This window comes from Perca flavescens, chromosome 18, assembly GCF_004354835.1.
Source record: "Perca flavescens isolate YP-PL-M2 chromosome 18, PFLA_1.0, whole genome shotgun sequence".
Classification (NCBI taxonomy): domain Eukaryota; kingdom Metazoa; phylum Chordata; class Actinopteri; order Perciformes; family Percidae; genus Perca; species Perca flavescens.
In genome coordinates, this window is record NC_041348.1 from 7302880 (window position 1) to 7447058 (window position 144179).

The 144179-nt window shown below is 41.4% G+C and overlaps 1 protein-coding gene across 3 annotated transcripts; it reads right to left on the minus strand.

Annotated features, from left to right (window-relative positions):
* Positions 1-30000: 30000 nt before the first annotated feature.
* Positions 30001-109745, minus strand: opn5 (opsin 5). 3 transcript variants are annotated; one of them, XM_028605560.1, is made up of 7 exons: positions 109539-109745; positions 96563-96709; positions 71397-71516; positions 47243-47413; positions 32979-33313; positions 32623-32867; positions 30001-30656 (listed from the first exon to the last, which is right to left on the minus strand). In XM_028605560.1, exons 1-7 carry the CDS (start codon positions 109561-109563, stop codon positions 30590-30592), a joined length of 1110 nt encoding a protein of 369 aa, XP_028461361.1. In that variant the 5' UTR covers positions 109564-109745; the 3' UTR covers positions 30001-30589. The 3 variants fall into 3 exon arrangements, with proteins under 3 accessions (XP_028461361.1, XP_028461362.1, XP_028461363.1); XM_028605561.1 differs by lacking the exon at positions 109539-109745 and adding an exon at positions 98276-98308; XM_028605562.1 differs by lacking the exon at positions 47243-47413.
* Positions 109746-144179: the final 34434 nt, after the last annotated feature.

Consider the following 144179-nt stretch of genomic DNA (forward strand, 5'->3'; position numbering starts at 1 on the left):
TGTAGCCAGGTTGACAGAGAGTCACAGCTCTACTGAGCTATCTATTCCTCTAGCTCTGAGTAGTGATAACTTCATGAGCTTCTTTAATGATAAAACTATAACAATTAGAGATAAAATCTATCCCTTTTGCCCTCAACATCTAACGGTTCACCTTTAAACGCAGGACCGCTAGAAAGAACGACAATTCCCCACATATACTTAGACTGCTTTTGTCCTATAGACCTTCAACAATTTATGTTAAAGATATCCTCAGCTAAGCCATCTACCTGTCTCTTAGACCCCATCCCAATGAGACTACTCAAAGAAGCGTTACCCGTGGTTAACACTTCATTACTAGTGTAGGATTCTCGTAGGGTACAGATTTGATCATTGGCAAATTATCAAAGATGTTTTATCAATATTAATAAAGTTATGAATATGGTTATTAATAACTTTATCAAATCGACAAACAATCAAAAACGGGGCACCACCCTGCAAGTCAGGGACCAATAATCAAACTGTGGAACAGTCTCATTCTGTGGTAATCCTTTAAAAAGGAATTAAAGGAAGGGGTGAATCCAAGCACGGACCTGATCGACCAGCAATTATTACAACAAGTACACAAATAATCACAAGCAACTGCTAATTAAGCATAATAAGATTTATTAACGTCACAATTATCGGTAGCTAATCAATAATCCTTCAATAATAAACTCATATACCTCTTTACAATATCACAACCAAACACAAAGCAAAAACAAAGCAACGCAGCATGGACACGTCTGTGTCTGTGTGTGTGTGAGAGGGAATGAGTGAAAAGGGAGGGGCGGTGTCGATCGTAGTTCTAACACATCAAACAACTCCAAAAATGGCTACTCCTGTGAGCTGCACAAAACTATTTGGCCTCAAGAGGGCGGTAGTGGTGCTGCGTGCACGGGGAGGGGCTGAAGAAGCCGAGGGGGTTGCTAGGCAGCGCGCACGCTTAGCCGGTATGGTCGCTAGTCCCTGTGTTAGCTCTGTCCGAACGTAAGCAGATTCCACGTGTGAAGCTAGCCTGCAGTGTTAGCTCGGGAGCTACGCGGCTAGCCTGTGTCGTGTGTGTGTGTGTTAGAGAGAGAGAAGAAAGAGAAGAAGAGTAAAGAAAAAAAGGGCACTCTGATCTTTAGTTATCGATAATGACCCAGTTCCCCTCAGCCACTCAGGTCTGGGCTAACGTGTGGTTTAGGACAGACTGAGACTTTTGACTTACTGAGGGAAACTTTTGTCATTATAACTAATTCAGTGACTAACAGCTGATTTTCGCGATTCTATCGCAGACAGTAACTAAACTCCTGAAAGGAGTGATTTAAGCAGGTAGCGATTACAGTTATACCAAGCTACTTAACACAACATAAATCAACGAGTATAGTGATCAATTTATACATTCACAGCACAGATTAATAATCACATATGGACCAGTACATGATTAAATCAGATCACATTAATGGCAACAATGGTAGCGAACCCTTTGCTCATTAATAAACACACTACTTATCTCTGCCCAGACGTAAGCCTTCTTACGGTGTGTTCAGTCCGTTTGTTTCTGTCCAGAAATGAAACGGAACGGGTCCCTGGCGCTCGTCAGCGGCCACGGAGAAACTTCCCTCCAACAAAGCAGCAAGGGGCATGTTTAGTCGACTTTGAGAAGAAAAACGTTGTTTCCTTCTCACTGCAGATATGAAAACACTGGTGTGGTTTCAAGGATCCACCGAAATAAAATCCACATTCTCCAGAAAATGGAAGTTTAGCACAAGCGCTTGCGTGCCCCCTTTCAGCAACTGAGTTGCAACGGAAGACGGGGGAGTTTCCTAGGGTCAGGTTATTTATAGGTTAAAACCCACCTGCTGTGTTTATGGTCCCGCTGAACCAATAGGAAGACTCAAAACTCTTGAAAGGGTGAAAACTACACTTTTGTAGTCATTTGACTTCCTGCCAGTTGTGAGGAGTTTCCCTTCTGGCTGGAATTTCGCATAGAGGTGTGAATTATCCCGGCTTTGGGGTTTACATGGAGGCCAAGATTCCTTTGTCTTGGTCACATGTTCCTTTGTCTCTGAGCACATGTGTGTCCTGTATCCAGAGGTCAGTTTAATCTGAGGCCTTTTGGTTAAAATCAGATTTAACCAAACTCTTGGTCCCCAACAGTCCCCCTTTTTGCTCTGAAGAGCGGTTGGTCCCCGGTCTTTGGAGCAAACCAAGGACCATACAGTTCATGGGAGAAAAGGTTAAACTGATATCAACATAGTCCATGCCTTCCTGGGAATGAGAGGCAATGAGAGGCAAGTTCATAATGTTCATATGTTGACTGAGGCTACAGTGTCTGGGCAGACAAAATGAGGCAGTTGTCTGGGCAGACAAAATTCTAACTGTAGCTAAACAACAAATGTTTAAACAAAACACAATCCTTAACATAATAGGTAAGCAATGACTTATCCCTTGTACAATCATTGTAGTTATTTCAATATGACATTAACCCAAAATATAGTGAAACAGAAACAAATGAAGGAAGATAGGAAAGTGAAGTAGTTAGGGGTTAACAGGTTCACTCCAGAAAAGAATTGGGGTTCACCAGTGTATGTACATGTGACTGTGTGCATGTGTATGTTTTAATGTCAAAACAAATACTTAATGCAGACTCTAGTCTGTATACATTCTGTCTTCTGATGCGTAGGTAAATAAAATTGAGTCCTATCTCTCATTCTTATTCTACGTAAATTTTGAATTGCCCTGCCAAGACTATACGTCAGATGTACCTGTGAAGATCGCACAATACGGTTAGTAGCAGATTTATGGGTCTACAACAAGGCTTGAGTTTGTTGAAAGAGATTCCTTCTCTACCGATGCTTCGCATTAAATCTCTCGCTACTAGTACCTGGTTGTGTTTCTGTGACACCTGACAGTCTAAAGCATGCCCTGGGTTCTTGAGGAACAGAATGGAACTAACAGTAAATGGTATCCTGAAAAGAATTTTACTACCGAAGCTCTGAGGTAGTTTGATTACTGTTTGAAAAGTTTAGGATGGAAGTGCATGTCAACAGAGTGAGGTGAGGCATGCAGCTATCCCTACGACTCAACTGGTTTGAGTCTTATCCTCTTGGGGGGAAAAAAACCTCCCTCCCCTTTTCCAGGTGCAGAAGCTGCTCTTCTCCTGGGAGTGAGGACCACATGGGGAGTTGGTGTGACTGAACGTGTGGTTCAGGAGCGGGACAGTGGTTGTCACGGCTGTGCAGTTGGGTGCTGAGAGGCATTCAACCCACATGGTGAGGCTGCACGTGACGATCAGGAGGTACTGGGTACCTCGCCCAGTTCTGGTAACTGGGCCGATCAAGTTTACCTGGAGGTGGGGCCATAAATGTATGACCCCCTTTCCCTGGAGTACAGAGAAGGCGCCTGCTCCAGCCACCTTGAGGAGAGTCTGCGGGGACTCTGAAGAAAGGCAGTGGTTTTGCTGTGTAAAAGCTGGAAGCGGGTCAGGTGGGCGCAAGTGATGGTGCAAGTCTGGCCTGACGGCAAGATTCTTTGGCCAAAGTGATATGGGCACGTCTGTTGGCGTGGCGCCATAAAAGGGTGCACCTTTAACCATACAGGTGTTGCACGGTGCATCGCTGTTGTTCAGCGAGCAAAGGAAAGACCTGTGAGGGTTGCAAAAGTCAAGGCTGCCAGACTGCGGCGGCTGTGTGCTCGCCGGCGGCAAAGAAAGGTCAGAGCCAGGGTCAGGCTCTGGAAGAATCATGGCCATCTGCTCATGAATGACGGTGACTTGTCCGTCTGGGGCTGGCAGACTGCCTGCAGGATCAAGTGGCCTCAGGGTTTTGACCTGGGCCTGACTGTGTCCCCGGTGGCTGTCAGCGAGTGGGCCCGGCCTCAGTTGGTTGTGACCGCTGCCCAAGTCTTCTGTGTCACTCACACAGATGAGACCAGGATGCACCGGAGTCATCCTCTGGGGTGTGATATCGACCAAAACTGGTTTTGTAATGGGCGGTTTATCAGGCAGGTAGCTGGGAATGCTACCACTAAATGCTACGCCTAATACTGGTGTACTGAGGGGAAGCATTGTTTTAAAGACTTCTGCAGAAGTGTTAGAATGTGTCTGACTTACTCTGGAGACGCAGTCCAGCAGGACTAGGGTGCTCACACCCCCTTTTTCCCCTGCTGCGGTATCTGTACCGTGGGCGTTGCCCTTGTGGGCAGGGTCTCCCCAGGACGTCAGGGGAGGGGTTTGTGAGGCGCTAGGCGTCGTGGTTTCAGGGAGCACTCTGGGCTCCTTTAAGTTACCTCCCTGGTCTAGTTCTGCTGATGACGAATCAGTTTCAGGCCCCTTTGAGGAGTCTGACAGTTCTGCTGGATACAGACCTTGTTTTGGGGAGGGACGCGTTTTGACCGAGTCATCGGGAGCTCCCTTCCCCTTTCGTGGGGTTGGAGTCCAGGCAGAGTGCGGCTTTGAGCTACACAAAGTATCCATTGCAGTGGGTGAAAGTTTTGATCCACTTTTACCGCACAAGGTTTGGAGGTTTTCTTCCTCTTTAACGAGTGGAGAAGTTATGGTTTCTTCAGGAAGTAGGATGTTGCAATCAGAAATTAGCTGGGGTGTCTCCTTGCGGAGTGGAGCACCTGTTTCCAGCAAACGGCCCGATAGAGGCTCTTGATAACTCTCACCTATAACCAGCTCTGACACCTCCCTACTGGAGTACACTAGGCTGCTAGCCGTGGTCTCTGAGTAGACCGAAGTGACTGGAGGCTCCGAGGGGAGCCAAGTAGGTTCATCCATGTCAGCTGGACTGTTGGATGTGGTAGGAAGGTCAGGCTCAGGGTCAAAGGCAGCATCACGTGTTTCTTGGACGTGTGAAGGTGTCAGCATACTTACCCGTTCCGTTGGGTCACACCGGTCACTCTGTCGTAGTTTGAGAGCATCATGCAGCCAAGGCTCGATCAGATCATGTCTCTGGAGCCGGCGGGGGTTGTTCAGAACAGGAGAATCATAGTCACTCAGTTGAGGACGGCTCCTCCCCTTTGTCAGTGGGGATGGAGACTGATCAAAGCGGGATGGCGAGCTTTGTGGCTCGCACCGTTTGTCAGTGGACGGAACTCTGATTCTACCTGTGTTTCTCTGATGTTGCAAGACATTCCTCCCCCTTTTGGCAGGGGGGTGGTAATCTCTCCTCCGAGGGGGAGGAGAAGAAGAAGAAGAAGGGTCTCTCCTCCGGGAAGGTGAGGAAGAGGGTTTTCTCCGCCAAGGTATGATGAACAAGATCGGTCTCTCCGAGTAGGAGGACGAGAAGAAGAGGAACAAGAATGGTCTCTTCTCTGGGAAGAAGACAAGTGGGTTTTTCGCCAAGGTGGCGGAGAGAAATGGGGTCTCTGACTGTGAGGAGACCGAGGAGGAGGAGAATAGAACGCTGTTCTTTGCTTGGCACGCCGGAGCTGTGCCGAGAGGTCCTCACGGCTCTCCTCTAACCGGGAGACCTCCTCACGCCTGGCTTGGACTCTCTGTCTAAGCCAGGCTGTTTTGCGCTGCTCAGCTTCATAGCTGTCTTGCAGCAGTGCGAGCTGTGCTTGGAGGACAGCGCGTTGCCGATGGGTTCGGCTCTGATAGATTAGCACCAATTGGCCAAGCAAGCCTTGTATGCTAGCTTTTGGCATCCAAGACGGCTGTGCCCTGTAAGCCAATAGTTCCTGGAGTATTTCATCGCAGGTAGTTTCATAACCATCACGGTTATTCTCTTCAGAGTCTAGGATGAGACAAGCGACCACATTCTGCAGGACTGTGTCGGTCGGCTCGTCGGAAGCTTTCGCCTCCAGCCTCTGGTACTCAAAGCGACTCATTTTACCTCTAGTAAAGAGATTGTACCAGGGCTCAATTCCTTTGTGGTGACAAAGGAAAATTAACTGTGAACAAGTTGATTCAGGGAGCAGGTGAAAGGCTTAACCTGTAGTTCCTTTAGTTTTAAGTGTTGACTGCTAATTAAGCTTATTACTACCATTTACCACCAACCCAATTCTATTGGGTAGTCGCAGAGGTCCACCAGTTCCGGCGCGTAATAGCTGTTACTGTCAAAAATCTGAGGGTTAGTATTCATAACTTTAAGATCGAGTAGAGCGTGAAAATCTTGACTGCTAACTAAGCTAATTACTACCATTTACCACCAACCCGATTGTGTCAGGTGGCCGTAGAGGCCCGGACACCTCAGTTGAGTAATAGCCGTTACTGTCAAGGGTTAAAGTAGAGCGTGAAAATGTTGTTGTCTACTAACCAATGTACACACTGAAAAATTCATAGATCACAACTGAATGTATGCTTGGCAGGTTGCAGAAAAATTAATTTTCAAAAATAAAATAAAAAAAAAAAAAAAAAAAATTTCACGGGCGTTAAATAAATTCTTGGAAAATTATAATTTTCAAAAATAACATTTTTTATTTTTCCAAAAAAAATTAATATTCAAAGATTATGGATTATTATGTATAATTATTGTAACAACGCTGGTTCTAACAGGCCTCACACGGGGCACCATTATGTAGGACAGTGGTTCCCAACCTTTTTTCCTTGGCGCCCCCCCTACTCATGTCTAAGAAAAGCTGAGCCCCCCCCGAAACCGAAGTTGAGGTAACTCTCGAGATAGAGCTTTACTTTCTTTTTTGATACAGAGCAGTTATCAGCACTGTTATGTTTCTCCGCCATGTTTCATTCATAAAATAGTGATGCCGTGGCGACAGGAAAAACGAGGATACAACAGAATATACAGTTTTCATACTGACTTTTGTATACATTATATATTCTAGTGTATTATCATAATTTATTTAACAATTTTTTTTACCTCAACCTCAAACCAGATAAAGACTCGCGCCCCCCCTTGTGATCTTTGCCGCCCCCCCTGGGGGTGCCCGGACCCCAGGTTGGGAACCACTGATGTAGGATTCTCGTAGGGTACAGATTTGATCATTGGCAAATTATCAAAGATGTTTTATCAATATTAATAAAGTTATGAATATGGTTATTAATAAAATTAATTAAATTATAAATTTTATAATAAAATGAAATTTATCAAATCGACAAACAATCAAAAACGGGGCACCACCCTGCAAGTCAGGGACCAATAATCAAACTGTGGAACAGTCTCATTCTGTGGTAATCCTTTAAAAAGGAATTAAAGGAAGGGGTGAATCCAAGCACGGACCTGATTGACCAGCAATTATTACAACAAGTACACAAATAATCACAAGCAACTGCTAATTAAGCATAATAAGATTTATTAACGTCACAATTATCGGTAGCTAATCAATAATCCTTCAATAATAAACTCATATACCTCTTTACAATATCACAACCAAACACAAAGCAAAAACAAAGCAACGCAGCATGGACATGTCTGTGTCTGTGTGTGTGTGAGAGGGAATGAGTGAAAAGGGAGGGGCGGTGTCGATCGTAGTTCTAACACATCAAACAACTCCAAAAATGGCTACTCCTGTGAGCTGCACAAAACTATTTGGCCTCAAGAGGGCGGTAGTGGTGCTGCGTGCACGGGGAGGGGCTGAAGAAGCCGAGGGGGTTGCTAGGCAGCGCGCACGCTTAGCCGGTATGGTCGCTAGTCCCTGTGTTAGCTCTGTCCGAACGTAAGCAGATTCCACGTGTGAAGCTAGCCTGCAGCGTTAGCTCGGGAGCTACGCGGCTAGCCTGTGTCGTGTGTGTGTGTGTGTTGGAGAGAGAGAAGAAAGAGAAGAAGAGTAAAGAAAAAAAGGGCACTCTGATCTTTAGTTATCGATAATGACCCAGTTCCCCTCAGCCACTCAGGTCTGGGCTAACGTGTGGTTTAGGACAGACTGAGACTTTTGACTTACTGAGGGAAACTTTTGTCATTATAACTAATTCAGTGACTAACAGCTGATTTTCGCGATTCTATCGCAGACAGTAACTAAACTCCTGAAAGGAGTGATTTAAGCAGGTAGCGATTACAGTTATACCAAGCTACTTAACACAACATAAATCAACGAGTATAGTGATCAATTTATACATTCACAGCACAGATTAATAATCACATATGGACCAGTACATGATTAAATCAGATCACATTAATGGCAACAATGGTAGCGAACCCTTTGCTCATTAATAAACACACTACTTATCTCTGCCCAGACGTAAGCCTTCTTACGGTGTGTTCAGTCCGTTTGTTTCTGTCCAGAAATGAACGGAACGGGTCCCTGGCGCCGTCAGCGCCACGGAGAAACTTCCCAAAAAAAAAAGCAGCAAGGGGCAAGTTTAGTCGACTTTGAGAAGAAAAACGTTGTTTCCTTCTCACTGCAGATATGAAAACACTGGTGTGTTTTCAAGGATCCACCGAAATAAAATCCACATTCTCCAGAAAATGGAAGTTTAGCACAAGCGCTTGCGTGCCTCCTTTCAGCAACTGAGTTGCAACGGAAGATGGGGGAGTTTCCTAGGGTCAGGTTATTTATAGGTTAAAACCCACCTGCTGTGTTTATGGTCCCGCTGAACCAATAGGAAGACTCAAAACTCTTGAAAGGGTGAAAACTACACTTTTGTAGTCATTTGACTTCCTGCCAGTTGTGAGGAGTTTCCCTTCTGGCTGGAATTTCGCATAGAGGTGTGAATTATCCCGGCTTTGGGGTTTACATGGAGGCCAAGATTCCTTTGTCTTGGTCACATGTTCCTTTGTCTCTGAGCACATGTGTGTCCTGTATCCAGAGGTCAGTTTAATCTGAGGCCTTTTGGTTAAAATCAGATTTAACCAAACTCTTGGTCCCCAACACTAGATATGATCAATATGTCCTTATTAACAGGTTATGTACCGCAGTCATTTAAAATAGCTGTGATAAAAACCTCTTCTGAAAAACCCCACCCTCGATCCTGAGGTCTTAGCAAACTATAGACCTATATCTAACCTTCCCTTTCTATCCAAGATCCTTGAGAAGGTAGTTGCTAATCAGTTATGTGATTTTCTACATAGCAATAGTTTATTGATGACTTTCAATCAGGATTTAGAAAGAATCATAGCACAGAGACAGCACTGGTGAAAATTACTAACAACCTTCTAACTGCTGCAGACAAATGACTCCATTCTTGTTTTACTATATGTTAGTGCTGCATTTGACTCGATTGACCATACCATCCTGTTACAGAGATTGGAACATTTAGTTGGCATTAAAGGAATCGCTCTAAGCTGTTTTAAGTCCTATTTCTCTGATTGATCTCAATTTGTTAATGTTAATGATAAATCCTCCAAGTACGCTAAAGTTAGCCATGGCGTTCCACAAGGCTCAGTGCTTGGACCAATTCTATTCTCCTTATATATGCTTCCTCTTGGTAATATTATTAGGAAACACTCAATTAAATTTCACTGTTATGTGGATGACAGCCAATTATACTTGTCAATCAAACCAGATGATACAAGTCAGCTAGCTAAACTTCAAGCGTGCTTTAAAGATATAAAATCCTGGATGAACTATAATTTTCTGATGTTAAACACTAACAAAACTGAAGTTATTGTGCTGGGCCCTAAACACCTCCGAACCTTATTATCTAAAGACATAGCTACTCTGGATGGTATTGCCCTGGCCTCCAGCACTACTGTCAGAAATCTAGGAGTTATTTTTGATCAGGATATATCCTTTAACGCCCATCTAAAACAAACCTCAAGAACAGCCTTTTTTCATCTTCGTAACATAGCCAAAATTAGGAATATCCTGTCTCAAAACAACGCTGAAAAACTAGTCCATGCATTCGTTACTTCCAGGCTGGACTATTGTAATTCCCTACTGTCAGGTTGCTCAAATAAGTCCCTTAAGACTCTCCAGCTGATCCAGAATGCTGCAGCACGTGTTCTAACAAGAACTAAGAAAAGAGATCATATTTCTCCTGTATTAGCTTCTCTGCATTGGCTTCCTGAAAAATCCAGGATTGAATTTAAAATCCTTCTCCTGACCTACAAAGCTCTAAATGGTCAAGCACCATCATATCTAGAAGAGCTCCTAATACCTTATTGTCCCACTAGAGCACTGCGCTTCCAGAATGCAGAGTCACTTGTGGTACCTAGAGTCTCTAAAAGCAGAATGGGAGCCAGAGCCTTCAGTTATAAGGCTCCTCTCCTATGGAACCAGCTCCCAATCTGGGTTCGGGGGGCAGAAACTGTCACCACATTTAAGAATGAACTTAAAACTCTCCTATTTGATAAAGCTTATAGTTAGGGAGTGAGGAGTTGCAGCGTCCGCCTAACCCGGCCCACCTGCTTCTCTTCGTTTTCGTCAGATTAATACAGTTTTTCTCAATTGCTTAAACACTATAACCAGGCTTTTGAACTAAAATTTAAAAACCATAACGCCATTTTTCAAAAGGCACACCCATTTCACTAAACTATAAACACTATTCCCTGGTTTTGACACATGAGTCAGATCTGTTGAACTGTTACTGCAAAACTCTACACACAAATCCCTTAATTTCTCATTGCCTACACCATGTTGTCATTTAGAAAGCAAAACATTAAATATTGCTCACTCAAGTTAGCACAGCTGAAGCTCAATTAGCACACAATTACCCAGGGGAAACACTATGAGTCAAAATTGATCACACACCAAACAGAACTTTCAATAGATAGATAAAATGGCCAGAGTCAGTTCATTGAGTTTTGGAACAATGGATCCACAGAGAAATGACGGTCGAGGAAGGAGAGGGAGAGGGAGAGGGAGAGGAAGAGGACATGGTGAAGGAGGAAGGCGAGGAGGGAGAAGAGGAAGACGTGTTGAAGGACGAGGTAGAAGAGGAGGACGTGGTGAAAGACGAGGTGGAGGAGGAGTAAGGGCAAGGAGACAAGCAGTCTCGGATGAAATTCGAGCCACTTGAGTGGACCATGTTCTTGTCCATGGTATGACCATGAGGGAGGCTGGGCAACGAGTCCAGCCTAATTTGAGTCGCTTCACCATCGCCTCCATCATCAGAACCTTCAGGGAGGAAAACAGGTTGGTGTACTTACAGTACGACTGCTCTGTACAGTAACTTTGAGTGCTGTACTCTGTGCTTTGACATCACATGCACTGTTGTACTATGCTTCTGTAATACTAAATAAATCCATCAAATTTACAGTAATGCGTGCTTCTATTTTTGTAGGATACAGAGACGACCATCTGGTGGTGGGAGGATAAGGCTTTTGTCAGAGGAGCAAGAGAGGGAGCTTGTAAACATGGTCATTGCCAATAATGTAATCCGCCTGCAAGAGATTCAAAGGAGAGTGATTGAGGATAATAATCATTTTCAAGGAATAAATTCCATCAGCCTTTCCACAATTGATTGCATCCTCCGAAAGCATCGGTTCCGGATGAAACCGGTGTACCGCGTCCCTTTTGAACGAAACTCTGACGGGGTAAAAGACCAACGAGTGGAATATGTTTAGGTATGACTTTTGATATTGTATAAAGTATTGTGCACCATCACAGTATAGCAGTTTATGCTGCCATTTGTGCCCTCTTGAACTGTGCTTCAGGGTAGTGATATACTCTATTGTGTTTTGATGTGTTTTGCAGAGAATCTTTGAGATTGAAGGCTGGCTTGTTCCACCTGAAATTATCTTTGTGGATGAGGCTGGTTTCAACCTCACCAAAAGAAGGAGAAGGGGGAGGAATATAATCGGTCATCGGGCTATTGTAAATGTCCCTGGTCAGCGTGGAAGGAATGTCACGATGTGCACAGCCATCAGCCAACGAGGGGCACTCCACCGCCATGCCAGTCTAGGACCCTATAATACTATGCTCCTTCTTGCATTCCTTGACGGTCTAAGAGAGCATATGTTCCAGCTGGACCACAGGAAACCAGCACAACCAGAGCACCCTCACTATGTTGTCGTTTGGGATAACGTCAGCTTCCATAGCGCTGCTCTGGTTTGTGACTGGTTTACCGATAACCCAAATATTTTCCAACCTCTTTCTGCCTGCATACTCTCCATTTCTTGACCCAATAGGGGAGTTTTTTTCGGCATGGCGGTGGAAAGTGTATGACTGAGAACCTTATAGGCAAGGCAAGGCAAGGCAGCTTTATTTGTATAGCACATTTCAGCAACAGGGCAATTCAAAGTGCTTTACATAAAACATTAAAGAGCAGTTAGAAAACAATTAAAAAACAATAATAAACAAATTAAAAACATTAAAAGACAAGAATAAAATTGATAGTGCAGTATAAGAATAAAAGTTACAGTGCAGTATAAGAAATTAAAGTTAATAAAATAGATTATTTAAAGAAAAGCAACATCAAAAAGATAGGTCTTTAGCTTAGATTTAAAAGCGTGTTTATATGCGTGTTCACCTCCTTCAGGCCATGGTAGAAGCCTGCCTAGACATATCAGTAGATGCGTGCCAGGGGTGGATCAGGCATGCAAGAGGATTTTACCCCCGCTGCCTGGCTAGGGCCAATATAGCCGGTGATGTGGACGAGATTCTCTGGCCTGACCCAGAGCAAAGACGGGATGCTGATGCAGAATAATTTTTTTTTTTACTGTGTAGTACTGTAATACAGTAATGAATAAAATGTGCCAATGTAACCATTGGTTGTGTCATGTGTTCATCTGAAAAGGTTTGTGGCAACATAACTTAACAGTTTTGGAAATGTTGTTTTGAATTTATTACACCAGTGTGTAAAACTAAGTTTTAGTGTGTATGTTGTGACGGCTTGTGTGTCCCGTCTGAGGTCAAAGTTTGGTTTTTCAGCAAGAATTAATGGTTTTGATATAGTGCTTCATTTTGACCTGAAAATAGGATGTTTGGTGAAACGGGTGAGACGTTATGGATTTGTGTTTACTGTTTTGAGAATACGAGGCATAGTTTCAAGAAATGTGTTTAAGCAATCGAGAAAAACTGTAATATAACAAAAGTAGAGGGAGGCAGGCCAGCACAGCCCGATCTGGCAGGGGAGAGTTCCAAGCCCGAACAGGCTACCTCTCCTTTTGACCTGTCTATCTTAGTTACGCTGTTATAGTTCTAGACTGCCGGGGGACTTCCTTCCTTTGACACACTGAGCTGCTCTCTCCTCTCCCTTTCTATTACCATTTGTGTAATGCTTGTTATTAATCCCAGCTTCTGGGGAGTTTACTCCCCGGAGTCCTTATGTTTTTTCACCCAGCGTATTTCCTTGGAAAACGTTGGCACCAAGATCCTGGTTGCAGCTGTCGCCGTGGTCCTGCTGCACTCCCTGCTAAGCTATGCGGTGCCCTGCAATGTCATGCTGCGTACTGCTGAACACTGCTGCTTCCTGCTACTTCCATCCATGCTCTGCTGGGCCACGCTACATCCTGTAACGCCTTGCAGCGCCCTGATATGACATTAACTACTACGACTACCATTTGAAGTCACTGTTCCATTATTAATGTGACTATTATTGCCACTGTTCATCACATCCCCAACCGGCACTGTCAAACACCGCCTACCAAGAGCCTGGGTCTGTCCAAAGTTTCTTCCCAAGAGGGAGTTTTTCCTTGCCACTGTCGCACTGCTTCCTCTTGAGGGAATTACTGTAATTGTTGGGGCTTTGTAAATTATAGAGTGTGGTCTAGACCTACTCTATCTGTAAAGTGTCTCTTCATTTCATTTTCTTTGTTATTTTGGCCTTTTGCAGTTGGACTACTGTATTGTAAGCCACCCATCTCCTGCAACACCTTCATCCAACTGCATTACTGACCCACCTGTTGCAGTATACGGTATGTAAAGGAATACCTTTGTGATGTTACAGTACTGTGTACAGTTTGAAAGTACAGTATGTGAAAAAGAACGTAACCAATGACATCTTGTGGTGGTATTTTATACAGAATGGTTGGATAACCTCTTAAAGGTCGAAGGGAACAGCTCTTCACTCAACAACCAGAGCTTGCCATCATTGAAATGGTGCGAGAAAATAATATAATCCGACTTTGTGAGTCGCAACAACGCATAATTGCAAATAGAAATGTATTCAACAATATCAACAGGGTCAGCATTTCTACACCAAGTCGTATCCTATAGAAAACATAACTTCAGAATGAAGCAGCTGTACAGGGTGACATTTGAGAGGAACAGTGTCAGGGTCAAGGATCTGCACCATGATTATGTGCAGGTATGTGTCACTTTACTTTACATACTATATATTGTGATGTGTGAATGAGGGTTTATGCTGCCACCTGCCCTGCCTGTAGCTTGTAGTTTTTTGTCTATACTGACCCAACCCAGCCCCTGCTTGTGTGAAAATATAGAAATTGTAGTTACTGTATGTGTTTTCAGCAACACTATTCAATATTTTCTGTTACAGAGAGTTCTGGATTTTGATGCCGCCGAACTGCCACATGAGTTCATTTATGTGGATGAGGCAGGCTTCAATCTGGCCAAAACCAGGCGTCGGGGCCGTAACAAAGTTGGACAAATGGCCGTTGTAAATGTCCCTGGGCAAAGTGGGGATTGCATTTCTAGATGCACTACATGCAGTTGTGCAGGACAGACCAGAGCGGCCCAGGTTTGTTGTCATTATGACCTGTCTCTCTTAGTTACGCTGTTATAGTTACGCTGTTATAGTTCTAGACTGCCGGGGGACTTCCTTCCTTCCTTTGACACACTGAGCTGCTCTCTCCTCTCCCTTTCTATTACTTTTACTATTACTATTTGTGTGTATCCAGTCCCAGAAATGCTTGTTACTAATCCTAGCTTCTGGGGAGTTTACTCCCCGGAGTCCTTATGTTTTTTCCCCCAGCGTATTTCCTTGGAGAACGTTGGCACCAAGATCCTGGTTCCAGCTGTCGCCGTGGTCCTGCTGCACTCCCTGCCGAGCTCAGCGGTGCCCTGCAATGTCATGCTTCTTCCGGCTGAACCCTGCTGCTTCCTGCTGAACCCTGCTGCCTCCTGCTGAACCCTGCTGCTTCCTGCTGAACCCTGCAGCTTCCCGCTACATCCAGTCACTGTTCCATTATTAATGTGACTATTATTGCCACTGTTCATCACACCCCCAACCGGCCCGTCAGACACCGCCTACCAAGAGCCTGGGTCTGTCCGAGGTTTCTTCCCAAGAGGGAGTTTTTCCTCGCCACTGTCGCACTGCTTGCTCTTGAGGGAATTACTGTAATTGTTGGAATTGTTGGGGCTTTGTAAATTATAGAGTGTGGTCTGGACCTACTCTATCTGTAAAGTGTCTCGAGATAACTCTTGTTATGATTTGATACTATAAATAAAATTGAATTGAATTGAATTGAATCTGGGATAATGGTAGTTTCCACATGACAATAAAAATAGAAACACAAAGGCTGCAATGTTTTATATAAAGCCCATTAGTGTGTTGCTGGTGATATGAAAGAGTAATTTAAATGGTGCTTGTGTGTATGGTTTTGTTGCAAGAATTTCATTTTTAGAAAGGAGTGTTACATTTTGATTGCAGTGTTTTATTTTGGCATAGATGTGAGTTGTTAATCTCCAAGTGTTATGTCTGATTGGCTTGTGTGTAGAGTTTTGACATAATCAGCCAAATTCTGCAAAAAGTGTGTAAGCAATAGACAAAAACTGTAAAACAGAACCAAGCACAGGTAGCGTTTTTCCATGTGTGATTTCAGCATGCCATCATTCTGGAAGCAACAGCATTGCTGGTAAATATTACCAGCCGTATCCTCCAAGTCTTTAGCACAGCCTTTTTTTTTTTTATCTGACTTTAATGTCATACTTTTACACAGCTGTATATAATTCTTGCTAATGGCTTTTTGGAATTTAATCCATTATCTTTTTAAACTAATCTATTATTAGCTTACTATATCTGCCTATATGATGGAATGTGATGAAACAAAATGAGCAGAGGAACTTGTAACATTTGTAATTAGCTTGTTTAGAGGATCCCTGGGGGCTGTGAGACCCAAACTTTGTCAAAGTCAGGCTGCATTTGACTCAGATACAGAGTAATTATGGTCATGTTGTATTATGGACAACAATCTTACTCTTGTCACTTCAAAAAAATGAGAAATCTTGTATTATAATGTTGTTATTGATACTTATCGATGACAATAAGTAATCCAGCCCTCTATGTGGTAATTGTATTGACCTGGAGATCATTAACTGGATTATTGAGGAAAGGAAAACATGGAATAAGCTATTAAAACACATTCAAGCACAATCTGCGCTATGTGTGGTTGCAGGGAAATTAAAGTCTAAAAAAAGATCCTTACCGGGCGCCTGGGTAGCTCACCTTGTAAAGCGCGTGCCCATACACAGAGGTTTACTCCTCGACGTAACGGCCGCGGGTTAGACTCCAACCTGTGGCCCTTTGCTGCATGTCATTCCCCCTCTCTCTCCCGTTTTATGTCTTTAGCTGTCTTATAAATAAAGGCCTAAAATGCCCCCCCCCAAAAAAAAATCTTAAAAAGAACCTTCCAGTTTTTTTTTAATGGTACACATCAAAGACTGTATTGTCTCTGTTCAGATACATGTATTCCTCACATTTATCTTTCCTGTATCCAAACTTTGATATTTTACATATTGCTTGAAACTAACCCACTTGATAGTGTTTTCTGCTCTAATTGTTCATGCAGAACTTTCTTGAAGAATAGTTAAAACTATCTTTGATGATACTCTTTAGGAATTTTTCAAAAGCAAAACTGAAGCAGACATTTAAGTGTCTTCAGAGTGAAAAAAAACCAACAGTTTTAAAGTTTAAAAATATAAGGCTCACGTGGTTAATGTGTAATTTTACTTTTGATACATTTTGCTGACAATACTGACAAAACAAATTAAATCATCTGTAGTATGGAAGAGGAGGCCTAAATGTCTACATTAATGCACAAACTACTACTACTACAAAAAAAAAGTATCAATGGAGGACTGAGACTGAGATAAGGTTGTATTTAAGTATTATCTATTTATAAAGTCCTTTTAGTAGATACAATTCCAAAGTGCTTTACGACGACTTTGGGAACATGATCCAAATTATAAACACAATTTACAATTACAATTACATAATATATAAAGTGCAGACAGGTCAACCAAACGCCTGTCTTTATCTGATTTTTTAAAAAGTCCACAGAAGCAGTAGCCTAGAAATCTACATGCACCCTATCGGCATCAAATGTAATTTGCAGCCAGGGGGTCTAGCAAATCTCCGTTGGCTTGTGAACTGGAAAAGCCAAACTCTAGCCGGGCCAATCACATCGTGTATAGAGTCGGTGGGCGGGCTTAACATAATGACGGCAGAGTTGCGACGGTTCCACGTGAATTCCCTGCTACTTGAAAACAAACAAACTGTGGTCTTTCGAATCGGCTTTGGCCGCGACTCTGGAGACTTTAGTTAAGTTGTAGCGCTATCCTACTGCGTGCAGAGGGAACTTGAAAGACAACCGTTTATTTTGCCAATGGTGAGTTCCCAGAGCCAACATTTTGATGTGGGTCTGGCTTGTCAGGCTACAGAAACAGAAGACCGTAAGCAGAGACGGTTTAGAACCGAGTCGCCCCAACTCAGAGTAGTTTCCTGTATCTGTGTCAAGTGGGCTCCATCACTGCCACACCTCTTTAGGAGACTAGCAGCAGGTCCAAGTGTATTGATTTTAATGGGAGAAGTGAACATGAACACAGATTATGAGCGAATATTTCGCCCCATAGTCACCAAAGTAGATATTGGACCCATTTTTCCCAAGCTCCTAAACATTCGGACACTAAATTTTTTTTCAGACGGACACATCAGGAGAAAATTTACTTTGTTTGAGACCTGTTTCTGTCTCAGGACAAAACTCTTGCAATATCTGGCACAGCCAGGTCTCATGGCAGGTCGTTATATAGTTACGTTATTTTAATCTATTAAGTCGTGGACAGGTTACGTAAATACCGCTGACGTTTGGGGGAAATATTGATAACGCGAAAGTCCGCGTAGGGAGGTTGGTCGGGGTGGTGGATGGGTCAGAAAACACAGGACTTTCACCCCGGAGACCGGGGATTGCGTCCCGCGTGTTGCAGTACCTTTGTCCCGCGTGTTGCAGTTCCTTTGTCGGTGTGTCGGTTCCTTTCCCTATTCTTTTTTTTCCTAACCATAACCATCCAGTTATTGTGGCATTTCATTTCCCCGTTGTGGCGTTACATTTCCCCGTTGTGTGCCCCTGCGCCCGTGGATCGCGGCCCGCGAGTGGCGGCCCGTTCCGTTGTTGTGGCCGGCATGTGGCGCCTCTTTTCCCTGTTGTCGCATCACCCAGAGCAGAATCGCGTCCTGCGAGTGGCGGCCCGCGAGTGGCAGCCCGTCCCGTTTTTTTGGCCGGCGTGTGGCGCTTCATTTCCCCGTTGTCGCGTCCCCCAGAGCAGGTTTGAAAAGCGGCACCTGTACACGTTCAAAAGTCGTTGCATATACACAAAAAAAACATCAAAATAGTCGTTGCATATACACAAAAAAAACGTAAAAATCGTAACCTGTACACAAATTTATGAATCAAAATAACGTGACTATTACACAACCTGGCATGAGACCAGGTTGATCTGGCAACACAGATAAGCTAATATCAGCTAACGTTCGTGAACGCCTTAATAAAACTAATCTCTGTGATGCTAAATATGTCTCGTTAAGCTGGTATCTACCTTTCACTCTAAGCACTCCTGCAATTAAACTCCATGTCTTCTCTTTCTTGGCGTTGTCCTTATTTATAAAGGATCTGTGATGTTTATTATGTTTTTCCACCTCCAAGATGAATCTCTCGTCATCCACAGTGTTGTAGAGAAGACGTATACGATATTGGGGGGTTGTCTTTTGGTAAATTGACTGGATACTCTCGCTGTTTCACTTCCTGCCCGGCTGTCTGAACGCCAATGGGGTATCCAAAGTGTCAAATATCACCAAAGATGGGATTACATTGGAATTAGTTGAAAGCCCCCAGCATCTGACTGAGATGCTAATAAACACTTGTTGGATACCCATAGGGTACAGATTTGATCATTGGCAAATTATCAAAGATGTTTTATCAATATTAATAAAGTTATGAATATGGTTATTAATAACTTTATCAAATCGACAAACAATCAAAACGGGGCACCACCCTGCAAGTCATGGACCAATAATCAAACTGTGGAACAGTCTCATTTCTGAGAAAATCCCTTAAAAGGAAACAAAGGAAAAGAATCTCCATTTTGGCGACTCTGCTTCCAAGTGGCGGCCTGTAGGCTTTGGGATTCACATGAAGGCCAAGATCCTTTGTCTTGCCTTCCCTGTGTCCTTTGTCTCTGCAGTCAGCTCAATCGGAGCCATTTTTGGTTAAAATCAATGTTTAACCAGCTTTTTGGTCCCCAACACACTTTTTGCGTCAGTAACTAACGGCAAAGTATGAAAGGCAAGGTGGAAAAAAGTTTAGCTATAAATGCAATAAAACCATGGTGAGTAAGCCAATACTTTGGCTACACCTGTTCAACAGGCATAAACATGTAGAAAAACAGTGATATTTTCTTCTTTCATCCGCTGCCGCTGTGTAACATAGCACAAATAGCGAATTACAAACAAATTCTTGTGGACTCAGGAGCTTGCTGAGGCAACCAGCGGTCCACATAGCTAATTAATATTCACATGAATGATCTAATTACATGCGAGTGAATATTAATTAGCTATGTGGACTATAGCTTATCTACACTGATTAACCCAAGTCGGCACCTATACACAGTTCCATTATGTTTTAAAGTAGACATTTGTTAATTCAGAAGGTAAACCTTTTGTCTATGCTGCATTTGGCTGAACATTCAATTCCCTTTGTATCATTCATTAAGCGCTTCAGCTTTCTCGCCTTCAAAACAGCCTACAAGTAATTTAAAAGTAAAAGTACATCTCGTACGTACAAGATAGGTTTTGGCCATGGATAGTATCCTAAGTTTATCTGTCTCGTAAGTACAAGATAAACTTTGACTTTCAGGGCTTCTGTACCAAATGCATATGACCAAATGTTGGTTTTTGATATGCTGGGACTGAGACTGTGTGTAGTTTATAATAATATGAAAAAGACAAATTTATGTAAATAAAAAGCCTCTTTATTAAAGACTACAGATACCAATTTACATTAAGAAAGTGAATTACAAAGGACAATTTGAATTATCACACCAGTGAGTTGTGATATTAAAATGAAAAAAGTTTATATTTACAGTTAGCATTGCTGTCCACATATTAAAACATATGTTTAATTCAGTCAAAGATCAATAACAAAAATTAAATATTAGGTAAATATTAGTTGGGCTGAATCACCCAACAGAAATACTCAACTGAACACTAAATTAAAGCTATAGTGCATCATTTCTGTCTCTCCCATGAGGAATTCTAAGTAATGACTACAAACCTGTTGGTGCGTCCACATGATACAAGCCTCACGTGATCGTGCACTGCCTCCACCTCTCGCCCACGCAGGTGCTAGTAGCCACAGAGGACACAGAGGATATAAAAACACAATGGACTCTTAAGAGGTAATTATCTTCACTTGGGTTTCTGCGTACGAAAGTCACTGGACGACACAATCTTCTGAACACAGCAATACTGAGAAATAAGAGTTTTGTGGAGCTGCTAGTCTTAATTAACTTTGTTGCAGTTAATATGGCAATGGCTTGAATGTAACATTTATTAATATCAGAGATGGTAAAAGTACTCACTTCCCGTACTCAAGAAGAAGTACAGATACTTGTGTTAAAAAAATACTCTGGTAGAAGTACTTATTTACTGTCAAGTTTTTTGCGGATTGAACCCAAAAGCAGACAAAACAGACAGTTCGGAGATTTTGAACAATTTATTTGAAAACAAAAAAACTCCTCTCAGGCAACAGAGCAGGCAGTAGACACAGGCAGGGATGACGTGGCATGAATGGCAGGAGTGGAAGCTGAAGTGTGGCGTCAGCAGGCAGGTCCAGAACACAGTGAAAAAAAACACAGGAGATTCCTTCAGAGTACAAAAGACAGGATTAAAGCAGGTAAGGCAAAAACGGAGGTTCTCAAAAATACGGAGACAAAAACTAGCTGGTTGTTGTATCACCGATGCGATGTGACTTAATAATCCAGCGTCAAACAGAGAACAGGGAACAGGTGAATAATTAGGAATTGCCTGCAGCTGCGCGTCATCCCAGGAGAGGCTGGCCCACACGCTGCACTGTGAGGGAAAAACAAGACGAGCAGAGGAGAGAGAAGAGCGAGAGAGAGAGAGAGAGAGAGAGAGAGAGAGAGAGAGAGAGAGAGAAAGAAAGAAAGAAAGAAAGAAAAACATCTAAAAACCCCATTCACCCACAGTCTTGTCACTTCCCCACTTGTGGCTTCGTGACATTTAACTTCTTTACTCAAGTAAAAGTAACAAAGTACAGGCTTGGAAATTTACTTAAAGTATAAAAGTAGCGTTGCGAATGACAACCATTTTTTATGCAAAGCTACCTGGACCACACAAATGGAGTGCAGGAAGACTTCTTAACTTAATCACTTTTCTCTCTCTCTCTAAACTGAACAGCTGTTAGAGGCGTTCATTTTTATTTTAACCAATCAGAAGCAGCCTTGAATTTCACGAGCCAATCACAGCATGACATCCCTTTTACACCTGTCTCTCTCTGTTGCTCAGTTGTCATTTTAAGCTAAGAGCACAACCCTGCTCCCCTTTGCTCCTCCGGTCTTCATAATGCACGGCTCTTGGTTCCTCCTCCGGCAAGCACTGCCGTCGGCTCCTCGGTTGTCTTCGGGCTCCTCACACCACCATCAGCGTCTAGACTCCATTGGGGGATCATCTTCTGGCTTTTCCCCCTCTAAAAAATATAATTTCATAACGATGGAGTCTAATCTCCAAAGACTGTACGTGTCATATCATGCATACGTACAATAAATCTTTGCAATCTGCAACGAAGTCTCTCCTGATTGAAATATTACTAGAGTGCAAGCTGATAAACTTCAGTGGACATGGAAAAAAGGCTCTTTATATGCCATTGCTTACATTTTAAATGGATGTCTGCCAATAGGCCTAAAACATCACATATATGATTATTGTGACAGAGACTGGGACTCCAGGTTAATAAGATTCTGACTGATTAGCAAGATATGAATTCAATTGTGATTCTGTGAGAATTCACAGATCCAGTTTCTCTTTTTTAAACATCCCCATAACATTTAAAGGAATCTACATGTATGTATGTGTGCTCAAATATGACTTCTGGAAAGAAAATAAAGGACAAAATATGCCTAATCTCTGGGATCTCGGTTTTCTTTATTTTCAATCATATCGCTGTCCATACTACTAGTGCTAACATTACCGCCATCAAGCCGCAATGATTTGCCGCAAATGAATGCCGCAGAATCTGTCGAGTCGTCTTGTAGTGGTGCGTCAAGTGTAACGTATAGTCCCATCCAATTAGATTGAATTTGGTATTGATGACGCAAAAAATAATAATGGTAAATCCACTGAAATTATTTGAAACTAAAGTAACAAGCCAATTTTGTAAAATGTAAGGAGTAGAATGTACCGATATTCATGTTAAAAATGTAAGGAGTAAAAGTAAAAAGTCGGCACAAAAATAAATAGTAAAGTAAAAATATCTGAAAAATCTACTTGAGTACAGTAACTAAGTATTTCTACTTCATTACTTCCCTCTATTAATCTCTGATTAATATCAAAAAGTTACACACTAAAGCTTTAAGGGAAATAAATTAAAGGAATCAAAGAGAAAACAGTGACTTATGTTAATTTTTTTGTTGCAAAATCCTCACTTTGCTGATTTCTGTCAAAATTGGGATTCTGCCTCAGAGGCTTTTAGTTGTTGTTTGCGTGGTGTTTACCCAATTATGTGTTACAACTTTAAACTGTTGATGGTTACATGTCAATGAACCATCTGACTGTCACATTAAAAAAAATATTTCAGAAAGGAAAAACACACTGAAATTAAATATACAAGACAAACAAAACAAAATATCCAGTTGGCATTGGCATATATTTATTTCCACTTCAAAAAATCTTTTCCACAATGAACACAAAAACATACTCACAGGTAGACAAAATTTGGGGAGCCATTAGTGGCAAAACATTTCTTAATGTATGTTGTTTTTTATTTGTCAAAGCACATAATGCTGTTTTGTTACAGTATCTTTATTTTTACTTGTTATTGTGTATTGACTTGACTGAGGTGAACTCAAACACTTTCAGGTGATAGCAATGTACAAACAACTTACATGATGTAACAATTATATAATTATAAAATATAAAACAACAAATCCAGCAGCACATTATATTTACTTACGTCAGGGTGTTCATGTATTTTGGTAATGTATAGTGATTGACAACATCAAAAAGAAGTAATGTACAAAGACAGGAAAAACAAAGATGGAAAACAGCAGTAATTTACATTATAAATTCTGAAAACAGTATTCATGTGCAACATATTTTTGCCACAAATATAACTCCATACACCCTCATTGACCAACAGACTACACACAGACCGGAACAACTAACAACCAATACCTGAGATTCAGTTTTATGCCAAACAAGGGCATCATTGCAGTCTCCATCATCTAACAACCTTCTGGCCGCTTTACCCTCAGTTCAGGATGATAGTATTCTGTGAAACCTTTAGGCTTGAATTCATGCTTATGATTAATAATGGAACTTAAAAAAAGGAGAAAAAAGAATTTGACATTTGAACTGAGAACAAACACACCCCAACCTGTGTTATAATGCTTTCTATATGCATAACATTAGTTGTATTACAGTAGTTCTCAATCAATGTACAAAGTACAGTGTGCTTACTGAAAAACTAAACATCAGTTTCCTTTTTGCTTCTACGCTGACATCAACCTCATATAGACAAATCCCATTTAAGCCACCAAAATAGGAAATAAGGAACAAAACAATACTCTTACAAAAATATTCTATCAATTAGCACATCACTTATTATTGACAAAGCATTTAGATGCAAGCAGCAAGTCATGAGGGGCAAGTAGACTAGAACTATTGGGACAATGCAGACAGTACAGAACTAAAGCAAAATTAGTTGGTGTTAAAGGTGTAATATGTAATATTGTGTGTAATACTGGCAGCTAGCGGTTAAAATAGTTACTGCACTACCAATTCAAAATACTGGAGAGTCGTCTCCCCCGCCCCCTCCTGCCCAGACTCGAAGTTCACGGGGGTTGCCAGGCTGAGACCGCAGCATTCACAACAATGTAGCTGGACGCTTTTCTCACATAGCCAGACGTTACTCCACAGCACAGCGGAGTAGCTAACGTTAGATGCTAGTCTCACATAGCCAGACATTACTCCACAGCACAGCGGAGTAGCTAACGTTAGATGCTAGTCTCACATAGCCAGACATTACTCCACAGCACAGCCGAGTAGCTAACGTTAGATGCTGGCTATATTGACAGTCATAAAAGCCCGTGCTCACGTGGAGCTCTGTAACCAACTAACAGACACACTTTTTCGGCTTAAAATTACAATATGAACCGCTAAAAACACAACAACCTCACTGTTCTCTCCACACGCCAGTCAGGCACACTTCTTCGGCTTAGAATTACAATACGAAACGCTAAAAATACCACTACCTTGCCGACGGAACACACTTCATTGGCTTAGAATTACGGCAACAATCGCTAAACACACTGCAAACTCATAGTCCCCTCTTTCCGATTTACAGCCCCCCTCTCGTGGCTTAAAATAACTCACCGTTGTTGGCTCCAGCCGCTGAAGAGGCTACACGCTGTAAACAGCCATGGGCTGCATGCCTGGTCCTCCCGGTAACGTTAACAGTTAGCAGGGTTAGCATAACGGCGTTAGCCAGGACCAGTCGGGATCACTTTACTGGCTATGTCTCAATTGTTTTTGCGAGTAACCAACTCGGTTACTCTAGCTATATAATTCAATGTGAGTACAAAAATGTTGAAATGACAAAAATTGCCCATCCCTAGTAGCTGTGATAAATTAGTGTGAAGCTAATGCTTACCGGTTCAGGAGAAAATATGCCAACTCTGCGTCCTTTTGGGCTCTAAGCTGTCTCCATCTTTCAAATACATCTCCAATATTTACCAGGGGGTTGTTACGTCTCTGGTCACGCAACTGTTAGAAACATGCTGTATTCTTTTTTTTATGTCATGTAGAATCTATCTCCGTTGATCCTGTTGGTTTGTTTGCTGCTTTCATGGCTGTACTAACGTTACAGCTGTAGCGCGCTGGGTTTACGTTTTTACAGGTATATCTGGCAACCCGGCCTGGCTGTCAAACTGGGCCGTTGATAACAACACACAGATCAAAACATAAACATAAATTCCGTCACGGAATGTAAATTTCAAAAAGAAAAATACTGAAATTAGCATTGTTGTCAGAAAAGATAGTATTTCAGTTTAACATGTTTGCTTAATATCTGATGAGGCATTGGTGTCATTTTTGGATTTATTACAGTACAAATATTACATATTGGACCTTTAAATGTTTGGTGCAACAGTTTTTTTACATTTAGTGGATTTTGTGCAAAGAACATGGAGACCAAGGACTGGATCTACGAGGAGACATGCTTATTAGCTTGACTAGCAGACAGTTTTTAGGGGCTAACATTTTGTAATATATTGTTAAATGCTGCTTTTATGTAATATCATGTAAAATCAATACAATGCAAACCACTAAGTTAAATGTACAAACTGTGGCGTCATTTTAACCATCATCTCTATTTCATGGGATTGTACATCAGAATGTACAAGTGGACGTAATATTCTCCTGACAGTCAAACTTCATATAAAATACATACAATCATCCTGAATTGACAGAACATGCTGTATTTTCTTCGATTGCAATTGACCAATCTGTGTAGTTACTCTTTATATTGTGGCATTCCCTCTGACATTTTTTTTAAACACTTTAGATTATCCATCTGATGATAGGTCAAGTTCTTTTGGGTATTTAACTTTCATTTATGAAATATGCTTGTTTATATGTGCAACTCCCTAGAATTGACTGACCCTTAGTTTGTATGGGGTGTCAAGTGTGCCACATTTGAAGAAGAATTGATTGACAGTCTAGCAGTAGTCAGCAAAGACAGGTCTTTCCTGTTATGGCATGTTGACAATATATTAACCTCTTAGCAATCTGCCCCCATTTTAAGAGGGGTGGGGGGACCTGGAGTGTTCAGGAACAGATAAAAGTCAACAGTATATGCCACATACAAGTGGTCTACATCATCTGAAAGCTGGGAACCTGAAGAGTAATGTGAGATGCAGCTCAGCACACTCTTGAACAAAATCTTAAGACATTGCAAGACATTGGGGAAACATTGCAAGTTTTCCACATTTCGCGCTAGTGGATCATACTAGCGCGAAATGCGAAAAAACTTGCAATGTTTCCCTTGGTCTTAAGATTTTGTTCAAGAGTGTACAATGTATGTGTGTGTGTATATATATATATATATATATATATATATATATATATATATATATATATATACACAGTGTATTTGATACACTGCCGATTTTGTAGGTTTTCCTACTTACAAAGCATATAGAGGTCTGTACACTTCAACTTTGAGAGACGGAATCTAAAAAAAAAATCCAGAAAATCACATTGTATGATTTTTAAATAATTAATTTGCTTTTTATTGCATGACATAAATATTTGATCACCTACCAACCAGTAAGAATTCCAGCTCTCACAGACCTGTTAGTTTTTCTTTAAGAAGCCCTCCTGTTCTCCACTCATTACCTGTATTAACTGCACCTGTTTGAACTTGTTACCTGTATAAAAGACACCTGTCCACACACAGACTCCAACCTCGCCACAATTGCCAAGACCAGAGACCTGTGTAAGGACATCACAGATAAAATTGTAGATCTCCACAAGGCTGGGATGGGCTATAGGACAATAGGCAAGCAGCTTGGTGAGAAGGCAACAACTGTTGGTGCAATTATTAGAAAATGGAAGAAGTTCAAGATGAAGGTCAATCTCCCTCGGTCTGGGGCACCATGCAAGATCTCACCTTGTGGGGCATCAATGATCAGGAGGAAGGCAAGTGATCAGCCCAGAACTACACGGCAGGACCTGGTTAATGACCTGAAGAGAGCTGGGACCACAGTCTCAAAGAAAACCATTAGTAACACAATACGCCGTCATGGATTAAAATCCTGCAGCGCACGTAAGGTCCCCCTGCTCAAGCCAGCGCATGTCCAGGCCCGTCTGAAGTTTGCCAATGACCATCTTGATGATCCAGAGGAGGAATGGGAGAAGGTCATGTGGTCTGATGAGACAAAAATAAATCTTTTTGGTCTAAACTCCACTCACCGTGTTTGGAGGAAAAAGAAGGATGAGTACAACCCCAAGAATACCATCCCAGCCGTGAAGCATGGAGGTGGAAACATCAATCTTTGGGGATGCTTTTCTGCAAAGGACGACTGCACCGTATTGAGGGGAGGATGGATGGGGCCATGTATCACAAGACCTTGGCCAACAACCTCCTTCCCTCAGTAAGAGCATTGAAGATGGGTCGTGGCTGGGTCTTCCAGCATGACAACGACCCAAAACACACAGCCAGGGCAACTAAGGAGTGGCTCCGTCAGAAGTATCTCAAGGTCCTGGAGTGGCCGAGCCAGTCTCCAGACCTGAACTCAATAGAAAATCTTTGGAGGGAGCTGAAAGTCCGTATTGCCCAGCGACAGCCCCGAAACCTGAAGGATCTGGAGAAGGTCTGTATGGAGGAGTGGGCCAAAATCCCTGCTGCAGTGTGTGCAAACCTGGTCAAGAACTACAGGAAACGTTTGATCTCCATAATTGCAAACAAAGGTTTCTGTAACAAATATGAAGTTCTGCTTTTATGATTCAAATAATTATGTCATGCAATAAAATGCTATGGATTTTTGTTTTAGATTCCGTCACACACAGTTGAAGAGTACCTGCAAAATCGAATAAAATCATTGTTCTCCCCCCTATATATATATACACGGTGGTTGCCAAATTGCGTGAGCAACCTGTCTGAAAAGTTTTAAGTCTTCTGGTAGATTTAGGTATATGCGTAGGTATATGTAAGGACATAACATAGGCACAGGGTAATTATTGCTAACTAAAATGCTAGTTAACATTATTAATTAACCTTAAACAGCTAATGTGAGTTAAAACTAAAAAAATCTCCTAACAATACGGTAATTTTTCTACTGTGCAACAGAAAGTCGCATGGTTATGACACAATCGTTAGCCTATTTTTACAAAAATTGCTGCTATGGGGCCATAATGTGAGATACAAGGTAATGGAGCCTTTTGTACATTGTCGTGTTTCTTTAGAAATAAACAATGGACAAATAAAGTCTGTAAACGCTTCAGATGTAAAGTTATTCGCTGTCAAAGTGAACAAAATGGAATGCTAACGGTAGGTGATGGCTTGTTAGCCTAAGAGTCTCCCCATAGGAGGTACGCTTTATGGATGCTCGCTTACCCCCTGCAGTTTATACAGTCTTGGCCCACAAAGAATGTATAAACTGCAGTCTTTGAGTCTTTGCTGAGGTGGGTCTGGTGAGAGACAGTTTCTTTGGTCTGGCTGTGTGCTCACATTATGTCACTAAAGAAGCTGGTATTCAAGAAAATGTTGATCATTTATTTGCTTGTTGCTTTTAAAGGCATTATGTAGTCTTTGTTGCAGCAATAAATTACAGTTACACTAACACTATGTTGTTAAAATGCTAACAGTTAACTGATGTTTTTGCTAGGCTAGCAAGCTACAGAAATATTAACATCAATCAACCAATGCTAGAAGCTAGTTGTTCTACCAGTGCTATGTGTTGATTATAAAGCCAAGGTGCTACTGTATTGTTATCGTCACTGACTAGCATGGGAGGACTTACCCACATTTGTTTTGCTTCCGCAGCCACGGCGAGACTACTTGCGCCTTAACTCTAACCACATCTTAATATAATTTATTTGCCATAAACATACGGCATTTGGCAGTATTCCGGCAGGATTCTATTTTACAGTACGCACAAGAACCGCCTGCCAAATCGGTTTACTGCGTCAGAAATCAGCAGAGAGCAAAACAGAGCTGCTGTCGGCTGCTGCTACTGTGGGCATTTACACATTGTTATCGTTAGATGCGTTGTATGTCTCACAGAATTTTTTTTACAAACCATGCGTACAGGATTATAGCTGCCGCCGCCACTGTCGGTAGCTGCCATGTGCAAATATAGTAGAAAGCAAGAATGAAAAAAAAAATTCACTGGACTGGAAGGAAAACCTGTTTGAATCCGAAGTTTTGCAGAACCATCTAATATTGATGTTTCAGTGTTGAACAGCTGATTTCAGTGTCTGACTCTTGATAAACTTGCATAGTTCAGAGGCTCTACAGTGGTTGAACGAAAACTTGATGAGGAAATGTTCATGACCCTTAGGTCTTCACTTGACATATGAGCTTTACAGGCTAAAGTATCTCATGCATGATTATCAAACCCCAACATTTCTGTTTTCATTTTCTGATTGTGATTCGGATTCTCTAGCTTCATACATAACACACAGACACTAGTGGTATCAATCTTCCCATCTAACTCTAGGCAATAAACCCAATAGGATTATTTACCAAAATGTCAAACTATTCAAAATATGCTGTTCTTTCTGGCTATGGCCAAAAAACAAACCAACAATAAATATATATTTAAACATGGTCCTTGAATCAACTTTAAGTGTAACCATGGCCACAACTGTAGGTTTGGTAGTTGGTTAGTTAAAGAATGACATTTCAATCGTTCAAAGAAACAACTTCTGGAGTTGTTTCCTTGGATGAATATTGTGTGTCTTCTTCTCTTCAGCAATTCCATATATATATATATATATATATATATATATATGTGTGTGTGTGTGTGTGTGTGTGTGTAAAACACCAAACTGTTATCAATGCTAAATGGCTTTGTAAATAAAGTGCACAATTTCACTGAATACAGCCACATAACATATCTTCATGTGCACATTTACAGCTGTTGAAAAACTAAGCTGGTGAGATTTAGTGCTTTTTGAGATATTTCAACTGTATACAAGCTACAGCTGTATACAAGTCACAGGTGTAGGGGGTACAAAATACAACAATCTGTACAAACAGTAAAAATACAACTTTGAGCTTGACAGTTACACCTCAATCTGTTTTTGACATAGCTCAAGTCAGATTATTTTGCTTAAATTTGCAGTTCAGTTTTAGAAACATTTGAAAATATATTTACATTTTTATAGAAATGTTCCGGCTTCTGTAAGATTTGGATTCACAAAAAGTTATGGCTTCAGATTTGACTTGAATTTACTTGCAAACGTGTCAAGTTTTCAAACCTCAGTCGAGCCGTAGTATGACAACACCGTGGTGAGTCAATCAGTAACATAGCATTGAAAGACAGCGTGTCTGTAACACTTAAAAACTAAGTCAAGAAGGTCAAACAACAAGTCACTTGTATGCCATTGCTAAGACAACGCAACTCCACAGAATAAGCAAAACCTTGTGGGAAAGACGTATTTCAGAGTAAGGGGAGGCGTGGGTGTAAGAACTCAGGAGCCATCGGCAACAAAGGTGAGCTGTAGATAATATCATAACAGGTGACAGGCAGCATGTGATTGGGTATGTGTAGGGCAGAGAGGGCAGGAAACAAGGCATACTGTCCAAAGTAGAAGAGGTAGACACAGTCACATCTCGATTTCAGCTTCATTAGCTGATGGATTGTCCTTTAACGAGCCAGCGATGGTGTAGAACCTGCAGGGACATCAAAAGAGGAGATCAGTAAGAAACCTTTTGAACACTAAAAAATTTTTTTCAGAAATTCAACACATGAACTGGTTGCTATGGACTCGTCACTAGGCTTCCTCAGTCATTGTATATTTTAACATAGGTAAAGCTGCCGAAGCTGAACATTATCCAAAACTCCATTTCTCAGACGAGTGTCAATTTGGGAGCTAGATAGGATTGGAGTAGAGCTGGGAAATATATCGATATATCGTGATATGAGACTAGATATCGTCTTAGATTTTGGATATCATAATATTGTGATATGACATAAGTGTTGTCTTTTCCTGTTTTAAAGGCTGCATTATAGTAAAGTGATGTACTTTTCTGAACTTACCAGACTGTTCTAGCAGTTGTATTATTTGCCCTTTCCCCACATAGACATTGTGTCCACATTACTGATGATTATTTATCTAAAGTGTGAAGATATTTTGTGAAAGCACCACTTGTCAAGCCTAGAATATCGCTGCAATATTGATATTGAGGTATTTGGTCAAGAATATCGTGATATCTGATTTTCTCCCAATCGCCCAGCCTTAGATTGGAGATGAGAAGTTTAAATGACACGTAACCGCAATCAGCGCTCACACGCTCCACTTAGCAACAACTGCAATGTTTCATTTTAAATAAATGTAGCCTACTGGCAGTCTGGCACACGTGGATGCTCAGTATTTTTCGTGGGTGCTTGAGCTCGAGGCAACGTGAAACCTTTCAGTTAGTCAGGTTCATTGTATTCCATCTTCATGTCAGTGACGATACTTTGGCAATAGGTGGTGCAGTTATATAGGCTTGCATTCTCAAAGAAAGCAACACCAAACTCGTGTTGCTGTCATGTTGCGATTTTTGTTGGGTCACACCCATCTGCTAGCGATGGGGGGCTGAGACTGAGAACAACATGGAAAGGTATGCACCAAACAAGCAACTTAGAAATTTTTCTGTTTTCATGAATACAAAAGTTGGGTGACCCTCCCCCCTAGACTAAAAAACTGTGGGTGACCCTCCCCTCAACAAAATAAAAAGACATGACCCTCCCTTATTTTGCTCCAGTGGTCCATTCCATAAATACCATAAATATAACAGTCCCTTATGCATGTACTGTATGTGGCTGCTGGTCCATGTTTGCTTTAGTGTTTTTATGCACCTGTGACTACCTGTTTGTCTGCTTCAATTTTTAGTTTGTATGCCTATTTTATAGTGTTTTACCATGTGTGTCATTTCCTAAAGCCTAAGCGGGGACCGCACATTAGCGTATGGCTAGAAGTCCCATATACATTGCATTGGTTGCACTTTAGATGTAACAATGCCTATATGTATTGTCCCTGACAAATAAACTGATAACATAAACATTATGCTAGCAAGATTCAAAGTCAATACAATAATTGTGTAGGGCTGAAAATCAGTAAATAAAATCTGTTCAACAACAAGACAAGCTAGCTATCCAACCATGTCATTGTCCCCAAATCAAAAAAGACTTTCAAGAACAAATGATACGCAATGTGTAATGTTGGCCCAGGCCCTGAAGTGAACGAGAAAAGAGAGGATTGCTGTGAAACAAAGTCAGTTCAGAAGGGCAGAGTGACTTGTGGTGTTCAGCGGACGAGGCACTGAAGGACTACAGTCAGTTGTAAATTACATTTACAAATTTAGATGATCTTTTTCATGTAATGTAGCACATTGATTTAGAACGGTAAACAGTCAGTTTCACCAGAACTCATACAGGTGTTCTGTATCCCCTTTTAATGGACACCCTTTGCAGCCAATCAGAATTAAGTATTCACCAGAGACCATAATATGTGGCATCTAGTCAGATGGTAGTCACACAACTAGTGAATGAGCTAGTGACCATGAAGCATAAATGAAACAACTAATGCTATGTTATGCTTCATCAACAGTGTCACTGGAATAAAGACTAGAAATATAACACACTCTGTTTTACCTTGACTTTCTAAAATTCCTGCGTTTCTTCAGGACCTTGAAACAGGAGGATATCCTGCAGTAACGTCTCAGGTTCACCAACTGGTAGATGATGGGGTTGTACATGGCTGAAGACTTGGCCAGCAGCGTGGGAATGACAGACACAGAGATGGGCACAGAGTCCGGCTCACCAAACGCTGACACCACTGACACCACTGCATAAGGGATCCAGGCTATCAAGAAGCCTGCACAGATCAGCATTGCCACCTGGGAGAGGATACAAAGCAATATTCAAATATTTAACAAAATGTCTCTATGAGTATACCGAAATGTCTTCTTTTCTCTTCTTAGAACCCTTTCCTCTAACCTTTCACCCACCTTTGTGAGTTTTATCTCAAGGCTGTGGCTGTTTTTGATGCGGGCGTCAAAGTTTGAAATCTCCTTTGCAGAGGACTTGACTTTGAAGATAATCATGACGTAAGAGAAGACGATGATGCCTGTTGGAAGGATGAGACAGAAGAACAGGATGGCCAGGACGAAGCTTTGGCCGGACACAGAGGCCTGTGCCAGCCACCAGTCCAATGTGCAGGAGGTCCCGAAGGGCTCTGGGGCATAGTTTCCCCAACCAGTCAGGGGCATGGTGGCCCAAAAAGCTGCATACACCCACACAAAGACCAGGCACAGGAAGACATGGTGGCGTTGAAGCCATGTGCCTAAGAGTGAAAAAATTGAAGAATGATGGACAAGTGGTGAGAGACAATAGAAACCTAATTTAACATAAATTACATCTGTTGAATACTGCGTTTAATTCAATTAGGCTGGTTGACAATGTACGACCATCTTTAAGGGGGGGTTTCAGTTTTGTGTGCCTGTTTTTGCTGCTTTTGTTGAGTGCAGTTGCATGAAAATGGTGTGTCTCTGAGCTATAAACAATTTCAGTAAACTTGTTAGATGTTGGGATTACTCACTCTCGTGCAAGAGATCATTTCTGCTGAACAGGAGTCAAACTGAAATTAAAATGTATTTCGTGTAATTTGGTCAAAATTGTAATTAACAAAACTAATGTATCTTTTGACAGCCCTACAATAATGTTGTTATTTTGATTGGTGCAATATCTGGGCAAAAGCCCTATATAATATCACTTTAATGCTAACCGCCACACTGGTAGTTAACCAGCTAGAGGAGCGAAGTCATTAGCTGTTGCTAAGTCCCATCTGGGATTTGAAGTACTTCTTTGTTACTCTGTGTTGTGATCTGAATCATACAGTAATTTAAGAAGTGCTGTGGTTACAGAACTACTTGTTGGTGTGAGTTTTAAAAGTCTGGTCATTTGCAGTTAACACAACTGGACCTATAAAAGTGGGAAAAATATTATTTAAACTCAAAGATTAAAATATTTTAAATTATAAATACTGTCTGAGTTACTTGCCCTTGAGGTTAAGAAAATAAATATACACATACCATTAAAAGTTAGTAATAAGTGCTATATTTAAAAGTGCTTTAAGAAGTAAAAAGTGCCACACAATAAATAACCATAAATAATTTAAAATACATCATAGAATAAAACCACACTGTTAGTAAAAATGCATCAAACCAATGGCATGTGTATCATTATGTTAAAATCTTGAGGCAAGCAATTCAATTTGTAATAAGAACAAAACAATAATAATAATAATAATAATAATAATAATAATAATAATAATATATTAGTAAGAGACACAAGTATAATCAAATTATTAAAATATAGGTAAGGCAGAATAAAAGTTATAAAGGACCACCAAGGCATCTTTAAAATATTTATTAAAAATAATTATTAAAATAAACACATTAAAATATTAATTAGGACCTCCTCTGCAGGTAGAGATTTAAACCCCGAAAGGAAATAATAGTAAAATCGGAGAAACATGCAAATATTGCAACAAATTATTATTAATCATAAATATAGATTAAAACAATGAAAGGTCATTTAAAATAGAAAAGGATGGAAAAAACAAGGGAAAGAAAAAAAGGGGTTGGGTATGATGCGCTGCAGAGGAGGTCCAGATAAAACCTAAGGAGAGAGGAGACCAGAGCCGTGGGAGGAAGTATTTCTAAAAAATACCCTGTAAAACTTAGATCAAAAAGAGACGTGGATCCATTTTAGTATTTTTCATTTAGACCCGTAGGGTCTATGGTTTTTAAAAGATGGATCCACTTCCTCTCCGCTGCCCGACACTGAGCCGTGGTCCAGGCTCTGTTGCTCTCCAGGCCCATGCTCTGAACATTTTGAGAACCATGGAGCTTAAAATGTGCATACAAAACAGTTGTGCCATCGCCCTTGTTCAAAATATACTGGTGTTGCTTGATTCTTAGATATAGTGCATTTCTTGTCTCCCCCACATACAATTTGTGGCAGGCCCTGCACCTAATTGCATAAACCACATTAATGGTTGTGTGCTGCAGGACCTGCCCCGGGTTAAAACCAACTCTGCTGTAAGGGTTAAAAATGTGTGGGAGACTCATAAAACCAACATCCGAGCCTCAAAGCGCTTCCCTAGGGTCAGTATTCTTATTTAAGTTCGTGTGAATTCAAATATCCTTTAGATCTGTATTCCTCCTTTAGGCGGAGATCATACCGATGACCTCCGCCTTTATACCTCTAAGGAAGCGCCTCGAGTAACCCCTCAACCTCATCGCACTAAAAAGTGTACTAGTGGCCTCCTCCACATGCTCCGGGAAGGTGCAAATTCTGTGGAAACGTATCAGCTGGGACTTAATGAGGCCTCTGTACGTGTGTTTGGGGTGATAGCTGGTCTTATGGAGAAGTGCATGGCGGTCGGTGTCCTTGAAATACACTTTGGTGGCTAGTGTTTTTGTCTGGTCGTCGGAGGTGCGGAAGAAGACCTGTGTGTCCAGGAACTCCACTGTAACGGGTTGTAGGTTATGTTTGAGTTTTATTTTAGGGTGATGTGAGTTGAGGATGTCCTCCAGTGAGTTTAAAAAGCAATTACTGCTTTAAAAAAAGTTTAAAATCCAAGTAAAAAGATTGCCATTAAAGGTTTTTAAAAAGAAGTTTTAAAAGCTCTGTACGTTTTGCCATCCAAAATGGCTTCCTCAGGAGAGAAAGGGTTAAGGTTAAGGTTAAGGTTAGGTGCCTTGAAGGCAGCGGTCGCAGCGCTGCCTGGAAGGAGCAGTTGGGGGCAAAAAACACCATTGAGCATCTGTGACAGCCACATAACGACCGTTGGGACTTGCCGGGCAGACCACCTCAGTAAAATACATTTTTTAGCTAGAAATAAAAGAATTATCAACAGATATTTGGTGTCCGTGTCAAAAAGATTTAGTTTTTTAGAAGTTAGATAAAATGATGGGGATAATGTAAACTGTTTGCCAATAACCTCCTGGACCACAGAATGATCTCCCCAAAATGTCTGAATGCAATTACATGCCAGGTGAAAAAATTTACCCTTGTGTGTTTTACATTTATAACAAAGATTTCAACTGTGGGAAAACATTTTCTGGAGGCAAACAGGTGTAAAATAAGTTCTATGGAAAAACTTAAAATTCTGTTCATGTACAGAAATAGAAGTACATTTTGGGAAGATTCCATTACAAATTTTGGTCCAATTGGCAGAGCTAAATGTGACCTCCAGATCATGTTCCCACAGCGGCTTCAGTGAGTCATAGGCTGAAGAGTCAGAGTACACCAGTAAAGAATGAATCTTTGAAATCAGCCCTTTAAGAGATTTGGCCGAGACCATAGCACTTTCCAACTCTGATAGCTCTAAGTGTATCCTGTTCTTCCTAACAAGAGATTCCACAAAGTGGCGAATTTCGAGATATTTGAAAAAGTCCCTACGAGGAATTTCAAAATCCTTTCTAATTTGCTCAAACGGCTTTACAGAGTTGGAAATCAACAGGCCTGCGACATCTGATAGGCCCTTGGAAGCTCACTCCAGTAAACCAATACTCCTGATCTGCAACGGAAGGTCAGGATTCTAAATATATTGAGAAATATAGGAGTTTAGAAACTTAAAACGTGCTGGGGTCAAGTAGCACGGAAGATTTTGAAATAAATAGTTTAACCGAGGGAGGATGTTAATTTTTATAGTGTTTATTCTCCCGAAGAAGGAAGTCGACAGGGAGGTCCACTTCTTCAAATTGTTTCTAATTTTTCGAATCAGATGGGAATAATTAGTCTCAAATAGATTGTTCAAATCAGGAGTGACAAAAATACCCAAATATTTTAAGACATTCTTTGATACCTGGAAAGGAGATTGTATGGTCATATTCTGGGGAATATTGAAAGCCAGCGCGACAGAACCTAGGTTAATTTTATAACCTGACACAGCACTAAATGAGGCTATAGAGTCCAGAACTGCTGGAACTGATTTCTCAGGATTACTTAAATACAGGAGGACATCATCAACAAATAAAGAAATAACATGGTTCTTTTCACCTGCTGTAATACCGGTTATGTCCAGATTAGTCCTGATGGCCTCGGCCCGGGGCTCAATAAACAGTGTAAACAATAAAGGTGTCTACAGCCTCTGTGCACTGCGAAATCCTCCAACATCAGACCATTTGTATTAACACTTGCTATAGGGTCAGAGTAAAGAGTTTTAATCTCATTGATACAACTGGAACCTAAACCAAACTTTTCTAAGACTGAGAACAAAAATGGCCATTCTACACGGTCAAATTTTCCTTTTCCTTTTCGGCATCCAACAAAGTTGTAAATGCTGGGTTTTTATGGGTATTAAGATAGTAAATGACATTAAGTGCTCAACGTAAATTGTCTGTGCCATATCTTGATTTCACAAATCCTGCCTGATCAGGATTAATAATTTTAGGAAGAACCTTTTCAAGCCAGTACTTTTGCAACTATTTTGTAGTCCACATTAAGTAGGCTAATAGGTCTGCATGATGAACAGTCCAAAGGATTTTTGTCTTTTTTTAAGAGTAGGCTAATTGAGGCGTATCTCCAGGAGGGAGGAATATCACAGAATCTTCAGAATACTATTAATAGCAGGCATAAGAATTGGGTGGATTTATGGCCAGAATTTTCTTGTAATATTTTAATGGAAACTCATCAGGCCACGGACATTTCCCATTCGGCATGGTCTGAATTGCGGACCAGACTTCCTCTGATGTAAATGCTGCATTTAAGGTGGAGCGTTCCTCCTCCGCAACAGTAGGCAATGAAATATTGTTTAAGTAAGAGGTAATGTTGGAGTCGATTTTCTCTGAACTGTAAAGGGATTTATAAAAATCTCTAAATGTACTACTGTTAGTCAATGGGTCACAGGAATCATCACCACAAGGAGTTCTAATCATGTTGATTGAGCAATCATTGATCTGATTTCTCAGTTGGTGGGCAAGTAAGCGGCTGGACTTATTAACAAATTCATAATACTTCTGCTTTGTGAAAAGTAGTAGCTTCTGAACGTGGCGGTTGTGGTAAATATTGAGATCGGTCTTTGCAGTCACTAGCGCTTTTAGATTCGCAACTGTGGGTGATTGTTTATGTATTTCTTATAACCTAGTAACTTCCTTTTCAAGATTGTTCCTATTGCTCTTTAGAACCTTCTTTTGATGAGAAGTGTAGGAGATAAGATGCCCGTGTACAGTGGCTTTAGCCGCATCCCAGATCATAGCAGAGAACACCTGGGGATTATTATTATCAAGCCAAAATTGTAATAGATTGTTCCGGACGAAGGTACAGAAGGGGTCACTGCTCAAAAGTGATGTATTAAATCTTCAGGTTGGAGTTCTGGGAATGTTAAATGCTGGGTCAATATGCAAAAGCACTGGGGCATGATCCGATAGGACAATAGAGTCTATACGGTGAGCCTGGACTGCATGTTTGTACTCTTCCACTTCGCCTGACAACTCTTCTCCAAAACAAATAGCTCTGTGAGCTCAGCCCATAGATTCACAGGACACGTAATTTAACTGTGTGTAGTGTTAACTACGTTAACTAACCGTGTGTTGTGAACCACATGTAGTGATTAAAAAAAAAACAGACAACAGCTGTGTCTCAAAGACCGGGCAACAGCCAGGACGTTGAGAATCCAGGCGCGAGAGATGATGGATAGTTCCAGTCACTTCGTCATGTATTGACTTCGTTGAAACAAGAGAAGAGATCCTCACTGATGTGAAGAACAGGACAGAGATACATAAATGCTCTCTGCCTGCCATATGCCAACGCGCCGGTAAGTCCATCACCCCGTCTCTGCCCGGGCATGCCCCAGCTGCCTGCACATTTGTTGACAAACTCTGACGCGCACGCGGCGGTGAAATGGCGATTTATCCCTTTAAATGTGAATAAACGACAGTTACACTCACTCACTCGAATGCTCTTTCCGTTGTGGTTGGTGGTATCTTGACAACTTGCCGTTACCTTGTTTTCCTGGGACTGTGTTGATGCAACTTGTACATTACAGCCACTTAAAACAGGACAGAGTAACACGGCAGATATTTTAAATTTCTTTTGAAGACTTAATTAAGGCAGCAGGCGCGTGTTGTTAAGGAAACTGGAAACTGCTGCGGGAAACCCTGTGAGGTGAATCAGAGTTTGGAGCGTAAACATTAAGAACAGTTATGTGTTGTTTAAGAATTGGGTCTGTAATTAGAATGAATCTCCCCTCCGGGTCTTTTTCTTCGTGTTCTAAAATGAAAGGGCTGTTCTTATGTATGAGAATGGCTGTACCTCTTTTATTCTGCGAGTGGGAGGAGAAGTACACTTGACCCACCCAATCTCTCCAAAGCTTCAAGTGGTCTGCATCAGATAATTTAGTTTCTTGAAGTAGTACTATGTCGTTTTTTTCAGATGCGTTAAAATCTTCTTCCTCTTTATTACGTGGCCAATCCCCTGGACGTTCCAAGTAACAAGTTTAAGTGACCCAGACATACAAATTGTTAAGTTGAAAAGTAAATAGGTAATACAAGCTGAATTAGGAAAAGCTGACTACAGTACATGACAGGAACCTAAAGCTCGTATGGCATAACGGAAAAACTAAAGTTAAACAGTAAACCAAGACTGCAGTGTTTACCCTCCCCTATCCTGTTCCCAAACGACAGGGTAAAAGTACCCAAAAATGAAGTCACCACACTAAGCTTAAAGGGCCCATATTATGAAAAAAATAACTTTTTCTGGGATTTGGGGTGTTATTTTGTGTCTCTGGTGCTTCCACATGCATACAAACTTTGAAAAAAATCCATCCATGCTGTTTTGAGTGAGATACGGTTTCTAAATGTGTCCTGACTTCAGTCTCCGGGTGAGCTGTTCAAAATCTGCATGGCTTTTTACGTCACTAGCCGAAACGAGCTGGCCACAATTTTCCAAGTTGTCAACTTTTAGCTGTAGCAACTCCACTGTCTTCTCCATGGCCTTTAAGTGGCTGCTGTAGTTGCCGCTTTCATCTTCTGTAGCGGAGACCCTACTTTCGGTCACTCGGCTAGAAAGAGTGAAGAAAGAGCTCTTGACTGAGGTGACAGACGTTTTAATTTCACTCAGGGCTTCATCAATAACATCAAGGCGAGCACCGACTGATTCATCAATGTCATTCACATGGGAGGCCACAGACTTTATTTCAGCTAAAATCTGCTCCATAGTTGTCGAGGCAGTCAGCACTGAGGCCTTAGCTTCATCATAGTTGTCCTCATTAGCACTAGCAACTAGCTGTCTGTTGATTCACTTTCCTCCTACCAGAGTGAGGGCCAGTCGATGAAAAAATAGAAAAGTCTTTTTTCGTTCTGCTTGCTACGCCTCTCTACAATGGATTCCTGCCCGGTATTTTCAAGTTTGCTTGGAGAATGTTACTATTTTGTTTTAACCTGGAGACGGAGAGAAATCTCAATCGGCCATTTGTGACATCCCCCCCTCTGATACTTTATTAATTACTGGAAGGTAATTCAAACTAAACCTGTCTTCCATTCTTCTAGGGATGAACAAACTCAAGTATTTAATAACATTTTTAGACCAATTCCAATTGAATTAATTCTTGAGTAGAGTACACTCCAAATTGGAAATTGGCATTATCTCAGTTTTGTCCAATTTAACTTTGTAACCTGATAACTTCCCAACATTTTCAAACAAAGATAACAAAAATGGAATTGAATTCACTGGGTTATGAAGGTACAACAAAATATTGTCTGCATACAAAGATATGAGGTGCTCCTCCATCCCAATTTCAACACCATGATATGATCATGAGCTCTAATTGATGCAGCTAAAGACTCAATAACAATAGCAAACAATGCAGGTGACAGTGGGCAACGCTGTCTCGTGCCTCTTGAAAGTACAAAGGGTTTAGAGTAGTTGGAATTAGTTTTAAAGGTCCCATGACATAGTGCTCTTTGGATGCTTTTGTATAGACCTTAGTGGTCCCCTAATTTATTATTTCTTTATTTGAAAGGGGACAGTGAACATTAATCAACATTAAAACAATGTAAATGTGGCCGAGTTAGCTTAAAAGTGCTAATTTTCATCGGTAGTACTGCATCTGAAGTCTCTTTTATATTGGCCTTAGTGGTCCCCTAATACTGTATCTGAAGTCTCTTTCCAGAAATTCAGCCTTGGTGCAGAATTACAGTCACTAGAGCCAGTCCCACAATGAGCTTTCCTTAGTATGTGCAATTTCTGTCTGTAGCTATTGAGGAGGAGAGAGGGGGGGGCAAGGTGGAGCGTGGGGTTGTGGCCTTGACCAACTGCCACTTTGCTAAATTAAAAGCCAGGATGGCAATGATCTCTCTCATGGGTGGGCCAAATCCTCTTGGCGGGCAAAGCAGAGAAAGATGAGGTAACCTTTCTCCTTATGACCTCATAAGGAGCAGATTCCAGATCGGCCCATCTGAGCTTTCATTTTCTCAAAGGCAGGGCAGGATACCAAGGGCTCGGTTTACACCTATCGCCATTTCTAGCCACTGGGGGACCATAGGCAGGCTGGGGGAACGCATATTAATTTTAAAAAAACATGTCAAAAATGTTCATGCCATGGGACCTTTAACAACCGCCATAGGGCACTGTAAAGAATGTGTATCCAATGACAGAACTTAAAACCAAAATTAAATCTTCTGAGAACAAACTTAAGATATTCCCATTCAACCCTGTTGAATGCTTTCTCTGCATCGACAGAGAGTATTACATTCGGAGAATTAAGGTCATTAGTATGATAAAGAATATCAAAGTACCTGTGTAAATTATCAATACTAGTGCGACCAAGAACAAAACCAGTTTGGTCTAAGTGAATAAGACTAGGTAAAACATTTTCAAGGCGCAGTGCTAGGAATTTCTTCTCCGTGAACCATCACCTTATCGTGGTGGAGAGGTTTGTGTGTCTCTGTGAACCTGAGGGCTGTGTTGTCTGGAGCTTTGTGCTCCTGGTAGGGTCTCCCAAGGCAAAGTGGTCTCAGGTGAGGGGCCAGACAAAGAATGGTTCAAAAACCCTATGAGTGATCGAGGTAGAGATGGAGTGACCCTGCCCGGAGGAAGCCCGGGGCCCCCGTCTGGAGCCAGGCCCAGACGGTGGACTCGTCGGCGAGTGCCTGGTGGCCGGGTTTGCCACGGAGCCTGGCCGGGCACAGCCCGAACAAGCTACGTGGCTCCCCTCTCTCCAGCCCATGGGCCCACCACCTGTGGGATGAACCGCTGGGGTCGGGTGCGCTGCCGCATGGGTGGCAGTGAAGGTCAGGGGCCTCGACGGACCAGACCCGGGCGGCAGACGCTGGCTCTGGGGACGTGGAACGTCACCTCTCTGTGGGGGAAGGAGCCGGAACTAGTGCGGGAGGTGGAGCGCTACCGGTTAGATCTGGTGGGCCTTACCTCTACGCACAGTCTCGGTTCTGGAACCGTACTCCTGGATAGGGGTTGGACTCTTTTCTTCTCCGGAGTTGCCCAGGGTGTGAGGCGCCGGGCCGGTGTGGGGATACTAACAAGCCCTCGGCTTAGCGCCGCTACGTTGGAGTTTACCCCGGTGGACGAGAGGGTCGCCTCCCTACGCCTGCGGGTTGAGGGGGGGGAAACTCTGACTGTTGTTTGTGAATATGCACCAAACAGGAATTCGGAGTACTCGGCCTTCTTGGAGATCTTGAGTGGAGTCCTGCATGGGGCGCCAGTGGGGGACTCCATTGTTCTGCTGGGGGACTTCAACGCACACGTGGGCAATGATTGAGACAACTGGAGAGGCGTGATTGGGAGGAACGGCCTCCCTGATATAAACCAGAGTGGTTGTTTGTTGTTGCACTTCTGTGCTAGTCATGGATTGTCTATAACGAACACCATGTTCGAACATAGGGATGCTCATAAGTGTACCTGGTACCAGAGCACCCTAGGCCGAAGGTCAATGATCGATTTTGTAATCGTTTCATCTGATCTGAGGCCGTATGTTTTGGACACTCGGGTGAAGAGAGGGGCAGAGCTGTCAACCGATCATCATCTGGTGGTGAGTTGGGTCAGGGGGTGGGGGAAGACTCTGCACAGACCTGGTAAGCCCAAACGTGTAGTGCGGGTAAATTGGGAACGTCTGGAGGAGGCCCCTGTCCGACAGACTTTCAACTCACACCTCCGGCGGAGCTTTTCGTGCATCCCTGTGGAGGCTGGGGGCATTGAACCCGAGTGGACAATGTTCAAAGTTTCCATTGCTGAAGCTGCGGCGAGGAGCTGTGGTCTTAGGGTCTTAGGTGCCTCAAGGGGCAGTAACCCACGAACACTGTGGTGGACACCGGTGGTCAGGGAAGCCGTCCGACTGAAGAAGGAGTCCTTCCGGGATATGTTATCTCGGAGTTGCAGGGTACCAAAGGGCCCGAAGGGCTGCAGCCTCTGCCGTGAAAGAGGCAAAGCAGCGGGTGTGGGAGAAGTTTGGAGAAGACATGGAGAAGGACTTTCGGTCGGCACCAAAGTGCTTCTGGAAAACTGTTCGCCACCTCAGGAGGGGGAAGCGGGGAACCATCCAAGCTGTGTACAGTAAGGATGGGACACTGTTGACCTCAACTGAGGAGGTAATAGGGCGGTGGAAGGAGCACTTTGAGGAACTCCTGAATCCGACTAATACGCCCTCTATGTTAGAGGCAGAGCTGGAGGATGACGGGGGATTGTCGTTGATTTCCCAAGCGGAAGTCACTGATGTAGTCCAACAACTCCACAGTGGCAAAGCCCCGGGGATTGATGAGATCCGTCCAGAAATGCTCAAGCCTCTGGGTGTGGCGGGGCTGTCCTGGTTGACACGACTCTTCAACATTGCGTGGAAATCTGGAACAGTGCCAAAGGAGTGGCAGACTGGGGTGGTGGTTCCCCTTTTTAAAAAGGGGGACCAGAGGGTGTGTGCCAATTACAGGGGTATCACACTTCTCAGCCTCCCTGGTAAAGTCTACTCCAAGGTGCTGGAAAGGAGGGTTCGGCCGATAGTCGAACCTCGGGTTGAGGAGGAGCAATGCGGATTCCGTCCTGGTCGTGGAACAACGGACCAGCTCTTCACTCTCGCAAGGATCCTGGAGGGAGCCTGGGAGTATGCCCAACGGGTCTACATGTGTTTTGTGGATTTGGAGAAGGCGTAAGACCGGGTCCCCCGGGAGATACTGTGGGAGGTGCTGCGGGAGTATGGGGTGAGGGGGTCTCTACTCAGGGCCATCCAATCTCTGTACGACCAAAGCGAGAGCTGTGTCCGGGTTCTCCGCAGTAAGTCGGACTCGTTTCAGGTGAGGGTTGGCCTCCGCCAGGGCTGCGCTTTGTCACCAATCCTGTTTGTAATATTTATGGACAGGATATCGAGGCGTAGTCGGGGTGGGGAGGGGTTGCTGTTTGGTGGGCTGGGGATCTCATCGCTGCTCTTTGCAGATGATGTGGTCCTGATGGCATCATCGGCCTGTGACCTTCAGCACTCACTGGGTCGGTTCGCAGCCGAATGTGAAGCGGTTGGGATGAGGATCAGCACCTCTAAATCGGAGGCCATGGTTCTCAGCAGGAAACCGATGGAATGCCTTCTCCAGGTAGGGAATGAGTCCTTACCCCAAGTGAAGGAGTTCAAGTACCTTGGGGTTTTGTTCGCGAGTGAGGGGACAATGGAGCGGGAGATTGGTCGGAGAATCGGCGCAGCGGGTGCGGTATTACATTTAATCTATCGCACCGTTGTGACGAAAGAAACGGTCAGTTTTCGTTCCTACCCTCAACTATGGTCATGAAGTCTGGGTCATGACCGAATAAACGAGATCCAGGATACAAGCGGACAAAATGGGTTTCCTCAGGAGGGTGGCTGGCGTCTCCCTTAGAGATAGGGTGAGAAGCTCAGTCATCTGTGAGGAGCTCGGAGTAGAGCCGCTGCTCCTTTGCGTCAAAAGGAGCCAGTTGAGGTGGTTCGGGCATCTGGTAAGGATGCCCCCTGGGCGCCTCCCTAGGGAGGTGTTCCAGGCACGTCCAGCTGGGAGGAAGCCTCGGGGAAGACCCAGGACTAGGTGGAGGGATTATATCTCCAACCTGGCCTGGGAACGCCTCGGGATCCCCCAGTCGGAGCTGGTTAATGTTGCTCGGGAAAGGGAAGTTTGGGGTCCCCTGCTGGAGCTGCTCCCCCCGCAACCCGACACCGAATAAGCGGACGAAGATGGATGGATGGATGGAGTGCTATGAATTTGGCAATAATTTTGTAATCAGCATTTAGAATTGATTTTGGCCTATAAGAAGAACATTGGAAAGGATCTTTACGCTTCTTTTGGAGTAAGATTATCAAGGCCAAGTATAAGGACTGAGGAAACTGACCTTTATTAAAGCAAGCATTAATCATAGCAAGAAACAGCGGCAATAGATAACTTGAAATGTGTCTATAAAACTTAATTGGCAGTCCATCCAAACCTGGAGCTTTACCACTTTTAAGTGTGGCCATGGCAGACTGCAGCTCCTCCAAAGACACATCCCTATCTAAAAATAATCTATCTTCTTGTGCTAAGGTAGGCAATAAAATGTTATCTAAAAAGGATCTGCATCTTCCTGGGTCACACTGTGAAGTAGATGTATATAGTTCACTGTAGTATGATTTAAAAACATCATTGATCTGAAGCTGGTCCATTGAAGTGCCTCCATCTTGTTTTTTGATTTTAAGAATTGTTCTGTCTTCCGATTCTTTTTGATCTGCATAGCTAATAGTTTGCCTGCCATTTCAACTTGTTCTACATAGGATAATTTGGATTTTATGAATGCCAATTCACATGCATGAGTATTAATAGAATTAGACTTCAACTTATGTTAATCTATCTGCAATAAAATATTGCAGTCATTACTTACACGTGTTGCTTCTCCAGGTTAATTATATCATTTTTAATGCATTTCAACTAATAATTTGTTTTCTTTTTCAATGATGATGAAAAGGCTATCACACACCCTCTTATATAGGCCTTAAGCGTGTCCCATTATCAATGGACACTGAGCTATTTGATGTACCTCAATGAACGTTTCTAAATTCATATAAGACGTAAATTCCTCTTTTGAGAGTAACATAATATTAAATCTCCATGGCTTGGAATTTGGTGCTAATTTCAAATTCTATTTCACAAATCTGAGCAGAGAGGTCTGAAAAAAATCCTAGCATAGTAACAGCAGTTCATAATTTTTGAAAGATAAGTAACTGGGATAAATAAAAAATCTATTCTTGAATAAGAATCATCCTCATGAGAGTAGAAAGAGAACACTTTGTCCTCTGGGTGAAGCGTTCTCCATAATAAAACACCCCAAACTATTAGAATTTCATACTGGAATAACATAATTTGAAGATCATTAATGCATTTGGGATCATCATAATTAGGACTATATGAATTCAATAGAATAACCTCTTCATGGGCTAAAAAGCCTTTAACAAACCATATTACCATATGGGTCAGATTTAGCTTCTTCTAGGGAGAAAGGTATGTTTTTACAGATAACGCTATATATTCCCTTTACATGGCCCCTTCAATGCAATGAAAGAGGTGCTGCATGGTATACAGTCAGCTCCACCTCAATTACATGAGACTTAAATATCAGTATTTCTCAGAAAGTTGTGCATGAAGGCAGTCGGTTTCCCTCCTTTGGCGCCGCTAGGGATCCCGATGATGCGAACATTACATTTACGGCTGTGGTCTTCGGTTTGTTGGATCTTTTCTCTCTATGAGATGTTTTGTAAGTGTAGATTGGCATATTTCTTCTCCATTTCAGTCAGCTGATGGTCGTTATCTGTAACTGCTTCCTCTACCACCCACAGTTTGGAGGAATGGTCCTTTATAACTTCTTGTAAAGTCTAGTGATTGCTTTATCGGCTGCAGTTTTTAATCAAATGCCATACCAATCTCCTCTCTAATAACATCTCTTATAATCACGGTGAGCTCTGTGCGATCCGTGACTGAGTAAATGGCAGAATTGCTCCGAAAATTGCGATCTTTCCCCAACACATATTTCAAAAATTGCAATTCAGGACATTGTGTAGTCTTGATTAAAGGGACAGTCAAAAGTACAAACTTTTATCAGAGGATGGAGCGACCGAGACATGTTCACTTCATGCTGCCGGAACAGAAGTCTTTTTTTGTTGCTAATTTTTATTGAAATGAAAAAAATCAACCCACACATTTCCATACATTGTCACATACATGGAATTCAAATGTTTAGGGGGAAATAAAGGAATAATCCTGAGACCCTGACGTACCATATCTGAGATGGCAGATCTTGAGGTACCGGTCCAGACTGACCACGGTCATCGTGATGAGGCTCCCACAACCAAAAAAGAAGCCTGCCCAGCCATAGAAGCGACAACCTTCCCAGCCGAACAACCAGCGGTGGGAAAAACTAGACACAATGAAAAAGGGTTTTCCTGTCACTGCAGGGAGAGAGAAGGGGAAGCATGCAATGAGATGAGAAGGAAGAAGATAAAAGAACAAGAAGCATGAAACAGGAATGAGAAGGAAAGGAATGGAAGTGGGTGGAAGTAGGGTTGGAATAACAGAAAGGGGAAGACAGAGAAAAGAGAGTAAACAGAAAATTATTAGATGATGTCAGGGTGAGCAGTGTGCCCTTTTAGTAGGCTTTAGTACTTCCTTCTTTTGTTTTGGCTGGCTGGTAGTGGGCAGGGCTTAACAATTAACCCCAGGTAAGAAGACTAAGTCTCAACAAGCTGAGAAGAGACTCTTGTCGCGGAATCATCGATGTTCTGTGTAGCTTTTGACACTAAAGAGACATTTGATTTTGGAGCACCTTTGACTGTGGCCTTGAAGCCCGAACACCTTTTATTACCCGAGTTTTCTTTTCGACCAAACACTAATAACAAAACTTGAACGAGACACCATCAACAGCCAAAGACGGGGCTGGTCACTTGTGTGGAGCTGCTGGCGGAGTTAGCTGAGGTTGTGGTTCCAGGTATGCCCCACTCAAAGCACTGCCAGCCAGCCTTCCCTTTACTAGCACACTTTATGTTAGGGAATGACTTGTTAGCCTAGACATCTTAAGAGCTGTTTTGAGTCGTTCCCATAACAATCATAAAATGAAATGCTTATTCTTTAACTTTTACCATGTCCATTTCTCTACCAAAGAACTATACAGGGCCAACATTTACTCTGTTATGCGTAGTTTGTTTGCAGCTAGTAAAACTGATAAGAATTAATGGAATTTTGATTATTGCATTCTTAATCATAATCAATATTCCATCTTGCCTTCTCCCCTTGGTCTTTAGAGACAAAGTTAGCCAACAAAAATAAATCAAAATTGAACAACCATTCCAATTTTTTAACATCTGTACCACAGTTGATGAAAACTTGATACTCTTAAGTAGTCCATCCATCATTAATTGGGAGTCCCTTCCTAAATCTCCCAAATAACGCAGCTATGTTTTCCTTTCTCGACAGTGTTACTAAAGGCTTTTACTAAACATATATTTCAAGTCCATAATTGTGTTTAATATGTTTTGACGAAAAATCTAAAACAATTTTTTTCTTTACATTCAACACTTTAAAAAAAAAAAAAAAAAAAAAAAAAAAAAAAAAAAAAATATATATATATATATATATATATATATATATATATATATATATATAAATATAGTCAGAAATATGACTGAATGGAGTCAATGTGTAGTAGTGTAGACAACAAATCCCAGTATATTCAAAGGATAAAAAGCAGGAATACATGTGACAGCTGCTGTGACTCAATACCGGACACCATAAAAGGGAAGTGAAAAATGAAAGGAAAATGATTGGACTGCTGATTGTTGACATAAACACAAAGCATTACTAGTAATTTTTGTACTAAAGCTTCTTTGGAAGGTTATAGTCATGTCTTAAAGCAGCAGTAAGCGATTCATTCACATGCTACCTCCCCCCTGCCCCCAGCATTTGCTTGCACGAGCAAGTGGCCCCACCTGTTCCTGATTGGCTGGAATAGTGTTTTGTGGCTTGTGCGCTCCTGTTTGTTTTCCATTTATAGAGGTAGGGCTGTGTAGGAACACCAGATTTTAACCACACACAAAAAATAAGAGAGCTAGTTGACCGTGAGGAGATATTCGCTGAATTTGACAAAAAGTGTATTGGATTAACATTGCTTACTCCACCTTAAAGTGTGAATGCTTTGGTAGCTATGGTATTTTTTTATGGGACTTGTAATAACCTTATCCTTTAAGTTGGGAATACCCTTTAGACACAACACAGGTTAATGAGTTCAGAACAAGGTCTGAGTGTAGCTACCTCTTATTGCAGCAAACCACAAGTAACTCCCTAGCCCATTTTACACAGAGATTCCACAATACTGCCATAAAGAAGATTGGCATTACACAGGCTTTGCTTTTATTACACTGAACTAACCAACATCCGCATAGTCTATATCGACAACGTTCCACTTCTGGGATTGTTCAGGTGCCGCTGGAAATTCTGCCAGATGTCCCTCTTTTTAGGCCAGATGTCCCTAACCTTCCGCTTTCTTTGTGTTGGCATTCTAAAATCCGGTCGATTAATGAGGACTACGGTTAACTGCTCCTCAGATCTCTGCAGGGTAAATCCAGACAGCTAGATCTGTCCAATCTGAGTTTTCTGTTGCACAACTAAAACAACTTTTGAAGCTACAAATGTTCCACCAAAACAAGTTCTATTCCAAGGCTATTTTGCAGAGGCATCGTCATTGTGTCCAGGGCTAAGCGCTTCCCAAGACTATTGTGATTGGTTTAAAGAAATGTCAATAAACCAGAGCATGTTTTTTCTGTCCTGGAAATGCCGGCTCTATATTTACACAGGCGTCGTTTTGGCTCTGGTACTACCTCTGCTGCAGGCTTAACGTCAGAGCAAATGAGTGCCCCCCCCATTCCATGTTCATACTTTTTATAACGACAAGGCAGAATAGCATTCCTGAACAGGTTTTGTTAAAGGGGCTCCTGATTGTTGTAGTGTGCAACAGATGATGGCCTTCTCCCTAGAGAGCTGGATAAGCCATGATCCATGTGGCAAGCCATGGCCAAGAGGTACAAAAGAGATAAACATCAAAACCTCTCGAGGCAAGATGACAGCATGAGACATTATGACTTCTTGGAATCACTGAAAACTGAGTGGGGCAAAGACACACGGTTGCTCACATGTTCGGAGGCTTGATCAGTCATGGTAATAACAGCAAATAAACTTTCAGCTCTACAAATCAGGCAGTTGTTTAGTTTGCCCTGTGGCCAGCCGCCTGGTTTGGCAACCATGGCTGTTTTTGGTCTTCCAGCTCACGTGGAAAGGATTATTGCGTAAATGGAAATTATGTACAGAGATGAATTTTGGCATCTATTATAGGCTCTGAACCTATCACTCCCAACAAACATGCACCGTTTGTTCGGGGAGTTTGGTGTATTCTTCCTCCTCACATTACTTAGGGGTTGCTCCATTTGCTTTTATTTTCAAGATTTACTCCAGGTTTCTTTTACATTTTCATTCAATTATTGTATGCAATACAGTGGTGGCAAATCCAAAAACATCCATACTAGTATACATTTAACAGTGTAATTAGATTTAATTGAGGGGCGAAAACTGTACAGTAATTTCATTCCAATATGCTATACAATACACTTCCACCAAAGATTGTAAAAGGAATACAGTAGTTAAGTTTTTCATCAGGTCATGTGCATGCAGGTCACAAATTTATACTATTACAAACAGCTCAAGCTAACCTAGGCTTGTATAATAACAGACCAGTCTCATGGCAGTTTGTGAAATGGTGACGTTATTTAATCTATTGATTCGTGTACAGGGACACATTTTTCTGTTTTTAATCGTGTTGGTGAGCATGAATTTTAAACTAATGTATTTGAATGGGAAGCATATTACGTGATAACCGCACAATTATGGCAGCGAGTAGTATGAAAAGCCAAAAATCCGCATAAGGAGGTTGGTTGGGGTGGTGGATGGGTCAAACAACACAGGACTTTAACCCCGGAGACCGGGGATAATGTCCCGTGTGTGGTAGTTCCTTTCTGCGTTCTTTTTCTCCTAACAACAAACTATCCCCGTCTTTCTTTTCCTAACCACAACCGTCCCATTGTTGTTGCCGCTGTTGACACCGGGATGCAGCGTTTAATTTCCCCGTTGTTGCGTCCTCCAGAGACCGCGGATCGTGTCCCGGCAGCCGTTGTTGTTGTCTACCGCATGTGGCGTCCCCATTTTTGCATCCCCCAGAGCAGGCCAGTGTCATGGCAGTTGTCGCCAGCGTGCAGCGTTTAATTTCCCCGTTGTTGTGTCCCCCAGAGACCGCGGATCATGTTGTCCAGCTGCAGCCCAGTTGCATGGCAGTTCGTGAAATAGTAAAATTCCAATTTCGTGGTGACCACCACGAAATAAAGTAGAAAATCGTTTCCCTGTACACAAATCAATAGATCAAAATAACGTGACCATTTCACGAACTGCTGTGAGACCGGCTTGATAATAAAGACACGCAGCCACTAAAGGTTAAAGGAGAATTCCGGTCAATTTTAACACATAGCTCTGTTGTTTGTAAATTTGGAGTGGTGTCAGTAGCTAGAACGAAAACAATCGGTGCTTTATCCTCATGCTATCACCCAGGAAGCTGAAACAGGGCAAGTTTTAAATGTGCTTTTAGCCTCTTAACATGTTCAAAATATCATTACAAGTGCCTACCCATGTATAGTGATTCCTTCCCGGTGAACACAGTGAATCTGACTGTAGTAGATGTGAAAGAAATGCTTTGCTAATTCCGCTCTGTTTAGTTCTGGTGTTGAGATGTCAAGACGAGTTCTTAGGGACCGTCTACAAACTACAACACTGAAAAGAGATACAAAAATATTTTCATAAATAGGCATATTCTTTTTTTTTTTAAGTAAATGCAGCAGGAGCCAAGTTATAATTGAGGTAAGTTTGGAGACACTACCTTATTTAATCATTAAATCAGGGGTCTCAAACTTGCGGCCCGCGAGTTTGATATGTATGGTACTTTACAGTGTTGTGTGCGGAGCTGAATGAACCTACCAATCACGGTGGGGTATATGGCTCTCGGGGTTGGGACATCGGCCGGGCTTGATGCAAGCAGAGAAACATTCCTCAATGAGTGAAAGTTACAGCCGCGTTGCCATGGAGTGTTTTCTTCCGTTCCTGGCTGGCTGCCTCGTTTCTATTGGGCACATGTGGACATTCGTCCCAGCGCGCTGCGTTCACAACACTTCTTTTAAGTTGCTGCCCAGTGGGACATTATACGTATATATATGTATATAAATGGATATAACCAGGGGTTAAATTGGGCCGGGGCTCTCCGGGGCTTGGCCCGGGCACATAAGCCTGCTTGTTTGTCCGGATGTGCCTGCTTGCAGTCTAAATGTCACACAAAAATTGATGAAAGTGATGCTTTTGAAAACATGATATTTGAATGATGATGATACATGAATAAATGTTGAGATGAGAGCAATCAGAACACGGCAACAACCATCCCAGAACTGCAGACATTTCACCACTGTGGGTCAACTACATAACGCAAAGTGTCTCCGTCGGTAGGATTAACAGATAAAATGCCTTCTCCTAAAGCTAAAAACCCCGTTCACAGCGGTGGAAGCCCGGTGCTCGGTAGCTCCACTGGCTACTACGAGTTCATGTCGCTGACCAAGCCGTTGAACAGGTCCTCGCTGTTGCATCTCCGAGCATCGGAGATCCCCACTCGGTGTGCGCGCGCGGGTGTGCGCGCGCGTGCGTGTAAGTAAAGAGAGAGAATGGGAGAAGAAGTTTGTGTGAGGTGGACCTGGTCACCACGGACCCAAATCTTCTCAGCTGTTGCTACTGTCATATGCTGCACTGTCTCTTCATGTGGCACATAATGTTTGGCACATTGTATGGGTCACTTCTTATATATCATAACAAGGTAATACAGTGTGTAATCAAGTGATGACTAATTAACAGTAATGCAAATGCTAAATGCCCAAATACCTGTTGATACTGCAACAATGCAGAGTAGGCTATAGGCTCTTAACCTTGCAGTTTTGCACATATCATGTAAGACTCAATTTCTCCATTTCTTTGCACAAAACTCTCCAGAAAGTGCCATTTCACGGTTTATTTTTCAATTTATATAGGATTCTCGTAGGGTACAGATTTGATCATTGGCAAATTATCAAAGATGTTTTATCAATATTAATAAAGTTATGAATATGGTTATTAATAACTTTATCAAATCAACAAACAATCAAAACGGGGCACCACCATGCAAGTCAGGGACCAATAATCAAACTGTGGAACAGTCTCATTTCTGTGGTAATCCTTTAAAAAGGAAATAAAGGAAGGGGTGAATCCAAGCACGGACCTGATCAACCAGCAATTATTACAACAAGTACACAAATAATCACAAGCAACTGCTAATTAAGTATAATAAGGTTTATTAACGTCACAACTATCAGTAGCTAATCAATAATCCTTCAATAATAAACTTATATACCCTTTTACAATATCACAACCAAAAACAAAGCAAAAACAAAGCAGCATGGGCACGTCTGTGTCTGTGTGTGTGTGAGTGTGTGTGTGAGAGAGAGAGTGAGTGAAAAAGGAGGGGGCGGTGTCGAAGTGTAGTTCTAACGCAAAAACAACTCCAAAAATGGCTACTCCTGTGAGCTGCACAAAACTATTTTTTGTGCAGCTGGTGGTGGTAGTGGTGCTGGGTGCACGGGCAGGGGCTGAAGAAGCCGGGGGTTGCTACGCAACGCGCACGCTTAACCGGTATGGTAGCTAGTTCTTGTGTTAGCTCTATACGAACGTAAGCCAATTCCACCTGTGAAGCTAACCTACAGCGTTAGCTCGGGAGCTACGCGGCTAGCCTGTGTCGTTTGTGTGTGTGTTAGAGAGAGAGAAGAAAGAGAAGAAGAGTAAAGGAAAAAGGCACTCTGATCTTAGTTATTTATAACGGCCAGCTCAGTGGCTAACAACTGATTTCCGCGATTGTCTAGCAGACAGTAACTAAACTTCGTAAAAGGAGTGGTTAAGCAGGTAGCGCTTACGGTTTTAAACCAGCTACTTAACACAACCAAAATCAAACAGCATAATTGATCGATTATACTTTCACAGAACAGATTAATAATCACATATGGACCAGTACATGATTAAATCAGATCACATTAATGGTAACAATGGTAGCGAACCCTTTGCTCATTAATAAACACACTACTTATCTCTGCCCAGACGTAAGCCTCCTTACGGTTGTAATGGCAAAATTACATTTAAGCACAATTCCTTATATTTTTATGTTTTATTTCTACTTTACTGCTCTCACAAATGCTGAAAGAGTCTATCTCATTCCTACATGCAGATTTTGATTCTAACTTTGTGAGACATGCAGTCTGGAACATTATGTGAGCACTGTTAGCCTGAACCGATAAAGGTACAAGGTCACCCTAAAACTATCTCTAGTTTTCTCATGCCAGTTTAGCTGTAACTGGGGGGGGTGACAGTCGTACAGGGAGGAGGAGGTGAGATGGCTCCGAGATGTCTCTTGTATTCATCTGATTGTCTTCATGTGTATCAGATTGCCTGTCAAAATTGTAGCGTCATAATAATCCAAGTGCGTGTGTGTTGTCACTCTGAAGATGCATATAAGCCTAGTGTTCTTGTGCACTCATTTGAGAAACTGACTCCACACTGGGCTGCGGCCTTTTGTGAAATCATGTTGATGCTATTTGCAAATATATTTTGTTTTAATAAAATACAAAAACCCAACTTGGTTTTAGTCTCAGTCTGTCTTATTTGTTTCAATTTACTAAACTCTGAAATTTTGCCCCCTGCTGCAAAGGAAACTTCCATAACACGGTGTGCTCAGTCCGTTTGTTTCTGTCCATAGATTTCCACAGAAATGAAACAGATGAATCCCCTGGCGCTCGTCAGCAGCCACGGAGAAACTTCCTCCAAAAAGGCAGCAAGGGAAAGTTTAGTCGACTTTGAGAAGAAAAACGTTGTTTCCTTCTCACTGCAGATATGAAAACACTAGTGCGTTTTCAAGGATCCACCGAAATAAAATCCACTTTCTCCAGAAAATGGAAGTTCAGCACAAGAGCTTGTGCGCCTCCTTTCAGCAACAGGTTGCAAGTGAAGATGAGGATTTTCCTAGGATCAGGCTTTTTATAGGTTAAGGCCCCATGCTGTGTTTATAGTCCCGCTGAACCAATAGGAAGACTCAAAACTCTTGAAAGGGTGAAGACTACAATCTTGTAGTTCTTTGACTTCCTGCCAGTTGTGAGGCGTTTCCCTTCTGGCTAGCACTTCGCATAGAGGTGTGAATTACCCCGGCTTTGGGGTTTACATGGAGGCCAAGATTCCTTTGTCTTGGTCACATGTTCCTTTGCCTCTAAGCACATGGGTGTACTGTATCCAGAGGTCAGTTTAATCTGAGGCCTTAAAGGTTAAAATCAGATTCAACCAAACTCTTGGTCCCCAACAATATATATATATATATAGTTATACATACACGTCAATGGCACTTAGAGAGTTAATATGAGGTCTCTCTCTCTGACAAAGTAAATCAAAGTGATGCGTATACGCGGCGGGATAAAAGAATATAAATAATAAAAATAAAGAGATTTGAGAAGATTGGAATTTTTTTATCAAAGCTTTTCTTGTGGAAAACCTGATGTGGCCCAGCCTCACCCAGACTCTGCCTCCAGCGGCCCCCAGGTAAATTAAGTTTGAGACCCCTGCATTAAATTAATAAAGATTTTTTTTTCTCTTTTCGGTGTTGTACTTTGTAGACGGTCCCTAAGCACTTGTCTTGCCGTCTGAACACCGGAACTAAACAGAGCTGAATGAGCACAACATTTATAGCCTGGGTAAACCCAGACAAACTTCCGGCAAATTTGAGATTTGCTCTGCAAGTCAGTCTGGCCAATAGCCTATTCAAACCCATTTCCAATGTCCCCAAAATCGAGGCACCAATCACAACCGCTGCGGCGGGCTTTACACCAATTACAACCACTGAGGTGGGCTTTACGCGACGACGATAGCGCAGTGACGGCGAGCAGCTTTTTGTTTACATTCAACATGACGGCTACCGAAGCGCAGCGGCATTTGAGTGGCGTCCGTTTGTGACGCCCCTTTGGAAATGAACTGTCAATAAACCATTCCCAGACCCACTCTCAGTCAACCAGGCTAAAACATTTATGCATTTCTTTCACATCTACTACAGTCAGATTCATTGTATTACGTTCCCGTGAGAATGAGACTAGCTTGCATGGATGAGTGTATGTCTTTCGTACTTCTAGATGGGTTTGTGCTGTGTTAAACTGACTCACCCAGAATCTGCATGGTTTTGCGTCTGAAGATGGCTGCTGTCAATTAGATAACCACGCCCACTTCTCTAAAGACACTAAAGTGATATCATAACAATATTCATTTTTAAAAACAAAAGGCTACATAATTTCCTAGCCACAGCTTTTTTATTGTTGAAAATATTACTCAAACTGTTCTGTGGGGTGTATGATATCTGCGTGGTAGTGGCAAAGGGAAATGTCAACATATTAGGATTCCTTCTCTGGGGGCAAATACACCACAAATTCTGTTGAAAGAAGGCCGTTTTTACTTCTAATTGACAAAAGTGTTGGTCAATTAAAGATTGGCCTTCATCACAATACATCAGAATCAGCTGTGAACACACACACAAGAAGTTGACTCTGTCTTTGTGTTTTATTGGTGTTAAAGGGTTAGTAAAAATCCTCTGGTTCCTATTAATATGCATACTAAATTCTAATGGTCATCTACCCAGTAGATGTCAAGATGACTTGCTCTGGACCAAAGTGTTATGTGGACACAGGCCAACCGAAGCAATCAGCTTAGTGACCTTATCATCTTTAGGTCCCATGGGGCAAAAGCTATTTCATTAATGGAAAATATTCATAATCTTAATGTATTCAGCTGCTCTTGTTCCAGAGATTGTACCACATTGTTCTGTGCAAGACAAGGTTATTGTCAGCTACAACTATCACTATTACTTTAATTTAATTTATCCTTATCAGTGTTTTGGTCTTGAAAAGGCTGCAACTTGATTGGAGATATAATTGTCAATTTTGGATGCTTTAAAGGTCCCATGACATGGTGCTCTTTGGAGGCTTTTATATAGACCTCAGTAGTCCCCTAATACTGTATCTGAAGTCTCTTTCCTGAAATTCAGCCTTTTACAGCAGAATTACAGCCACTAGAGCCAGTCCCACAATGAGCTTTCTTTAGTATGTGCCATTTCTGTGTCTGTAACTATTGAGGAGGAGAGAGGGGGGGCAAGGTGGAGGGTAGGGGGTGTGGCCTATAGCCCTGCAAGCCCGTCGGAGCCCGACGCGGCCCGACAGGCTAAGCCCATTCGGGCCGGGCTCGGGACAGTTTTTTTTTTACAGATCGGGCTCGGGTCGGACTCTGGCTTATTTTAGCTTCTCTCCTCATTGTGCCCATCTTAAGGCCGTTTTACAGTAAAATACAAAAACCCAACTTGGTTTTAGTCTCAGTCTGTCTTATTTGTTTCAATTTACTAAACTCTGAAATTTCCCCCCCTGCTGCAAAGGAAACTTCCATAACAAATGGCGACGAGATGGGAGATCATGTGCAGGGGTCAGATAAAAGAGACTCCGTGGTTGACTGAGGACTCGCGATCCGAGATCCAACAATCTTCGCCTCTACCTCGCCCAAAAAGCATTCAGAGAGAGAGGATCAGAAACCAGCCTCTAGTGACCCAACACTGATCTGTTAAGACGGAAGCAATTCCACGCAGCAGGGTAAGATCACACTCAGAGTAATTTGAATTGGCTGTGGTAAAACTTCCAGAAACAAATAGGCTACTGAATTTGGACACTGAGATAGGATAACCACTTTGGGGTTGTTTGTATAGATTTTGTTGGTATTTTTAAAGGTTGTGAAGATACCTAATTGTGAGAACTCCAGCAGTATTTTTGCACCATAAAACTGATCCACGCACGGGTGTAACTTTGCTTTGTAGATTTTCGGGGGACAAATCTAATTAGGTTTTGAAGTAAATCTAATAAAAGGTTTTTCAGAAACTGTTAGGTTTTTTAGTGTTTAGTTTTTCCAAAATAAGATAGAAACCGGGCCTTACAGTGACGATTGTAAGTAGGATAGAAGTACTTCTTCCCAGTAAAATGGGTAACGGATCGGGCAGATCCAGCTCACACGTCCCTACGGGAACCGTGGTGGATGACATGGTGCGAAAATACGTCTCAAAAAGCCTGGGGTGTCTGCCGTATTGGTCCAAAACTTACGGTTTTTCCTGAAAATGGGTCTTTTAGCACGTACAAACTCAAACTGTTAAGACAGGAATTAGAGGAACAAGAAAAAAAACTGAGAAAGAAAGACAAAATTAAGACGAGTGATTTAGAACAAGTGGAGAAAAATAAGGAGTGTTTTTACTTATGGATAAAAGAATCTAAAGGTATGATTCAGGGAAAGAATGCAACAACACACATACACCAATCCTCATCAGTTTTCTGAAGCTTTCTTTAAAAATCAGGAAGACAAGTTGGAAAAATGGAGGGACGAAGAGGACACAGACTCAACTATCTGACAGGACCGACAACAAAATAAAATGAGCCCTACAACCGAGACCAGTGTTTGTACTGCAAGGACTTTGGACATTGGGTATGTAATTGCCCGAAGAAAAAGCAAAAAACACCTCAGACAGAGAACAATTTATGTTTATTAAACCTTATTACAAAATTCCAAATTTTTTTTTTTGCCATATGATTTTGTTTATGATATATTTTTTGTATCATGTTTGATACATTGGCCGTTTTGGGCAACGTTTTACTCACAACAATGTTCATTTTAGGTACAAAAATTTGTTGTTTTTGGGACCTCAACTTCCATGCTTGTATGGGCTACACTTTCATCTGGATAGTCTTCCTCATCACTGCTATCTGAACTTCCATTATCATGCATAACCTTAGGAGTCCATTCCTCCTCCTCCTCATCATCTTCCCCTAACTGCTCCATGTCACTTGATTTGCCTTGTACTATCATGCTAATGACATTTTTAATATACTTCTTCTTCCTCTAGTCTTTTTCACATCTAAAAATACACAAATTGGTCGATATAGCATGGCGATTATGTTATTGTTATTTTGAAAATACCCTAAATGTATTTTAAGATGGCATTTTAGTCATTAATTACATTAATTAAATCATCAAAATAGTGTGTGTTTGTATAGTGGTAGGCATTATGTAGATTACATTACAAAAATGTGACTTGAAAGTTCAGGGATAAAAAACCTTAAATCCCTGTAGTATCAAATTTGATACACACATTTTTAACACGATTTAACTATAATATAAATAATAAATTTTTAGGTAATTATGCATTGTTTCAATAAAGAAGATATTTATTTAAAAAAATAGTAATAACATAAATGTTATTCTTACCATAACTATATGAAAATTAGCAACTTGTTCCCTGCCAAAAGTGTGTGGAGGATTTAATGACAGCAGCCATTTTGAAAAGGTAAAAAAAAATACCTTCCAATGCTTGTAGTGGATTGATACTCCACTAGAGGGCAGAATACATGTATCAGATTATATACAACAGGTGTTTAAGGAAATTATTGTTCAACTTGATGAGATAGAGGTTTCAAAAACTTGTGTAGCAGATATGATACAAATGGTTTTACAGGGTTAATGTGCACTTTTAACATTGGCTTAACCTCAACACCTAATGGATTGAGAATTTCTCGTAATGATGCATCTAACAAAACCACATTTGTTAATCACAGTGTGGCTAAAATGACCTCACTGAGGCGGCGTCTGTAATCAGCCCTGCCTCTGACTGCATGAAACTTGACAACTTGCATTACACAGCTCATGTTACTACAGGGCCTGATGAAGAAATGCTCAAAACGGTTCTTTAGAGACATAATGACAGTTTGACAACCTCACATCTGATTTGGACTGATATGGACTGTGTTGTAGCTTGACTGACAACCAATATAGTTTTTTAAAGTGCCCAGCTTGTGTTTTTTCTACATCTCTCAAGGCTGCATCTGCTTTTTCCTTCCTCAAGAGAGTTTTTTGGTACAGTGCTGTTTTCATGTAAAATGAACAGAATAGCAGCTTTTTCAGTTTAGTGTTAATGATTAGGATTTTTTTTACTTGAGCCTGTCACGTAAAAATGCCTGTACACGTTCCTGAGGTCACTCTAAGACTTTTTGCTGCCGGTGCTAATAAAGCGGTTGTGAATATGAAACTGGCTTCCCCGACGCTGGGACTGCCAGATCCCTAAAAACAGTTTGACCGTTGATAAGCACAAGAGCTGCGTGGCTCTGTGTTGCTGCAACACCACGGCGACAAAACAATTTCTCTGCTAAACTTGATTCTGCCACTCGAAGCATTAAATACGCCCTGTTCCACATTCTGTGTCACACATTTTGTGGGAACAGAATAAAACTCTCTGTGACCAGGTACCTTAGATATTACTACTCTGTTAGATTGCGAAATGTCACTCTAACAGATGCACTGTTCTTAACCCTGACTTTTTTCTCCACACACCAGCTGACCGAGAGAAACAATGGTGTTGCAGAGCTACAGGTGGTCTGAATACCATGACCGGACCTCTCCGACACACCTCTCACTAACCCTGATTTCATTTTTTTTAGGTTAACAGTTCTTCTTCCAGAGACTCTAGCAGTGGCCTAACCGTGTGGGCTTCTCTGTTGTAGGTGTTTCTGATGCTATCCGATTTGGACCTTTGCCATCTCATCTCTCAGTACAAGCAGTAAAGCTCATTCTTCCTAATAGAAAGCTATCCAGCTTTTTCTTTCCTAAATTTTGCAAAGTTGACACATGGGTTAAAACCAGGTGTAAAAAGTATGATTAGGATGATGGAAATACAATTGAGGGAAAAACAGTTGTTTCACAATGGTAAAAAAACATTGGTTCACAAATGATTTCTTTTTGGATCAATAATACTGTCAGCTAGTGTAGGAGCCAAAGCCCTACTTACTGAAATAATTCCAAAATGGTGAATTCCTACCAAAATCTCAAGTATAGTGGTTTGCATTCAAAATGCAACATGCCTACATTTGACAAAAGCTCTGCTTATTGTACTGAGGTATAGAATGTGCACGTGCAAGCGACTTAACCTGTCACCCTTTTGAGATTTTGTTTACAGCACCTCCACACATTGGACTTGGGTAAAGAGGACACCCACCAGACACACCACTGTGTGAGGACCAACTGGTAACGTATTATGTCTCAGTGCAAAAGGCACAAATTCCTGATGACATGCTAACAACCACAATGAGAGCAGCAGAGACACTCAGTGAGGTGATTGGTTAACCCTCACTGTAGACTAAGCTTACAGAGCAGCAAGGCCATAGCAACACACACACACACTCAGAGATAAGAGAAAAACAGGAGTTGTGCATGCAGAGTTCAGCAATTATTTTGATATAGTTTGTCATGAATTATAAGAATGTGATATGTTTCCCATATCAGGTAACAAATTGGATAAATAGAGGTCAAATTGGAAGTACTTAGGTTTGTTCTATAGGCCTAAAAACTTTAATTTGTAATGATTTTTAGAAATACCAGACAGCGAGTAGTATAACTTTGGGTTGCAAACTAAAGATAAAAAGAAAATAAACAACATAATTTTTGTTTAATACTTAGTTTATTGGTTATATTGAAACCAATACAGGTTGATATGAGATTTCAGCCTCAAAACAGTTAATTTAATATTGTACTCTAGTGAGTTTTTTTTTTTTTTTTGCAGTAAAACTGCACTAAAGACTTTGTTTGTATTTTGATTTGCTATATCACAAATAGGTTAAAACTAAATTAATTGATGTTGACATTGAAAACACTTTGGTGAATGGTTTTCTTTTAAAAGAAATGATTTATTGAATTTTGTGTTGCTTTTATTCAGGTTTTGCTGTGTAACACAGGACAGTGTTAATGGCTAAACCACTGAACAGATTATTTATATGTGCTGCGTTTTTTGAGTCATGAGCTTGTCATGCCTCAAATAGAAGGGATATAGTAGCAATAATAGATACGGTGTTTAATGAATGGGGTGTTCACATAATTATTTTAATTTAAAAACTATTCTAAAGAAAATTTAGTTTTGTTTTGATTGACTTTCACTATTTACTTTAAAGGTTGTTTTTCAGTAATCTAAAAGAGAACAATTACAAAAGCAGTGTTTCCTTTTTAGCACAATTTGTATGGATTTTATAGAGTTAAACCAGCATGAGGGAAAGTAATGCGGTTGTATAATTATTGATATTCATTAAAATAAGTAGACACTTTTCCAAGTGATAATATTGATAAAAGAACAAATAATGCTTTTTGGAGTTCTGTTTTGTGCCACACGGCGCCTCATTTGTGTCAGTCGCGTCCATCTCACTCCCCCTCCAGCTGCAGGATCGATGAAAATTGTCTGGAGGTACGGACCAGCAGACGGACTGAGAGAAGGAGGGCGGGAGCACCGTTCTGCTCTGACACATCTGACGCATTGTGAAGTTAAGTAGCACACAGACTCACATTCTGAAAATACAAGCATTATTAGGAGAAGATAATTAGAAGTACTTATTTTTACTTTTAAGATAAGTATTCAGTTGATGTGTCAGGAAATGTTTAAAGTACGTTTCATTGTTCGAATCTGAATTGGATTGATGAAAATTTGATAGAAATAACTTTGGCTTTAGGTAAAGTCTGACATCTGTAAACTATTTTTGTGTGAGTGCAGAGATGGGGTTTGAAACCATGATGATTAAATGTAACAACTTTGAGATATGATTAAGACTAAATATCTAAATGAAAATGTTTAATGTTGATGTGACTGCTTAATGATGTACATTATGAGTAATGTACTGAGACAATGGTATACACATATTCATTTAATATTTACTCTTATATTTATATGTTTACACGAAAAGTAAAATATAATATAAGTTAAAGATAACTCTTATAAACAGTAAAAGATAATACTTTTATACCAGAAAGACAATAATATATAATATACTAGTATACTTTATAAATAGAAGGGATAACAATTCAGTCAGGAAAAGCTTAGAGGAAACAAGAGCTTTAGAGAGAAGTGCACTGGATGCCAGTCTATGAGAGACTGGCTCAGGTTACAGCAGGCGTGTCCAGCGAGGAGGAGTCTGACACAAGGCCTTGTGTCTCTGAGCTTTCAGCACACCAACATAAAAACTTGAATTGACTCAAATGCCTAAAAGTTTAGAAAAAACAAGAAGTTGCCTTTCAGGCCAGTTCCTGCTGGTACCAGATAGCTAAAAGTACTTTTGAATTAGGATAATACTGTAGGTCTCCTATTGATGGATTGTATAGGAGTTCAAATTAACAGTTACTTTCAATCGGAAGTCAATTATATTTGATCTACTTCTTGCTTTCATCTGAGGGAATTTAGCCCACACTGGGGAAATTCATATAGGTGATAAACAAACAGTTGGTTTTTGATTTCAAAGACAAATTATGTCATTTTTAGGAATAACTAATTTGGATTTCGAAGACAAAAAAACTTGAACTGTGAAATGCTTACAGATGCTATTTGAAATCTGACATATTTGGGTTAAAAAGAATTAGGATTTTTGTACACAAAACATATGTTTATGAAATATGTTTTATTGTCATCAAACTGCCCGACCAATATATAGGCCTACAAGTCCAACTGAAATGATTGGTTGCTAAATCAATTAATTGATTGACAGAAAAACTGCTTTGATCGTTTCCAGTTTCAAAAAATGGTTGGACTTTTCGATATTGCTGTTTTTATTGTACCTTAAGTACATATTTTTAATGGAATATTGGTGGTAACAGTTGTTTACTATAACTATCTGTATGAACCTTGTTTAATTGACTAACCCCATTTAAGCAATATTTTTAAATCAATGATGACATAGATCAAACTTTGAAAAGCAGTGTTTAAATGCTCCTTCTTACATAGGCTCAAAACAGCCAAGAAGGGGACTACACACACACACACACACACACACACACACACACACGAAACAATGGTAAAGATTGTTTCCAACGATTTGTCAAGCGCTAGCAACCTTTGACAATAGAAGACATGGACGACGCTATCTGCATAAAATATATGTAATCATTAAAGTAATTTGTGTATTGTGATTAGGTTGTAATCAAAAGGGTGGAATGTAATGGCAAAATTACATTTAAGCACAATTCCTTATATTTTTATGTTTTATTTCTACTTTACTGCTCTCACAGATGCTGAAAGAGTCTATCTCATTCCCACATGCAGATTTTGATTCTAACTTTGTGAGACATGCAGTCTGGAACATTATGTGAGCACTGTTAGCCTGAACCGATAAAGGTACAAGGTCACCCTAAAACTATCTCTAGTTTTCTCATGCCAGTTTAGCTGTAACTGGGGGGGTGACAGTCGTACAGGGAGGAGGAGGTGAGATGGCTCCGAGATGTCTCTTGTATTCATCTGATTGTCTTCATGTGTATCAGATTGCCTGTCAAAATTGTAGCCTCATAATAATCCAAGTGCGTGTGTGTTGTCACTCTGAAGATGCATATAAGCCTAGTGTTCTTGTGCACTCATTTGAGAAACTGACTCCACACTGGGCTGCGGCCTTTTGTGAAATCATGTTGATGCTATTTGCAAATATATTTTGTTTTAATAAAATACAAAAACCCAACTTGGTTTTAGTCTCAGTCTGTCTTATTTGTTTCAATTTACTAAACTCTGAAATTTTGCCCCCTGCTGCAAAGGAAACTTCCATAACACGGTGTGCTCAGTCCGTTTGTTTCTGTCCATAGATTTCCACAGAAATGAAACAGATGAATCCCCTGGCGCTCGTCAGCAGCCACGGAGAAACTTCCTCCAAAAAGGCAGCAAGGGGAAAGTTTAGTCGACTTTGAGAAGAAAAACGTTGTTTCCTTCTCACTGCAGATATGAAAACACTAGTGCGTTTTCAAGGATCCACCGAAATAAAATCCACTTTCTCCAGAAAATGGAAGTTCAGCACAAGCGCTTGCGCGCCTCCTTTCAGCAACAGGAGTTGCAAGTGAAGATGAGGATTTTCCTAGGATCAGGCTTTTTATAGGTTAAGGCCCCATGCTGTGTTTATAGTCCCGCTGAACCAATAGGAAGACTCAAAACTCTTGAAAGGGTGAAGACTACAATCTTGTAGTTCTTTGACTTCCTGCCAGTTGTGAGGCGTTTCCCTTCTGGCTAGCACTTCGCATAGAGGTGTGAATTACCCCGGCTTTGGGGTTTACATGGAGGCCAAGATTCCTTTGTCTTGGTCACATGTTCCTTTGCCTCTAAGCACATGGGTGTACTGTATCCAGAGGTCAGTTTAATCTGAGGCCTTTTGGTTAAAATCAGATTCAACCAAACTCTTGGTCCCCAACAATATATATATATATATAGTTATACATACACGTCAATGGCACTTAGAGAGTTAATATGAGGTCTCTCTCTCTGACAAAGTAAATCAAAGTGATGCGTATACGCGGCGGGATAAAAGAATATAAATAATAAAAATAAAGAGATTTGAGAAGATTGGAATTTTTTTATCAAAGCTTTTCTTGTGGAAAACCTGATGTGGCCCAGCCTCACCCAGACTCTGCCTCCAGCGGCCCCCAGGTAAATTAAGTTTGAGACCCCTGCATTAAATTAATAAAGATTTTTTTTTCTCTTTTCGGTGTTGTACTTTGTAGACGGTCCCTAAGCACTTGTCTTGCCGTCTGAACACCGGAACTAAACAGAGCTGAATGAGCACAACATTTATAGCCTGGGTAAACCCAGACAAACTTCCGGCAAATTTGAGATTTGCTCTGCAAGTCAGTCTGGCCAATAGCCTATTCAAACCCATTTCCAATGTCCCCAAAATCGAGGCACCAATCACAACCGCTGCGGCGGGCTTTACACCAATTACAACCACTGAGGTGGGCTTTACGCGACGACGATAGCGCAGTGACGGCGAGCAGCTTTTTGTTTACATTCAACATGACGGCTACCGAAGCGCAGCGGCATTTGAGTGGCGTCCGTTTGTGACGCCCCTTTGGAAATGAACTGTCAATAAACCATTCCCAGACCCACTCTCAGTCAACCAGGCTAAAACATTTATGCATTTCTTTCACATCTACTACAGTCAGATTCATTGTATTACGTTCCCCGTGAGAATGAGACTAGCTTGCATGGATGAGTGTATGTCTTTCGTACTTCTAGATGGGTTTGTGCTGTGTTAAACTGACTCACCCAGAATCTGCATGGTTTTGCGTCTGAAGATGGCTGCTGTCAATTAGATAACCACGCCCACTTCTCTAAAGACACTAAAGTGATATCATAACAATATTCATTTTTAAAAACAAAAGGCTACATAATTTCCTAGCCACAGCTTTTTTATTGTTGAAAATATTACTCAAACTGTTCTGTGGGGTGTATGATATCTGCGTGGTAGTGACGCAAGGGGAAATGTCAACATATTAGGATTCCTTCTCTAGGGGGCAAATACACCACAAATTCTGTTGAAAGAAGGCCGTTTTTACTTCTAATTGACAAAAGTGTTGGTCAATTAAAGATTGGCCTTCATCACAATACATCAGAATCAGCTGTGAACACACACACAAGAAGTTGACTCTGTCTTTGTGTTTTATTGGTGTTAAAGGGTTAGTAAAAATCCTCTGGTTCCTATTAATATGCATACTAAATTCTAATGGTCATCTACCCAGTAGATGTCAAGATGACTTGCTCTGGACCAAAGTGTTATGTGGACACAGGCCAACCGAAGCAATCAGCTTAGTGACCTTATCATCTTTAGGTCCCATGGGGCAAAAGCTATTTCATTAATGGAAAATATTCATAATCTTAATGTATTCAGCTGCTCTTGTTCCAGAGATTGTACCACATTGTTCTGTGCAAGACAAGGTTATTGTCAGCTACAACTATCACTATTACTTTAATTTAATTTATCCTTATCAGTGTTTTGGTCTTGAAAAGGCTGCAACTTGATTGGAGATATAATTGTCAATTTTGGATGCTTTAAAGGTCCCATGACATGGTGCTCTTTGGAAGCTTTTATATAGACCTTAGTAGTCCCCTAATACTGTATCTGAAGTCTCTTTCCTGAAATTCAGCCTTTTACAGCAGAATTACAGCCACTAGAGCCAGTCCCACAATGAGCTTTCTTTAGTATGTGCCATTTCTGTGTCTGTAACTATTGAGGAGGAGAGAGGGGGGGCAAGGTGGAGGGTAGGGGGTGTGGCCTATAGCCCTGCAAGCCCGTCGGAGCCCGACGCGGCCCGACAGGCTAAGCCCATTCGGGCCGGGCTCGGGACAGTTTTTTTTTTACAGATCGGGCTCGGGTCGGACTCTGGCTTATTTTAGCTTCTCTCCTCATTGTGCCCATCTTAAGGCCGTTTTACAGTTGTGCGGAGGCTCCACGCAGAGCTCTCGCCGTAGCCTATGTAAGTGGCCTGATGTTTATACTTGTACGCTGGTGTGTGCGTCGAGCCGCATGTGTGTGTGTGTGTGTGGGGAGTGTGTGGTAGAGGGAGAAGTGAGAGAGTGCCGGCGATCGGAGCGAGTAGCGACTCGAGAGTCATAGTGACAGAAACAAAGTGTCTCCCCTGTGTTTTCTGACCACGGTGGGGAATCTGTAGCAGGAAAAGTTGGCCCTCTCCTTGATTTCATGTTGTTTATGGAGAAGGTGTGACGTGTGTGTGTTTGCGTGTGTAGCAGAGACAGCGCACATCAGAGCGCGCGCGTCAGAGAGAGCTTAAAGTGACTGATGTTGGTCTAGGGTCGGGCCGGGTTCGGGCTGAAAAAATTGCAGGCGTTGTCAGGCTGGGGTCGGGTAGGACTTGAACACCACGGGGCAGGGCCGGGTTAGGGCTGGAGTTTTTGGCCCGTGCAGGGCTCTAGTTTGGCCTTGACCAACTGCCACTTTGCTCGTTTGAAAGCCATTCTTTCTCATTGGCAGGCCAAATTCTCTGGGCGGGCAAAGCAGAGAAAGGGGAGGTAATCTTGCTCCTTATGACCTCATAAGGAGCAAGATTCCAGATTGTACCATCTGAGCTATCATTTTCTCAATGCAGAGCAGGATATCCAGGGCTCGGTTTACACCTATCGCCATTTCAAGCCACTGGGGGACCTAAGGCAGGCTGGGGGAACTCATATTAATGTTAAAAAACCTCATAAAGTGAAATTTTCATGCCATGGGACCTTTAAGAGACTTGTTTTGTTTGTTATATCATCATTTCATGATATTTCATGATAATAAGAGCCCCATGTCATTGTAAGCACCAATGAGAAAACAGATCAACCAGGGGAGGATTAGTGAGGATTACAGCACTGAAGTATTATGCAAGGTGAAAAACATGTAATTACATCATTTCAGTTACATAACGTCTGAAAATACCTATTGATACTCATTCAATAAAAGAATAAATAATAACTTTCCAATTGGTATATATAAGGTATTATGTTATGGTATGGTATGTCACCTATATATTTTTAATAAAAAAAATTATCTATCGGTTTTTTTTTCCCTCTGCCTCAAGCACAATCTGTACAGTGGCAGCATTTTTATTTACCTGATCACCACTCAGCAGAACAGTATGTGCATCCTCACTAGACCAATGCCTTAATGTAAAATGTATGTGTAATGAGGTAGAGCTCAATGTCAAGTGACCATTGTGAGTAATTTAAGCTATTGTAATGCTAATGTAATCAGAGAGCAGAGGTAATTAGGGAGTTATTGTAGTAGCCTGGGTAGACTGTGCCATAATTAGGGAGCGCATTGAGCCTGATTTTGGTGACACAAACATAACCTCTTTAAAATCATTGACTGCTTTGCACTGCTGCACCAGTAAGAGCAAATTAGGGCAACATGTTACATGGACGTGAATACATGGATGGTACACCATGTTCAAGGCTCTGGGTTATGCAGGCAACCTATACTGGACCTAGAAGCTTAAATTCCAATGAAATCCAGTGAAAGAAGAAAATAAAAGACAAGAGAGTAGATGTGAAAGCATTTAGAGAGGGCATGAAAAATGCTAATCATTGATTTTGAACCATTTAAGAGCCACTTGCAATCACAGCATCCAAAAGCCAAGAGTCAGAAAATGACTGGGTAGTGGGAAAAGCTGGAATAATAAACAGATAAATAAACAGAGAAAGGTTTAAGGTTAGACATCTTTGGCACAAATACAACTGGATTTTATATTCTTTAATATTATTATAATCATTATTTAATACAAGAAATTAAATGCTTATGAGTCAAACTGAAAGCCTATCTATTGGACGTTATATGTTTGTGTATGCTACAACATGTTAAACTGTTGCCTTTTTACCATAGACTGTAAAAATAATGAAGAAATATTCTTTCTTTCATTCTTTAAATAGGTCTGTGTGTGTGATTTTTAAAGACAAAAAGTCCATGGAGCTCTGTACAAATACTATTGCCCGTCGCAATCAACAGTATCTAAAGTGATCACCCATGTCTCCATGATTGCATGGTTGAAATTGAAAAGTAGCATTTAAGACATTACATTGATGAAATGTCATCAGACAGATATGTTGGGCCTATTATTAGCAGCAGCCTTGCAGCAGCAGTCAGTTTGTTGAAAAAATGTAAGGGAGATGGCTTTTGAAATGAAATTTGATGTACATAATGATTAATCAAAGGATTTGGCTGCCTGGCTGATTTAGTTGATAATTGTAACAAGATGTTCTCAACTGGTGGTATGACCCATTTTGGAATAAAACTCTTTAGTTATTCTCAATATGCGGTTACATGGCATGTTTAATAACACTTATTTTACTGTGTATGTAGCTACGGGGCAAACACATGGGCTGATAAACTGGCTTCACTTCCTGGGCACTTGACTCTGGTTGACTTTGACTTTAAAATAAATAAATGAATCAATGCAACTGCAATGTGTGAAGAAGGACTGAATGAGAGAAAAATGTAGGGCCTAAATTATATTTATTTTATCAAAAATTAGGCGGGTCAAAATTAAACATTAGACATTATGTAATTTTCTGCCGCGAGGGGCTTCCTGTCAAGCTGGACGTAAACACAGGCTTTTGATCACGTCGTGAAGTTGCATGGGATTATGGGAGTTGTAGTTTTCATTGTTTAAATCATTAGCTAATTAAAATGTTTCTGTTCACGTACGAGTTTATCCATTCAAGTTTTATTCAAGTCACGTTTAGTAAGGTTTATCCATGTCATTCTAATGAAAAAGCTGCAGTTGGGGGCAGCTGCAGTAGAGACAAGATGGGGGGACGGTAGTGGATGGCTAACAGAAATCTCCTTAAGCAGATATGGATAACGAAAAGGGTCTTTCAATAGCAAGTTATGTTTCAAAGCCCTTCCGGATGGTTCTCTCAACAAGACTAAAGTTATTTGCATGTAACGTTGATGTAAATTGAGTTACCACTGGGGTACGTTGAGTGTTAAATACCACTTGAGCAACTTGAACATATCCTGTTTAAAGAACATTTATAACAGATAAAATATGTGTAATTAGTTGCGAGTTAACTATGGACAATCATGTGATTACATATTTTAATTGATTGGCAGCCCTACAAAAAATATTTAATGTATCTAACAGTGGCAGTGTGATTGTTTAGGTTGGTGCTCATATTATGCTTTTTTGGCTTTTTCCCTTTCCTTTATTATGTTATATATCTTTTTTGTGCATGTAATAGGTTTACAAAGTGAAAAAGCCCAAAGTCCACCCCAAAGGGACTTACCATCTCCAACAGAAAACATTGTTCACAAACTGCTCCAAACAGCTCTATTGTAGTCCAGCCTTTACTTCAGAGACAAACGTGCGTCACTTTGTAACACGTTATAATGCTCACCTAGCTGCTAGCGTGGCACGCCCTCATACTCTTCATATTCTGACTGGCTAGTAGTCCTTACCTAGCTACTGCGTATGTGCGACTCCCAACAAAGATGGAACAGAAGTGAGATGCCTCACTGTAGCTAAAAAGGAGAGCTCAACACACAGGGTGAAAAGAGGAGCAGTAGCAATGTGCAGTACAACCAAAACATGGTGTTTTTTTAAATTAAACCATGTAAACCTATTCTGGTACAACCTCTAAATACAATTATGAACCCGGAAATGAGCATAATATGAACACTTAAAAAAATCATTTCGATTTCATATCATCTACTGTCTCTATTAACATGAATTACTTAATCAATCTAGCCACTATTTTCTTTCCTCCACTAGTTGACCAAGTCAATCTGATATGCTTTACTTTCATATTAAAGTTTTTTTATGCAAAATGGTCTTATACGTTTCCTTGATTTTTTGTGACATGTATTCTTTTGTACTATAGTGACTGCACACCTAAGCCAGTACCTGATATGCCAAAGTCGAAGATGGCTAGATTAACAGTCATGAGCTCAGGAGGCCTCAACTTGGTCTTGCGTTTGATGGTCATATAAATGACATAGCCATTCCCTGTTGCAGACATGATTCCTGTAAGATAGAGAGAGAAAGAGAGAGAGGGAGATTGAGCATTATGGGCTCACAACAGTATGACAGAAGAGACTGTTTGTGAATGCTGTCAAAATCCCCAGCAAAGGCATGCAGAACCCTACAGCGCCTGATTGGCAGCCGCTTTCTCACCTAGACATCTAAACGTACTGGGACCTTGACACCTTGACACCTAAAGATATTAATATCCTAAAGCCTTCAAACTAATGGCTGAAGCAATGAATCAATGGAACTGTCAAATTGAACTACCAAGTCTGCCAAAATAAGGAGGAAAAGACATGTTTTCTTTTTTTATATGTTTATTGCAGATCAAAATTGGGTGCAGACTGCACTGGTTTATACAGGCAACATTAATTTCCCATTTTAAAATACATCAATGGTGAGGCACAGTAGCAAATAGCAAGACCTATGTTAAGAGAGAGAGCAAACCAGGAGTCAAAAGAGAAAAGAAAAAAATCCTTTGAAACTATCACTATTACAGTATTAATATATACTTCATCCCACACCTTCTTCCCTCAGCCCCCTTAAGTGTTTCAAAACTGGTCCCCATGCCCTATCAAACACAATCCTCCTCCCTGCATTTGTGAATCTAAAGCTGCAGACACACTGACCAGACGGCTGACCCTCGGCAGAACCGGCAGTTGGATTGATCAGTCTCCCTGGGTGGGTCAAAAAAGTGTCTTGGAACACACCAAAGCGACGAGACGTAATATGTCTCCATAGCAGCAGGCGGCGCTAATCTGTATTGTCACCCAAAAATGAAAACCGGCAGCTGATGGGTCAAACGCGTCACGTGGGTCTGGCTTCTCTGGAAATTCAAAGACAGGCCGTCATGGTGGCTTGTTCAGAATACAATCTCATATTTTACTAATATAGTTCACCGAAACGTGTTTCTGAAAACTTTTTAAGAGAGAAATAGGCCATGCAGTTGCTGAATCTGTCTTCATTTCAGATCAACAAAAGTCAGTTTAAAAGATTTTCATCAGATTTTGAGAGACTCTAGTCACGCTCATTCCGCTCCCCATTTCCGGGTTAGCACTCTACCAATCAGATGGATCATTTGAGTCCGACTGCCGGCAGCGCCTGCCCCGCCGATTATACATGTCAAATCGGGCAAAATGAAGGCCGACACACCGAACAGACTCGAGTCACTGACCTCGCCAGACTGTCCAACGGCCGATTATCGGCTTGGTGTGTGTGTTAAGATGGAGGTCTTTGCCTAGCTTTCTTAGCCACATCTCAAATGAAGGCACAGCGTCAGACTTCCATAATTGCAATATATATTTTTTAGTCAGTACAATGCCCAGATACACTGGCCATTTGTCCCTGCCAGAGTTCAAAGCAAAGTCATTTGTAGACCCCAGAATGACCACAAGGGGGTTGGGCTCCCATTGCTTGTTTAAGGGTTTTGAGTAGAAAACAAATACATAAGAGAAGAATGAGTGGAGGTTAAGGCACATCCTAAATTGGTGTGTAAATGTAGTAATTGCTTCTACTATCTCTTCAATAGAATAATAGAATAATGTCCTTGTCTAACTGCTTCATTGCTAAGATGAGGGAGGTTCAGCTCTGAGAGAAATTACCTAATTATGTCTTGGTCATGATTACAGTTTGACTTGTACAGTTCTGAAAAGAACTCCATAAAACGTGCATTTATTTATTTTAGGTCAGTAAGAACCATCCCATTGTCTGATTTTATAGCCTGAGAGGCTTGGGCCTTGCACAACGCTGTGCCAACAATTTCTGATGTTTGTCTCCTATTTCAAATTGCATCATTATGTTCATCTGCTTACAAACCTTAGCAGATACAATTGTATTGTACTCATCACTATGGTATTCAATGTATCTGGATCTGCCAAGACTTTGCAAGAATGCTTTAGTTGAGACAGAGATTTGTTTAAGTCCACTAACCTTTGTTTCTTCCTCCCTGTTACATAGGATATAATGCTCCCTCTAAGCACTGCTTTGATTGATCCCACAGTACTGAATCATCCACATCTCCATTGTCATTTGTAGCAATTATTTCCGCTAGGCTGCCAAACATAATTGCTACAAATGACATTGGAGATGCCTCGGCTGATAAATTGAATACAATAGTCATCCAAAAAGTGTTTGTCTTTCAAAATTGTGTTATATCAAATTTCCAGGTGCGTTCACCTCTGTGAGTGTTACATCTAATGTCAAGTGACAAGGGAGCATTAGACCCCCCTAAAAAGGGTATAAAATCGCCCATGCTCGTTGCTTTACACAAGATTGATTACAAAGACAATTTGAATCTCAACCAATAATTTTAGAGCAGGTATTGACAACATTGTTCAGGCTGTTTCTGTCTTTCACTGTGAGGCTGTGAAACCAGCAGATAAAACATAAAGTCATAAGGCTTTTGATAAAAGATTGATCAAAAAGACGTTTATCTGTGTTTCTGTGTATCTGTGACAGGGAATGACTGGCCTGACAGAAAAGGAGTTCAGTTTCCTGAGTAAGTGAATTCTCTGTTGCCTCTTTTTCACAATTCAGTATTACACTGAATTTAAGGTGGTCATCAAAAACGGTACCTAAATATTTATATGAGGTGACCAATTCAACCTTTTCATTGTAAATGATGACTCCCAGGCTGTAGGTTTAATGGGTCTAAAATTGAAGAAAAATTCCTTGGTTTTTGAGACATTTAAGTCCAAGAAGTGTTGAAGAAACTAAATCAGGGAGAGCCTTCCCATGATCAAATGCTGAACCTTGGAGAAGGGACAGCCATACAGTGCCATCTGAATCTTTTTTGAACAATCTGTTTATTTGATTCTATATAGTTATAAAACAAACAGGCAAACAATACTGTTCCATACAATAGTAATTGCAGATGTAAATTCAACATATCAGATATGACAGACACCAAGAGTTACGGATAAAACTTCTAACCTGAAGGTATCTAAAAAAATGTCCTTTAGGAAGTAAAAAATTATTTTTCAATTGCTGAAAATAAGCAAAAAAAAGAACCAACATACAGGTCTCTAAAAGTTTTTATGCCCAGCCTAGTCCATATAGAGAAAGTGCTGTCCAATAATGATGGGGTAAAAAAAGGATTGGCTGCAAGTGGAGCACCAACAGAAAGTGTTTGCAGGCCAAAATGACGTCTAAATTGAGTCCATATTTTAATACTGGAGGCCACCATCACATTGTTAGTATAACCAGAAATTGAAAATTACAGGGGTGAGTACAGTAAGGCCTTCAATGATACCGGATGAATAGAATTTGCTTCCAGGATCAACCATGATGGAGGCACCGCAATATCTCCATAATTAACCCAGTTGTTGTCCAGTAATAGTAAAGGAAGTTTGGCAATATCATTCTGCCCAGAGCCTTGGGCCTCTGTAAAACTTGTCGACGCAACCTAGGATTTTTCTTGTTCCAAATAAAATCAAGAATAAGACTATCTACTTTATGAAAAAATGAAAGAGGAAGGAAGATGGGAATGCTTTGGAATAAATATAAAAGGCGCAGGAAAATGTTCATTTTAATTGTATTGATTCTGGCAGCAACAGAAAGGTTTAATAGGGACCATCGCTCAAAATCTTGTTTAATTTTTGTGAGCAGAGAGAGAAAATTTTCCCTATTAACCCTTGTGTGGTCCTTCGGGTCACCGGGACCCAAAGGACCACACAAGGGATTTATGTACTTATGTTTATTTTGTTGAGAATTGCTCTCTAAACCCTGTCTCTTGTAAAGTAAGTAAAGTAAAGTTTGTTTCTAGAGCACATTTAAACACAGTTTAGGCTGACCAAAATGCTGTACAAACGTGGACTAAGGTGCTGCATTAACCCTTATTTTGTCCTTCGGGTCACCAGGACAGATTAGACAAAAACAGCAAAAGATCATCCGCATACAGCGCCACCTTCAGCTCTACACCATTTCTGGTTATACCACAAATATCAGGGTGAGACCGCAGAGCAATTGACAAAGTCTCCATTACAATGGCAAATAAGAGCGGGCTTAAAGGGCAACCCTGCCTTGTAGAGCGATGTAACTGAAAATATTCAGAATTTGTGCCATTTGTCCTCACCAAGGCCTGAGGAGAAGCATATAACAATCTGACCCATGAAATCAATTTTTCCCTAAAACCAAATTTCCTCAAAATGAAAAAAAGATAAATTGCACTCTACACTTTCAAATGCCTTCTCTGCATCCAGTGCTATCAGAGCCTCTGGGAGAGGGATTGGAGGAGGATTATAAACCACATTTAACACCCATCTAAGATTAAAAAAGGAGTGTCTGTTGCGACTAAACCCAGTTTGATCCAAAGATATAATTGAAGGTAGGACAACTTCTAAGCGTCTAGGACTAACTTGGACAATAATTTGAAGTCAGCATTCAGCAGACTAATGGGACGATATGAACCGCATGAGAGTGGGTCTTTACTTTTCTTTAAAAGCAGAGAAATGCAAGCCTGGTTTAGGGTGTAGGGAAGTGTGCCTGACCTGTAAGATTCAGGAAACATCTCTAATAAGTGCGGGGCCAGCAGCTTCCAGAATGTTTTTTAAACCTCGTCTGGGAAGCCATCCGTGCCTGGACTTTTACCACTTTGTAATGATTTAACTGCCGCTTCAAGTTCAATTGCTGGGATAGGACGTTCCAGCTCCTTAACTGCAACCCGATCCAAAGTGTTAGTGTTAAACCTATCAAAGAAGGAGATCATATCCGCATAGGTATTACGACAATCAGAGGAATACAGCAATTTGTAGAATTCCATAAAAGTTTTATTAATTTCCAAAGGGTCAAATGTGACACCCGAGCCAGTTTCAATTTGAGGAATTAACTGAGATGCTGATATCTGGCGTAGCCGATGGGCAAAAAGTTTACTAGTCTTATCTTCCTGTTCATAAAATTTTTATCGTGAATGTAGTAAAAGTTCAGTAGTGTACCGTGACATAATAAGATCATATTAAGCTTGTAAAGTCCTTCGCTCCTTATAAGTATTTGGCAGTTTTGAGACTGCATATAGATGTCTCTCTTCTAGATTTCCTCTGATGAGGGTCAAAGGGGCCCGAAGGACAACACAAAAACTTCTGAAAGTAAACATTCATAGAGATAGAGGCATGGTCCTGTAATGGGAAAAATTACATTTAAGCATAATTCCTTATATTTTTATGTTTTATTTCTACTTTAATTCTCTCACATTATTGAAAGACAGTTTATCTCAGTTTCTGCTTAACTGCTGAGACGGGCCGGGCCTTTTGTGAAATCATGTGGCTCCTATTTGCAAATATATATGTTTTTAATAAAATACAAAAACCCAACTTGGTTCTAGTCTCAGACTGTCTTATTTGTTTCACTTTACTAAACTCTGAAAAACTCTACCCCCTGCTGCAAAGGAAACTTCCACGACAAACCTGGTGACGAGAATGGGAGATCATGTGCGGGGCTCAGATAAGAGAGACTCCGTGGTTGACTGAGACTTGGGATCCGAGATCCAACGATCTTTGCCTCTACCTCGCCCAAAAAGCATTCAAAGAGAGAGGATCAGAAACCACGGAGGGCTCTACTGACCCAACACTGATCTATTAAGACGGAAGCAATTTCAAGCAGCAGGGTAAGATCAAACTCTAATTTAAATTGAATTAAGAGTAATTTGAATTGGCTGTAGTAAACTTCCAGAAACAAATACTGACATTGGAAACTGAAATAGGACAACCATTTTGGGGTTGTTTGTATACATTTTGGGTGGTCCTTTAAATTTGGGTAATTACATTTGTGATCATTCTAGCAGTAATTCTGAGCCACAGATGTCTATCCACACGGGTGGGACTTTGTTTTATAGATTTTTGGGGGACAAATCTAATTAGATTTTTTTTTTTCCAGAAACTGTTAGGTTTTTTCGTGCGTGGGTTTTTCCGAAATAAGACAGAAACCTGGCCTTACAGTGACAATTGTAAGTAGGATGGGTAACGGATCGAGCGGATCCGGGTCACACACTCCTATGGGACCCGTGGTGGATGAGATGGTAAATGGTGGTTCAGAATATCTAGAATGTCTGCTGTCTTGGTCAAAATATAACTTTTTTTGGTTTCCTTTAAATTTGAAAATGTTGAAACTGGAATTAGAAGAATGAATGAAAATTTATGGGAAAACAAAGAATGTTTTAACATATGGTAGTGATTCAGGCAAGGAATGCAAAAACACACATACACCAATAACCTCCTCATCAGTTCTAACCAATGCCCATGTTCTGAGCTTTCTCTAAAAACCAGAAAGACAAGCTGGAAATAAGGAGGGACGAAGAGGACACGGACTTAACTCTTGGACAGGACTGAAAGCATCAGTCACACCTGCATCGGGTGGAAAGACCAACGAGTACGTGAAAAAACCATGTTTGAAGCGTTTGTCTGCATGTTACAACAGGCTGGTGGGCAACATATGGAGCGCAGACCCAAAAAAGGACGCTCCCACAAAGGACATGGTCAAGCCAGAGAAGCCCAGGTGGGTACCGTGGGCAAAATGATTGGCCCTACAACCCAGACCAGTGTTGGTACTGCAAGGACTTTGGACATTGGGTATGTAACTGCCCGAAGAAAAAGCAAAAAAACCTCAGACAGAGAACAACACCTGTCCCTGTCGTTTTACAAAGTCCAAAAACTGATGAGGAAGGTAGTGCTGACACACACACACACACACACACACACACACACACACACACACACACACACACACACACACACACACACACAAAACAATGGTAAAGATTTTTTCCGACGATTTGTCAAGTGCTAGTGGACGAACCTCTGAACAAGAACATGGAAGACGCTATTGGCAAAAATAGATATAATCATTAAAGTAATTTGTGTATTGTGATTAGGTTGTAATCAAAAGGGTGGAATGTAATGGGAATAATTACATTTAAGCATAATTCCTTATATTTTTATGTTTTATTTCTACTTTAATTCTCTCACATTATTGAAAGACAGTTTATCTCAGTTTCTGCTTAACTGCTGAGACGTCCAGTCTGGAACATAATGTGAGCACTGTTTGTCTGAACAGATAGGGGCTACAAGGTCACGCTAAAACTATCTCTAGTTTTCCCATGCCTGTTAAGATGTAACTGGGGGGGTGAAAGTCATACAGGGAGGAGGAGGCAAAATGGCTCTGAGATGTCTGCATGTGTATCAGATTGCCTGTAAGAATTGTAGCGTCATAATAATCCAAGTGTGTGTGTGCTGTCACTCTGAAGATGCATATAAGCCTAGTGTTCTGTTCACTCATTTGAGAAACTGACTCCACACTGGGCCTTTTGTGAAATCATGTTGCTCCTATTTGCAAATATATATGTTTTTAATAAAATACAAAAACCCAACTTGGTTCTAGTCTCAGACTGTCTTATTTGTTTCACTTTACTAAACTCTGAAAAACTCTACCCCCTGCTGCAAAGGAAACTTCCACGACAGTCCGACACAACAATCAAATCATATTTACAGCCAGAAATGGAGGATAACAACTTGCTATCCATTAAAAAGAAGTCAATTTGTGTGTAGGTACGGTGAACATGTGAGAAAATGAGTATTCCCTTTTTATCTGGATTAAAAAAACGGCAAGGAACAACGACATTAAACTCATTCATAAAGGCTTGAATTACTTTGGTCGATTTGGGCAGAGCAGCCGAGGTTGAGGAAGAACGATCTAAGGAAGGATTCAGCCAGCAGTTGAAGTCCCCTCCTAAGATTAAATCATACATGGACAAGTCCGGTAGCATTGAGAAAACCTGTCTAAAAAAGGACTCGTCATCCCAGTTGGGTGTATAAACATTAGAAAGAGTCACCTTTACATCGAAAATGTGTCCCATGACAGCTATAAACCTGCCAGCAGAATCAGAGATTGTCTTGACATGGACAAATGGAATATCTATATGTAAAAGAATAGCAACCCCACTAGATTTACTGGAAAATGAGGAATGGTATATTTTCCCGACCCAGCTCCTCCTCAGTCTAAGACTATCTCTCTCTTTTAAATGGGGTTTCCTGTAAGTAAAATATGAGTATTATATGAGCATTGAGGCGGCGTAAGTAGTGCAACACTTTACTGCGCTTGATTGGATTATTAAGGCCCTTACAGTTTAAACTCATAAATCTAACATCCCCACCTACACTGAATAGTGTACTCTTAACCTGGGTCATTGAAAGACAAAGAATTCAGTATGTAACAAACAAAAACACGAGAGAAGAAAAAAAGAAAATGCGATACACATCCTGCACATTTGAAAAGTAGCACAGGTGCCAACCCATTATCCAGAAAAACTACATGAACTAACAATCCCCCTACATTGCAACAGAACACCCCACCTTCCTCCTCACCTAGCAGAAGCATCCAGACAATGATGCGAGCTACCTCACCAGTCGTTACCAGCAGCTTAACCATACTGCTTACCGACCTCAGGGAGTGTGAATATGGGCTGTCCCAAATAAAAACAAATACGTCAAGTAATAAACAGAAAAAGGTGCCATGGATTCTTAAAAAAAAACCTGTTTCAAAAGCACTAAATTCTCCAGAGTCAGAATGTCCTCATCGGCAGAGACTGACCGAAAGAAAAAGAAAAATAGCACCAGTATGCTCTGAGTGGAGCAATAAAACTTACAGTCAGTACACAGCCAATACCGTATTTAGTTTATAGACAAATCAACAGCAGCATAACACGGGTGATACCTGCTAGATGCAGCCTACTGCCGCAGAAATATAAACCAAACCAAAAAGCTCATATGGATTCCAGAGTTAGTCACTCTCTGGGGCTGGATTCTTCTTAAGTCTCTTGTTGACAAAGTCCAGGGCCACGTCCGGGTCTTCAAATCTGTAGGTCTGGCCGCTAGACATGGTGATGTGTAAAGTAGCCGGGTACCGGAGGCCGAATTTAACGTTAGCACAGGCATGGAGCTCCCTCTTCACCTGGACTGCCATCTGAAAATTTGAGTGGCTGCCCTCCTGAGAGCTCCTACAACCATCAGTGTACATAATAAAAAGGAGGGGAGAGAACACAGCCTTGTGGTGAGCCTATGGACATACATAGAGGGTCTGAGAAATTATTGTTCACAAAGACCCTCTGCTCTCGACCAATCAAAACATTTTGAATCCACAAAACAAGCTGGTGAGGCAAATTGAAATCACAATGCAGCTTCTGTATTAAAATATGTGGTTGCATTGCATTAAATGCAGAGGAAATCTGCAAACAGAAGGCCGACATAAGCTTGTGGCTTTTCTAAATGTTTATAGATGCTGTTCGGAATAAAAAACTTTGCATCCTCTACTTCAGCAGCATACTCGCGCCTTTCACCTGTGGAAAACCTGCAGATTGAATATACTATGGCTGATCAAGTTATTGGAACGTCAGTTGAGCAGCTACAGGTGGAAAGGACATAGTTGATAGTTATGCATTTGTTGGAGTGAAGCACAATGTAATTTGGTAGATAAATACTGCACGTCTGGTGTATTTAATCAAGTGGCTAATTTAACTAAAACCGCTACATGTTCAAGCTTGCTATGAGGTATCAGACACCCAGCAAACGTGACACCTGTAATAATTATTAAAATAGTCTTCAAAACTGTGTATGACTGGTGTCACTCAGTTGATTATGACACTTTTAGAGCAAAGTTGGCATTGTTTGAGATGTTTGTGTTATGTCAACCTGACATAAACCAAGAAAACAATGTCTGTTATGACCTCGTGGTGATAACGGTCTAAAATTCTGCCATTCCGGCCAGCTGTTTGTCACATAAAAACAATAATTATAATTAATTAATAATAATTTTTAATTAAATAATTAATAATTTTATTTCTATAGTTTATAGCTGACATGACCAGCTGGCTTCTCTATTGGCTGTTGAAACAGGTGACGTCTCTTACATTCTAAAACCAGCCTCGGCGACTTGAACAGCTGTCCACCAGGCAACACCATTTGCTGGTTTGAGTCGAGCTGAGACGGGCCAGTTCAGACCGCTGCAACTCACAAATCCACAAACAGTCAATTTGTGTTTGAGTTGACCTATACAGCCCACACAAGAATCTCTCACAACCCTTTCTATTCTTCTAACCCTGAAGGCTTTATGTTCCCAGTGCATTATTGCCTGTGTCTCCAAGAAGGTAGTAATCAGGGTTGCTAGGAGATGTAGGACATGTCAAGCCTACAGGCTTTGTACTGCAGCCATTTTATTACCATGCTTCATGTGTATAACCGTACAATTTTTCTCGTAGTTACAGAAAAATATTTCATATAGTAAACACATTTTGCAATAAAAAAAGTATATTACAACTTGTACAGTGAATATCTTGTACACTGCAAGTAGTGCAAGTACTACAGTATTGAATGTCTGTATATCAGGCACTTACATACACAATACAACAATACAGTAGGCCAAAGAACAAAGAAAACAAAATGAAAAGCACATGACAGTACACTAAAACAAATTGTGAAACCACAAAATTAAAGTTGGTCTCAACATTCAATGCTCCTGTGCCCCCTGTGCACTCTGAACTGGCTTATATATTATTATATATTTGGTTTGATCACCTCATTAGAAACATGTGTGTACAATTTTGAGTTGTGTGTTAATGAGCATCTCCTAATCAGATTTACAGTGAGCTGTAAAGTCTTACTAGATTGTGCCTCTGCCGGGCTGCCCCTGGGGCATAGACGTTGCAAGTATCGACAGTCAGGGACGGACTGACAATCGGCACAAAAAAAGTCTAATAAAGCGATAACAGCCAACAGCAGGGGGCGCTAATACGATCACTTACTGTATATGCTACGTGTAAAATAAACTGAGGAAGAAGAGTAGGCCTACTAGTCTGGCTATCACCAATCCACAGCCTGGTCATAATGAGGGACAGACAGCAGAGTTAATTTCACATTTCTTGCTGTCTCCTGAGTATGTTCCTCTTGTACAGCGGCAGCCTGTCCAAACAAGGACTGTGAGGCGGTGGACTCAGGAGGCTGAGGAGGCTCTGCAGGAATGTTTTGAGTCTACAGACTGGGACGTGCTCTGTGAACCACATGGGGAGGACATCAATAATATGACAGACTGCATCACAGAATACAGTAAATTCTGTGAGAACATCACCATGTCCTCCCAGACTGTACGCTGCCTTCCCACTCACAAGCCGTGGATCACCAGTGACCTGAAAGTTCTTCTGAATGAGAAGAAGAAAGCTTTCAGGTCAGGGACAGACAGGAGCTGAGGGGAGTACAGCACAAACTGCGGGATAAACTGAGGGAATGTAAAAACTCCTAGAGGAGGAAGCTGGAGGCCTACAGGAGAACAATATGAGGGAGGTGTGGACAGGGATGAAAGAGATCACCGGGTGTGGGGGTAGAAGAAGACCAACACCAGGCAGCCGAGAGAGAGCAAACAAGCTGAACTGTTACTTTAACAGGTTTAGCTCACAACCATCCCCTGCCTCTTCTACCACTCCACCAACCCCCATACTCCCTCTCTGCCTCCCCCCCTCTTGCTCCCACACCTCCCCCCTCACCCTCCTGTGGTCTGCCTACTCCCCCCACATCTACAGCACATCTCATCTCCCCCCACGGACACTTCAAGCACCCCCCCCAGCTTTTCATTCACACCTGGCCAGGTGATGAGACAGCTTGAGAGGCTTCACCAGCGCAAGGCTGCCGGCCCAGATGGCATCAGCCCTAGGGTACTGAAGACCTGCGCCAGTCAACTGTCTGGTGTTCTCCAGTATGTCTTCAACCTGAGCCTGAGCCTGCAGAGGGTGCCGCTGATGTGGAAGACGTCCTGCCTTGTCCCGGTTCCCAAGATGTCGACTCCATCTGGCCTCAAGGACTACCGCCCAGTGGCTCTCACATCCCACGTGACGAAGGTGCTGGAGAGGCTGGTCTTGGCCTACCTGAGGCCGCAGGTGAGATCTTCTCTGGACCCTCTACAGTTTGCCTACCAGCCTCGTCTGGGAGTGGACAATGCTGTCATCTATCTTCTGCAACGAGCTCATTTGCACCTGGCGTTGGCAGCACTGTGAGAATCACATTTTTTGATTTCTCTAGTGCATCCAACACCATCCAGCCACCGCTACTAGGTGAGAAGCTGCAGATGATGGGTGTGGGTGCGTCCACAGTCTCCTGGATCACTGACTACCTGACAGACAGACCACAGTTTGTCCGTCTGGACCGTGTTCTGTCTGATGTGGTGGTGAGTGTGCTGTCTCCCTTTCTGTTCACATAATACACCACAGGCTTCCAGTACAACTCAGAGTGATGTCACCTACAGAAGTTCTCTGATGACTCTGCAGTTGTTGGGTGTATAAGGGATGGACAGGAGGGAGAGTACAGAGCGCTGGTGGACAACTTTGTGGAGTGGTGTGATAAGAATCACCGGCTGCTGAGTGTATAAGACCAGAGAAATGGGGATTGACTTCAGGAGGAAGGGAATGGCTCCGCAGACCTTTTGCATTCTGGGTGGAGATGTGGACATGGTTGAGGAGTAGAGATACCTGGGTGTCAACATCGACAACTGGCTGAACTGGAAAATCAACCGCACTGCTGTTTATAAGAAGGGGATGAGCAGACTCTATTTCCTGAGGAAGCTGAGATCCTTCAACGTGTGCAGCAGAATGTTGGAGATGTTCTACTAGTCTGTTGTGGCCAGCGCTCTGTTCTCCTCCGCCATCTGCTGGGGCAGCAGCATCGGAGCCAGCGATACAAACAGGCTGAACAAACTGATCAGGAAAGCTGGCTCCGTTATTGGCTGCAAACAGGACACATTTGAAGCTGTGGTGGAGAGGAGGTTGCTGAACAAACTGTTATCTATCATGGATAACCCCGACCACCCTCTCCACCCCACACTGGTCCAACAGATGAGCACCTTCTCTAAGGGGCCATCCACACGGAAAAGTTTTTATGTGCAAACGCACATGTTTTGCATCGTTTGGGCCGAACGTCCAGACGAATCCTGCAAACACACTGGTCTCAGGGTGAAAAAATCCGAAAACGGCTCTCGTTTGGCTTCGTATGGATGGTGAATACGAATCCGTATCGATGATGTCATCGCCACACCCCTCTTTTACACCATCTCCTGCGCCCGCTGACGCACACAACTGCGGTGAAGCTAAGCGAGCATGTTCCATCTCCATGGTCAAACCAGCTCACTTCATCTAAATACTGTGTCTCTGCTCCCTGACCCTTCCCTCTGGATTCTACACAAGATATATTGCTAACGTTATGTAGCCAACGTTAAATATCGCTAAAGTAGCTGACCGCTAAAGTAGCTGACCGCTAATTAATGTAATTCATTTGAAACATTAAACGCATTAGAAATGAATCACGGTTTGACCGCAATTTCACTTTGTTGTATATGAGAGGTTGTAGTGAGCTCACTTTTGCTGCTAGGATGAAGATTATGGTATTGAATTAAACAGGAAAACAGCAGGCATGCATGGGTACCACTCTAAACGTGCTAACAAACAGGGAAGGGGGCTAAATAATTCACCAAATGTAACCAAAAGTTTAACCAACAAAATCCTAGCTTGCACTTTCTTTCTTCCATCAGAGCGCAGTTTTTCCTCCATCCATCCATCCATCTTCGTCCGCTTATCCGGTGTCGGGTCGCGGGGGGAGCAGCTCCAGCAGGGGACCCCAAACTTCCCTTTCCCGAGCAACATTAACCAGCTCCGACTGGGGGATCCCGAGGCGTTCCCAGGCCAGGTTGGAGATATAATCCCTCCACCTAGTCCTGGGTCTTCCCCGAGGCCTCCTCCCAGCTGGACGTGCCTGGAACACCTCCCTAGGGAGGCGCCCAGGGGGCATCCTTACCAGATGCCCGAACCACCTCAACTGGCTCCTTTCGACGCAAAGGAGCAGCGGCTCTACTCCGAGCTCCTCACGGATGACTGAGCTTCTCACCCTATCTCTAAGGGAGACGCCAGCCACCCTCCTGAGGAAACCCATTTCGCCGCTTGTACCCTGGATCTCGTTCTTTCGGTCATGACCCAGCCTTCATGACCATAGGTGAGGGTAGGAACGAAAACTGACCGGTAGATCGAGAGCTTTGCCTTCTGGCTCAGCTCTCTTTTCGTCACAACGGTGCGATAGATTGAATGCAATACCGCACCCGCTGCGCCCGATTCTCCGACCAATCTCCCGCTCCATTGTCCCTCACTCGCGAACAAAACCCCAAGGTACTTGAACTCCTTCACTTGGGGTAAGGACTCATTCCCTACCTGGAGAAGGCATTCCATCGGTTTCCTGCTGAGAACCATGGCCTCCGATTTAGAGGTGCTGATCCTCATCCCAACCGCTTCACACTCGGTTGCGAACCGATCCAGTGAGTGCTGAAGGTCGCAGGGCCGATGATGCCATCAGGACCACATCATCTGCAAAGAGCAGCGATGAGATCCCCAGCCCACCAAACTGCAACCCCTCCCCACCCCGACCACGCCTCGATATCCTGTCCATAAATATTACAAACAGGATTGGTGACAAAGCGCAGCCCTGGCGGAGGCCAACCCTCACCTGAAACGAGTCCGACTTACTACCGAGAACCCGGACACAGCTCTCACTTTGGTCATACAGAGATTGGATGGCCCTGAGTAGAGACCCCCTCACCCCATACTCCCCGCAGCACCTCCCACAGTATCTCCCGGGGACCCGGGTCATACGCCTTCTCCAAATCCACAAAACACATGTAGACCGGTTGGGCATACTCCCAGGCTCCCTCCAGGATCCTTGCGAGAGTGAAGAGCTGGTCCGTTGTTCCACGACCAGGACGGAATCCGCATTGTTCCTCCTCAACCCGAGGTTCGACTATCGGCCGAACCCTCCTTTCCAGCACCTTGGAGTAGACTTTACCAGGGAGGCTGAGAAGTGTGATACCCCTATAATTGGCACACACCCTCTGGTCCCCTTTTAAAAAGAGGAACCACCACCCCAGTCTGCCACTCCTTTGGCACCGTCCCAGACTTCCACGCAATGTTGAAGAGGCGTGTCAACCAGGACAGCCCCTCCACACCCAGAGCCTTGAGCATTTCTGGACGGATCTCATCAATCCCGGGGCTTTGCCACTGTGTAGTTGTTTGACTACATCAGTGACTTCCGCCTGGGAAATCGCGACAATCCCCGTTATCCTCCAGCTCTGCCTCTAACATAGAGGGCGATTAGTCGGATTCAGGAGTTCCTCAAAGTGCTCCCTCCACCGCCCTATTACCTCCTCAGTGGAGGTCAACAGTGTCCCATCCTTACTGTACACAGCTTGGATGGTTCCCTTCCCCCTCCTGAGGTGGCGAACAGTTTTCCAGAAACACTTTGGTGCCGACCGAAAGTCCTTCTCCATGTCTTCTCCAAACTTCTCCCACACCCGCTGCTTTGCCTCTTTCACGGCAGAGGCTGCAGCCCTTCGGGCCCTTCGGTACCCTGCAACTGCCTCCGGAGTCCTCCGAGATAACATATCCCGGAAGGACTCCTTCTTCAGTCGGACGGCTTCCCTGACCACTGGTGTCCACCACGGTGTTCGTGGGTTACCGCCCCTTGAGGCACCTAAGATCCTAAGACCACAGCTCCTCGCCGCAGCTTCAGCAATGGAAACTTTGAACATTGTCCACTCGGGTTCAATGCCCCCAGCCTCCACAGGGATGCACGAAAAGCTCCGCCCGGAGGTGTGAGTTGAAAGTCTGTCGGACAGGGGCCTCCTCCAGACGTTCCCAATTTACCCGCACTACACGTTTGGGCTTACCAGGTCTGTCCAGAGTCTTCCCCACCCCCTGACCCAACTCACCACCAGATGGTGATCGGTTGACAGCTCTGCCCCTCTCTTCACCCAGTGTCCAAAACATACGGCCTCAGATCAGATGAAACGATTATGAAATCGATCATTGACCTTGGCCTAGGGTGCTCTGGTACCAGGTACACTTATGAGCATCCCTATGTTCGAACATGGTGTTCGTTATAGACAATCCATGACTAGCACAGAAGTCCAACAACAAACAACCACTCTGGTTTAGATCAGGGAGGCCGTTCCTCCCAATCACGCCTCTCCAGGTGTCTCCATCATTGCCCACGTGTGCGTTGAAGTCCCCCAGCAGAACAATGGAGTCCCCACTGGAGCCCCATGCAGGACTCCAGTCAAGGTCTCCAAGAAGGCCGAATACTCCGAACTCCTGTTTGGTGCATATGCACAAACAACAGTCAGAGTTTTCCCCCCACAACCCGCAGGCGTAGGGAGGCGACCCTCTCGTCCACCGGGTAAACTCCAACACAGCGGGCGCTCAGCCGGGGCTTGTGAGTATCCCACACCCGCCCGGCGCCTCACACCCTGGGCAACTCCGGAGAAGAAAAGAGTCCAACCCCTATCCAGGAGTATGGTTCCAGAACCGAGACTGTGCGTAGAGGTAAGCCCCACCAGATCTAACCGGTAGCGCTCCACCTCCCGCACCAGTTCCGGCTCCTTCCCCACAGAGAGGTGACGTTCCACGTCCCCAGAGCCAGCGTCTGCCGCCCGGGTCTGGTCCGTCGAGGCCCCTGACCTTCACTGCCACCCATGTGGCATCGCACCCGACCCCAACGGTTCCTCCCACAGGTGGTGGGCCCATGGGCTGGAGAGATGGGAGCCACGTAGCTTGTTCGGGCTGTGCCCGGCCGGGCTCCGTGGCAAACCCGCCACCAGGCGCTCGCCCGGCGAGCCCGCCGTCTGGGCCTGGCTCCAGGCGGGGGCCCCGGCTTCCTCCGGGCAGGGTCACTCCATCTCTACCTTGCTTCTTCATTGGGGTTTTTGAACCATTCTTTGTCTGGCCCCTCACCTGAGACCACTTTGCCTTGGGAGACCCTACCAGGAGCACAAAGCTCCAGACAACACAGCCCTCAGGTTCACAGAGACACACAAACCTCTCCACCACGATAAGGTGATGGTTCACGGAGAAGTTTTTCCTTGTCTTTCATATTTGCATTTACTATTGTGGAACTGGCAAAGACCTGGTGGTTGTTTGTGAAAGACAAACAGACAAAATTGAAACGGCCTAGTCATTTTCATCATTTCACAGCCTTAATATGAATCAAAAGTGTAATACGACACCTACAGTACAGGCCAAAAGTTTGGACACACCTTCTCATTCAATGTCTTTCTTTATTTTCATGACTATTTACATTGTAGATTCTCACTGAAGAAGAACTTTGAGGAATCTAAAATAGAAGACATGTTTTCAGTTATTTCACACTTTTTTGTTAAGTACATAATTCCATGTGTTCATTCATAGTTTGGATGCCTTCAGTGAGAATCTACAATGTAAATAGTCATGAAAATAAAGAAACACATTGAATGAGAAGGTGTGTCCAAACCTTTGGCCTGAAGTGTAGGTTATTAGTTATTATTGATATAATATGTGTTGCTTTATGTTAAAGAATTAGCATTGAATAACCTATTTCATATTTTGTCAATGTCGTATTACACATTTGATTCATATTAAGGCTGTGAAATGATGAAAATGACTAGGCCGTTTCAATTTTGTCTGTTACATAGTTTTGATGCCTTCAGTGAGAAGCGACAATGTAAATAGTCATGAAAATAAAAAGGAAACGCATTGAATGAGAAGGTGTGTCCAAACTTTTGGCCTGTACTGTATCTTTAAAATCATTTGTTTATTGAGGTTGAAGATAGTTGCAGCACAAAAGATGACAGGGAGCGTGCAGGGAAGTGCTAGGATGTCCCAGGATGCTCTACATCACAATATTTCACACGGCCCAAGTCAGATAGTCACAGCCTGGAACAATTTTTTGTTTACCACCCTCAGCAAAAGCCTAAACACCTGTCTCTACAGAGAGTGTTTAGTTGTAAAGATGGTACCAACCACAATGGCTAATAAACACAACCCTAATTATCATCATTGGTTTTGAGATATTACTTGCTGTGAATACCTTGTCTGATAGGCTACAGTATTGTGGCATAGTATCAGGACTTCCTGGCTAGTGTCTGTCGTGCACGGCTAGGGGCAAATGGCCGGATGATGGGCCTATTTGGGAGGAAGTCCAGGGGCCTCATGTATAAAAGACTGCGCAGCTTTCATACCAGAAGATGGCGTACGGCCAAAACGCACAGAAATATTCACATGTATAAACGTGAACGTGCCACCGACCCCGCCTTGTCTCCTCCCATAAATGAATATGGAAATTACTATAAATGTGCCCCCGACGTCATTCTTTATCCAATCACAACGGGTCATCCCGCTGCAGACGGGAAAAAAACTTCACCGACTGTGAGGTTGAGGTGCTGATCGCGGAGGCGAGAAAAAACAAAAGTTCTGTTTGGAGGTTTGTCATCTCGGATAAGCAATAAAAGAAAATGCCCAGAGGGGCAAATGGTGACCGAACCATGGCAGAAATAAAAAAAAGAAGTCTATATAGTGGAACCTTTATTTTGTAATGTGTGGTGATTTTCGGCACTTTTCAGTTAGAATTTGCCACGTTACAGAGCCAGAAAAGACGTTGCGGACGGCCCGCACATTCTCACGACTGCTCAACAGTTTGCGTGACGGCCCACACATTCTCACGTCAAGTTCATTTTTCATACATCACAAAGTGTCCGTGAAAACCAGCGTATGCAAGCTTTTCGTGCATACGCAACGTTTATACATGAGGCCCCAGGACAGTTTTTTAGCCCCAGTCTGTCACTGTCGACAGCTTTCCTTTACTGCACCCAACGCTTTGTTTCTTTTTAATAAAGCATTGGTGTTTTTTACAACATAAGAATACATGTTTTTATTACAAAGCTTTGTTAAATGCTCAATTCTGATTGGTCAATCACGGCATTCTACGTTCTGTTATTTCTGTTTCGCAAATCCTTGTTGGCAATAGTGCTAACACTGCCTAGCTGCTGCTGGTCTGCAGTAGTGGAATAATACCACAGTGTAATACTCTGTTACAAGTAAAAGTCCTGCATTGAAAATGTTACTTAAGTAAAAGTATATAAGTAAAAGAAAATGTACTTAAAGAATTTAAATAAACTAACTCAATGCACAACAGTTCTGTGTTTTATCAGTTAATTATTTCAGACTTGTGTAGTTTAATTTATAATAAAACATCATGTTTTATAAACTTTATATATAAAATCTTTTATAAAAATCTTAATTTGTAAAGTAACTAAAGCTCTCAGATGAATGTCTCTGAAAGGAGAGAAAGTGGCATGGAAAGAAAAGACTCAAGTAAAGTACAAGTAGGCCCGTCGCAACAAGGCAAGCAAACCAAGCAATTGCTTGGGGCCTCGAGCTGGCCTGGGGCCCCAAGACAACGACTGGTTAAGAATAAAATGCAACGACAAACTGTGAGCGCCCCTTTGATAGTCAATGCAGTAAAGTGCAATAACACTGTTATCGGGATCCCCCTCAAGGGGCCCCTCTCGTGATCTCTGCTGCCGGCAAAATACAAAACCTCCTTGGTCGGCAGTCATCATGAAGCGGAATTATGCTTCAGGATGCCAGAAAAGGAAGAAGAGAAAGGAAGAGGAGGATAAGAAAAAACAAGATAGTGGTAAATGATAAATTACACTGGATAAAATAGCTCTACTTGTCTTGGTGTAATTTTGCAGCAGGTAGGCTAGCAAAAATATGTTTATGTTGGCTAACGTTACCTGTAACCTGCCTGACGGCAAATGTTGCTTGTAACGAACAGTTAGTGCAAATTTTTTTTTTTCGAACGGACGGAATATGGTTACATACTACTGTAATATGTTTTTTAACGGGATAAGGAAGACGCAGATCTGTTCCAGAATCACTGTTTATCGTATTTAATGACATAACATTGCTATAGCTTTGTAATAGGTTTTGATGAAAGTGGCATAACGTTAGCATGCTATACTAACTATTCCACAGTGATAATCTATTTACCAAATAGGGGTTAGGAAAACCACACAATAAATTAGCTTGGGATGTTTTTAAGCATTAGTAACCCTTAACAAAGTGTTAGGAATAATTTGTCCGTCTATCTATGTAATGTTTTAAAAATGGTTTCTTAAAGGTTTACAAAAATGTTTAATCATTACCTGATACCTAATATATTATATGATAGATATGTGTGTTACAATAAACTGAATTTGCAGCACTACTAATAATTAGTAAACATTTAATTATAATTTCATTGTTTGTTAACAGTAAAAAGATTGTTTGCTAACAGTTAAATGACAATTAACTAAAGATTAATTAATTATCAATTTGCCATCTATTAATGATCGTTATTATAAAGTGTTACCATCTTTTCTTTCTCCCTCAAGGTGCTTTGCATAAATTTCTCAGCCCTCAGGCTCTTCCTAAGGATACCTCCACTGATGAAGGTAGAGTGAATTTCTGTCACTGAGCTGAGCTGTTAATAGTGACCTCTTTCAATATGCTAACAGTGAAATGGTAAAACGTACTTCACAGGTAATTTCAGATTTCTTTTTCAATTATTTTTCCAGCTACACCATCAACTTCATCCTCAACATCAACAGATGCATCACTTCTCAGTGCTGATGTTTCCTCTATAGCACAAGGTAACACCACTACAAGCTCTATAATTATAGCTGATATCCTGCACAGCCCAGAGTTTAAACTGATAAGTGTGTGCTGTCATATTGTTAGGAAAAAGAACAGTGCAAATCCCTACTGAATTCCCACCAAACTGTGTCACTTTTGCCCATGGACATTTCAGAATTTTTAATATACAGTAGTGCCTGTCAATTTTCTAGGTGTCAGACACTCAGTGATGCATTCTGTACCTCGACAGATGGATTAATTAATTTATGCACAGTATATGCAACACGATTATTTGCACTTTATATAAAGTGTGGGTGAACTTATACTTAATGGCTATGCTGTGGTTCCTGTAGGCTTTGCGTGCGTGCGGGGCGGGGGGTTGGGGGGCCTCCATGTCCATTTTGCTTGGGGCCCCCAAATTCCTTCAAATGGCCCTGAGTACAAGTACCTCACATTTGTACTTAACCCTCCTGTTGTCCTCAGGTCACATCTGACCCATTTTCAAAAAGTTTCTATATCAGAACTTTGGGTTTTCTTTCAACCAAATTGTCAAAAACAATAACGTAGATCGTTCCATACAACGCTCTTCACAAGTAAAATAAACGATCAGTTCACTATTTTTAATTGAATGTGGGGTGTTTTATTCAATTTTACAGCATTTGAAAATAATAAAAGAACGTTAAAAAATGTGACAAAAATGTCTGGGAAAGTGACAAAAGTGTCAAAAAAGAAATTGAAATTTTGAAAACTAAAAGTTGCATGGTCGACGGGAAGACAACACAAGTTTTAAGTACAGTACTTGAGTAAATGTACTTAGTTACATTCCACCACTGCCGCTCTGCACTGTGCACTACAGGGCTTCTGTGGGTGATTCTTTTTTATATAGAGCTTAACATTGTGGTTCCGGAAGTAAAAATCCCATCATTTTCTCCATAAGGTTTTTGATTATCAGCAATAACGTCTGCACCATTCAAGGTAGACTATGCACGAGCTCTGAGGTTGTAAAACAAAAGTTACTGCTCCTGTAAAAGTTGGAAGTCCGTATATGATCAACCTTGTTTTAAGAAAAACATGTTTTATACGCTATCAAATGGTGGTGGTGGGTGGCGCAGGATGTCGCGGCGCAGCATGTGATGGCTGGGTTCAGCAATAAACTAGTCAAACAAAGGTTTATGAGCTATCTATTGAAAACAATGACTACACCATTAACAGATAATTTAGAAATGAATGACTATGTACATAAACAAACTAGACTAGAAGATTATACAGATGAAGTGAAGCTTATGATGTGCTTTGTCAAGTAAATCTGGTTGGTTTGTCATACATTTTATGGTTCAGCAGATAAAATACCTGATTACCAGGAGCCCAAATGTTGACCAAACGTCAAATGACATCCGGCCGAAAAGAGTGAATTCCCAGAGGCAACGGAGCCTCCAAGTGGAACGTCGTGGATATAGACTCATAGATACTGGTTTAACTTCAGTATGTCACAAAAACATATATAAGCTTTCTTTTCAATACCTCCCTCTGAGCCAGCTAAACGCCTGAGAGAGACAGAAATGACAGCAGCTGCACCTCCCAGATCATCTGTGCCAGGCCAACAGGAGCAGCACCTACTCTTCCTTCCCTGCGTCCTGAGAATACTCTACAGCAGGGGTTGTCAATGTTTTTAAGCCAAGGACCCCTAACTGAGATAGAAACGGAGCAGTTTCCCCCATATAGCCTATTGTATAAAAATAAGTTGCATATTAAACATTTTGCCTACAATAACGTCAGGGCAAAGCCTAAAGCCTTCATACATACCTTTTTAGTGCATAGAATACTAAGCTATTAAAATAATTGTTGGCAGTTATAATGTTAAACATGCAGAGTGAATCCTTATTAACTGTATCTGTGGATGGCTACCTTAGTGACTGCCTTAACTATAGGCCAGTAAGCCTATCATCAATGTGTTTGTTTCACAAAAAACACATTTATATTTGCTAATAATTTGTTGGAATGATGTTAAAACATAAACTCCCTTTATTAATTCTGCCTGATGATGGTCTAGTACCAAAACGTTGCCAGTGTGCCAAGTTAGACAGTGTGCGGGAGTTTCTTTGTAACTTTTGACTTAACTTCCAACTTATCCTCCAACACTTGTCTCACATTAAATATGTGCAAAGAATTATATATATTTGGCCCTCCTTCAATAACTCTGAGGACCCCCTAGGGGCCCCGGACCCCCCTGTTGAAGATCTCTGCTCTAAAAGCAGGTGCAGTGTCCGTCAGACCACCAGAAAATGATGCATTGCCTGTCCGAAAATTCACCGGGGCAGTATTGTGTGCAGTGTTGGCAGGTTAAACATCAAGAGCAAGTTGCTGTCAGAAACTGTTCTTAAAAGAGAAAGGCTTTCCAATTGGAGAAAAGCAATAGAGAAGATTTGTAACCAGAAGTCCCGCACTTATTTGGATGCGACTCAAAGATTGGCTACACGGAAAACAACCCCAGTTAATGTGCTGCTATCTGAAGCTGCTGCAATTTAACAGATGCCCGAAAGATGCTGGAGCTCCTTTTCAGCTGCATACGATTCCTGAGGCGCCAGGGACTCTGAGAGGAGCCGCTTACTGGGATTGGGTGTTATGGCAGCTTAGGAGGCAACTGGATGTCTAACAACGTCCAAAATTAAATCCTGGAGCTGTTTGCCCATGATGTTCACAGAAATATCGGGGCCAAGGCATCTCAAAGCCGTTGTATTGGCTTAACTGCTGACGGAACCACCGATATCGCTGGCAAAGAACAGTTCTCATGCGAAACATACATTTGCCATTGACAACCTGAAAGTTCAGAATTTCTTTCTGGGCTTTTACAACGCCCCTGACACAACAGCTGAGATGCTATTTTTGTGCATAAAAGACGTAGCCCACAGAGAGGATAAAAGGCTACTGTTTTGATGGAGCTACCAATATGTCTGGGAGGTTAAAGGAGGCACACGCTAGACTAAAGTAAACGTGTCCCGACTCTGTTTGTCCATTGTGCAAATCGCTCTTTGATTCAGTGTTGCAAGCGTGCGCCTGGTTGCTGATACAGTAAAATTTGTGCGAGAGGTTACAGTTCTCGCTAACGATTCGCCAAAGTAAAAGGCCTTGTACCAATCCCTGTTTGGAGGTGGAGATGTGGTAGGTGTCTCATGTTGAACGATAAACACATTTTCGAAAAATTTACTTTTTACTTCTACACAGTACTGGGACTGCTCTGATCAAGGTCACCAATGATTTGTTGCTTGCAGCCGACTCGGGCCTGTGCTCTGTTTTAATTCTACTTGACCTCAGCTCAGCCTTTGACACCGGACCATGATGTTTTACAGTTTTTCTTGATTACTTTGACCTGGTTAAAGAAACTGGGATCCACTTTCTCAGTAGAGCAGAAGACACCTTTTGCAAATGTGTTAACCCTTTCTCATTGGATTGACACATTTTCCCCACCCTTTTGCAGAACAGTTAACACGGACGTCATTCAAGCAGTCCAAACTCCATTGTTTTAGCTATGGTAACCAAACAGAAAGCATCTGTTCCTAACTATTAGAAACTACCTACATCAGTATGAAATCACTGAAGCACCTGTTTGACACTCCTTCACACAAATCTTCAATTAGCAATCAGTCTGCAGGGTTAGGCCATGTGGCCCCATCATCAAGACAGAAGAAACTGAGTATCAATAGTGGCTATTCTTATATTTTACTGTAATAGATTTTATTTTTATTTTCTTAATTTCTTATAGTCTAATAGATTTTATTTTGGTTTACATGTATCATGTGTAATATTTACAGTATTTCAGTTTTCAGCCACAGTTTGAAAATAACAATCAAAGGAATCAATAAAATTTGCATCAAAGCATTTCTGATTCTGGATCCAATTCTTTGCAAGAAGGCAAATTTGACAACAAATGGCACTGGCATGAAAGCTACGTACAGTAGGCTACAATGACAAGCAATGGTGCACTGATTCACACTGAGTGCTGTATTTTGTATTTTGTTGTCCACTGTGTAATGGTTGATTGGAAGAGCTCATACACTACACGCGAGTTGTGTTGTTTGAAGGCAAAATTAGCTTTTGTTACATATTTTAAATGTTATGGCACGGTTAGAGCTTTTTGCAAACAAAATGTGTTATTTTGACCATGAGAGCCACTGTTTCGGCCTGTGTGTTAACTGTTTTGAAAAATGTCGAGTTTGAGTTGACTGCTGCGTCAAAGCAATCAAGAAAAACTGTAATCAGCTGTCTGAAAAACAGCTTTTTTTTTCCATGTGTGCAACAGTTGTTTTTTTACTTTGATACTCTAGTGATCAGCATCTCACGACAGCCGCTGGTGTGCGTTGCTTTTGTATATTACAGCATATTATCTTATTTTTTTATTTATTTATTTTTTTTGACCCATTGCCTCGGAGTGAGATGTTGTTGAAAACAAATATGTTCTGACACATTAACACTTGACATGACTTTCAGTAAAAAGCAGTGAAATAATAACATTTATGAAGAGATAAAGAAAAAAAACTATCTTTGCAATCAGACTAACCTATTAAACAGATGTAAAAGGCTGCAATGATATCCGCCTCTTTGGACAGTCTTGAGGCGAAAGGGTCACCACGCAGGAGATAATGGGGCAAGTATGCATGGTGGGGCCACGTCTCGTTCTCCATCGCTGCCATGAGTGTGGAATGTCCTGTGAAGTGGAGGAAAAGACTGAACAATGAAGCTGCTTCCTCAAACTGAAAAAAAGGTTCACACACACACACAAAAGGAAATCAGTTAAAAAGGAAAGAGACAACTGCACATACGTATCTATGCATGCGGTTTCTGAAATGTTAACACAGGCATGTAGGCGAAGCATAATTCATAACACCTGCCAGTATCCAGACTTTTTGTCTAAGGTGTCCCAAGTGGGGCAGCTTTGTATTTGAACTATTTTGTAACAGTTTTCACGGTGTTCCATAATACGTATGCATTACAATACAAATGTGAATATGGACATCAGTAAGAAGCGTGGACTCTTTTATGACCAGGGTATTTACATGAACCAAACCAGGCGATCCAATAGGTGCCCCTTAATTTACCATTTTTGTCTCCACAGCCCATATCTACTTTACTAACATTACAATATCTTATGGTTTCTTACATTCATGTGTTTATTATTTAAATTTAAAAGATAAATAGACCTACAATTCGCAACCAACCAGTTGTGATTGGCACTGTACAAACTTAATATAAAGCTTCCATTTTCCATCCTTTATTCTTTTTAATTTCCTCAAAAAGAAAATGTAATTCCAAAAGTATAAAGTACCAACGAAATAAAATAAATCACAATAAAAAATTCAAACAATTAAAAAAATATTATATACAGTATATATTAGGGGTGTTGTAGTTAATCATTGCATCGATGCATTGCCAAGCAGACCTGGGCGTTTCTGCATCGATGCAGTGACAGACCATAATCAATTACTGCCTACTGATGGTACTAAGACTCCGCTTCATTCAGGAAGTGTCATTTTTAAGACCAAATTCAATAAAAACGGGAGTTACGTATATCTGATAGCTTGAATTTGTTAAGACCATATGTAGCAATATATAGTCCATCTGCTGAAAAAAATAATTTTTCCATCAACAGATATAGCATGATTGATTGAGCACGTTATAAATGTCTAGCTGACCAATCAGATTGTCTGGTCGGATCTACTTGTTGTATAATTAATATCAACTTCTGTATGTAAATAAATAATAAATAAAATGAATAGCTATGATATATAATAGCTTTTTTTTAAATTATTATTCATTGCACATTATCCGCCCCATTGTTACTGCTCTTTATTCTACTCTATAAAATAGTTGCCTATACTGTACATCCAATAGCGTCTTGAAGGTGAACTGTTGACGATCACTGTGGAATGTATATTCATTGCAGAGCCCAACTAATTAGTCAAGAAATTGGCAATAAAAACCAGGATATAGCTGTCCACAATTACTGTACAGAATATAACCTAATCCAATCCTTTTCTAATACATATACATTGCCATCTAATGGTTACTATGGGCAATGTGCACTGTAACTAGGCTATGCCTACATTCATTTCTTTGTTTAATCAGAGCACAACTACCTACAATTAAATTGTCTTGATTTGCTGCACTTAAAATGTCTTGTGATGAAGATGAATAAATGTTCTTGATTTGCTGCACTTATAATAAAATGTTATGTGATGAAGATGAATACATGTTCTTGATTTGCTGCACTTACAATAAAATGTAATGTGATGAAGAGGAAGACATGTTCTTGATTTGCTCCACATGTGTAATCTGGTGCTTTCTGGTAGTATTGCTATGTAAGTAAAAAAAATAAAACTAATTCTAAAATCCAATGTGCCAATGTCAACTAACTGACTTATGTAGGTTGATTTACCCATTAAAGGGGTCAACTTCATCGCAGCAATTGCCCCCCCTGAGAGATTTGGGCAGGAGCCGCCACTGGCTAAATTTAAAATAATGATGACTGTTGAAACTAATTTGTGCTTTATAAAACATTTTTGAGAGAGAGAGAGAGAGAGAGAGAGAGAGAGAGAGAGAGAGAGAGGTGGATGCGCTCAAAGCAGACAGCTTTTGGCGACTCTGTAAAGGCATATGAAATACCTGATATCTCTGTGTGCCATGTAAACAATATCCCTAATATGATCAAGAACGGGATAAGCCCAATAACCGGAATATTCATGTCCATGTAAACACACATGATTAAAACAACATGTGCTAGCTCCGTGCGTGGGTTCAGCGATAGCAGTGACCATATCCACCAGCAGTTTATCAATTCATAGAAATTAACATTCTGATTAACCATGGATGGGTTGTTGAGGAAAATATTACTGTCAACATAGCAGAAAGCAGAGCAGACATGATTACGGTTGCTGGCGCCACTGGTTGCAGTTAACTGTTATGAAGGAGCTGGTATCACAGAAAGATGAGCTACCTATCCCCGCCTGAGCAAGTTCTCTACCTTTTGAGCTTACAGCTCCTGTGGAAAGTGTGAACTGTGAATGGGATTTCTCCACCATGAACAGGGTACTGGGCTACAACTCCCAAAACTCATGATTGCCTTAGTTAGCAAAGTAGTAGGCGTGGAATGGAGTATATGGAGTGTAGTGGTAGGGTTGGGTACAGAGACTCGGTGCTAATACGGCACCGGTGCCTATACGACTGATATCTACTGGACTGAATAGCAACGCAGATTTCGGTGACTCATTTCCGTGCCAATGAAATGCCTGCGCTGCTCTCGAACACTCCGAAACGGACGTTACATGCAATATGAGCATCGCTGCATGTCATGCTAGTTAACACTACAATTGGCAGCAGGTAACGTAACCCCCAATTTCCACCGGCTGTGTAAGGGCTGCATAACTGCTCCGGAACGGCGGCAGAGTCATTAGCTTTTCCATTAAAGTCAATGTGTGTATTTCCACTGAGTGCAGAACGGCTTCGCAGTCAGATCCGGTTAATTTTCAAAAGAAAATCCACCGTGCTCACGGCGGATCATATTTCCCTGCACTACACCTTGAAAACACAACACAGAGTTGTTTCCCCTCTACAACTCTGGATGGAAACTAACTGTTGTTGGTTTTGTGGTTCTATTCTACGTGAAATCGCTCATGACTACAGCTGTCAGTCATGGCCGCAGCCATCGCCGCAACAAATCCGGACCTAGTGGGTATTGACGGACGGCGGAGCACGCAGCCGACATACAGCGGAGCTGGTCCGCAGATGTCCTGCATTCAGTGGAAATCCGGGGTCACTGTATTTTTCTGTAGAGGATTCCAACATCGGGACGTGCAACAGTGTGCAGTTGATTTTGTCGTTTAACAGCAATTTATTGGTAAAATAAGTTATTGTTATAAATTAGCAATAAACAAGATGTTCTTTAATGTAGCAAACTGTCTGGTGCTTCTTTTTTTTTTTTTTTTTTATCTTTTTTAAAAAGTATCAGTTCAGGCACTGTTTAAGTACCGGCACCGTTTTAGCACCTTATGTAGTGGTGACATTTTCCGCTCCTAGCGTCCGAAGCTGTAAGTTTCTTTTGCTCCTGGCTGCGCCACTCAATATCGCTTTGACTCAACTTAGATTTCAGGTCACCCTAAACCTTTCTAACTAACTTAGGCTATGCAAAATCACTCGCCTCTCCAAAAAAAGAAGAAGCTGTATTATATTTATTTGCCTGTCCATGCCTTTGTCTCTTCCAGGCTCAACTACTGCAATGCCCTCCTCATTGGGATCTCTGGCAAAAGCCTCCAGAAGCTTCTGTACATCCAGAACAGCGATGCTTCTTCTATCATGCTACGTTACATAAACCAAAGCTAATAACAGCCTATGTAGCAGTAGCAGGCTAACGTAGCTACGTTACTTCTGCTATAGGGTTGGGCGTTATCCAAATTTTGATACCATCAAACCTCCTCCCTATTTTACCGCGGTATACGGTATTACTGTGACTAATTAAAAATGATTACGTAAGGCTCAGACGGCGTCACCACACTGTTGGCTTGTGACAACTTACAAAAAAACGTGATGACAACCACACATAATTACAAAAATTATATTTAATATTTAATCCTTGTCTCCTATACAAGTGCATTGCATTTTTTTTAAGGACAGTATTGAAACTGATACCGTTGCTATTTTTAAGACCCCGCGGTATACCATATCACCGTATTACCGCCCAACCCCAGTCCGCTACATTGGCGTGCGCTCGGTAGAGAAGAGAGAGGCTCAGGGCTGTGATGGTTTGGACTCTGGAATCATGCTAGATAAGTCAATATGTTACATGAATTTTCAACCAACAAGCATGTTTAATGAAAGCTGACAGAAGTCGCCTTAGCTTATTCTGTACACGCCTGTCCATGGGCAGCCACAGCCCCCTCACTCTGACATCTCTCCATTTGTGATTGTATAGGTTCTGAGCATGTGTGTATTTCAGACCTGTGTGTTATGTGTGTTCTAACAACAGAGTGAAACAAATTGTCATTTCCCTTGCATTATTAATAAAAAAAAATTAAAAATGAAATGAACTGTGTGCTTACGTATGCCTTCACAACAAAGACTGAACATTTTGATAATGTCATGCCCACTGTAAATGACCCAAATATTATCTCTCTAGTTATTTATTTTTTTTTTTACGCTAATGCTTTTATTTTGAAAAACTCCGAATCCGGAAGTAAACATGCAGCCACAAACGAGAAGAAAAAAGCGGTTGAACAAAGGCAAATGGCAAAAAGTTATATTGTTTTAGCACCTGGCTGTTAGAGGCACAAGGTGCGTTAGTTTACAATTCATTTCTTTAACAACTGTTTATAACTTTGGTTACTTTGTGTTGTGCCGGTTTGCAGAGACTGGAGAGTACGAGCTAGCAAGTTAAGCTAATATTAACATATTGCGGTATTGGTCTGTAGTTGGCGTTGCTTGGTTATGTGCCGTTGTGTAACGTTACATGAAACGGTGTTATCTGAGTGATGCTACAGCCACACCAGTGTCCGACTCAAATCATGGTACCACAGATAAAGCGGCTACCACACTGTCACTTAATGTGGATACTGAGGACTCATCTTCCAACACCTCTATGATAGTGCCAGTATGGGTTTCATCTACCAGCAATCCAGCCACAGAAAGGCTTGTTTACGCCCTGCTCGACACCCAGAGTGATTCAGTTTTCATCGACAAAGATGTCAGCCGGATCCTTCAATCAAAGACTCATCCTGTAAGGCTAAAGTTAACAACCATGATTGGAAGGGATGAACTAGTACACAGTGAAAGGGTCTCAGGTCTCAGAATACGTGGTTATACCTCAACAACTCTCATTGATCTCCCCCTGGCTTACAGCAAAGATTGCATACCAGTGAATCGAAATCCCATTCCTACCTGTGATACAGCAAGGCACTGGAATCATCTCAACAAAATAGCAGATGAAATTCCACCACAGCTAGAGTGTGAGGTTGGTCTTTTGATAGGATACAACTGCTCAAGGGCACTGGCACCACGTCAGGTAATCTTGGGAGGAGATAATGAGCCCTATGCAGTCCGCACAGATCTGGGGTGGAGTATTGTGGGATCCGCACCAACTCTTCCTGACTCACCCAGCAGCACAAACATTTGCCACAGAGTCGCTGTCAAAGAGCTTCCACTGGTGACTCCATCTGATGCTATTAAAGTTCTTGAGTCGGACTTCAAGGATGCCAGGGAGGAAGAAAGGACTGTTTCTCAGGATTATATTATATAGGAATATATTGGAGGACAGTATTCACAAGAACACTCATGGCCATTATGAAATGCCACTCCCCTTTAAGGAGAGACCTTACCTCCCTGACAATAAGCAACTAGCCATTGTTAGGCTCAATCATCTTAAGAAAAGGTTACTGAAGGATGAGACCTACAAGGAACACTACGTGAAGTTCATGAATGAAATCATTGGAAAGGGTGATGCTGAGGAGATTCACGATAAAGGAAAGGAAGGAGGAAAATGGTACATACCCCACCATGGAGTCTACCACTCCAAAAAACCAGGAAAGCTCCGTGTTGTTTTTGATTGCTCTGCTAAGCACAAGGGAACTAGCTTAAACGACCTGACAGGCCCAGACCTAATTAATAATCTGACTGGTGTTCTCATGAGATTCAGGCAGCACAACACTGCTCTGTTGTGCGACATAGAGAAGATGTTTCACCAGTTCCATGTGCAGGCGCCTGACAGAGACTATTTACGTTTCCTCTGGTGGAAGGATGGAAATCTCAGCTCTGAGCCACAAGAATTTCGCATGAAGGTACATCTTTTTGGCGCTGCATCATCACCTGGATGCGCCAATTATGGGTTGAAACGCTTAGCCAAGGAGAATGAGAGCTTGTTTCCCCTTGGCTCACAGTTCATCATGAGGGATTTTTACGTTGATGACGGTGTTACGAGTACAGCAACTACGAATGAAGCTATTCAGCTTGCAAAGGAAGCTCAGAAACTCTGTGCTACGGGTGGCCTAAGACTGCACAAGTTTGTGTGTAACAACAAATCGTTGCTAGAGAGTATACAGCCATCCAAGCGTGCCACTGGGGTAAAGGCTCTTGACCTCGCCTTCAACGATTCTACATTGGAAAGAGCCTTAGGGATCCATTGGCACATCGAATCTGACACCTTTAGATTTTGTATATCCCTGAAAGATTAGCCAGCAACTCGACGAGGCATACTATCCATGGTGGCTTCTGTTTATGACCCGCTGGGGCCTCATTGCTCCCTTCCTGCTCATTGGGAAAAAAATTCTTCAAGAAATGTGCAAGCATGGCACGAGTTGGGATGAGCCCCTCCGTGATGATCTACAACCAGCGTGGGAGAGCTGGAAAAAGCGATCTTGCAAATTTGGAGAAAATCAACATACCTCGTTGCTATGTCCCACCAGACTTTGGACTCGTCTTGAGAAAAGAGCTTCACCACTTCTCTGACGCAAGCACACACGGATATGGCCAATGTTCCTATCTGAGACATCTAAGTGAAAATGGAAAAGTTCATTGTACTCTGCTAATGGCAAAGTCCAGAGGGGCTCCTCTGAAAGTCACAACTATCCCCAGACTAGAGTTGACAGCAGCCGTTGTTTCAGTTGTGGTGAGCAACACTCTGAAGGAGGAGCTTGGTCTCACAGACATTGACGAGTACTTCTGGACTGACTCCAAAGTAGTCTTGGGATACATTAATAATGAGGCACGTTGCTTTCACACGTTTGTGTCAAACAGAATACAAAAGGTACGTCTCAGCACAACTCCAGAGCAGTGGAGATACGTCCCTACTGATAAAAATCCTGCTGATCTCGCCTCAAGAGGCTCAAGTGCAAGCAAGCTTCTCACATCAAATTTGTTCGCAGGACCTCAGTTCCTATGGGAGAAAGAACTGCCCGCAGCTGCAGACACTGTTGCAGAAATTCAGATCGGCGACCCTGAAGTAAAAAGGGTTCAGACATTGAATGTACAGACTAAGGAGCAAGTAAGTCTTTCAGAATGCTTGTCAAGGTTTTCTTCGTGGTACAAGGCCACGCAAGCAGTGGCACGTCTCCTCCGACGCGCAACCGGTCATAGTTCTGTGAAAGAGAGAGAAGATGCACAGTGCATTATCATAAAAGACTTACAAAGACAAGTTTATCAAGAGGAGATCAAGCTCCTTATCAAAGAAGCTCAACTTCCATCTCAGAGCAAACTGCGTCAAATGGATGTTTTTCTTGACCAAGATGGACTCCTCAAGGTGGGAGGAAGGTTGAAAAATGCATCTCTCCCTGCATGGCAGAAACACCCAGTGATAATCCCCAAGGATCATCATATCACCATCATGATAATGGCTCATTACCATGAGCAGATCAGACACCAAGGAAAGGGTTTCACCATAAATGAGATAAGATCAAATGGATTTTGGATTCCAGGAATCAACCGAGCTGTTGCTGCATATATGCATCAATGTGTCAAATGTTGCAAATTCAGGAGACCGACTGAAGAACAGAGAATGGCAGACCTGCCAACAGAACGCGTAGATCCATCAACTCCATTTACCTACTGCGGTATGGACTGTTTTGGTCCGTTTCTTACCAAACAGGGACGCAAGGAGCACAAGCGATATGGACTCCTTTTTACATGCCTTTCATGTCGAGCTGTCCACATTGAAATGTTGAATGACATGTCAACGGATGCTTTCATCAACGGACTTCGTTGTTTTATTGCTGTAAGAGGAGCTGTACGCCAAATACGTTGTGACCAGGGAACTAATTTCGTGGGAGCCAAAAACGAACTGAAGGAGGCTCTTAAGCAACTTGATGGAAATCTTCTTACCACATTCTTGGCTCAAAGGCAGTGCGACTTCATCTTGAATGCTCCCCACTCAAGCCATGCAGGAGGAGTATGGGAAAGGCAAATCAGAACAGTGAGGAACGTGCTTCGTTCCACTCTCTCATTCTCCTCAGGTAGGCTGGATGATGCCTCTCTTCGGACATTCTTCTATGAGGCAAATAGAACAGTAGGCCACTCACAGTCGACAACCTAACTGATCCAGACAGCCCTGAACCACTAACGCCCAATCACCTGCTCACTATGAAGTCTGTTGTTGCATTACCACCTCCTGGCAGCTTTATCAAAGAGGACATGTATGCTCGTAAGAGGTGGCGTCATGTTCAATATCTTGCTGAGCAGTTCTGGAGTCGTTGGAAGAGGGAGTACCTCTCTAATATTGCCATCAGACAACACTGCAAGGAGGAACCTAAAAATCGGTGACATTGTGATAGAAAAGGCAGAGGACCTACCACGGAATGAGTGGAGACTGGCTAAAGTTGTACAAACAACTACTGATAAAGATGGACTTGTGAGAAGGGTAAAGATTTGTCCTGGTGAACGGAAGATGGGAAAGGAGGGACAACGTTCTGGCAGGCCATACATCATCGAACGCCCAGTTCAGAAGCTGATCCTGCTCCTAGAGTCAGTCTGAAGACTGAAATACCATATCCTTTATATACAAAGAGTTGAAATCATAGACTCATAAATGGACTTATGACATGAGATAATATCGGCACTTCTGTCTTTAATGAGAATTCACATTGGTAAATTTTTCGTCTTTACATCCAATATTCTTCTGTAAAGCATTCATAATTTGGTGGGAGTGTAAATGACCCAAATATTGTCTCTAGATATTTATTTTTTGACGCTAATGCTTTTATTTTGAAAAAATCTGAATCCGGAAGTAAACATGCAGCCACAAACGAGAAGAAAAAAGCGGTTGAACGAAGGCAAACGGCAAAAAGTTATATTGTTTTAGCACCTGGCTGTTAGAGGCACAAGGTACGTTAGTTTACAATTCATTTCTTTAACAACTGTTTATAACTTTGGTTACTTTGTGTTGTGCTGTTTTATGGTTTGCAGAGACTGGAGAGTACGAGCTAGCAAGTTAAGCTAATATTAACATATTGCGGTATTGGTCTGTAGTTGGCGTTGCTTGGTTGCTTGCTTGTGCCGTTGTGTAACGTTACATGAAACGGTGTTATCTGAGTGATGCTACAGTGAAGTGGATGTAAAAGAATGTTTAAAAGAAGCAGCATTTTATATATTAATTTGATGTTTCATTAGAACTTATGTTGATGTCTGCTAATAGAGTGAATGGATACTGGAAGTTAAACACATACAGCATGAAAACACTCATGTGTAGATTGTCAATAAGTTAAGGGGAAAAAAGGTTAAATGAGACACTTCATGATGTACTGTATGTAAAGTAAAGGTGTTGTGCTCTTTTTCGTTTTTCTCAGCTCTTACGGTGGTTCAAGATATTCAAGTAAGGAATGTTACAAAGTGACAATAAAGCTTTCTGAATCATCAGTGACAAAGAGCCAGACCATTATTCAGCCGGGGACGCTACACCCACAGCAGTTCAGACTGCAGGGAATGAAGATAAGGCACAGACAGAATCATGAATTGAGGAAATCAATATGGCCCCCTACAGGAGGCTTTTCCTGTAACAATTTCTCATTTTGTTAATTAACACTGTTATTAAGTAGATGGCGTTAATTTTCTTTTCAAAAATCATTTCCATCAGTGTTTAACTTTAATTTTACATCACAATTTTGTATATGAGAAGATTATTATGTTTATTATGCCGATCATTTTGATGATGATGATTGTTATTATTATAACATTACATATGTCACATACTATTAAGTATGAGAATGAGGAGGATGTTGATGCTGATAAATTACTAGTATGGCTGTTATTATAAATGTAACAGAGTCATATTTGCCTTTATCTCTTGTTGTTAGATTGCACAAAATCTGGTTACAGTATATGTTTTACTGGGAAGACTCCTAACTCCAGAATGTAGGCTATCTTGAAGTTCAGAGCCCCTCCTTCATTTCTTTTTCTGTGGTCCCACGACTATAAATCCCTTGAGCCCCTTCCCCTCTCCCCTTTTGTACATTTCCCGTAGGGGAGACAAGCTGGAGCGGCCAGTTGTAACTGACAAGAAAGTCCTGTTTTTTGCATTTGTCCATCAGAATAAACCGATCAACTGAGAGATTCAAATGCCATATTGGTCCGGGTATCTTTTAGTCATTTGATTTTCCTTTCATGAACAGGTATTAGAAAACACAAAACGAGTGGTTGTTTGACTGTCGTTTTAAAATCAAAATTTTTTAAATTGAATACAAAGCGTTTTTGTTCCTTTTTGTGGTCAAACGTGGATGAGCAAAATTTTAAATATGCTTTGATTTTCATTTTGTATTTCATATAACAAAAATAAAATGACTAGAAAACACAAATGGAAAAAAAGGCCTTTTTTGTTTCTATTTCAAGAAAAATCTGAATGAAAAACTGAAAAACACATGATTGTTGATCATTAATTAAGTGTTATACTTGTACTGGGATCATCTGTATTTTGTGGCATTTGTCTGTGTTGTCTATTGTGAATTAAGTCTTTAGTGTGTGTATATTCTCTGTTGTATGTTATTGCGCCCCCTCCGAAAATATTTTAGTAGCTTATTTGGTGTTCCCTATTTCGAGCATCCTGCATATGAACATTGAACCTTTTCCATATTGCGTCTTGATGATATGATTATAACGTGTGAATAAACTGAAACATAGAGACAGACTGGGATGATAAGAATGAGGATCGAATTAATATCATTAAACAGCCCTGCACCACTTACACAAATTTTAAGTGATATATTACCAAGACATGCGTGTAAATATAAATATATCCAAGACACATGATCATGTCATGCAACTCTTGAATTAGAGTACCGGCACCTTTTTTGGTCCAATTCAGGCACTGATTATTACTATATAGATTATTGGTAGGTCATACTTGGTGATGATTAAAAGTGAGTGTGCTGATTATTTTTAATAACTTCCATTACAGGGGAAATATTGACAGTAAAGTTAGTAACGCTGTTTACGCCAAATTCATACCTTACCTATGTTATGTGGCCTAACTTCAAAATATTATGTATAGTTACATCAGACAATTCATGCCCCGTTTTAGGTGGCAGAAGTAGGGACGATGATCGTTAATTTTTATTGATATTGATACCATTTTCGAGACTGTGTAACGATCCGCTTATCTATATTTAGACATAACGTTACATGATCCACTAGTCTCGATAGCAGTAGCCTATCGATAAGCTCAGACCTTATTAGTTTTGGGGTTTTGAGAAATTTGGAACCAGGTCCTAATAGAACCGGGTCTCGAGACCCATCCCTAGGCAAACGTGAAAATTAGTGGTCCTCAACCACTGTTGTTGTGTTCTGGTTTCAGAATGACAAAGACGGTGGGGCTAACAATAAGATACAAACTAGGATGGACAGGATCATCTCTTTGCCCATGGCAGCTATTTGTTTTTTTTCTCCAAATGATGTACATATTATAGGCATTCGATTATCTCAAGTGCTGGAAAATGAGTGCATATAGCTGCCGTGAATGGGAAACAAATGTAGCCTACCCAGGGGGAGCATGGGCCAGATGTTTACAACTTCTGCCTCCGCTCCTGCAGACAACACGCACAGCATGTTTTATATCTGTGACCCACAGCAACAGACAGACTGCTTCATTCTCCACAGGCTATTACTGCACCGAACCTGTTACAACCCGTTTCCTCTGTTGTTGTTGTTTCCTTCTTCCCTCTGTGAGACCCCAAAACAATGACGACGAAAAGCCAACGCGTCACCTGTGTGCATTCAAATGTATTTCTTTGATAGTTTTCCTGAAATATATTGATCACGGTATTACTTATTTCAACCCATAATCGTTTCTGCAAATCTTCCACGTATTTTGCGTGGCTGTTTATATCCGAGGGGTAAGACAGGCCTATACTTGGTTGAAAAGTTAAAGTACATTTTTACACTCTGTTGATAGGCTATTACACATTGCACACAGGACGGAAATACACATACATGCACAAACCTTAAGGACCTTAAACATGCACTAATGGAGAGATGTCAGAGGGGGCAAAATAAAATAAAAGCCCACTATACTAATCACCACTGTTTACAAAGCTTCATTTTGAGGCAAATCGAAGGAGACCAAGCTGGTTAAATCAACATGTATAAACTACCGGAGCTTTTCCTATCTCGATTTAGGCGACTGCAATGAAAAGACGGCGTTATTTGATCGAATACATGTAATAGAAAACTGCAAAAGTAAGAGGGACATATATATATATATATATATATATATATATATATATATATATATATATATATATATATATATATATACACACACATAAGTGGGGAAACCTGACGCCTTGCCTCACTTTATGGAGCGGGGCTCCCTCGCATATTAACAAATGTCTTAAGATATTTGTTAATATGCGAGGATTAGAGAAAACACTCGCGTTCCTAATGAAGTCATGATAATGTCATTTAAGCTGGGAGATCATTGACAGGAGATAAGGAAAACACAGCAGAAATGCCACTGCGATGTCTTCTTTACACTGAAAAACAATCAGAAAGTGAAGGTTTGGTTCATCGCTCACCTTTTGTCCATCGGTCATCAGTCATACCGAGCGGAGTTTAATTCCCACAAATAAACTTCCTCTGTTAGATTTAACCCCGATAACAGTCAGTTCCGGTCCTGTTAATGTACAGAAAGGTTTTGTGAAAATATCCCCTGTGGATCAACTTCAACCTTTCCTCTGAGCCTCAGAGACGCTATGGGGGGCGGCAGCATCAAGTCAGTATGACTCTCGATCATCTTGTTATATAGTCATCAAATGTCAGTCCATACCGTATAGTGACACTTCCGGTCGTTTCTTTCACAATAAAACCCTCCCAATCTTTTGAGTTTCACCTTCACTCTCCGTGGGACTCAGATACACCTTCAGATAGCCTACAGAAAAAAAGAAAATGCTCTGGGTTGTTTGCATTAGTTTAAACTAGGACTGTCTGGATTAAAATATTGAATCACAATTAAATTATTGGCCATATAACTTGGGATTAATTACAAATAATAAAAAAAAATATCTGTTCTAAATTTAGGCTACTTTAAAAAGGGATATTTTTCAACTTTTTAATGCTCTTATCAATAAGGGAGCTGACAAATATGCTTGCTTTATGCAAATGTTTATTATCATTGCAACAATCCATAACTGTAAAGGTACTTTATGCTCAAAAAATCTGCTGAAAGTATAATATGGCATACTGAAGCCCATCAAGCAACAACAGATGATTGGCACATTGAACTGAATGGAACATTCCTTTGTTATAATAATTCAATTCAATTCAATTTTATTTATATTATCAAATCATAACAAGAGTTATCTTGAGACTCTTTACAGATAGAGTAGGTCTAGACCACACTTTATAATTTCCAAAGCCCCAACAATTCCAGTAATTCCCTCAAGAGCAAGCATTAGCAGTGGCTATTGCGACAGTGGCGAGGAAAAACTCCCTTTTAGGAAGAAACCTTGGACAGACCCAGACTCTTGGTAGGCGGTGTCTGACGGGGCCGGTTGGGGGTGTGATGAACAGTGGCAATAATAGTCCCAATAAAGTTAATGGAACAGTGACCTACAATGGTAGTCGTCGTAGTTCATGTCATAGCCGGGCACAGCAGGGCATTACGGGATGTAACAGTGGACGTGGCAGGACGCAACCGGACACTGCAGGGAAGAAACATAAGGACTCCGGGGAGTGAACTCCCCAGAGCTAGGTTAGTAACAAGCATTTCTGAGACAAGGATGCACACAAAAGGAAACAAATGAAAACAGAGATGAGAGAGCAGCTCAGTGTGTCATAGGAAGGAAGGAACTTCCCCGGCAGTCTAGAATTATAATAGCATAACTAAGAGAGGCAGGTTAATAAAACAATGTAGTGTCCCACTTTACACCTGGAAAGGATCCTAAAATAATGGACCTTGTGCATTACAGCAACAGACACAAGTACATTGGTCAGCTAAATATAATGTGGGAAAATAAAGGCTCACAAAAACATCCCCTTCTACTAAGTGGGATCAAAACTGGGAGATACAAAAACTAAATAAAAACAAACAATATAGTGGTGAGAGAAACTGATGGCTCGGTGGAGGCTATGTGCAATGCAAGCCATATGCTTGGATGTGAATTGCCTGGACACTGCAATCATGTTGCGTGCACTGTCAGTGGTCAGTGTGCTTACTGTTATGTTTAATGGTCGTGATGTTTTCTGTCCGTGCCATACAAAGAGCCAAAAGATTTCCCATGATGCACTGGGCTGAGCGGCTGCCTGTGGAGGCTCGATGCTGGAGGATTTGGCGTCACCTTTGACCTTTTTAACTTTGGTTGACTGTCTGGCTACTTGCAGAAAGTGCTTGGCCCCTGTCCAGGTGAAATAACTCTCCCCCGGGGGCACTTGGATAGTTCACCTGGTAGTCTATATCCTCGATGTTCCACTTCCAGGATTGCACCATTGCCAGCGTAAATTCCGCCGGATTCACTCATTTAGGCCGGATATCCGTTGCCCCCTGGCCTTCCTTTGTGTTGGCATTTTAAACTCTGGTCGATTTATAAGGACTATGGTTAACCTTTTCTCAGATCTCTGCAGGGTAAATCCAGACAACTAGCTAGACTATCTGTCCAATCTGAGTTTTCTGTTGCACAACTTAAACAACCTTTGAATGAGTTCCTTCCCGAGGCTATTTTGCAGCGGCACAGCAGCTTTTCCCGGTGCTTAGCACCACCCAAGACAATTCTGATTGGTTTAAAGAAATGCCAATAAACCAGAGCACGTTTTTCTTCCATCCCAGAATGCTGTGTGGACGAGCGAGACCTTCCAATCTCAGGAAGGAACTTGTTTTGATGGAATATTTGTGTCCGGAAAAAAAATGACATATAAAGTTTTTAATTAAGTTAACTATTCACACAATACAGTAACATGAGCTATCTCAATCAGCTGGATACATGATTCAATGTAATTTACTAGTGCTGTCACTTAAACGCGTTATTAATGGCATTAACGCAAACCCATTTTAACGGCGTCAATTTTTTTATCGCAAGATTAACGTTCTTTTTTGCCTAGCAAACTTTGTAGTTTTTTTCACACACAACTACGTTAAAAAAACTACAACACCATAACGGATCTAGCTAGACCGGAAACAAAACAACAGGCACGCCGCACACACTTGTTCGGCTTGCGAGCCGGCCAAAGAGCAGTAGGTTAACGTTACGTTTTGAGTGGATGGCGAGTGCGAGACGCCGAAATGGATGCCAATAAGATTCTGAATGGAAAGTTTACTTTTAAAAAGTTGCCAAATGGTTCCATTGACAAGACCAAAGTGATCTGTGTGTTTTGTCACAAAGCACAAAGGAAGCCGATCCCCTTTTCCATGTTGATAAGAGCATTAAAATGAGAAAAAATAATGGGACAAAAAGAAATCAAGGGACATAGAGAAAATGTGCAATTAATTGCAAGTTAACTATGACATTAATGCGATTAATAGCGATTAAATATTTTAATCATTTGACAGCACTATAATTTACTCTTACCAGTGTATCGCCGTGTGTACTTCGTCCACAGCAATCCTGCCAATAGCTCCCAAAACGTCAATAGTATATCAATAGTAAATTCTGTAAACATTTTCTATGTAAATCAACAATCATAATCAAAGAACTAAGCAGGACTGCATTGTTGCACGATCCAAATTGTCTCTTTTTTTTCCTTTCTTTTTCCTCCTTTCTTCAGCGTGTAGCTGAGCTTGAAGGTTTTTGAGAACGCCAACACACACAGAACGGAAGGTAGGGGCAAAGATGTCAGGCTTTATCCTGGAAATGTACTTCCGTTGATACAGACTATCACTGCTGCTAATGAATAAACCAGATGTATTTTTACTGCTTTCTCTGTTTTCTATAGGCCTAATTTTATACTGAATATCTTCAGGGTTTGAACTGTTATTGGGACCAAACAAGCCATTGAAACATACCACATTGGGCACTTGTGACAGGCATTTTTCATTATTTTCTGACGTTTAATACACAATCAGTTAGTTGCAGAAATAAATAACAGATTCTAATAAAAGTAGTTCTTACTTGCAGCACTAAAAATAAAATTAAAAATATCATCATTTTATTCAAGTATTAGCATAATATACTGGAATACTAATTTCTTTATTTCAAAATAATATAGTATAAGTATGGATGCATGTGTGAAATCACTTTAATGTTGCAGCTAGTAAAGGTGGGGCTAATTGTAACTCCTTTATATATTGCTGGGTGGCTTAATCTATAATTCATCATAATTTAGTTAGTTACTAGTTGCCTAACTAAAGTTGTCAAATGTAGTGGAGTAAAAAGTACCATACTTCAATCCAAAATGTAAATTAAGTAAAAGTATAAAGAAGCAAAAAATAATTACTAAAGTAAACTAATTGTTTGGCTAATAAAATGCAAACAACTACAAATGTCCAATGCGGACGGGAAGACATGTCACATGTTTATCAAGGGAAAAACTGGTTTTAAAAAAAGACTAAGACTATTTGTTTTCAACATCATAATATTGTCTGGATTGTTTGAGCAAGGTTGTATCATGTGCTATGTTGTTTTGCATTATTTTATTATTACTCTAATCAGTACTTTTTGTGTTGTTACTTTTTCTTGTTCTTTTATGTGTATTTATATATGATATTTTTGTGAGTAATTGTGATTGTAATTACTCACATACACGTTTTGTATGTATTGTTTGGACCCCAGGAAGACTAGCTGTCGTCTCGGCGTCAGCTAATGGGGATCCTTTTAAATAAACAAATAAACATGTTCATAGGGAAAATGTATTGAACTTACTTTTACTTAGGGAAACGGTCATATTTCCTGTTTTGTGTGTGTGTGTGTGAGTGTGTGTTTGTGTGTGTGTGTGTGTGTGTGTGTGTGTCTGACTTGACCACCGAGGGTCTGTGCCAAGTTAGTCTCACATTGCCAGACCTTCCTTCACACCACTGCGGAGGAGGGTCTGGCGAGTCCACACAGCATTTCGGGAAGGGAGAAAAATGTGCTCTGGTTTATTGGCATTTCTTTAAACCAATCACTATCGTCTTTGGCGGTGCTAAGCGCCGAGCGGAGCCCAGGGGCGATTCTAGGATCTGACCTTTGGGGGGGGCTCAGCCCCTAATGAGCAATTGATAGCAGCATATGTGGCACTAGGCTATTTTTAGGGGTGCTGAAGGGTGCTGAAAATCCAACATCTCTTTTTCTTAAGAGTCTGGGTCTCATAATAAAAACATTTAGTCTAATACAAAAAACTACATTATGATAAGTAAGACATCAATAAATCTGAGAAGACCAACTTTAATGATGAGCCACAAAACAATATTATGCAATACAGGAAATAAATCAGAGGCCAATGAGTAATATGTATCATATGTATATAGCAAAAAAAAAAATAAAAACACTTAAAAGGGGAGAAAACTAGTCCTCCATGAAATGCATGTAAATATAATGTGACTGGAATATTTTAAGTGTTTTACGTGTTTTTGCCTGTGTTGTCCGCAAGGCCAGATGAAAACCCCAAAACAAAGAAATAGCAGAATCCATGTTATTCCATGCTTTACAACATATATAGCGTTGCAAGTATTATCAGGATAACTATATAATCACTTAGATACACGTGTTTTGGCACCTGGACAGACAAGAAGAGCACAGGCAGGAGCTGCGGCCTTGACGGGTGCATCCAGCTGTGTGTGTGTGCGTGTGTGTGTGTGTGTGTGTGTCTTGAAGGCACATGTGTGGCCATACACAGCACATGAGCTGTAGAGTTCATGTAGTACAAGGACAAGAAAGTACATAAAGTACGTCCCTTTTGATAACTTTGGGAGGAGTAAAATGTTTTTCGTGTATAAATATGAGTGTTTTTACCGAATAGCAGCCCCTTTTTTAGGTCCCTTTTGGGCTCCCTTCGGGCTCTTTTACCCGAGCGCTTTACGTGGCATCGGGATGCCATGAAACCTTCTCCGTCTACCCTTTCACTTTCTGTTACATTGGGAACGATTCATTATGCCCGTCTCAGCTGTAGAGGGGTTCCCTTGCGCTCACTGAGTGTAAGGGAGGAAAAGAAAAAAAGAATACTATCTCTGAGAAGCGGCTTTGAATACCTCTGTTAAACAGAGGCCAAAAAATGCTCTTCTCTCTTAGTCTGCCCAGACTAAGGAGGGCAAGGCGGGCGTCCTTGAAAAGGAAGGGACCTCCGATGACCCTGGGAGGATGGCTGAGACCGTAGGTACTAAAGAAAAATCATTTCTTTTGTTTTTTTTCAGTTTTAAAGATCCCCTCGGGCAGTGCTTGTCATATACAGGGGGATAAGAGCCCGTGTTTTTGGGGACGTCTGGTGTGTATCTAACCTCGTGCCTCGCCTTCGGGTTCCCTGATCCGGGCAAGGGTCTCTCCTTAAACGGAGGGCGTGTGTGTCTCTATAAACTAATTAATCAGGGAAGCGTCAAAAGCAACTCCTTTTTAGTATAGGTCAAAACATCCGCCCCACTGACGGGCAACTGGCGTTCGTCCGTACGGCAGAAGAGGGCATAAGGGCCGGGGGTTTGCTGAGGGGAAGGCAATAAAAGGGGTTGGCTCAGCCACAGCGAGCGACGCAACGCCTCAGTAAACTGCCACACCGGTCTACACCTGTACAATATATGTCCACTTTCTCACCTGGTTCTTCCAGGTCCCTATATTTGTCCTCTCTCTCTCCATCCTGCTCTCTCTCTTCATTCTCCTCTCTCCCTCTATCCCCCTCCTTCCATCGTATCACCAATCAGCCATTTTCTCACCTTGTTCATCTTGCGCTCTCTGCCCTTCTCCCTCTCTATTCTCCTGACTCATTTGTGCTATCAACTGATCAAGAGAGAATCTATCGTGTAGGCTACCAAAGGTTATATATTCACCTATTTATAACATATGTGAATATGGGGTTGCTGTTCAGTGTAGTGGGATAATGTGAAAGGCTTATCTTATCTCTGACCTGAACCTGTCTGTTTTCTTTTAAAAAGAAACGTATATCCATTCATGGTGAAACAGACTGTGGGTCAGGGTTTGTTGTTACAGTGTTTCAGTTCTGATATGAATGAGTCTGATGATCCGTCAGGTCAAATTATTTATTTTTCATTGGCATTGACAGTTAAAAACAAGAAAGTGTCTGGTAGAGAGGTAACAGCAGCACGAGTCTATTTTTAGCAGTGCTCAAGCCGTTACGGCACGCTATTAATAGCACACTTTAAAAACTCGTTGTAGGCTACTCCTAAGCTACATTTGCCTACAGTTAGAAATTTTGTCTAACGTGGCACAACTAAATTGGACTCCGTGGTGAATAAGCTAGGCTAATTCAGATATAATCAAATATAATTAAGGCTAAAACTGAGCTGATCCTGTCGTCATTTATCCTATTCCATCGCTAAAATCAGGTTTGCAAAAGTAATAAGGTTTGAGCACTAAACAATTTCACAAAATCACAATGATAAGGGCTTTATTTTTCAGGGATGCTGAGATAATTTTTAGGGGTGCTTCAGCCTATCCTATGGCAGAGCCACAGTGCCGCTGCAAAAAAGCCTGGGGAAGGAACTTGTTTTGGTGGAATATGTGTACGTTCAAAGTTCACATCCACTGGAGTTTAGACTTACAACACAAAGAAAGCAGAAGGTAACAGGACATCCGAAAACGGACATCCAAAAAGAGTGACATTAAAGTTTCGCAACATGAAACAAAAACACAAAAAGTCTTAGCTTAATAGGTCTGTCTTGTGAATTTGTGATTTGTGGTGAACTTCAGAAAAGTGTATTTCAGAGAATGAAACTGATTGCAATACCCACTACACCACTAACCAATGCCTATACTATTTATTTGCAGATAATTTACAGCTCAGGGAAGATCAAGGAGATGTGCAAAAGCTCAGGGAAGTTCAGAAGAAGGAGATGTTTACTTCTTGGCCCTGATGGAAGTCCTTGCAAATTATGATGTGAAGCTGAAGAATATAATAAAATAAGAATAGATCTTTATTGTTATTGTTTTCAACAACGAAATGCAGTTTAGCAGCTCTCAATATGAAAAAATAGAACATTTAAATAGTAAAATATATAACAACAACAAAATAGAACATTTAAATAGTAAAATATAACAATCAAGATAAATAAACACAATGAGGTGGCACTTAAATACATAATGTTATTGCACTTTAAATTTTGGGGTTTATTGCACACAATCTTTTTCTTTATAGAGGGAGGAGATGGAGAGGAGGGTTTGTGCTTTTGACTGCCTGAGGTTTTTCAGTCTGTTGTTTCTGGATCTGATTGTCCTGTATCATTTTACAAAGGGCAGGGGGGAGAACAGATGATGTCCAGGGTGAGTGGGGTCCTTTATGATACAACTTTTGGAGTTGCCACTGTATATGTCTCTGAAGGGGTGTAGTGTTGTCCCAATGACATGCTCTGCTGCCTTCACCACCTTCTGCAGGTCCTTCCTGTTCTCCTCTGTGTAGCTGGAGAACCACATCGTACAGCAGTAGGTCAGGAGGCTCTCTATTGCTGACCGATAGAAGTTGGTCAGCAGGTGTTGAGGGAGGTGAGCGTGCCTCAGCTTCCTGTGTGAAGTAAAGCATCTGTTTGGCCTTCCCTACCTGATGGGAGATGTGTGTGGTTCAGGTGAGGTCAGCTGAGAGGTCTCTACCTTCTCCCTGTGAATTACATTACATTACATGTCATTTAGCTGACGCTTTTATCCAAAGCGACTTACAATTAAGTGCTTTCAACTTTGAAGGTTCAAACTCGAGACAACAAGTAGTAAGTGGAAATAAATTAGCTTTAAATAAGCAAAGCTACAAAGAGACATGAAAGAGTTTTTTTTTTTTTTATCCGAGGTGTAGTCGGAAGAGATGGGTTTTTAGCCTTCGGCGGAAGATGTGTAGGCTGTCAGCCATCCTGATGTCGATGGGGAGCTCGTTCCACCATTTGGGAGCCAGGGCAGTGAACAGTCTGGATTTTGTTGAGTGAATGTGGAGGGATAAGTGCTCGGTGCGCTTGAATCATCTAAAATCCAGAATTACCTCCTTCGTTTTTGTGGTGTTTAAGTCCAGGTTTTTGTGGGAGCACCATTTTGTAAATGCTGATCAATGATTCATTTATGGTGAATTTATAGTGATTCAATATATTTTGAAACCGCCTTTACAGAGTGCTCCACAATTAAAAGCATTAACAAGGAGAAAATGCTCAAATGTAAATAAAAAGAATGATGAAATTGATTGCTCATAAATAATTTAAAATTATGTTTATAAATTCACCTTTGATTGACATTTCATAGGGCGCTTTTGGGTAGCCTAAAAAAATAATGACACAATCAGTGAAATTGACAAAGTGACTGACAACACCAAAGGCCCCTAAAATGGTGAAATTCCAGGCCTGGCTGTAAGTCATGCCATGTAATCTCCACTATAGCCTTTGTATAAGGCTCATAAAGGTGTTTTATGCAGAGTTGATAAAAAAATAAACATCATTAAAGTCAAGGCTAAAAAAGTCGATGGTAGTGACTGACTCAACCTGACAAAGACAGCTTTCTTACCAAGAAAATGTAGATGTGGAGCTCACTTAGTTATTACACTGAATGCTAAAACAAGTGCGACATTTGTTCTAAAACTGCTACAAGGAAGGCAAAAGGACTCCTATTTCACACTTTTTTGTTAAGTACATAATTCCATATGTGTTCATTGATGGTTTTGATGCCTTCAGTGAGAATATACAATGCAAATAGTCATGAAAATAAAGAAACACATTGAATGAGAAGGTGTGTCCAAACTTTTGGCCTGTACTGTACATGTAATCTGAGCTGAAGGCTAAATAAATAAACTACACTAGCAATGCTGTTTGCATATAACACACCATTGTAATAGCCTAATTTAAAACATGTTTAGGCTATAATGTCTATAATTAGCAATAATAGGCTAATCAGTGTCATAGGTAGCTTGGTAGCTCATCGGTAGATACATATCATGTCAACATTATAGTTATGTCAGATTCAGTAGAAGCAGATATTAACATTGTGAAACACATGGTCACAGCAGGGAGTGGAGTAGCAACAGACCCCTCATCCTCCTCTTTGGATTTGTAGGGGCCCATCAGGACTGCCTTTGCATAGGGCCCAGGGTCTACGCCCCTGCCTGCTCCTGACCAGGTTAGGGTCACAGGCTCAGTTACCATAGTAACTTATCCTGACAAGCCAGACCCATATCCACATGTAGGGTCTGGGAACTCACCATTGACGGAGCTCGATCCGAGGGGCGGGATAAACGGTTGTCTTTCTAATTCCCTATGCACGTAATAGGATAGCGCTACAACCAGGCAGAGCAACAAAGAAGGTAGAGGAGCTAGTTGATAGATTAAACTTTTGACATCTTCCTTTTTTAAGAATGATTTCTGTGCCGTTCTTTGTTCTTTTATCAAAGAAAAGCTTAACTCCAAGTCTTCCAGAAGTCCGCTGTTCCCAGCAGCAGCAGCCATAAGCCCCGCCCACCGACTCTATACACAATGTGATTGGCCTGACCAAAATTTGGTTTTTGCAGCTTGAAAGTCAACGGAGAGTGCCTAGACCCCCCCTGGCTGCCAAATAAATTTGCTGCCACTAGGGGGAGTCTAGATTTCTAGGCTAATAGTAACTGACTCTGAGGTTAAGTTACCTCACTTTCTGAAACGGAAAAGCCAGAGTTTCCCTCATCTCAGGGTTAACAAACTCAGTGTTTTCACTAAATTGCGATAAAAGTTGCAATGAAGTTGTGGAAGACAGTGAATGTTGCTAAAAAAGTTGCAATTGTTTTTGTATAGATATATTGTATAAAAAACTTGTTTTGGGGAGAATAATAATTATTACTATTAATGAATTACTCTGGGCTTTTTAGGAACCTTACCCAAAAAGCTCTGGATGCCGCAAATGTTGGTATAATATGAAAATGGCTGGTGGATTTAAGACAAAAAAAAATAATAATTTATTGAATTAATCAAATATGAACATACATGTCACTGTCAATGGCTTGTTGATCTTTACATTGTTAATTAATTTACTATCCTGGCCTGGGACACACATTCATACGCAGGTTTTGTTGGTAATGTGAGATGTTCGAGAAACAAGGAAATTAATTTGACCCGTTCTCACTCCCGCTTGGTCAGTGGCTGCACGTGGGACTGCTGGGATTGTCGCGAGTAATGAAAATGTGATAGGGGGCCCCAGCTGTCAATCAATATCTTCCCCTGATTGGTATGCTTACCGATAGTTATGCGTCTGCACTAACGTCACCCATCGTGGACATGCCTCCCAGTAGATTCTGTTTCACATTATGTTTTTTTTGCAAACGGCAGTTTTCTCTTACATTACATTATATGTCATTTAGCAGACGCTTTTATCCAAAGCGACTTACATTTTGCTATATATGTCAGAAGTTGCACGCCTCTGGAGCAACTAGGGGTTAAGTGTCTTGCTCAGGGACACATTGGTTGATGTATCACAGTGGGAATTGAACCCAGGTCTCCCACACCAAAGCCATGTGTCATATCCACTGCGCCATCACCACCCTTTTTACAACATTGGTGATGCGGAGCATATTAGTAAAGCCACTTTAGGCCTATAGCATGACTTGCCCTTAAACGTTTTTTAAACGTTTTTGTAGTGTTCCCTGGATACAAACCAGTGAGAGCCATGAAAAAGGAGTTCCACAGTATTGCAGGTGAATGATGTAAACCCTTTGAAATAAAAGATTATGAATTATAATTCTGTTGATGATGGTGCTGCAGCCTCAGAATGGGATTATAATGCCTAGGACTTTTTCATCCGCAGGATTGCACCTAAATGAAATACCATTTCACCAGTAATATTATATATTACGAATAAATATGAAATGAATACACTATATTGGAACTCATGCATTGACTCTTGCAGCAATTGTCTCCCATGGTGAATCGTAGTATCATTGCTCCATTAATGCTGCCTTTTTATAGTGGTGGTGCACGCGCTTAACTCTGATTGAACCTACTCTGAGTTGATTGAACCAACTCAAATCAGCTGTTCTGGAACCGAAAACTCAGAGTTTGCCATCTCGGGGTAAATCAACTCAGAGTTCAGGGTTAGACTCTGAGTTTGTTTTCTTTCCTGAAATGGGCCCCTGTAAAAACTGAAACACAGCGCGCTAGAGCTGTAGTACAGCCATGGAAGCAACTAACAAACAAACGGGATCAACGGAGATAGAGTCCACCCAACCTAAAAACTTGGCATGTTTCTAAAAGTTGCATGACCAGAGACGTAATAAACCCCAGGTAAATATTGGAGATGTATTTGAAAGATGGAGCATCTTGCAACATTGTTGGATGCTATGTTCTCAACCTGGCAACCTCCGTGAACTTCGATTCTTGGGGAGACGACTCTCTCCAGTTTTAGAATTTGGACTGCAGTAACTATTCTAAACACTAGCTTACAGCATTATATATTGCACCTTTAAAATAAGTATTTTAGAGCCTTTAATAGCTGTGTGTCTTGTTATATGAGCCTAGGTTAGCTTAGCTTTGTAACACATTATATTATATATAGCAGCATACTCTTTTCACTTTTTTAGAACTAGATAAAAGCATTTTTGGACATTTGTGAAAAATCTTAATCTCTTATTTTTGTTAATTACAATTTTGACAAGTCAAAAAAAAAAAGACTATAACTGCCTTTTATAGTTTAATCCAAAATGTGCATGCACACCGTCTCGTTTGCCTCTGCTTGGTGTGTGGTGTTAAAGGATGGACACACCAGAGGCAGTGACTCTGCAGTACGTGCTTTTGTAAGCAGATTAGTGTTTGATGGTAATGTGTTGTGTTGTGTTTTGAAAAGGTTGATTTATTTTCTAGCATACCTCAGTGACACATTATTCTCTCTGTGCACTTATAGTACCATTTCCTTCTAGAGGTGCCATTGGCTGGCAGTAGAACTACAAGATTTAAAAACAGTTTTGTCCAGTGGCAATCACTAAGTAGAATTACTTTCACATAACGCACAAGCACCTTGGTCATGTACTAGCTGTAGAATTTCTGCACATAACTGCACAAGTCAATGTGGCCATGTACTGTTTTTTTATCCATGTTCTACTGTCTGTTTTATATGTTTTAATGTTTTGTGTGCTGCATGTTATGTGGTGGTCTACAAAGTCTTAAGTATGTCCTGCCTCTTAGACTGTAAACCTAGTTTACCTACGGGTACCAATAAAGTAACCTGAAAATGAACCTGAAAATGTATTTCCCCGCTGTGAATGACACAACAGACCTGATTTATCATGCATGGACGCATTTGGGTCCATCCCCCATCCCAGTGGATTAAGTCACTTTAGCTTCCTACAACACCTCCTTCAACACCTTTAATGCAACCTTTCAGTCTTGAGTCAGCTCAGAGCCTACGCTTTTTTTTAACAGCTCCATGAGCTGTGAGAGAACACTGTTTGATTTTGAATCCAATGTGGCCACATAGACTCTTATCATTGGGAGCAATTCAAAAGAAGATGCTGGTGGTTAGAAAAAAATGCTGAGTCAGCCTAAAGCCCAGGATTACCGGTTTTGTGAATAGGCATAACATGTATTAACAAATTTAGCTAAATGTACAGCCCGGTCTCATGGCAGTACGTGAAATGGTCACGTGTTTTTAATCTATTGATACGTGTTCACGGAGAAGTTTTTTTCATTTATTTCGTGGTGGTCAGCACAAAATGTAAACTAATGTATTTAAATGGGAAGCATATGTCGTGGTCACAGCACGTCTACGGTAAAGAGTAGTATGAAATGCTGAGAATCCGCAAGGAGGTTGGCTGGGGTGGTGGATGGGTCAAACAATTCCGGACTTTCACGCCAGAAAAGTTCGTGTGGCGTTTTGTTTCCCTGTTAACCGTCCCGTTATTGTCGCACGTTCACCGCGGCTGTGTCCCGGCGTATGAGGCGTCCTCTCACGCGGCAGTTTCCCGGTGTTTGAGGCGTCCTTTACCCGTTGTTTTTTTCCTTAACCCAACCTCCGCCATCCCGTTATTGTCGAGCATCACCACGGCCATCTCCCGGCGTGTGAGGCGTCCTCCCCGCGGCCATTTCCCGGCATTTTAGGCATCCTTTCCCTGTTGTTATTTTCCTAAATCCAACCTCCGCCATCCCGTTATTGTTGCATAACATTGTCCTGTCCCCCATGGGTGTGGTATTTGCTTTCCCCGGGAATCTCCCTATAGACCATTTCGTGCTGGCCACCACGAATTAAACAACAAAAACGTCCCTGTGAACACGTATCAATAGATTAAAAAATACGTGACCGTTTCTCAAACTGCTGTGAGACTGGGTTGAAATGTAATGCTAAAGTTAGCTTAGCTGTTAATAACGGTTATTGACTACCAGACAGTGAACAGAAATGACTGTAAATCCCAAGTAATGTTGTTACATAGAAATTCTGATTTGTTTTTTTTAGAAGATGAAAGTAATAAAAGATGTAAAATCTTGCCAGGCAGGTACAGGAAGGAAAGGAGGTTACAGACTAAAAAGCAGAGTGGTGTTGAAGTGGAAGTAAAGCTCCATTTTGAGTTTCCTCTATTTTAAGATAATTTTTTGGTGCTTTTTCCCTTTATTATTCAGCGATAGTGGATAGACTGGAAAGGGGGAGAGAAATGGGGGATGACACGCAGCAAAGGGCAACACGTCAGATTCAAACCCGCGCCACTGCAGGACTCATCCAACCTCTGAACAGAAAAACAGCCTAGCTCAGCCCTCATGGTCTGCACCATCCTCACTCCAAGATTTTCAAACCCCTTCATTAGCACAGCAGGGCTTGTGAGCCTTTTTTTGTTTTGTTGCGTTGTCGAGAAGCAAGACACGGGAACTTTACTTGGATTTTGAGGAGCTGCAGCATTTATTCAGACACAAACTAAAACCCACACTGCACATTTTCTACCACTTAACAAGTAAACTGCCAATTTATTCGCTGCTCCGATAGCCTAACAGCTGTCTGCTCTGACAACATTCACTCTCACTCTCACTCTCACTCTCACTCTCACTCTCACTCTCTCTCTCTCTCCCTCTCTCTCTCTCGTACACACTGAGCTATTCCTTGCACTGTAAATATATCTTTCTTATTTCTTTTTCAAAGTCCCCAAAGACTCTACATACAAATAAAAGACGTAATCAGGACAAAAACATAATGAGAGAATAGCAAAATCACATTTATTCTCACAATAGATTTTTTTTATGGAAATGAGTTGGATTGGTATCCATAAAAACCATCTAAAACTCAATTATAATTATCTCAAAATGGCAGATTTATTTTCTCTCTCAAGTTAAAACATTACATAATACATTTACAAATTGTTTTTCTCAACATCAGTAATACCAGCATAGGCCAATAATTAGGGCTATCAAGCAATTAATTTTTTTTTTTAATCTAATTCATTACAGGCTTTTTAATTAAATCAAAATTAATCGCACATAACCTTTATGCTTTGGGAAGCATTTCAAAATGTTTGAATGTTAATTAATTTTGGTAGATAAGTGAATCATTGAAACACAAACACTACATTAACACAACAAAGTTATTTCCTAGACATTTAGAACATGTTCTCACTGTTTATACAGTATGGCATATTCCAGATTATCTTAACCATTAGTCAAAATAAACAACTAACTATAAAAAAACTTTATAATTTAAATTAGGTTTATTAACAATGAATTAAAAAAATGTTAAAAAGAGGGACAAAAACGTTTTTAAAAAAGCGGCAAAAGCATAAAAAAAGCACCAAAAATGTTCATTTTCTATTATGTTTTCGGATTGAAAACAAGTTCAAGATCAACGGGAAGACAACACAAGTGTTAACTGAAATGAACACGTTATTTTACAAATAGACAATTAACAGCCCAGAAATGATGTGCACAAGTTGAAACAGACGTGCTACAGCAGGTAGTGCTGCCGTGGCACTTCACTAGCAGCAGAGGGTAAGTCAGTAGGTGTTTCTCAATGTCAAGGAAGGATCCTTCGAAGCCAGAATTTCGAGGATGCTACGTCATCGACGTCCGTCGAAGGACCGTTCCAATGTCGAGGATCCTCCGAATTCTACCAAGGACTGAGTGCTTCGTTCGGAGAAATCCCCATAGACGGCAAAGGATGCATATGTGTATGCGCTCCCATATCACCCACAATCCTTTGCGCGCGGCATTGCCGGCTTCTTTAAAAAAATTAAATACCGGACCTAAGCGGGAGTTGGAGCGGCAAAATAATCATTTAAACGTAAGTATCTTTAGTGTTTGTCGTACATGTGTCATCACCGTTAATGTTTTAAATCAATGTAAAGCTTAACGCTTTAATGCTGTTACAGATTGCTATAGTAATTAGGTAGATACACCCGAGCTAACGTTAAGCTAACTGAACCTATCATTAACATTAGGCTGTTGGCTAGCTAGCTAGCTAGCGGTCTTTCTGTGCTATTTGTGTTTTTAAAGTTTAATGTCCGGTGGCATTTTCATCTCTTTTATATGTTGTTACTCTATATGCTTAACATTAGCAGAGATTTAGAAATGTGTGTGTTTATCAGTTGTAGCAGCAGGGTGGTAGGTAACGCTGCACCTTATTTACTTCACTATCAACGTTACATGAAGGCTAAAATGTATGAGTAGTTTCCCATGTAAAAAGTATAACGTTTCATATAACGTTACGTTATAGCATTCATAATGGTAAACATATTTTTCTTGTGTTTTGCTGTCTTTTAACAGGGACAAACGGAGGTGGTCACTGAGGATGGGAAAGCAAAAGACAAGCAGGGAGACAGAGGCCAAAGAGAGATGAATAGATAGATTTATTTGCTAAAGCCTTTTAGAGATTGGCATTCTGAAAATAAATGCATTAAATAAACTGGTTTGTCTGTGTCATTACGTTTTTGGGTGTGTATATAATATAAACTGTTTTTCAATGTCTATTTCTAACTGAATAATTATATTCAGATGGTACCTGTTTCAATAACTTGTAAGGTATAGAAGCTCTAAAAAGACATTAACGAAACGTGTATCTTTTATTATAACATTTATTCAAACATTACTATATACTGTATATTCAACATGAAGCGGCGATCAGACTCAGCTGCTGATGATGGTGTTTCCAAAATGCAAACAGAAGGAGAAAGCTTTAGGTTAGTCCAGTAGGTATCCAACCCGTCCTGGTAAGATTAGAATTGTATCACAAATATATGTAAGCATACTGTAACATTAAGGTACTTAATGTGACTGTGTAGTGGTCTCCATTATAGTCTTAACTGACAACTGTTGACCATTTAACACACTTACACCTAGCTACCTTTACTGTGTTAGTGGGTGTTTATCAATGGTGTTGTTATGACTTTTCATATGTTGGTTGTAGCCTTGTTGCTTGTGTGTCTATAGTACTATTTAACCTTTCTCACTTGCAGTTTACTGCATATCATACTGCCTGTGGTAGCTCATTAGCTGGTAGTGTTTACCTTGTAGCTGCTGATCATATTTTGCACTGCATTTGTTTGAAAGCTAGAAGCTACTGGACAATGAGCTAATGTTACATGCAGTAAACTACAAGCTATTGTAAACAACTACTGTAAGCTTAATGTACCTGGCATACCACTTACCAGTTAAGTGTTATGACAACTACAAACATGAACTCCCACAAATTTTTAATTTTATTGACATGGGATAAATAAGAGAAAACGACTATTGCTTACATTAAAACCTATCAGTGTCGATAACGTTACTTACCTTGGCACGTTGCGGCAAAGTTGCCGACAGAATATTCTCCTCCTGCAAGCAGACTGACGCTGATTCACCTTCTCAACAAAAAAATTTAACTTCACAGTTCCATATCCATTTTGCATTGACATTTTGTCCAGTGTTTTGAAATGCAGCGCGGAAGTGAAGGCGGCGAAACATTTTCAATGACGCAAGCAAGCAATGACGTGCACTTGCTAGCCTGTTCCAATGTACATGCTCTCCGAATGCTCAGGAGGAGCCTGGCCTAGCCTCTGAAGGATCCTTCCTTGGAAGGACTAGTCCTACCAAGGAAGGATCCTTGACATGTAGAAACGGCTAGTATATTTTTCTCTGACAGAGAGTGCTGTTGCTGCTGCATTACTGCCTTTCACCCTGGGGATGTTCTGGAAGGCAGAAGTAGGCCTCTCAGGCTCTGGATTAGGGCACTGGGTTGGTGAAGCGGAATCGGACCATTGGAGGAAGTTGTGGAGAATGACTGTTGCCTTCACAGCTTAACCACGTTTTCCAGGCACACCCCGATGACTATTAGGTACAGTATATCCTCCATTGTGCTGCCAAGATCTCAAATGTGTTCTCCACTATCAGTCTGGCTGGTGACAGCCGCTAGTTGAAGACATGCTGCTGTCTTGAGAGCTGACGTCCTGAAAAAGGCAGCCAGGGATGGTCATTACAAATATGACGTATATACAGTTACAATTTTACCATGTTGACTTTGGTAAATCATGCAAATGAAAGAAAAGTAACATATGTTGTATTTACACAGCTTGGCTTGTTTCCCAGCTACCAGAAAGCAAGAGCTGGATGAGGCCTTGGTCACCATGATTTGTAGTCTATATCCCTGACGTTACACTTCCGAGGTTGCTCCGGTGCCGCATGTATTTTTGCAGATTTCTGCTTCCTTCCGCTTTCTTTTTGTTGGAATTTCAAACTCCGGTGGATTTATGAGGACTATGTTTAACTGCTCCTCAGACCTCTGCAGGGTAAATCCAGACAGCTAGCTAGACTTCTGATCTTCCAATCTGAGTTTTCTCTCGCACGACTATTTTGCAGCGGATCCATACGGAGCGTAGCACCGCCCATGACGATTGTGATTGGTTTAAAGAAATGCCAATAAACCAGAGCAAATTTTTCTCCCATCCCAGAATGCTGTGTGGTGTAGCCAGACCCTCCTCCACTCCTCAGCGTCTGGATGGTCTGGCAAAGCGAGATTACCATGATTGTGAAGGGCACAAAGCAATTCAGTGTTGTTGAGAATGTATGTAATGGATTTAGTGACTTTGTTGGCAAACTAGACTACGTTCATTTCATTCGTTCTTTGTCAGGACTACTAAAATTCCCTGAGGCCCACACTGTTAAAAATATAGCTGTGGTGAAACTCAGTGAGAGATAACTTATGCCTGGTTACAGATGGTGCTGCTTACATGATGGCCTGTGGCAGGGAACAGAGGCTCACAATAAGGTAATACTAAGGTAAGTTACACAATAATGTAGGTAGTTACTGAGGAACGAATGAGGAACAAATGGTTAGTTAATGAGCAGTTACTGATTGACTGTGATTTAATCACTAATGGTTTTTGGTAAACAATATTTATCCCAATATTTATGTTTATATCTAAAAATCATATTAAATATAAAGCTGTTTGGTGCTCTCTTGCTCTTGATCCCTATGATATGAAAGGCAACTGGATTTGCAAGAAATTCTTTTGCTTCTCATCTTAAAGGCTTCTTCAGTTTTGACCGACTATTGGGGAGTTCCATTTATTTTGGCTGGTGGAGATATTCTGCCTCAGGGTGTTACATGGCTTAAGGTGTACAGGGATGTTGAATTTTATTAAAGATCTGTCTGAGTTTTTCTGATACCCCTGCTACGTATGGAATGACAATGCGGTCTGTTCTCAGTCCTTTGGTGGTTTTGGAAAAATCACTTATTAAACAGAACACCAGTATTGACTTGTCTGTTGAACTGTGGATGACATTATTGACTAGAGTCTTACTCAATCACAATGAAATTTGTATGTTGATGCACATATCCATCCGTAGTAGATGAAAATATTGTCTTGTAAACTAAAAGAGGCGAAATTGAAGGTGTTTAGTGACTTTGGAGGGGTCTGTGTTCGTGGATCTCTGCCCAATAAAGCCATGAAAATGGCCCGCTCAGAAGGATATATATATCTGGTTGAGAGGCGTGGTTTAAACCTTTAATAATCCGTTCAATAGGAAAATATTAGCGCCTAATGGCGGCATGGAGGGTGGCCGGGCGCCGTTCATCTGCGTGTAATCTGTACATCATAGAAAGCTCTATACTTAATTTGGTATTTGGATCTGTAACCAAAGTGGTAAAGAAAACGTTTCAGTATGATTGTGCAACATATAGCCTACTTGTTATGAGAAAGAGTGGCTGTGCTGCTATTAATAACTGATGTAAGTAAAGATCTTTATCCCACCTGGTATTTATCAGCCTCTCATTATTGTCAGTGTGGGCTATCACTGCAGAAAAAGAGGTCGATAAGAAGATACATTCACTTTGCACACAACAGATACTCCACATTGTCGGCGTCTGGTACAATGGGAAAGACTACAAGGCAGGAATGGATGTTGCTGTGTCTGATCTTCCTGGAGCCACACATAAAAATAAAAAAGGCATCCATGTCCAATATGAATAACAAGATATATTTATCACAAATACATGTATGAAAACCAAAAATAAATCAATTGAATAAATAAATAAGTTGGGCTAGTTTAACAAACAAATGTAAATGTTGTAAATATTACTGCACCAACAGCTGAACTGAAATATTTGCAAATTGTGTTGCTTTAGTTTTTAGCCTGTTGAGTTAGGTTGGCGTTTATGGGCAGTTCTGCCTGAGGAAGTCTAGGACCCGAAACTGATTGGTAAATTGGTAGTCTCTCAATGCCAGACCTTCCTTCACAGCACTGCGGTGGAGGGTCTGGCCAGTCCACATAGCATTTTGAGTTTGGAGAAAAATGTGCTCTGGTTTATTGGCATGTCTTTAAACCAATAACAAATGCTGGACGGAGCCCCGTACCGCTGCAAAATAGCCTCAAGAAGGAATTTGTTTTGGTGGAATATGTCTGTTCAAAAGTTGTTTTAGTCATGCAACAGAAAACTCAGATTGGAGCACTGTGGTGTTGGAGCACTAAAAATAAAGAGACCAAGTTAAATTATATGGGTATATATAAGGTGATGCATATAAGAAGATTTGAGGGTTTTGATAAAGAACTATAAAGGCAGTTTGAAGCTTTCCAATGAACAGGTTTTTCCAAACATAATTATTCAAACATAATTCAAAGTTGTATTGCATTTGAACAAGTCTCAAATATATATCTGAAAATACATGGGTAAAAAAACACTCAAAAACAGAGCCAAAACAACATAAAATGTTTCACTTCCTAACGTTACTTACAGACTGCACTGTATTTACAGTGATCTAAACTGGATTGAACGTGCCTTTAAGTTGTCATATTCAAGGAAACTGTAGATTGCACTGCAGGTCTCTGGGATGGTTTTAGCAACAAGAGTGTCTGGTGCGGAACAGGTAGGAAAGAAAAAGGAAAGACTCCTAAAACTGCCACCTAGAAAAGGGTACATCTTTGTGGATGACTTGAAACTGACTATCTGAATAGATATTCCCTTTTCTTTTTATATATATATATATATATATATATATATATATATATATAGAGCTAGGTTTACTTAACTTTTAGTCTGTCGTGACAATTGAGTTATTTCTTTTTTCTTTTTTATGTATTATATAACTGACATCATTATCTAATCTTGTGGAAGATCATTTTATTATTATAGTAATAGTTGTGCAGTCATATGATAGAGATAAATGCCTCGCACTTCTCCCCTTTGATGCTGTATGAAGGATATGGATCATAAATTGTTACACTGTTTTCCTTCCTGAAAATGTATCTGCGTGAACCAATCCTTCTGTAATTCCTTCTGGGGATTACTTCTTATCTATCTCCTCTCACTTTATCAAAGTAAATGAAGCGATTGTTAGACAATATATGTTGTTGTGTGTCTCAATAAACCTTGTGAACTGAACCCTGTTTCGTGTCACTTTATTCTCCGAGAACTCGTTACTGCTTTCAGAATCAACTCACAGAGGTCAAGCCAGTATACGATAGGATTCGAACCACAAACAATCGTGATCAGTTTGTTTCATAACATGCAGCCTACTTTCTTTATTACACTGATTCTCAATACAGTAATGAAATGGTGTAGTGTCTAAATGACATGGAAAGGCCTAATCTTCCCACCCCTGTGTAATGGGATATCCATCCATCTTCGTCCGCTTATCCGGGGTCGGATCAGGTAATGGGTTATATCATACAGAATACTGCTAGTGTATGTTTTATGTGCTGTAGCTCACCCATTACCATCTCTATATGTCAATTTGCACTTTTCTGTGTATTATGTAAGACCTAGATTTAGATTGTCATTTAGTTTTTTTTATTACTTGTGATTTTCAGTTTTAAACAAATCAAATTAGGAATGTTGGAGGAAGCCTAAGAACCAAGATTTTGTGTGACAATCACCACTTTTGTAATTGTTGTGCATCCGACAATAAATAACTTGTAACTTGAATGTTCTGTGACCTATAGGGTCAGTGGGCATCATACCTGTAGATGTGATTAATCTGCGTTAATAAAGTATAATCCTCAACAACCCTTTTTTCCCATGACTAAGACGAGACGCCACCACTGTTGAGACTAAAATGTAGTTTAAAAAATAATCTGGGGGTTGTGGAAGAGATATTAGGTGTCAGTGAGACAACCGTTCACCACTGTGTATATGCGGTGTGCAGGGCCAGGGAGCGTGCCTATGTTCCCACAGCCCCAAGTTTCCCACATTTCTAAGAATTCTTTTTTCACTGAAAATTAGGGCCTATGTTCCCACAGTTCTAAGATTCTTTTCTCCAAAATTAGGCCCTATGTTCCCACATTCCCCATCCCACTAACATAGTGCCTAATTTTAAGAAAAATCTTGTGAAAAAAAAATTCTTAGAAATGTGGGAACATAGGGCCGTGGGACCATTGGGCTGTGGGAACATAGGGCTGACACCCAGGGCCATACGATTCAAGCTGTTAAACCAATTCGTCAATTCGGCAAAGCTGTTTCCATCTCCCATTTTGTGCATTAACTCTTTTTTTGAGTGACCTAAGTGAGCGTAAAACCTTTTTTTGCAAATTTGAGTACGTTTTTTCAAATTTTGCCATTTCTATCAACATTTTATAATGCGATACTTCACATGACTACTGACTGTTCGTGTGTCTGCAACTGTGCTCCGGCACCTTGTTTAATAAGTAAATTATTAGCCTAATTATTAAAATGGTGGATTGTGGAGTAAACAAGAGTGCCTCTTTGACCTGTCCTCCCATTTGTACCACAATAGAGAGGGGAAAGAGTAGATAGAAATTGCTGCAGCCCTTGAAATCGGTGAGTAATATGCTATAGCTAGCTAACGTTAGCTAACCACTGTCCTGAACTAATGTTAGCTACTGGAATGTTTGCTGTTAGCCTACAAGCTAACCAAACATTTTAGCTGAAGATTGGTAGTTTCAATCACATAAATCTGGCTGCCGTGCCTCCTTTCTCTTACGTGTGTGTTTGAGTATTTACTTCACGTATCCTGTTATCTCAGTTGAACTCAAATAATCTGTCCTGCGATTGAGGACGGATGTTTTTTTTTCCCCACATGATCATTACATCACCTTTCAGAACGGAGATCCTTTTCAAAGGCACTATATGATCATGGGATAAAGTGAAGGCTGCTGCACTCACATGATAAACTAGATGCCACGTGGGCCCTAAACAAATCACCCAAATTGTTCCAGAAAACTTTCTTATAAAACACAAATGATAGGACTTACTTACCTTGGGTCACAATAATCACAGACTTATGTATAGGTAGTCCATCTGGAAACATTCCTGCCTCCAAGGTCAAGATATAAGCTAAAGAAAAACCTCTCGGCTGGTTTAATCTTTCTACATTATTGACAGTGTGTAGCTGAGCTGTAGCCATTTATTTTGGGACTACAGTATCTAGGTCTAAAAAAGGCAGATCCACACCGCTACCACTTAACTAGATAGTGATCTGATCATTTCTCTAATAATATTTAAAGCTAGAGCAGCTCTGTTCCAAGAAGGAGCTCCACACAAAGTTGAAATCAGTAATCAGAGGTGCAGTGCTACGCGCTTCTCTGTGCTTCTGTTGGAGCAGTCGCCCACTAATAGTTCCATAACCACGGTGTCTGTCCCCCGTCTCAAATCAGTTAAATCAAAGGTAAACAAAAGAGGTGTTATACTAAGAACCTAATTGGAATTAAAACCACCACTGCAATGATAGAACAGAATAGGAAAATTAGATGTAGACTATTAAATATTAGATCTCTGTCTTCTAAAGCAGTACTAGTAAACAATTTAATATCAGATAATCAAATGGATCTATTCTGTCTTACCGAAACATGGCTGTGCCTTGAAAGATATGTTCGTCTAAATGAAGCCACTCCTCCCAGTCATATTAATACTCAAATTTCTCGAGGCTCTGGCCGAGGAAGGGGAGTTGCAGCCATCTTTGATTCAAGCAAGTTAATTAATCCTAAACCTAAACTAAATTACAACTCGTTTGAAAGCCTTGTTCTTAATCTTCTACATCCAACATGGAAAACATTAGAGCCAATGATATTTGTTGTTGTTTACCGAGCTCCTGATCCGTATTCTGAAATGTTATCTGAATTCTCAGAGTTTTTATCATGTGTAGTCCTTATATCAGAAAAAAGTACTTATTGTAGGTGATTTTAATATCCCAGGGGCGGATCTACAGGGGGGCAAGGGGGGGCAGCTGACCCCCCACTGTAGGGCCTTGCCCCCCCAGCTGCCCCCCTAACTTTGGTGTTCAAAAAACTTTGCTTGTAAAAACAAACTGACACTATGTGCACAGGCTTCTTAAAACATTGAAACAAACAATTAATTTATATTAATTCATAATGAATAATAATTGTAGATGTAATCTTAGCCCCCTGCCCCTAAAATACTCAGCTACGTCCCTGCATCAAACGTGCAGAGCGGCGTTCGCACAATCTGGCTCGCACACACACACAGCGAGTCTGCTGCGGGGCGGTGGCCCTGCATCCCGGCAAAGACTGGAGCGACCGAGCCGAGCCTCGGAAAGTGAAGTCAGTTTCCCCAGGTGAAGTTAAAACACACGTTTCATCTAAAGTTAAGTTTGTAATAAATGTAATGTCTGCTAAAAGCGAGTCAGCATCAACAACAGCGCGTCCATTACGTTAGCCAAAAGTCAAATCGCTCCCTCCTGGTTTGTAAGCGCATTCTGCTGTTTGATTAGTTTGATTTCAGTAAAGACAAGAAGAGCATAATACAAAATATTACAAACTGGCATGTTTGAATTCATAACGTTTACAGAGGGTCGCTGTTTCGGTGGCGTTACGTTACAACACACTACACAGTGGTTGCTGAGACCGATCATTTGTATATGATTAGTTAAGGAGTACTATAAAATCCACCTCCTCTCACATATCACGGCAATACGGCTGCACAAATTAAACCAGGCGACATCCTTTACTGTCAAACTGGGAAAACAACAAATACAACGTGATTAAGAAGGCTAGTCGAAACATAACTGATGTGTGCATGTAATAAATCTTGTCTGATGTTATGTTTTTTAGGCTACTTATATTAGCTACAGGGCCATACAGTGTAATGTAATAGAAGAATAACAAGAGCTTTTCACATCTTGACTTTTGCAGGCCAGAGTAGCTGGAGATATTAGCTGAAGCCTAAAAGTGGGTATATTGCCAGCCAAGAAAATCCTGAGATGTGCACAGGAGGAAGAGAAGGAGGGAAATGAAGAAGGAGAAACTGGAGAAACCAGGCAGCTCAGAGCAGGAGAAGACCACAGAAGGGGTTGCAGAAATGAGTGAAAGAGAAGAGGGAAAGGAAGAATTGACAGTGAGAGATGAAGAGGAGGCTGCAGGTTCAGAGAGAGGGACAGAGGCAGAGAGTGATCAGGAGGAGGCAGATGAAGAGATGACAGAGAGGAAGAGGAGGCTGCAGTTACCCCTGGACCATATGGTTGGTTTATATTCTCCTTACATATAAATTGCAGTACAGTAACATAACATGTCGTGACATGACCTTTTTTTTTTTGTTTTTGGCTATTTCCATTCTGTTGTATATGTTATAGGGTTAGATATGTTAATATTTAAATATACAACAACAGTTCACTCTTCTCAAGACACTTTACAGATAGAGTAGGTCTAGACCACACTCTTTAAGTTACAAAGACCCAACAATTCTCCAAAGAGCAAGCATTTGGTGCAACAGTGGCGAGGAAAAACTTCCTTTTGGGCAGAAACATCAGACAGATCCAGGGTCTTGGGGGCCGCTGCCGGTTAGATACAGATGGATACAGATATACAGATACAGAGAATTATGATTCATAATAATGGTAATTATAGTAACAAAAAAGATAATAGAACTATGACTAGAAATAATAGTTGTAGCAGTTTAGGGCGTAGCAGGGCGTTGCGGGGCGTAGTAGGGCATAGCAGTTTACATATGGGGGTTTCCATGTACCGTCTTCCCCTGCCACCCTACCAAGATCTCTCGCTACCCCTTTGCCCCCCCATGTAAAATTTTCTAGATCCGCCACTGTAATATCCATGTGGACGTTGACAACGATAGCCTTAGTATTGCTTTCAACTCACTACTCGATTCAGTTGGTTTGGTGTGTGCATAAGGCCACTTACTGTTTTAACATAACCCCCCAACCTTATGCTGGCATATGGCATCGAAATTGAAGATGTAATAGTATTTCCGCAGAATCCTTTATCAGAACTTTTGAATTCTTACTACCCGACTATACGAAATTAGATAAAAGCTTCTACACTAGGGCCCTCATTTATGAAACGTGCGTACGACCTATACACGGCAGAAAAAGTCTGCAACATTGTTTTAGCCTGTGGGGTTCTGCACAACATTTCGCAGGGAAACTGGGTGCCATAAATGTAGTGATGGAGCCAGATGACCCGATGCCCAGAGAGCAGTGTCCAGAACAGCCCCAAATGAAGGAGACAGGATATTATTATTCCTCGCTTTTAAAAGGTAGCCTATAGTGCTATGTTTGGCAATGATATTCATAGGCTACAGGAAACATGACGATGCACAACATTTTTATTTATTATTCAGGTTTTTATTTCTATGTCGTTAACGATTTATTTTCTGTCATTGACCGAGTTATTTCGGCTTGTTTTCCCAGCCCCTCTGCTGTCAGGAGACAGGGTCGTGTTGGTGGTCCAGCACGGGGGGGCGGAGGACACGCGCTCTCCCTTAGCTGTTGTCTCGTTCTGACTCATGAAAAAAAGTAAAATAACACTGCATAAACTCCGCTACCGTGTTTTTATTTAAATATAGGTACACCATGTAGGCCTAAGAGATTGCAATAAGCCTGTATATTACTATTAGGACTATAGAAAATGCGTCAAGGATGTATAAATTAAATAGGTTAAACTTCAGCTGGAGTCTGATTTACTACGGCAACACTGTTGACCGCATCAGTGATCTCTTTCCATTCCGCATTCTTTCTACAGCCTTTAATAACAGTTTTCAGGCTGCCAAATAGTACACACGTTAGTGCAAATGAACCAGAGATATCAGGGTTTCAATCTCCACCTCTGAAAAGTGCCGCTTCTCAGCCGGATTACGTCTCACCATGTCGTAAATTGTAGGGGCGAGGCCTCAAAACCGAGAATATATTGGGGCGTGATATTTAAATTACAATCATTTCCAGCCGCTGCATTTATCAATGTACGAGCATTCTTACGCTCTGATTGGTGTGATACAAACGTTTCATAAATCACACGTGAAGCCTGTCGTAAGATGATTTCTGCGCTCATATCTGCGCTGGTTTCTACGTTAGGTTGATAAATGAGGGCCTAGATGCCTATCTGACACTGCTATAGCTAAATTTAAGGAAGATATTCCAACAGCATTTAACATAATGTCGTACCTTAATATAACAGAGGACTCTTATGTTAACTTTAGTCCCTCCCAAATACCTTTTTTAAATGGTGCTACGGCCTGCCTACAGACGACTTCAGACTCTGTTGCTCCTCTCAAAAATAAGATCATGGAGCAAAGGAAGCTAGCACCTTGGTATAACTCCCAAACTCGCAAATTAAAACAAACCTCGCAAAGACTTGAAAGTAAATCTAAAAGGCCCTCAGAAATGCCAGATCAGACTATTACTCATCACTAATAGAAGAAAATAAGAACAACCCAAGGTTTCTTTTTAGTACTGTAGCAAGGCTGACAGAGTCACAGCTCTATTGAGCCATATATTCCTCTATTTCTTAGTAGTGACGACTTCATTAGCTTCTTTAATGATACAATTATAACAATTAGAGATAAAATTCATCACCTCTTGCCTCAACTTCTAACGGTTCACCTTTAAACGCAGGACCGCTAGAAATAACGACAAGACCTGACATATACTTAGACTGCTTTTATCCTATAGACATTCAACAATTAATGTTAAAGGTCTCTTCAGCTAAGCCTGTCTCTTAGACCCAATCCCAACTAGGTTACTTAAAGAAGCGTTACCTATGGTTAAGACTTCATTACTCGATATGATGTATGTATGTACGGCAGTCATTTTAAGTAGCTGTGATAAAACCTCTTCTGAAAAGACCCATCCTCGATCCTGATGTCTTAGCCAACTATAAACCTATATCTAACCTTCCCTTTCTCTCCAAGATCCTTGAGAAGGTAGTCAATAATCAGTTATGTGACTTTCTACATAGGAATAGTTTATTTGAGGATTTTCAGTCAGGATTTAGAATGCACCATAGGTTACTGGTGAAAATTACTAACGACCTTCTAACTGCTTCAGACAAAGGACTTGTCTCCGTACTTTTCTTACTAGATCTTAGTGCTGCATTCAACACTATTGACCATACCATCCTGTTACAGAGACTGGACCATTCAGTTGGTGCAGCGCTCACTCAAGCAATCACACATGGAGCAACCTGGAGAAAAGAGGGAGGAGGCGCACACACACACACACACACACACACAACTAAATAAATACCCCTGTAATAGCACAATGACCTTAGTGTCAAGAAAACAAAGCAGCACAAAAAACAATATGACAAGCAGTGTAAACCTATTTGTTGCATGACGGGACATCGCCCAAACGGGTAGTGCGGGTAAATTGGGAACGTCTGGAGGAGGCCCCTGTCCGACAGACTTTCAACTCACACCTCCGGCGGAGCTTTTCGTGCATCCCTGTGGAGGCTGGGAGCATTGAACCCGAGTGGACAATGTTCAAAGTTTCCATTGCTGAAGCCGCGCCTAGAAGCTGTGGTCTTAGGGTCTTAGGTGCCTCAAGGGGCGGTAACCCACGAACACCGTGGTGGACACCGGTGGTCAGGGAAGCTGTCCGACTGAAGAAGGAGTCTTTTCAGGATATGTTATCCCAGAGGACTCCGGAGGCAGTTGCAAGGTACCGAGGGGCCCGAAGGGCTGCAGCCTCTGCCGTGAAAGAGGCAAAGCAGCGGTTGTGGGAGAAGTTCGGAGAAGACATGGAGAAGGACTTTCGGTCGGCACCAAGGTGCTTCTGGAAAACCGTTCGCCACCTCAGGAGGGGGAAGCGGGGAACCATCCAAGCTGTGTACAGTAAGGATGGGACGCTGTTGACCTCAACTGAGGAGGTAATAGGGCGGTGGAAGTAGCACTTTGAGGAACTCCTAAATCCAACTAATACGCCCTCTATGGTAGAGGCAGAGCTGGAGGATGATGGGGGATTGTCGTCAATTTCCCTGGTGGAAGTTGCTGAGGTAGTTAAACAACTCCACAGTGGCAAAGCCCCAGGGATTGATGAGATCCGTCCAGAAATGCTTAAGGCTCTGGGTGTGGAGGGGTTGTCTTGGTTGACACGCCTCTTCAACATTGCGTGGAAGTCTGGCACGGTGCCTAAGGAGTGGCAGACCGGGGTGGTGGTTCCCCTTTTCAAAAAGGGGGACCAGAGGATGTGTGTATCACACTTCTCAGCCTCCCCGGTAAAGTCTACTCCAAGGTGCTGGAAAGGAGGGTTCGGTCAATAGTCGAACCTCGGGTTGAGGAGGAACAATGCAGATTCCGTCCTGGTCGTGGAACAACGGACCAGATCTTTACTCTCGCAAGGATCCTGGAGGGAGCCTGGGAGTATGCCCAACCAGTCTACATGTGTTTTGTGGATCTGGAGAAGGCGTATGACCGGGTCCCCCGGGAGATACTATGGGAGGTGCTGCGGGAGTATGGCGTGAGGGGGTCCCTTCTCAGGGCCATCCAATCTCTGTACAACCAAAGCGAAAGCTGTGTCCGGGTTCTTGGCAGTAAGTCGGACTCATTTCAGGTGAGGGTTGGCCTCCGCCAGGGCTGCGCTTTGTCACCAATCCTGTTTGTAGTATTTCGAGGATATCGAGGCGTAGTCGGGGTGGAGAGGGGTTGCAGTTCTCATCGCTGCTTTTTGCAGATGATGTGGTCCTGATGGCATCATCGGCCTGTGACCTTCAGCACTCACTGGATCGGTTCGCAGCCGAGTGTGAAGCGGTTGGTATGAGGATCAGCACCTCTAAATCAGAGGCCATGGTTCTCAGCAGGAAACCGATGGAGTGCCTTCTCCAGGTAGGGAATGAGTCCTTACCCCAAGTGAAGGAGTTTAAGTACCTTGGTGTCTTGCTCGCGAGTGGGGGGACAATGGAGCGGGAGATTGGTTGGAGAATAGGCGCAGCGGGTGCGGTATTACATTCAATTTATCGCACCGTTGTAACGAAAAGAGAGCTGAGCCAGAAGGCAAAGCTCTCAATCTACCGGTCAGTTTTCGTTCCTACCCTCACCTATGGTCATGAAGGCTGGGTCATGACCGAAAGAACGAGATCCAGGGTGCAAGCGGCCGAAATGGGTTTTCCTCAGGAGGGTGGCTGGCATCTCCCTTAGAGATAGGGTGAGAAGCTCAGTCATCCGTGAGGAGATCGAAGTAGAGCCGCTGCTCCTTCACGTCGAAAGGAGCCAGTTGAGGTGGTTTGGGCATCTGGTAAGGATGCCCCCTGGGCACCTCCCTAGGGAGGTGTTTCAGGCACGTCCAGCTGGGAGGAGGCCTCGGGGAAGACCCAGGACTAGATGGAGGGATTATATCTCCAACCTGGCCTGGGAACGCCTCGGGATCCCCCAGTCGGAGCTGGTTAATGTGGCTCGGGAACCCCCGCGACCCGATACCGGATAAGCGGACGAAGATGGATGGATGGATGGATGGATGGACTGGACATCGCTAAATTACAAATCCAAATTACAATCATTGTCTCAGTTGAATCTGGGTTGAAGCTAACCCTGTTGTTTCTATTTGCCGTGTTTTCCATGGCATGATCTTACTTTTTGTGTACCTACATGTGGCGAATGGTGCTTTACGCTTCATAGTGTCAAGACATGAAAGGTCTCATTCAATGTGACATTAGCTTTCTCTAAGCCGATGCATTCGCTCTGAATTATTATCGCCTGACAACTTTGGCCCCCCATGATATAGCAGCTGCCCAGTAGGTTAAGGGCTCACAGCAGGGGTGTACAGTTGTCTCCTCTAATTTCCCCGAGTCACTTTTTCATTTAAGTTTCAGTTCTTTTCATTTAACTGCAGTTTCTGTGTTCAGAATCTTTTTCTCACATACATTTTTCCTGCTTGACTCATTTCACATATAGAGTATGTAGAGGCAGAGCATGTTGGCTATGCCTGATTTAATATGAACAGATTATTAATAACAATATGAGTACATGAACCTAACAGCCTGTTGACTGTTAACAGATGTTTGTACCAATACAAAGATAGGATAGTATTGTTTTGTATTGTTGTAGATTGTACATTATTTGCACCCCAAGTGTGAAACACCAAACGACAAATAAATAGCAGATGCTATGCACCAATGTGTTACTGTGTGTATTTTTTGCGTGCGAAGGAGGGATGAAATACATAGCAGGCAATAAGGGGTCTCTAAAGCTACATCTGAGCCTGTAACCAACTCAAGAATTGCACAGCGCCCGTCAGCGATATTGCACTAAACCTGTTAATAATAATGTGTAAAATGAAGGAAAATGAAAAAACACCACTAAGAAAGAAAACAAATTATACAAATAAAGTCTGTTACTCTAAATTAATGGAAAAAAACAATGACAGTCAATATTGCACTCAAAGACTATATACCTATAAAAAATCAAGATAATATTAAGAAGAAGAAGAATGCCAATTTTCACTCTGTTAGTACAGAGTACAGTTGGACACACAGTGGCGGTTTTTGGTACGGGCGGACCGGGCAGCCACCCGGGGTGGCATTTTTTCATGTCACATGTGTGCAAATATTCCAACTTAAAAAAAATAGTAATATCCCAACCTTTATTCTCCAAATATTCCAGATTCCAGCACGAGAACTTAAAAAAAAAAATAAAATCCTCTGCACCGCGAAGCGTTTTTCTGTTTTCTATAATTTCACTGTGTGGGGAATTGGCAGATTAGCGCCCCCAGCAGCTGCAGGCGCCCTGCTTGCTGAGAGAGGTCAGTTAGTTTTAGGAGTAGGAGTTGGTATACATATTGAGGGGAGCGCAAGGACGGGTACAGCTTTATCAAGACTAGTTAAACAGTTGTACAGATTTATTCCCAACGTGTATATATTTAAAATTATTTGTTCTTATATTTTCACCTATTATTATTTCATGTATATTGTATCCTATTACTTCATTTATATTCGGTTTGTGCTGTGTGTCTGATATTGTGCTGCTTCAATCATTCATCATTTTTTTTGGGATCAATAAAAATCTATCCGTCTATCTATCCATGTATCCATCTATCTATCTATCTATTTGTGATCTTATGTGGTGGGCTGGTTTGGGCCAAAATGCCAGGGCTGATTTTTGGTCCCAGTCCATCCCTGTCAGTCATTGTGGCTCAAGCAGAGAGGAGCTTTTGCAGACTAAAGTTGATCAAGTCATACCTGAGGTCAACCATGTCCCAGGAACGGTTCACTGGCCTTGCCGTCATCAATATCAATCACTCAATAGGGGAGCAGATTTCATACAATGACATCATTGATGATTTTGCATCAAGGAAGGCCAGAAAGGTCAGGTTTTAGTTTTAGTTTGTGTTTTCTGTTCTTAGTGCTATAGTATAATCATTAGATTATCTTTAGCGTGTCTTCACATTTGTGTGATGAAGGATTTGTGCTATTTTGAATATTTATTCTATATTGTGTCTTTTGGCAATGTTGGAGGTAGAGATTGTGCACCTTAACAAAAAAAAAAAAAAATTGTTGGGGGCTTGAAGGGGGTCTTGCCCAGGGCGTCATTCAATGTAGAACCACCCCTGTGCACACACATTACCAGTCCACACTCCATACTTTGGTCCATACGGGGACTTGAACCACCAAACCTCTAGTTCCTAACCCAGCTCCCTACAAACTGAGCTACTGCCACTCCTAGACCACAGCCTGGCATATTTTAGGACACAATGTATTTCATAAAATGGTCAGACAGTATGCCGTAGCCACAGCAAGCGCACATAACTGCTTTCTTGCGCGCTGGAGGGCATACATGCTGTCGCAGGTAAACTCTGCTCTCAAAGTCAGCACGCTCGCGCGAATGTAAGTGACTTTTGACGATTTGTGGTGCGCGCTCGTAGCTGCCTGTACAACTCTTATCATTGTATTGGTGCGCAAAGTCTAATATCAATGACATCTATGATATGACATAATCCTGACACCATGCAATTCATCCGCTGGGGACCATGACCATGAACAAACATTGCCATCCCTAGAGTCATACCGCTACTAACACAAATTAGGTGTTAGTGCTCTCCAATCTGTGTAAATGATTGCATGGATCTGACAACTTTAACGGATACATTTTTAGAAACAAATTAACAATACTTAGTTCATACTTTTCAAAAGAAGAAATAAGCAAATGTACTGTTTGTTGGCAGCTCCATATGAGGAAGTAAACAAACTGCCATGTAATAAAATTAAACCAACAACAGTTGTTTATTGTGCAGACAGTACGTTTTGCCCAAAGGGGTGAACAAGATGCAGTGATCTTATACTGTACAGTAAGTTCAGAATTCAACCAGTCAGAAGCTTTCCTTTGTTTTTGTTCTCCTTAGATATAACATTAAACTGTGTCTATGAGGTTTAAGGGCAGATTGTTAGAGGTGCTGGTAGTTTCTTTACTTGGCTTGGCTAGCTGTTTCCACTGGTTCCAGTATTAACGCTAAGCTAAATTCACCGTCTCCTTTTTGTAGCTTGACTTGTAATAGACAGATATGAGAGCATCTACCCTCTCATTTCAATCACAGCAAAAAAGGGAATTGTATTTCTTCCCAACATATGAAAATATTCCATTGAAGAGCTGCGTACGAATATGTGTAAAAGGACTTAATATATATATAATATATATACACAATAACACTTGTGTGTATGTTTTGTGATGTACTGTAGCTAATTAAACCTCATACTCTGATGAAAGATTTGAAATGCGTATGTTTATAAGACACAGCAAACAGAGCTACTCCATCAAAGAGCATATGTTGCCTTAAGACTGTTTGTCACGCTTCCTGTTAGCCTATGTAAGGGAGGACGTTCCTTTTGTGCAAATGTCAAATAAATGACACAGAGATGCCTGGACATGCTGTCACTTATGGCCACTGAATAACGTGTGCTGAGGGCCCCTGGTCATGATAATTCAGTCATTTTTAACATCTAGTTAATACAGAAGTGTTGAGGTTTACCCTTCAGATAAGGGCTACAATTTCTACATGGTGAATCAAATGGGGATGTAAAGACCCTCAAATAAGAGCTAAAAATATCAGCACTGCAATCTTATCTAGTGTGCTGTACTACACTTTCAAAGCAAACTGCCTTGTGACTGAACTGATGGTGCTTTCCGTTTTTGTCATCTTGGAAAACAATGAAAGAACTGTAGCTCATTTCAAAGAAGTATTTCTATATAATATCGGGGAAATATGCTATCGCCAAGAGTTAGATGATGAGATTGATACCCAGTGTTGGGGAGTAACGGAATACATGTACCAGAGTTATTTATTCAGAATATAAATGATGAGTAACTGTATTCCGTTACAGTTACAATTTAAATAGTTGGTATTTAGAATAGTTACATTGTTGAAATCAATGGATTACATGACGATACTTCTTTTTCACGAGTTTATTCACTCTCTAAATAAATGAAGACAACTTCATGCATTTCCCAGAAGCCCCAATGTGAAAACAAAAAGATTTGCTATTTGCATGATCAGTCACAATGGAGTCGGAAGAGGAGCAGCAGGAGCTA

Coding starts and splice junctions, on each gene's coding strand:
- opn5 (XM_028605560.1), bottom strand. CDS start 109,563: ATGACTGATGACCGATGGACAAAAG. Junction 96,710..109,538: donor TGATGACCGATGGACAAAAG/GTGAGCGATGAA, acceptor TCCACTTCACAG/GACATTCCACACTCATGGCA. Junction 30,657..32,622: donor AGGAATTTTAGAAAGTCAAG/GTAAAACAGAGT, acceptor ATGTCCCTGCAG/GTTCTACACCATCGCTGGCT.